The sequence below is a fragment of the Pezoporus flaviventris genome, unplaced genomic scaffold (genome assembly GCF_033815535.1).
Source record: "Pezoporus flaviventris isolate CSIRO_AGI_PZ_B2104156 unplaced genomic scaffold, CSIRO_AGI_Pfla_v1 ptg000070l, whole genome shotgun sequence".
Lineage (NCBI taxonomy): Eukaryota > Metazoa > Chordata > Aves > Psittaciformes > Psittacidae > Pezoporus > Pezoporus flaviventris.
The window spans coordinates 2,649,267-2,757,973 of NW_026892618.1; the positions used below are offsets into that span (position 1 = coordinate 2,649,267).

The 108,707-nt window shown below is 38.4% G+C and overlaps 2 protein-coding genes across 7 annotated transcripts; both read left to right on the forward strand.

The window, feature by feature from the left end:
* Positions 1-4,020: 4,020 nt before the first annotated feature.
* On the forward strand, positions 4,021-60,665 carry PACSIN2 (protein kinase C and casein kinase substrate in neurons 2). 5 transcript variants are annotated; one of them, XM_061472091.1, is made up of 11 exons: positions 4,021-4,210; positions 35,858-35,969; positions 45,827-45,983; positions 46,708-46,943; positions 47,647-47,802; positions 48,880-49,055; positions 50,945-51,065; positions 53,204-53,328; positions 54,049-54,162; positions 55,060-55,256; positions 58,817-60,665. In XM_061472091.1, exons 2-11 carry the CDS (start codon positions 35,910-35,912, stop codon positions 58,927-58,929), a joined length of 1,455 nt encoding a protein of 484 aa, XP_061328075.1. In that variant the 5' UTR covers positions 4,021-4,210; positions 35,858-35,909; the 3' UTR covers positions 58,930-60,665. The 5 variants fall into 5 exon arrangements, with proteins under 5 accessions (XP_061328075.1, XP_061328074.1, XP_061328077.1 ...); XM_061472090.1 differs by having other exon boundaries at positions 4,022-4,210; positions 54,046-54,162; XM_061472093.1 differs by lacking the exon at positions 54,049-54,162 and having other exon boundaries at positions 4,023-4,210.
* Positions 60,666-70,074: 9,409 nt separating this feature from the next.
* ARFGAP3 (ADP ribosylation factor GTPase activating protein 3) lies at positions 70,075-105,395 on the forward strand. Of its 2 annotated transcripts, none has more exons than XM_061472131.1 (16): positions 70,075-70,223; positions 76,509-76,627; positions 77,816-77,888; positions 81,509-81,640; positions 83,598-83,681; positions 85,917-85,998; positions 86,396-86,452; positions 87,644-87,690; positions 89,858-90,003; positions 93,482-93,607; positions 94,182-94,304; positions 97,305-97,442; positions 98,574-98,697; positions 99,704-99,794; positions 103,498-103,619; positions 104,296-105,395. In XM_061472131.1, exons 1-16 carry the CDS (start codon positions 70,155-70,157, stop codon positions 104,311-104,313), a joined length of 1,551 nt encoding a protein of 516 aa, XP_061328115.1. In that variant the 5' UTR covers positions 70,075-70,154; the 3' UTR covers positions 104,314-105,395. The 2 variants fall into 2 exon arrangements, with proteins under 2 accessions (XP_061328115.1, XP_061328116.1); XM_061472132.1 differs by lacking the exon at positions 70,075-70,223 and adding an exon at positions 70,474-70,615.
* The last annotated feature ends 3,312 nt before the right edge of the window (positions 105,396-108,707 follow it).

Consider the following 108,707-nt stretch of genomic DNA (forward strand, 5'->3'; position numbering starts at 1 on the left):
CAGTACGAAACATTAATTAAAAACATTAATGTGAAAAGGCAATAATAAAGGATATTTCAGACAAAAACATGTCTTATATGTAAAAAGTTCTTTCCCAGTGAAAGTTGGGCAGTGAAACAGTGAAACTGATTGATATGATTGGAACAAAATTTAATATTCTGAACTTCTGTGTCATTGGTTGGCATATATAATCACAAATGGCATTAGATTTGCAATCAAAATATGGCTTAGGATTTAAATTTAGATTTAACGTGTAAATAAATAAATACATATTTAATACTTGAGCTGTCTTAGCTAGAGAGAAACGTTCTTAAGAGAATGCTGAAATGTTATTGCAATAAATGTTGCAATAAACAACAGTAAAATTTACACTGAGAGAAGCCAAGAGACAGAATTTCTTTACAGAGAAAGAATTAGTGCTTAAAAGGACACATGGAATTTCTGAGAACAGCAGAAGACACAAGAAGCATATTTAAAAATAGACTGCATTAAAAGTAAAAATAACCGTGGGATACTTATCTAAAATGAGAAGGATTTCTTCCCCCCCCCGAAACTTCCTGTCCTGTTCCTAACAGCCTAAATCCAATGCTTACCAACCAGGCTGCAAGGATTGTAGCCTTTTTTCTAAGAAAAAAGATTGAGATAATCTTTCCAAGGATTCTGAATCTGGGAATTCTGAATCTTCATTCACACCCTGTACATAACTGAAAATGTTCAGAGACCGACTGAATTTTAGTATTTAGGGAAAAAAATACTAAAATCAAAATGATGAATATTTTAAAGTATGATTCACTATATCAGTAAATTATTTAGGGCATCATAATAGTGTCATCATGCTGGGAGGTTGCATGACTGATGATAGATATAATTAGACCATTAATCTCTTTTAATTCACTACAAGTAAAATTTAGTATTTGAATATGCATAAAAATAATTTACATTTAGAAATTGAAAAAAATAGCACTTTATTAACCACTGAGGTATATTTCCCCAAGCAGTTTCCAAGTGCATATATGTATTTATTCAGTGAATGTGGCCTCAAGCCTGTATACATTTATACATACATTAAATTGTGTTACTGTAAGTAATTAAGTCAAATTACTGCACCAGGGTGTGTATTAACCCCAATGCAGACAAATTCTGCTTCATGTATAGAGGTAATTCACAGAAAGATCAATAGTGTTCATACAGAAAGTAGACTGAGATAAGTTTAATAATGTTGCTTCTGAATTCTTTCAAATGGTACACTTGGAAAAGGGGCAAAACCTTTGCAATTAAAAATGTGTTTTTAAAAGTCTGATACCTGTTATTGTCTTATTGCCTTCCAAAGGCATCTAAGCATTCTTCATCTAAGTATGAAAAGCATAGGAAACATCTTGCAACCAGAAGAGAATATTCAGCAGCTTGAAAACACTATTCCCTAAAGTGGTGCCTCGAGAAATCTCCAAATACTGAATTTAAATGTTCATATAAATTGCATTTGGTGAACTTTGTTTTTCCCCCCAATTAATACTCCTTCCCTTTTTAATTTCTTTATAATATCTTTAATTTACAAAATTTTTATCATTTCATTGCATTTATAAAGATGATAGATTTATAAAGATGCTTAAGTGAAAAGCTGGAAAACACAATTGTTATTTCTCAAGTTGCACTAAAATCTGAATCCAACTCTTAGTACAAAATGTTGTGTAAATTACTCATTTCTGGTCACCATCCATTCCTCTGGAATGCAAAACCAGATGAAGTTCATATGAAGAGGACTCTCAAAACACCACCACTGTGGCATGAGACCTAAATCTGTGGTACCTGTATGTGTGTATATATATATAAAATACATATAATAGTAAATATATGTATCAAAATACAATCTGGTAGTTTTTGCAACCAGACTCAGGGCCTGAGAGCACATCTCTTGCTCTGTTTATAGTCACTGTCCCAATACTGGCCAAGAATATGAGCCCTGGTTTATACAGGAGGTAGCATACATTGGCACTGTTTATGTGCACACTGACGTGGTTTTTGGGGCACAAAGTGGTATCCAGTGAACTCTGTGTGGCATAATTACGTTTTTTTTTGTGTCAGTACACCACTGGTTGCAGGCTGAACTTCTGTCCTCTGCAGAAACGGAATTCCCTTTCATCACGGTGTGAACTTAGTTCTACCAGGGAGCACTGTGATTTACACTGAATTCCTGTTCTGTTTCTTCAATCTTTGAACAAGTTTGAGCATTATTTGACCATACAAAGAGATGAATGACTGTTTTGATGTTGAGGTTGAAGAAAGTCTAAGTGTTCTGGTAGGGAGAATTTCCAACTTTGACAATGCTGTAGGCAAAACGGAAATTTGATTCTTGTCCATACAGAAAGGACTGTATTTACAATTATATATATGTATCACTTAAAATCTCTTGTAAAGAAAGCTAGGTTATGCAGAGTTTGATTTTGTATTTAATGAGAGAGACTGTGTAGAAAACAAAAGCACATCTGTGGTCACAAGTGAGAGAAGAAACAATAAATTTCAAGATTCCCCCTCTCAGATATGAACTTTTAACTTTCAACACATGAGAGAAATTAGGGAAGGGAGACATCAAAGCTTAGAAAGCTTACCAACCTGACCAGATTTTGCAGTAATATTAATTGCAATTAATTCACAGAATGACAGATTCACAGAATGGTTGGAGTTGGAAAGGACCTTAAAGATCATTTAGTTCCAAACCCCTGCCCAAATCGTTTGGTTGTTTTTTTTCAGGACGTTTCTTTGGAAGGTAAAATTTACCCCAGTGCTATTGTTTCACTGTCCTACTGAGATAATCTAAATTCTCAGTGAACTTAAAACTCTTTAAATTAGTAAGTCACACACTTAGTGAAAGAGTACAGGAAAACCTGCCGTCTATCCTGCTTCTATGCAGACTTGCATAGGAAACACGGCCAAGAGGGAAGTACTCGCGGGACTGTTTAACAGTCCTGCCCAACGACCCAAAGCTCTCGCTGTCCTCAAACCCGGCTGTCCTCTGGGACAACGCTGAAGGCAGATCGGTGATGAGAAGGGCAGATGGGAGGGAAATGCTGAAATTGGTGGGGGAGAAGTCAAAGCTGAAGGGACAAAATCTCCTGCTGGCTGCTGCTTGGAACTTGGAATAGTCCTCTAAAACAAACAGAGTTTGAAAGATAGGCAAGGGCTGGAGTAACAGTTCTGCCCGTGATAGCATTCAGTTATCGCGTACCTCCGCACAGGGAGGTTTAACCAGATCATCAGTGTTATTCTAGAGGTGGCTCTGTCCTTGGGACACCCCTGTCCCCGGGGCAGCTGACGGACAAGCCCCATGTCCCGCGCTGCCTCTCCCGCAGCAAGACGCATCTTCAGCGGACGAACAGGAGCAGCCAGGGGAGAAGTGTAATAAATGCAGCACCCTCTCTGTCGCATTGGGGTGTGAGAGGGCACTGCGTTACTGCCGCGGGACAAGAAGCCAAAATAAAGCCCTCGCCACTTTCGGGGCCTTAAAAACTCTCCGTCACTTTTCCGGATCTATCGACTCGGTCAAATTCCGCTTCGGGAAACAAGATCTGCCCCTTCACTTGTCCCCCGCAGTGTAAACGGGACACAGACGCAATGTTTTTAGTCACGTCGTGCCCTGCCTTTTTCCGCAGCGTTACCGCCAGTGGTTTCCGACCACGTATACACCTATCTACCCGTACTCAGCGGCTGCCCTCTCGGCAGGCCGGTCGGTCGGGGCGGGCAAGCTGCCGGGCAGGAGGGGGTTGGCCGCTGCTGCTGCTGCTGCAGCCGCCGCCGGCGGGCGCAGTGGCCGGAGCCCCTTCGTAAGGTGCTCACGCAGGAACCCCCTCAGGCGCACCCGGCGCTAACGGCCGCCGCCAGCCGCTGAGGAGCTCGAGGCGGGGGCGCGCGCACTCCCGCGCTGCCTCCGCCGCCCCTTGCAGCCCTCGCCTAGGAAGCGGCGCTAATTGGCAGCCGCGGAGAGCCAACGGGCGGCGGCGGCGGCGACGGCGGGGCGGGAGCTTGCGCTTCGCTCTCGGCTGGGGTCCGCCAATCGGAGGGGTGGCGGAGGCGGGCGGCAGTCGGTGCGGCGGAGAGCGGAGCGCTGGGGCTCGGCTTGCGTTCCTCCGCGCTCTCTCGCCGCCTCATCGGCCACCTCCTTCCCTCTCCTCTGCTGCTGCCGGGCACAGGAGACGGGCAGATCCCGGCACTTCAGGTGAGGGCGGCGCCGTCGGCCTGGGCCCTACCCTTAAAGGAGAAGCTTGAGGCGGAGGCTGGGGTTTAGGTCCCAGTCAGAGGCTTTGGCGGGGGAGCGCGGAATGGCGGGCGGGGTCCCACCGGCGGGCGCGGGGAAGGGGGTTCGCCACGGGGCTCACCTCTGGCGCCTGGGCCCGCGCTGCCCACGGCGGGGTCAGGCCGCGTGGGGCGGGTGCCGTACTGGGAAGGCCCTGTTGGGTGCTGGCGGGGGCTCGGCGGTAATAGTGCTGAGGCGCAGCGGGAGCGGGCGGACGGACGGGTGAATGTGTGCGCCCCGCGGTGGTGTCGGGGCTTCTTGCCGCCCGGGCGCGGGGAAGGTGAAGGTCTCCTTGCACGGCGGCCGGCGGGGAAGGGCAGGGCTGGGGCTCGGCAGGATGACGACACGGGCTGTGGGGAGGCTTGGTTCCTGTTGGGGGGAAGAGCGCTGCTCGCTATTCAGTGACCCACTCGCTGGTGGCGGCGGCTTTGGTTGTGGGGCGGGACGGGACAGAGGCCTAAAATTGAGCGGTTGGGTTTTTCTTCCCGGTTTTGAAATCCCGGCGTCCGGGATGATGGCAGGTAACGATGCTAGTTTGATGGGAGGAGGTGTTTGTATGGGGGAGAGAGAGATTTTAAGCAGCTAACAGCCTCCCGAGAACCAGTAATGATCTAGCTAAGTCAGGCTTGTTGATTTTGCCATTGCTGCCTTCTCTCTTAACTTTCCCTTTTTTGGCTCACGGAAAGAATCTCCTCATCTCCCACAGTAACGTCTGTGTGACAGATAGACAGAAGTTTCTTTATGTGCATCGAGGCTACCTTGCTCGAGAAAGACTGGGTATCTACAGTGTCTGCCCAGCTTGCTGCATCCATCTTTCCCAGCTGCCCGACTGTCTCGGGTTGGAGTGACTCAGAAGCTGATAGGTTCGGTCTTCTGAGCTTTCATCCCTGTGCCCTAGCAGTGAAGGAAGCCAGAAAGGTGCGAGTGCCATATGCTGTCCTTTGTAAACTGAACGTTTGAAAATGAAACATAATCTTGCAGTTTTAAATGCTCGGTTTTCTTGGTAGTTGTTTTTGATCAAAACCACAGATTAGTTAGGATAACAAGTACACCACCGCTCACGTTTCCTTTACCTATTTCGGTAAGTTTGATCATTTGTATGTGACGCAGACCAGGGTAAAAACGGAGCCTTTGGATGTGCTAGACACTTCTGTTTTCTTCTGTTGCAGTGTGACCTTACAACAGACTGCTTGAAAGGTTGGCCATAAGACTGTTTTCTCTTGCTATGGGGGGGGGGGGGGGGGGGGGAGGGAGGGATTTTTTTTCCCTTCTGCTAATTTGGATTTAAATTCAGAGTTTGTTTAGCCTTCTCCAAAGACAAAACCTCCTATTTGAAAGGGTTAAAACCATTAACAGTGCATTATTATAATAGTCATAGCAAAGACTGTGTTATGTAAGTGACTGAGTTTTCATTCTGTTTTCAGTGCAATCAAAGGATCATTCTTACATGTCTGTGATAAGACCAGTAGAGAAATACTGCTTCATTGCTTTATTAGGCAGGGGAAGACTTATATTCTGGCTTTAAGATGAGAGGCAACCGAAACAGTTTGCATTACTGGGCAGGGGGAAGACTTATATTCCAAATTTAAGCTGAGAGGCAACTGAAACAGTTTGCCAACTGTATTTTGGATGAGCAAAACTTCTTAATTGTGTTTTTGACTATTAAGTTTGTTAGCACCAAAGGCTAATGTGCTTGCTCTTTCTCTGTACCTTCCTGAAATCACATTTTGTCAAACTTGCAATTCGCCTTCAAAGATAATAGGGTTACATTCTGCCAATTATGACTGAATCAGCTTAAGCAGTAGTGGGTATTAGCGCATGGGGCATGTCTAATTGGCACAATGCCAGCCTCATTTTAGAGATCTCTGATCATACTCTACCACAGGTTAGGCATGGTAAGCAGGAGAGGAGTGCGGGTGCTACCTTGACCTCTGTAGTGTTAACCTTGGCATGGCTGTTCACTGTTCAACGGCTCCAGACTCCCCTTGGTGCATAGTTTACAGTTCTAGAGTTGGTTTCTTTGGCTCAGGGTCTAATAAACATTTAAAACTGCCCTGGGGGTTAAACTGCATACCACACATCAAGCAACAATATCAATGTTAACAGGAAGATACATAGCACAATTGTAGTTAGAGATTAAATAGTTTATTAGTGTTTGATAGGCAAAACGGCTTTGGGATAATTTTTTACTTTTTTTTTTTTGTTTGTTTCTTTTCTCTCCTTTTGAAGAGGGTGCTCTGCAAGTGGTTGCAGTAGGTAATACCAAGCTGACAAATTAGATGGCAGTTACGATTGCTGGGCTTGATGTTAGCTGTATACATCTTAAGTGAATGGTCTTAAGTATTCTTTAACTTTTCTTTAACTGCCATAGGTTTATGAGAGATTTTCTGTATTCCACAAGTCATCTCTGTAACAAAAACTTGATTTTACTTTATAGTGTGTATTTACTTGTATTTTTCTAATTTTTCTGTTTTATTCCTTTAGTATTTGCAATATCATTACAGTAGCATGGCTTTCTGACTGTGTGGTGGTATTGTGTGCAGCATTTTGATCTGTGAATGTTTGTAGGTCATAATTTCAGAAAACGCCTAGATGTATTTCTAATGGGTAAACGTCTGGTTTCTTTTGCTCTACCAGGGTATACTTGAATGTTGGTCTCAAAATCAGGATTGTGGACTTGTTGCTTTTACCAGGTGACATGTTTGGATGATTTAGTGGTAGGCACGGGAAGTTTTGTTCTCATTCTCTGTGCATCCAGCATATGGCTACCTTTTCCTTCTCTGGAGCTGAGTGAACTACTGGGTTAAAGATGTCCTTATGTCAATTCTGTGCTTCCCTGATTATGGTTAAAATGAGCCTAAAAGTTACTGTGACTTGAACTGGTAGCCTGCAGGACAAAAAATGTTTATGTTTGTCACAGGAATGGCAAAGGATAAAATGCTTAGCAGTGCTGCTAGTCAGAAATTGTCTGTGCTTCTGTGAATCTGTGGGAGTAAAACAAATTAGCTGAAAGGTAGCTTTCTGCTTCTGAGTTGGTATATGGTTTTCTCAATATGGGAGTAGCAGGTCCTGGAAAGAGTTGCATCTTCTCATACAATAAGCCAGGAGGATTGTAGGTGCAGATTGAAGGTAATGTTTTGTTGGTTCTTAGGATCTCTGCTTTATAAAAGAAATTTTAAAGTCTAATGACTTGAGACTGAGACCTGGAAGGAAGTCTGTAATGCTTGAAGACTAGCCTGTGAGATTAACAACTTTTTTGTAACATAGGATTTAATTCAAATTCTGTCTTAATCCATAAAACTTCAAGAAGTGTTGTTCCTTTCAACTAAACCTAGTTACTGTTTTTTGGCTTGTCTTAATGTAATGATGAATTGTTCTCAGGGCATTAAAAGGAAGAAAGCGGGAAATAAGAATGATGTAACTGTACTGAGATAAGCTGAGCTAAGTATTCAAGAGTCTGTGGTTGAATAAAATGGTGTACCTAATATGAATGTTACTTGGCTATTTGGCTCACTTAGGATGGAATGAATAATCTGAAGTTGATAGTAAAAAAGCTGTTGTATCCTGGGTTGGTTCACAGTGTGTAATCATAGTTGAGTTTGTCACAAGACTTGAATGTCATTCCTTTGTATGCTATCCTGCAAGGTACCTTGCTTCGGGGAAGGGAACAGCCGAAATTTCTTTTAATGGTGTTGGTCTAGAATCTGGTTTAATGCGTGCTGTGAGTGATTCTGCTGAAGCCACTGTGAACAGTTATGCATTGGTAGAGCCCTGTGAATCTTGGTGGACAGGATGTGTCAATATTTGAGGAGGTTCCCAGCCCTAATTGGTAAATAGGGAGAGAGCAAGTGTGGGTATTGTAGTGCTGCACTGTAATGAGCTTTGAAGCAAAACCAAAAAAAAAGTACCTGAAGGCATTAAGTGATGAGATCTGGTTCAACATTTTAGAATATGCAAATGTTTGAAAACTCTTCTGGCTTATGCAACGCATTGTAAATATTTTGACAGTGTTGGAAACCTGTATCTCACATTGTTTGGTTTTGGGTCAGTGCATGTTATTAACACTTTTTGCTTGTGTAGGTCTCTGCTTTAAGGTAAGAGTTAATTCCAAGGCATCCACAAACCTAAAATTTTAAACAAGCTTCTTTGCCTTTTATCATGTACTCTAGACCAGTGAATAGCAAACCACAGTACAATGTAACAGCAAAAATGAAGAACAGCATGTCAAATCATGTTGTTAAACATCTGTTTCAAACAGTTTTACTGAAGCCAAAAAAGGCTGTATTTTATGTAATCTTTTCTCATAAGCGTATAGATGTGACATAGAGATGCCCTGAGAATGGGTGCCATGCAAATTTTAAGTGACACTGTGACTCGGGAGTTCACAAGTATGTATTTTAAATATCTTCTTATGCCTGTTGTGATTTATATGTCACAGAATCTTGATGCACTTGCAAGCTCTTAGCTTTTGATTATGAGGTAGGGGGTTGTTTACTAATATTAAAACTGGATGATGGTGGTATTCTGTAATCTTCACTGTGAAGTGTCATTTTTCAGAAGTGTGATCTTTCTTTCTGTCTTGTTATTATTGTGGCTTAGTATATGAGTACCACAAATAGGACTCATAAATCTGATTTTTGTGTACGATAATATGTTAATCTCCCTCATATATCAGCCTGATGCACTGCCAGCTGGTGATTGTAATAACAAAAGGTGTGTATTGACTGAGCTCTGAGAGGACCAGCAGAGTTCTTGTACGTGGCATCTCTGACTGCTTTCTGAGCATAGCCAGGGGTTCTCGGTTCCAACACCAGCTTGCATGGAACCTTACTTAGCACTGTAATGGTAGATGAACCTTAAAGTAAGAAGTCTGTTTGTTCTCAGTAGCAGATACATACTTCACTATGCAGGCATACTTCACTGTTCTTTTAAGCTTATGTATTATTTTTTTTAATTAATTTCTGACTTAATAGGTCAAGTAAAAGGTGCAGGGTGAGTATGCTTAATGTGCCCTTCTTAAAAGGGGTAATGTGAAGTACAGATTTCAATAAATGATCTGCCATGAGTCACAGGACTAACGGAGCATCTTTTTAGCTTAACTTACACCTCTGATCCTCTCTATTAAAGAAGCTTTCCTTGGCAGATTGGCAGCTATCTGGATCACTGCAGCGTGGAATAGTGCTGGTTGCTTGTCAGGAGAAATGATAAATCTATGACAAACAGATGTGTATATATATGTGTGTATGTGTGTGTGTATATATATTATATATATGACATATATATATGTATATGTCATTTACCTGAAATAATACAGCCAGTCTAATATCCAGTCAACATACAGTTGTGCTTATCTTGAACAGCATGGTTAATCTCTAGAGCAAACTTAACTGAAGGTAGTTTTCCCAAGTTCTTGCTGTGTTTAGGTGGTGGTTCCCTTCCAAAATGTGAGGTCTGTTTTAAGTGTGAGAACTGAAACTGGGTAACCATTTCCTTTCAACAACTTATCTTTAATTTTTGTGTTAGTGGAGAGCTTCATATAAAGAACGTTGTCAGTCTTGTCATTTGTAAAGTGAGATATAAATTGAGTGGCTAGTTGTTCCTCTTTTTGGCAATTAAATTTCTTGGAAACTCTTATGCCCACAGCTTAGAGTATTGCCATGTCATTGATTAGTTCTACTGTTATGGTAGGCCACTGCCAGCAAGCGTGCATGGCACAGCCACTCGCTCTCCTCTCTGTGGGATGGGGAGAGAATTGTAAGAGAAAAAGTGAAAAAACTTGTGGGTTGAGACAAAGACAGTTTAAGTAAAGCAGAGCTGGTTCATTTGAAAGCAGGAACAACCAGCACACATGGCTTAACCAATACATAGTGCCACTTCCCAAAGCAAACTTTCATGCTGTCTTGAGGAAGAGAGTCCTAGGTGGAAACAAGTGGATTAGGGAAACAAGCTGCAGAGTGTTACTGTATCATTGATGGCTTGTGGTGGTTGACCCTGGCTGGATGCTAGATGCCCACCAGAGCTGCCCTGTTGCTCTCCCGTCCTCAACTGGACAGGGGAGAGAAAACATAATGAAAGGCTTATGGGTTGAGATAAGGACAGGGAAAGATCATATATCAGTTACTGTCAAAGGCGAAACAGACTTGACTTGGGGAAATTAATTTATTGCCAATCAAATCACCATAGGGTGATGAAATGTTGAAAGATCTTCCACCCACTCCTCTCATCTTCCCAGGCTCAACCTCACTTTCAATTTATCTTCTCTCCCTGGGCAGTGCAAGGGACAGAGAATGGGGGCTGCAGTAGTCTCTGCTGCTCCTTCCTCCTCACAGTCTTGCCCTGCTCCAGCATGGGGTCCCTTCCCCAGGAGACAGTCCACCATCAACTTCTGCAGTGTGAGTCCTCCCCCACAGGCTATAGCTCTTCACATACTGCTCCAGTATGGGTCCCTCACAGGGTTGCAAGTCTTGCAAGCAAATGTGCTCCAGCGTGGGCTCCTCAGAAGCACGTTTTGGGGATGGCTTTAGCGAATAGGTACTTTTTAATCTGTAGATAACGTGTTAATGTTCTATAGACATCTAAAGAGGTGATATTTAATATAAACAGTTTTTAAACTGCTGCTGCTCTTAATGTTGAAGTAGTTTGGTTATTCAGTTGCTAATAGTACACAGTACAAAGGCAGAAGAATGATTAATATATTTTAATTCAGAAAGTAACTATTTGTAATGAACTCACCTTATCAGAAAAGGACAAGCCATGGGACTTCTGTGAATGAATCCCTGTTGGAATTTGATGTAGCCACAAAGAAAACTTCTCATTTGTAAGGAATGGGTGTAGGGTCCACCACAGCCCTGGTAGCTAGCTTTTATTATATTTATTACCATGAACTTCCCCTATTTTCCACTTCAGGTATAGCTAGTTCTGTAGCCACAGTGTTTTGATTTTGGTTGGGTTTTTTGTTTTGTTTTTTTTTTCCTTCTAATGTGGCTTTGGGGACAGCTGTTAAAAAATCTTGTGTGATTCCCTGTGATTTTTGCATGGCAAAGTAGTATTATTTTATCAGAGTCACAAATCTGAGTCTTCTCAGTTGAAACCAGAAATGGTCGGAGTCAACTTGGTTCTGGTATCTTTTATGTAGGTAGTCACTTCTTTTAGGTCTGAATCCGTTGGTTTGGTTTTTTTTTAGTTATGGTGTACGGAGTTCCTTTGTGTTGAATTCAACATGCTCTTTGAGTTAGGACATTGTCACCTGCAGCGTTTGTTAAGCGCCATGCCAATTTTAGTATTGCGAAAGTGAAACGTGGAACATACGTCGGTGAGACCAAAGGGCCCCACAGTAATGCGGCATTCTCCTTCACACATCAGCTTGCTGCAGAAGGAGCTGACTGTGTTGTGTTATTTAGTGTGCTCTGGTGATCTCCAGTAGATATCAGTTAGTTCCCATGGGGTTCATGAGCTATTGAAAGATATTCTAGAATATCTGGAATGTTAGTATTCATTAAAGTTGTTAATAATTCAAACAACTAATGAATATTATGCAGGAGTGTCACCACTTCTTTCTTGACAACTTAATCCTCTCTACCTACCTATTATAACCACTTACATGCTGTTCAGCCATGCGACTTGTACAGTGAAGTTTCAGTGATATTAAATGGGCTTGATTTATGTTCCCAGATACAAACATCTTGTCTCTTGTGTGCATACCACTTGCACATAAACAATAAAAAATATTTATATTTTTGCTTGACTTTCAGGGTCTCAGATTTTGTGTTGTATGTATACTTGCTTATTCCTTTTGTTGGCATAGCATCTTGTGATTTGTTAAAATAGCTCAGAAGCTTTTTGCCATTTCTACTCACAGTGATGAAGCAAGTAGCTTCAAAACCAGTACGGTCTGTGTTGCTCCTAAAACTGGAAGTCAGGTTGTTTGTTTCTCTGATGCCCTGCTATTTGTTCTTGCTATGTGCCGTGTTGGCTCTCTTTATGTGGCTGTGCTGCAACCAGAGTTGGTTCCCTGGTCCAGCTAGAAGCTTCTTATTTTTTGGCAGAGTAATTTTCAGCTGGATAAAGCTTAGCACCTGGCTTCCTGAATATAGTCAAAGGCATAGGTCTGGAGGAGTGACTGGGCATGTGGGAGAAGACCAGATCAACCTTTGTTGGCAGAAGAAGTCTGTACCGTAATAAAGTGGTCAGGCAAGGTATTGAGATGAGCAGTACAGTGAATAATTTCTGTAAACTTAGGCCGTAAAGTGAATGTTGGATATAAGTAAGTCTTTGTATAAGTGCTTTTATAATCCCATGTATGCAAAAAATGGTCAGACGTAATAAAATAAGGAAGATGCAGTATATATAAATGGAACAGTGTTGCTCATCCTACCAGCAGAAGCTGTGCTACATGAGCTGCTGAAATACAACTGAGAAAGATTTAATGCTTATTGCCTAGACTTACTATCTTTAAGCTGTTAAGGGTATTGAAGATGTGATTAAACTTATGTTTCTCAATTTTTACCAATTTTAAATGCATGGCTGAGTGAGTAATAAGTATCAAATTATCTTAAGTTAATATATTTAAAGGTAAATGTGCTGCTTTCTTGAATTGAAATAATTCTCAAAGCTGAACAGGTTCCAAGTAGAAAGGGGCTAAAAGTCTTTGCTTTTTGGCTTCTAGAATGCTCATGTGTAAGTAACTTTTATGTGTACTTCTAATGTGTAGTGCTGATATATATTCTTGTGTAATGAAATAATGTATTTATAAAAAAAAGTGAATGCTAAATATTTTTTAAAATTCCTAGCAGAAGGCTTAATCTGTTAACACTTTATTGTTCAACCAGGTTTTGAAGAACTAGCTTTGAATTCCAGCTCAATATTTAATTTCCAGAATGAACTCAATCTTGTGGAAATAATCAAGTGGAACTGCTTACCTACCTTATTGTAACCTTTTGTTTTTTTGTGATTTTTATTTAGTTGGCTTTCTTATTCTGCAAAAACAATTGAACAGAATTAGTTGGATCTTCCTGTTACTTTTGTTCTGTGATAGTGCCCAGTCTGCTGCCTTGGCTATTCTCAGCAAAGCACTGTTCCACCTGATGTTTGTTTGGTTTTTTTTTGAAGGAGGTGCATAGGTACACGAATTAACTAGCAGAGAGCATCTTCCCAAGGAAGCAGACTGAGCAGTATTGCAGAACACTTTGTGCTTTGCTTTGCTTTTTTTAAATTGTTTTCTGCGCTAGGAAAGGTGAAAGGTCATTCACTGGATATCATGAATATCTTGTCTGTGCATTGAGGTAGGACCAAATCTGTTATTTATGTTCCTAAACACAAATTTAGGGAGATGAAAGGTCAACCTGTACAGTTTTAAGGTGAAACCGTAAAGTAGGGTGAACCCTAAAATTGATTTGAAATTAGATTTGGTCTTAAAGTTGGTTTGAATTTGGTTAAGTAATCCGTTGTCCATATTAGCAGCTGCTTCTGCTTTGGCTTGTAGTATCCCTGTATCAGAGAACAATATGTGGGTCTTGTCTGTATCTACTTATTTTTAGCACTTGGTTTAGATCAGGCTGTTGCATCGTTTCTGGTAGAATATAAATTCTGTGAGTTCTGTGGGTATCGTGAGTGAAATCTGTGCTGTGCAATTTTAATCATTGTACATCAGTAACAAGCAGTTCAGCGACTGATACGTGCAAATAGATAAATATCATGCATTAATTCTGCATTTGTTTTAGGTTATGCAAGACAATGTATAGCTTATTTGCTTTAGATTTTTATCAGTCTAATAAAATAGTCTCACTTTCTCAAAACATACATTGGCTTAGGTTTTTCACTAGCCCCGTAGAGAAACTAGAGGTGCAATTGGAGATCTGATATTTCTGCCTGTTTTCCCTCCTCTCCTTTCTTGCATCAGAGGCTAGATGGGAAGCACATATGCTTCTACATGTTACTAGGTATAGCAGAAACACTTTGTTTAATTAAGGACAAACTGTGCTAAATTTAGCACATAATGCTTACCAGTGTATTGCTGAACAAAATTACTAGTTTTACAGTAATAATTTTAGCAAGCTTTATGCTGTTTCCAAGATATCTTACTGCATAGCAAGGAAATACAGAGAGAGTTTAACAGATTTGATGTCTTCAAGTACATCAAAATGTATTTTCATTGTGCACATTTAATGCATTTTTTTGCATATGCAGTGTCTATTTCTCATTTCATACATATGGATAAAATACTGCATTTTTTTGAATGAATACTGCTGTCCCAGTATCGTATCTTTTGAGGTTGTTGTGAATTATGTTAGTAGTTCAGCTGTGAAGTTTATAAAGTTTCAATGAGATTTCTCATTTTCAGGGATGTGTTGGTGTCTGATTTGGCTAGTGTATTACATTTTGAATTCAATTTATTAGATAGGAAAAATAATCTGAAAAGCTGTTGTACGAATTGGCTCTTTAAAGTTGAAGGTCTTATAAACATGCTTTTATAAGTATGTGTGTTGAATTTGTGAATGAAAAAGGTCACATGAATCAATTTTTATTGCAGCAAACACAGAACAAAGTTCTGTAATCTCATTTCAGAAAAATAAAAGGCTTTTATAAAAATCTTGTGAAACACTTTATAATGCAATGGTAATTGATTTGGGCAGTGTTTAGCCCCGCAAAAGGGAAGAAATAAGCAATGTAAAACTTGCGGCTATTGTTCAATTGCTTTGTCACTGTTGTGAGTACTATTAAGGCTATATTCATTATCTACCAATAGTCTAAAATTTCTGAACAGGGAGCACTAGCTCATACCCGTTGAGGGTTAGTTGCTGCCTGTCCTATTTATTTATGTAATAAGTAAGAGGATGCTTGTGCCTGAATTTGTTTCTCCAGGAACCTCTGCAGTGTTCTTTAAAGCATGGGTCTGTTTTTCCAGAATGAATTAAATTTGAGCTACTTTCTCTAGTTATGCAGCTGTGTTGGGTCATGAGAATTATTTGGATATGCAAAGAATAGCATATTGCACCTAGTCATTTACATCAGAGTCACCGTGCAAGTTTTAAATTTGGAGTACTGCAAAAAATCTCAATCTGGCTATAGTATCTGCCCTAAAAGAGGAAGGAATGCAAGTCATGTCTTCCATCTAACTTTTCCATTACCCAATTTCAAGTGCTTAACTGCTCTGCATAGCTGTGAATACTGAAAGGGATGTGGGAAATCTTAACTACGTAAGCTTAAAAAGACATTTTTAAATCTTGTTTTGGAGTTGGCCAACTTTCTTTAGCAAAGTTTTTCTCTTTTAAGGGGGGCGGAAAGAAAAATCACCATCTTGGGTGAAAGACGCGTACAAGTAGGGATTTGGCGTACCTAGTCAAATGCATAAAATGAAAATGAAACAACGTAAATTTTTGTCTGAAGCTAGCCTACTGAAACTTAAATATTGAGGCAAGTGAGAAGTTACCTACTTGAAAATCTGCTTTCTTTGTTATTGAATTTCTTCTGATTTTGTCTAGAATTTAAAACTTGATATGTCATTACGGTGTTAAGCTAAATGAATTCAGATGGTAACTTACATCCAGATCCTGAAATTGTTGAATAAATTATTGGAATATTACTATTGAAATAGAGGGCAGTAAAAGATGAGTAGAGTTTTTCAGAATTTGAATAGGGTTTCAGTGCCTTTATAGGCAAAAGTGCTGGATTTCTACCTTTCTACCTATTTTACTTATATTGGTGCTAGCTTCTGTTGATTTACACCTTTCCCAGAGACTAGAAATGGACAGTGGTGTTGCATTTTGTGTCTGTCTGTTGGTATCATGTAGAGTTAGTAAAACTAATTTCAGTGTTAGTTTTGCTAGGATTTAGTCAAAACTGTGAGTCAGCACTAAATCCATTTGAATGGCCTTCTTTGCACTAGTTTTAGGTTGAAAAGGCTATCTTTAGTAACTTCTTTATTTGATTAGTACAGTAGGGTTATATACAAGCAAGCAGGGAGAACTTAGAAAACCCCCTTTTCTGGTATCACATAACACTACTTCTGTTGCAATTGAAAATTGTTCCTGTTAGTGCCAGGCATTGTTATTCGGAGCCTGAGAATGAAGAGCAACTGAAGATTTTTGTGTTAACTACTGCAGCTTCTTTTACAGAAGGCCTTCCAAGCTGAACCACCAGTGGATACGGTACTGTAACAAAATACTAGCTAGGCTCAGACTGGTTTGATGCCATTAGAATTCTTTAATTTGTTTAAAAATGAGAATAAACATGTAAACATTTTGAAAGAATAGCTGCCTTCGTTTGAAAGGAGTTTTAGATGCCAGTGGTAGAAATCCAAAACTGAAATATTTGGGGTTTAGAGCTTTATCTTTTTTTGGAATGCAGTTGGGAATCGATCATTACGGACTCTCTTCTCATTCTTGTGATTTGCATTGAGAATTGTAATATTGGATTGCCTATGATTAAGCACAAGATCAGATAATTGAATATCCAATAATTGTGTGAGAATAATATGAAATAACAATGCAAATACTGAGAGGGGTAATAAAAAGAACAAACCTCATGCCAATGGATGTTACAATGAAAGTATATTCATATGGTAAGAAGCAGTTCTACCAAGACATAACAAGCTCAGAACAAAAACTGTTTTGCTGAATACGTGTTTACCAAATGAATGTTCTTTAAAAGTGTTAGTTTCTTGTTTATTTGCAATTTACATTATACAAAATGGCCTATAAAGGAAAACCTGTATCATTACATGAACTGGGTATAGTTTACATTTTCTGTGTTGTACCAGAGAAATGTTACGTTACTGTGACATTTTTCTTCAAGTAGTAAAATTCATAGTTAAGGGATTAGTTAATGGCTTTGGCTGCAAGGTTCAACTGTGTAGCCTTCTACTTTAGCATAAAAAGAAAAGAAAGATGGACTACAGTTGTGTGTGTACGCAGGAGGTAAACAAATGAAATGTAACTGGCTGTGAGAACGGTGCTGTTGTGACTGATTTAGTTCTTGTCTTTTGGAAGCTGAATGTTTGAAGATGTCTTGTGCATTGATAGATGATTGTAGAGTTCCCATGACAAGATTTTCAAGATGCAATTGGAAGGGTGCTAGACAATCTCATCTAGGCTCCATTTGCTAGGAAAGGCTGGATTTTTTTTTTTTGAGGTTCTTTCTAAGCTGGGCTGTTATGTCATTTCTGTGATCATTATAAATTGACAAATATTGAGCTGAAATATTTCTTATGGGAATTGATTACTGTAGCGAAGTGTGGCTGTTGAACCCTCTTTGAAGACCTATTTGACATATTGAGTAGTCCAGCCTCATCAATTTGGTTGTGTTTTCAGGATCCCTCTGACCCTTACTATAATCCTCATCTTGTGCCAATCTACTAAATTATTGTAGTGACTTCCCATTCAAATGTAGCATTAAAAATGTGTATATACCTTACCTTGATTTTCTGGGAAGCTGAAAGGAAGAGGATTTCTTTCCTGTTTAAAAACAGTGTCTGGTAGACTGTCTTCTGTCATGGTTAAGTGGCTCACTGATTGTCTGAGTCAAATGGAGCAAGGTGTTTCCAATGCTTAAGTGAGCAGGCACCAGTCCATGAAGGGATCAATAAACATTAGCCACCTTTCTCTCAAATTGTTGTTTTCTGTTGAAATTATAGGCTTTTTAAGGTAGTGTGACAAATGCAAACTTGGTAATAAAGCATTCTCTTCCTATGAAATGACTGAGTATTTCATAGAATCACAGAATGGTTTGGGTTGGAAGTAACCTTAAAAGGCCATCTAGTTCCAACCCCCTGCCACGGGCAGGGACACCTTCAACTAGACCGGGTTGCTCAAAGCCACATCCAGCCCGGCCTTTGAACACTGCCTGGAATGGGACATCTACCATTTCTCAGGGCAACCTGTTCCAGTGCCTCACCATGCTCATAATGAAGAATTTCTTCCTAGTACCTTTTTATTTAATTTATTTAAATTTAACTTCTTTTTAGCAGTTACAAGGGGAAAAGGTAGGCAAATTGTTTTAAGATGTTAGAATTGGACATAATTTAATTTTTAGTTTCATAAATTGCAAGGTACAGAATAATTGCATATTGTCTAAGGAATCAACTTAAGGTTATTAATCTCAAACATGCTATATAGCACATTATTAATGCTGGGTTTTTAGATGTGGTAAAATACAATTAAGTATAATACCTGGTTTTTTTGGGTGGCTCTGATGCATCAGATATGCAGATATTTTGCCTCACTGAAGCATATCTTTCAGATATGGGCTGTGTACAGGTTCTTTCAATATAAACTGAATTTCAAGTTAAACAAGTATTAGTATTCAGGCTTCTGCTGGGAGGGCAGCCTTCTTTTTGCAAAAGGAAAGAAAGAAACTTTGCTACGGGAGCACATGTGTGGACCTTTCAGGTTGTTGTACCAGAAGTTAATAATGCTCAATGACAAGAAAAACTTTACAGCTAGACTCACCATCCGCTTTTTAGTGTTCTTTTTCTTTAAAGTATACATACATCTGAAACACTTTCTATTTTGGAATAACCTTAGTAAATCAAAATATACATCCCCCAAAGTATTTTTTAAAAAGACATTTGAAATTACTTGGTTCTTTTGAGTGCTTTGTACCCTTAAGCTATAGGAGTCAGGACAGTTGATTGCTTTTTAAGACAACAGTGGTCTGAAACTTGGCTTGGCTGTGTCAAGGTGGCACTTAGGTATTGAGCTGCCTCTCTTAAAAAGAAATATTACTGGGTTCATAGCTGTAATTACTGGAGGGATTCTTTTAGCAAGTTAGAGAAACTTCTGGCCTTCCCAAGAAAGCTTACAATGAATGACTGAGGAGTTATCATGAGTACTGTTTATTACTAGAGCTGACATTAGCTTTCTGGGTCTAGTTGGGCTTTTGTCAACCTAAAGCCTCTTGGATTTGGTATGCTTTGCTATTTGGGCAGATCGCAGTTTGCTCTGATTTATGCAAGGGACTACAGGGAGAATGTCTGCCTCTCCAGTAAAGCTATTGTGTTTTGAAGTCATGAAAATAAAAAAATGGTGCTCAGAAATAAGAAATGAAGATGTTTTGAAAGATTTTCTAGATGCAAGCTTACTTTTTCTAATGGTGCTTCTGTCAGACGATTATATTAAGGCTTTAAGCCTTCAGACCCAGAAATGGAAAATGCCTGTGTTTGTTTCACAGGTGCTCTCAGCTGAAGAGTTCTTGACTTGACCTGTGACACTAAAGAGTATGATTATGAAAAAGGTCATTATATGTTACTTGTAAATATTATATTTTGTATATAAACTTGCCACACTTTCTTCATTGTCTTGTCTAACCTTTTTTTGCAGTATCTTTAAGTTCTATATACCTCTTCCATTCTTCCCACTACCACATGGTAACGATAGTTAAATGTGAAATTTATTATTCATTGCGTAAGCACATAGCTTGCTTTTCTTATTCTTGGGGAATATTTGGTCAAATAGAAATCTTATTTTTAGTGATACCTTTAAGGCATTTCTGCTTAATTGAAGCTTTCAACTTGCAGATGTTTCAGCTGTTGAACCATTCAATGTTTTTCTTTTTTGGTTCCTTTGCTGCTCAACCTCTTAATTGACGAGCCATATGGAGATACAGCTTTGTAAACGTAGCCATATGTAGACAGGTGACTCATTTCAGTAACCACAAACTATTCTAGAACTCTAGCTGAGATATTAGAGTGCCCAGTGACACGGAGCCCTGCCTTTGTTGTGTCATGGTGCAGTTCTGTCTGAATGCCATTGTCCCCCTGCCCAGTCCCAAAGCTTTGAAATAAACATGGTGATACCATCCCAGCTGTCGGCTCAACTACAGTGCATTCAAATCTTGGAAGACAAATGTGGTATGTAATCTGTTCAGACATTCAAGCTGAATTCATAAGCACAAGAACACTAGCTAGTTAGTAAAATCTTGAGTTGAAGGTGGACCCTGGTGGCACCTTTTATACGACTGCTGGAAATTCCCAGTGTGTTAAGCGTAGATTTAGGCTAATGGCACAAAAACTCTGTAATACTGAGGAGAATAATTTTCCTTTCCTGGTTGGTTTTCTCTATGTGTGTGCATATAAGTGATATGGTTTATGCATGAAGTACATTTTGGAGGTTTCACTTTAGCCATTCTTTCTGTGTATGTGCAAGTTTGATATTTTAATTCCAGAATGATTTTATTCCATGATACTAACCTTTTCTGTTTTGACTGCTTCATGTTACAATGCATCATGCAAAAATAGCAATTGAATTCTATTTTAATTGAAGATGGGATGTTGCAGTTGAGTGTAATGACTCCAGACTTTCTGGAGTCTAATGTTATGCAGTTTTTCAGTTTGATTACAATGTGTAGACTGATTTGCAGTAGATGAAATAGCTTAAGAAATTTGATCTCTTTATTCTGAAGCTACTGGTGCCTTCTTTTCTCAGCTGTTACGATTATTAGGATACCACTGGTTTGTGAGTGTAGAGCTTACTGAGATGAATTTTGATTAAGTTAATGCATGAAGCAAAAAAGGTGTATAATTCTACATTTAGTAGCAGTTGATTCTGGTTTTAAGAATCATTGTGGAACCATTAAAAATGCTGAAACTACTCAGGAGCGTGTTTGACAGAAAAAGTAATTTGTGTATTACGTGCTTTTAGTGACTGGGCTTCAATACTTTGATCTGCTTTGGATCTAGACTGTATATATTTTAAAAAGTAGTCTTGTATGTTTGAATTTTTGACACTAGGGTTTTTCAGACTCTAATCTTGAGAGAGCACTAAAATCTGTTCTGAAATTGTTGCTGAGATGCAGGTCAAAGGCTGTTGTTTAATGCTCCATAGTCAGTGATGGCACAGCCTTATTAAATGAAAAAACACATCGGTAATTGCAAGTGCAAGAGCTGGTAGCTACTGGGGCCTCTTGTCCCAGTTTCCTTGAACTTCAGTCCGATTAGGTTGTAGAGTAGATGGCTGACCTACTTGTACTTCAGTCAAGCATTACTTGAAAACAGCATAAAAAACTTTCCTTTTCTTGAAAAGCAGGAGAAGGGTAGAAAAGACCAGTCAGGATTTCTGAGGCTAGTTGACCAAATTAAGCATTCACTTCACATTATCGCATTTAGGGATTCTACATTTGACTGATTTTTTGTGTTTGAGAGCTGTATAAGGTCAAATAATGTATATCCTGATCTCTGACAATCATGAGGAAGACTGGCCACTCTGTTGTGTGTGGGGGGTTTTGGGGTGTGTTGTTGGTTTGGTTGGGTTTTTTTTTAAACCTTTAATAAGATTAGTGAAGTCTTTGGTTCTCAAGATAAACTTCCACATTCTTTTTTGCCTAACCTCAATCTCATATGAGCTTTTTAAAGCAGTGCCTTGTTTTGCACACTGAAGACTTTATAGATTTTCAGTTATGTTAGGGTTAAAATATGTTTAACTGTACTGCATGTGGTTTTTAAAACACAAACCCCCCCACACGCACAGAAAGAACTTCTAGCTTAGCTTGTCAAATTATGTATACAAGGAAGGCCATAAAATGAGATCAGTGACCTTAATACTTAAGTGATACTTCCAGCTAGCTTAGACCAATGAGTTTAGTACATGAGAAGGAGTCAGTTTGTTATTTATTAAAATAAATTTTAGGGAATATTTAATTCTGATGGGTCAGCAGCCCCTCGTGTGTAGATTACTGAGTGGTAAGTAAAGGTCTTGTTGCAGTAATTGACATTTCAGGACCAGAAAATTAAATTGCCTAGAGACATGAGGACTCCTGGCTAAAGTTTACCTCAGATTCACTGAGCTGAAAATCTGTTTAAACACAATTCAAGAGTTTCTTTTTTCAGTGGCCATGTTAATGAAACTAAGTATTAAGCAGCCTTCTCCTCCACCTTAAGACAAGCAAACCATTTAAATGCTCCTAACTGTTCTTTAGAAGCTGGATTCAGTTTGCTTTAAAATCTGAATTAATCTTACTTAATCTGAAATATAAAATACTGTCACATGGTCTTTTGTACTGTTACAGTATAGCATTGATTTTGAAACACTTGAACAGATCTTTTCTTGTTCCTAAAAGAATAATTGGTTGTCTAACTTACAGGAAAGAAGGATAGTTGAAGCTAAGTGTGCCTGCTGTTGTTTTCTGTCTACGTTTATGAATTGCATTCTGCAGAGGTGTATAAATTCTGTATCAGTTGCAGAAGTGACATTGCTGATGTGTAAGGCTTACATGACAGTGATAACAGACAAAAATTTTGCTTTAAATTGTACGGGTATCTTCATTAGCAGTTTTTACATTGGTAGTGTTTTCTCCAAATACTCAAACTACCCTTGGATGTATTTTGAGAATTGAGCAGTGTTGCATGATGATTTGCCCTGCTTTTTGTCAGCAGAGGAAGGAGAGTGAGGGGATAATGGCTGCAGAAAGAATTGGTAGTAATCGAAACTACTGTTTAGAGCTGTTTTCACAGCTCTGAACTAAGCCAACAATTATTTCATTTCCGCTTTAGTAAGGGTCCTAGGGTATAGTTCTGTACTAGCTTAGGTTGGTCCCTTGAACAAAAGCTATACTAGCAAAATGTTTCTGGTGTTAATGTTATTTCTTTTACTGTGCATGTGTTGAGTAGCTATCCTATAAAGCTGGCAGTTTTGACTAGTAGAGAATCTATTCAGCTATAGAGATATCTATGTGAAATGTGATGCTTTGGCACTGTTTTAAGTATAATGTGAGCACATTGTGGTCTGAGAAACTTGAGTTATTTTACTAGGTCTTGTAGTCTTTATCGTCTTCAGTAATGTCATCTGCAACTGTATAGGAAAATCTAGTTTTGTTTGTGCCTTTTACTTTTTCCGTTGTAACGAAACTATCACTCCCCATTTTGTTTTTTTTTTCTTTTCATTTCAAAAAAGTGACAGAAAAATTAACTTTACACTTGAAAATGCACAGGTTTGCCTGGGTCCACCTGTGCAGCTAGCTTCCCCTGCCCCAATCAGGCTTACTAGTTTCTGCCAAGCATAATCATCTGTATCTCTCTAATGATAATACAAGGTAACACATGCTGACATTGTTAGTACATATATTACAGTATGTGATAGTCCTTTAGTCTTTGGAAACAAATATCTGTTTGAGACAGTCCCAGGGGTAGGTTTAGCTCAGATGAGGTCTCTAACCTGCTTCTTTCTCGAAGTAAAGAACAGTAGCTCCCCAGTACAACCTTTAGATTCAGGAAGACTGTCTTGTTTCACCATAATTTAAGGGTTTAGATGTGCTTCTGTTCAGTGCACCTCAGTATTTCATTACTTAACATCACAGCCCCATATTTCCTGAGATGGAAAATTACAGCTTTTGACTATGAGACACCGGAGCACCACAGCTGTTTCCTAAGTGACGCATCTGCAAAATGTGCCTACATGTTTCACTGAGGTATTTAAAAACAGTGCTCTTCATCGAACCAGCTGTATGACTAAAAATACCTTCCCTTAATATGGGTACCTGTGGTCTTTCCTAAAGATTATAGTATATCTGAATATTTGACTTTACAGCTATATGGAACCATTAGAAATGTGTGTGACTGAAAACCTTGTGTTGGTTTGAGTGCTGCAGTGGGTGTGGGGGGTAATAAATGACCTTAGCTAGAGCTACAAGGTTTTCATCAGCCCACAGGAAATGAAGAAGTATGCTCTGATGAGAGAATTCTGTTTGTGGAAACTGAGGTTAGGCAAAGCTGTGCAGGTACTGCAGCTATCCACGCACTTAGGTTGCTGAACGCTGTATTTAGAAAAAAATGCAGGTGAATTAAGGCATGTCTTTTAGGGTAAGTATTTTGCAAGCATTATATTGAATGACTTGCCAGAGAACTCTTATAGTTGCTTTTTTTTTTTTTCCTACCAAAAATTTACTATACCATGTGATAGATGATAAGAGAGTTTTTTGTTTTGGCCAGGTGAATGTAGAATTTTGCGATGTTTGAATTTAAGACTGTTTGATCGCGTTTGAAATTATGGTTCTGGGCTCCTGCAGTCTGCTGTTTAAACACGCATCTTTCTTTCTAGAATGGTTATTGTATTACTTTTTATTTATGTACTTTTGTGGGATTTCCTATTTTCTGTTTTCAAGTACACCAGCGTTCATGTTGTGTGGTACTTATGTGTCCACAGAAGAAGGACCACATGGCACTTCTTATCTTGAGAAAGTTTTGATGTCTGAGGCAGTGCTTCTTCTAACATTCTATTTTGCTTCTTAATTATATGCCATTTTAGAACAGTTGTATACATGTCAGCTTTCTATGCAGCTGCTCTGTCAGTGCAGCTGTAAATGCTGTTCTGTGTTTTCTCTGCTGGAGAATACATCACTACTACTCCTCTGCACAACACTTGCTAACTAAATGCTTACTACTGAGTATAATTTGCGAATTGAAGGCATGTGGTCTTGTGTCCCCTTCCTGCTTCTTTGAAACAAACCTAAAGGCATATTTATTTAGGGAGAATGCCAGAATATTGTGATTAGTTTCCTTTTAGGAGGCTTTGACTTGTGAATTAGTGGGTGATGTCATGAACACTATGAAACTGAAATTAGTAAATTATATTGAAGTTTTTCCCGCACTTTAACATTTTAATTGCTGAAATAGAAATAATGGAAACCTCTTTTTTTTTTTTTTTTTAAACTTGAAAGATCAAAGATGCTATTTTAATTGTTTAATTTTTAGTCGTTCAGGTGGGATTTTTGTTTGCTTTGGCAAAATCTACTTGAAGCCAATTTTGGTATGCCTTTTTTTCTACAGTGAAGAAAATGTTAATGTGAATTTTTCCTTGATTAGGAAGACCTAAAGCTCTGAAAGAAATAAGTCTTAAAGATTAATTAGAGAACAACCACTTAATGTTATGCTAGACAGCACAATGTGTAGGCCTTACAGCTCTACCATACAGCCCTTTCCTGGATTTCAAATTCAAACAGCATGTCTTCAGAATGGGAAATTTCTTTATACAAAATGAAAAGCGCAAACCCAACACAAACCAGTGTTGCAGGTTTAAAACATAAAACACAAGTGTGTTGTGACCAGTCTACTCTGAAATTGTTCTCTTATGTCTCTGCTTTTCTGTGCATCTCAACAGGAACAGGAGAATTCTTATGGTTAGATTTTGTACCTCATGTCAATGAAGAATACTATTCAAATCTACTTTGTCTTGCATTTTTCCTTATTGCCCAAAGAATCTGCAGGTAGTACTCAGTACTCAACAGGACAGCACACCTCCGGAGGTTGTTTCAAAAACTAAATATTGATTGAAACCAGGATCAGTCTGTTTGCAAAACAATGTAATAGTCTTATTCATTATAACATGATCTTGTGACAGGCTTTTTTCAGATTGAGTTTATTTTGGGTTTTGGTGTTTTTTGGTAGTTTTTTTTTATCCTGATTACAGTCCTTTAATTTTAAAATCCATTATTTTACAATGTTTCCTTTATGTTTCTAAGAGCAGTTAATATAGAAACCAGTCTGAAAAATTTGGAGGGAGAATTTGGGGAACAGTTATCTTCCTTCAGTGGCTACAGATTAATATACAAGAGTTTGTGGTAAGATACATATTCTGCAACATACAGAAGCGAAGACATAAGGGTTATGGTTTGGACCTTTTCATGTGACTTAGTAACTACTTTCTTTTCTTGTATCAAGGTCACCCTGACTTCAGCTTCAGATGTGTTGCTAAATTTGCCTTTTTCTTGTGCAGGAGAATGCCGAAAATAGTGCTGCTAAGAACGATTTCAGTAGGGAGAATTAATTTGCCAGGAAGTGCTGTTGATTCAGGAAACACACTATACAGAGTTGTATCTTGTCAAAGCTACTCTAAATTGAAGATAGTAATTTTTAGAGCATAGTGTCCTGGGTTCAGCAGTAGCAGTCATGTTTCTCCTTCTTGGTAGCTGGTGCAGTGTTGTGTTTTGACTTTCGGCCTGGGAACAGAGCTGATAGCGATGTTTTGGTTTGGCCAAGGACTTTGTGAGCCTCATGCTCTGCCAGGGAGGAGGGGAAGCCAGGAGGAAGCAGAGACAGGACACCTGACCCAAACTGACCAAAGAGGTATTCCATACCACAGCACGTCATGCCCAGGATGTAACTGGGAGTTAGCCGGAAGGGCTGGGAGACTGCGGGGTTGGAGGAGGTATCGGTCGGTGCTTGGTTGGGGCTGGGGGGGGCGAGTTATCGGTCAACTGGTGGTGAGGTGTTGTATTCTCTTCCCTTGTTATTTCCTTTATCATTGTTATTATTGGTGGTAGCAGTAGTGATCTGTGTTATACCTTAGTTACTGAACTGTTCTTATCTCAACCTGTGGGAGTTGCATTCTTTTCGATTCTCCTCTCCGTCCCTCGGGGAGTAGGGGGAGGGAAAGAAGAGGGGGGAGTGAGTGAACAAGTTACCTGACTCGGTTTAAACCACGACACATAGTATACGAACAGATGAGGTGTTTTTATTCTCCAGTTGGGTAAAATGAAATAGCTGATCCTTAGGCTCCAGCTAATTTCTGTAGTGAGTTCAGATTTCTCTTAATTTTAAGATTTTTTTTTTTTTTTAAAAGTAATGTTAATGTAAGATTTTAAAAACCTATGTGGAATACCTTAACCTAAAAAACAAGTACTAAATAAGGGTTAATTTGAGTTCTTTATGAAACAAATTATGTTGTCTAATATATAATAATTTAACAATTCCTTTTATACTGTGTATGCATCACATACACTACTGAGGGAAATTATAAAAGAAAATTAAGCTTTTTGGCTGCTGAAGCGCTAGATAAATTTGCTCAGAACCCCTAATGGCTGTCTTGCAGGTTAATTTAAATGCACGTCATAGCTTGGCACTGGTGTTTGTCTTTTTAAGCAGAAAATTAAACCTGGCCTCTACACTTTTGAAATGGTATTGCTGCTATCCCTTGAGAACATAAGGGTGTGTTTTTAAAAAGGTACACTTCAATTGCTTTTTAGCAGACATGGTTGAATTCTTAACTATGGTGGTCTTCTGCTCTCTTTCTGTATGTAAATACTGATACTACTGAGGTTTTTTAAAAATGGTTGAAACTGGAGTTCCTTTGTGTGAGAAGAATCACCTAAGCGTTGTTTCAGAATTCAAATGTTAGGCAAGATCATCAAAGTTTCTCTTAAATGAATATCTGAAGCTTTTGTAAGTGCTGGGAATATGGTATATTTCATAAAACCTTTATTTTGGATTACATATTCTTCTCGTACTTCTGACAGAATTTGTGGCAGCTATGCACACACGATCATTTAACTTGTTTACGTTTCCTTTCTTAAAACAGGATGATATTCAAAAATATTACATTTTTGAAAAGTAGAAAATGGATGAAACCTACTTAACCTATCCGTAATTTAAAATTTGTAATGAAAGGTGAAAATGCTCCCATGTTAGAAAAAAGGTTAATACACCTCATTTCTGTCTTCATCTTGAGTTGAAGGTCCTGTTTTGGCCTTCTGCATAGGCCTAACAATGATACAGAAGGAAGTACCTTGCAGTGTATTAAGTAATTTGAGATCTTATTCACTACTTGAGGACACAGTAAGTATCACGTTTTATTCACAGTATCTTGTATTTTAAATGATGTCTGTCTCCCAAACTATGAAAGCAAGTGCACAGTTTTTAGTAAAGAATACATACAAAAGTATGTCCTTGTTAAAACACTCAAAGTAATAACATTTTTTCCTTTTAATGACACTTAAATTCATGGAGATATTCTTTAGCAACAAGCATGACTTCAGTACTAGGTTGGAAAGGCAAAAGATGACTCATTGTCTCTGTGTAGTACTCCATGTAATCTCTGCAGGCATTTTTCTGTCATTTGTATGATGCTTAATAATCCATAACTTGAAGTTCATTGGTTGCTACAGACAAGAGGGGATACAGGAGGGGAAAAAGCACTAAACAGTACTTCAGAAATTCTGGCATGCTAAAATTTTGACTTAATGAAATTTAAGTTTTATTATTCTTAAATGCTTGTACTGTTGAGTCAGTAGTTTGATATATCTCCTGCAGTACCTAGTCACCTGTGGAACTAAATTTGCAAAGCTGAGGATTTGCTCAGTGGTACTTCAGCTGGAGTTGAAAATAGTGTGCACTTCTGTCACTGAAATAATAATTTTAAGGGCTCTGAACTTAATCTTCAAAGTCTGCATTTTTGTTGATATGAATCATAATTCCTCAGACTTCTTTGCAATTGATTTTTTCCTTAGACATTTAAGGCACAGGAAAAATCGTATCAGAACATGTTCATGGGAATCAACTTCCAAGTTTAACCAGTTAACATTGTGCAGTGATGGTCATTAAAAAAAAAACCAATCCTCACAAACTATTTAATCAAGAAAGCTTGATTTCACCAGAAGCATGCTGTCCTTATGTCGAAGCCAGGTGACTCCCCCCCTACCCCACTCCCATCATTGTCCCTCTTGCCCTGGTGGCTCATATGCCCCTCCCCTCCCTCCCTCCCAGTTCCTATCAGCTTCTGGCTGCTGCTTGTTCTTTTTCCTGCAGCCTCCAGGTCACAGAAGTGCAAGGAATCTCTAGTTATCTTACAGTTATGAATCACTTGTACGACCTAGTAGCTTATTACTATTTAATGTCATTTTCTGTTGTTTGGTAACTGAAAAATGCCCAGGTGGCAACGTACTCGAGTATTCAAACTAGCAAACATAAGAATAAATATTGCTGCAGTTCTCAGAGGAGTGTGCCTAATAGGAAATAAGCTTAGACAGTTTGTAACAGCATGTATTTCCTAGATTCCTTCCTTTTAGTGCTCAGGATATAGGGTTCAACAAATGGGTTGCTGTCAGCTTCTTTCAGAAGGTCCTTTGGCACATGTTAACTTTAACATCCAGGCTGAATGCCTGGTGATTCAATTTCCTTTTATGGACTTTTTCTGGTACTTGTTGTTGTAATTGTTTTCTTGGTGGAGACTAAGGGATTTTCTTAAATCTCTAAAAAAAGGTGCTATTCTCCATATTTTATAGATTGAAGAATAAGAATTAGGCCAAAGTAATTGGTTTGAGACTCTGTCTTTGAAAGTCTAAGGTCTGACTTCTATTAATAACATGCACTAATGTCTACTGATTGCAATTAGAAGAGTTCACAGCACTGAGTAGTGGTGAATAATCATGGTTTGATGCATTTGTTCCATGCACATAAGGGCTGGAATTATTTGGTGGCATGTGAATGTGTAAACCAAAGTGATCTTTTTTCCTGTAGTTATTTGTTCTATTAATTTATGGACTTTTCAGTGTCAACAGCTGTGATTCTTAACAGGTTTTGGTACGTGATTTCATAATATTGCTAAAAAAGTTGTGTCACTTAATTTGCTCTATGCAAAGGGTAAACAAATTGCAACCATGAAGAAACTGGGAACTCTTATAGAGCACGTTCTTTGGATGGAATAGATAAGGAAACTGTGTCAAATTGCTTTGTATAAACGGGGAATACAAGGTACAGCATATTCATGGTAGCTACACTTTGTAACAAACCACAATAGTTTGCACTTAAAGCATAGGATATGTTTGTTTCTGTACAATGAAGTCCTGTTTCCTTCCTATTCTGTGGGGAACGAAACCTGAGACCTCATTGAGTAATAAGGGAAAATAGTGTAGCTGAAAGTTTTTATGAGCAGCTAATCCAAGTTGAGTGGTGTCCTTATGCATAAGTATTTCACTCCCTAGTTGTGAAACTTTGGAATCCTGCTGAGTCAGATCCATACTGACAAGTCCTGGTGTTACAAAAATAAGTTTAAAAGGTAATGTGACCAGCTGCTTTTCTCTTCTAGATGCTGGTAGACTGACTGTGAGCTTGCTTCTGTAGAGTCCTTAGAGACAGCACAAGGATAATATTAATAGCTGGACACATCATTTGTTTTTCTAAGTGTGGATTAATTTATTTTCTTCTGTCTCTCACCTTGAGGACAATTGAAGATGGAAATAGGTTGTATGGAGGGATTGTGCAGCCTCCATCCCTGGAGGTTTTCAAGGCCTGACTGAATAGAGCCATGAGCAACCTGGCCTGACCCTGCTTGAATGATTCTGTTATTCTGTGGTTAGACCAGTTTGTCACCTAGACCCATAGTACTAGTGACTGCTTTGCTTTAAAGAAGCCCACTGTACAGCAGAGACTCATTGGAAGAGGTAAGTATTATGTCACATTGACACTGAGGACCTCTGTCAGTTCTTTCTGTTCTAGAAAGTGTGATGTTCTGGAAGTAAGGAACAAGGAATCATGTCTCCTGTTTGTCATCTGGGTTGTACGTATTGGGAAATGTTGATCAGGCCCGCAGGTCAAAGTTGTGTGGTGTTGTCTTTTGGTTTCAAGTATTGAAGTAATGTTTTATCTGCAGGCATTCTTTGTGTTAGAATATTGGACTCTTAATCTGTTATTTCTTATCATAGGATTCAGTAAGCAGAGCTGAGACCTTAATTAGATGTGTATTTTTTTTTAAGTTTTAATACTATCTTTTTGAATTATAATGAGGTATCTAACCAAAACAAGCATCTTCCAAGGGAGGTTCAGAATCTTAAAATCTGTCTTTCAACAAACAACCCTACCTGTTTCACAGTAAGTGTTCATCAAACAAGTTAATCTGTTACTGGGGGCTGGGGAGCATAAACAGTTATCTTTAAGTGTTTTTTCTTCCTCTTCCTGTTAGACAATACTTTAAGAGAAGCTTTGGGATTCACTGGATTATTTTAGCGTTTTAAAAGTCTGCATTTGTTGTGTAGATTTGTGCAGGTTGTGTGTTGTGGTAACCTCTACCACCTGACACATGAAGAAAAAGGGAGTGAAAACAAAATCAAGTATTTCAACATGAAGGAAGGAAGGATTTTTGTATGCTGCTTTCAAGGTAACAGCAGCAAAACCAGCTTCTTGAGAGTAGAGGCAGCATATTCTGTTCAGATGTATTTGTGTTGGTATCTGAAGGGCTGCTTGCTCGTTATTAGTTAGTAATTTTTTTTAAATCCTTATGTGTTAAGCCATCAGGATATTTATAGCAATTCTTTTCACACTGTAGGACACTAGCAGTAGAGAAGAAATTCAAGGTCTCTAGCATATAGCATTGCTAGTATGTTCCTCAAGAGGAAGCTTTTTTTAAAAAAAAAAACAACCTCTAATTTATTTATTGATCAATTTTCCTGTGTCCAAGATCAATGTATCCTAATTTACAAAAATTGCTTAAAAATCACTAAGTAAAGAAACTTGAGCCTTGCTTGTTTGCACTGTTTCTGTAGCTATTACAGCATGTTCCACTTAGTATACAGTTACTTCTTCCAGTTGGACTTCATGGTTATTTTTAGCCTATATAAGTTCTCTTAGCTGGTGTGTGCTGGGACTTTCTATGACAATAGGCAACAAGGGCTCTGAACTGGTAAAGCTTTCTCTGCTGCTTCACCTATGGTGGCCTATGTGCCTGTGGTGCCACAGGTAAAAACTTGTTTTAACCCCTTTGGACTTGATGATTAATAAAATATTGAGATTTTGGGCTTCAGTGGAAATTCCAAAGCTCTTTGACACAGAGGAAGAAAATACCCTGAGAAGTACTAGTTACGAGATTCATTCGTGTTGGCCAAGAGCATGCTGAAGAAAAGGCACAGAGCATGATCCAGAGGCGACTTCTGTTCATTGAAGATCTTTAATAGATACACATTTCTTACCAGTTTTGTGAAAATTGGCAGCTGTGTGGAAGAAAACCTAAACTGATGCACCTGCTCAAGTAAATCTTAACACAAGCTTGGTAATAATTTGTCCTGCTTGATAAGCTGGTTTACCCTTCATTATGAAGGTGGGTGGAAACTGCTAGAGCACACTGCTCCTTGCTCAGCCAGGTGGTTGAGTGATAAGAAAAAGGCAGTATAGGTACTCTTGAAGAGTTGGGCCTGCAGTCGTGGAATGAGTAGATAAAGGCCAGAGTGGATGAAGCTAAACTGCTCTGGAACTATAGGAACTAGGTGTTGGCAGTGTACTTTCCAATGGAGTTCTTCATTCTGCTGAAATGTAGCTGACCAGAGAGCCCCCAGCTTTGTAAGATGCAGGTGATCATTTGCAGAGAGAATCTGTGCAGAACTCCTCTTTTGTAATCTTGGTCTGAATTTCCCAGATTTCATACTAACAGCCTAGTTGTTCATAGGTTTACTTTTTATAGTGAAATGGAAGACCCTGCAAATCAAAGTACAGTGAACGTTCATTGTGAAACCTCTACAAATTCACTTGAAGGATGGGAAAACCAAGCCCTAACAAAAAATGTGCTAAAGGACTGGCTGCTGTAATAGTTCTATTTCATGAGGGTAGTATGACTCATACTGCTTAATGTTCCTATCTCAGTATTCAGTTTATTTTTAAGTAGTGCTGTACAAATAGTGTTTTTTTTTTTTTTGTGCCAGTTGTTGCTATGACTTCATAATATTTCCCTAAATACGCTTGCTCATACTTTCTCACAGCATAGTATTTGGCATTTAAAAACCTTAAGCCCATCAGAATTTCCTGAGTGCTGATCATTTTCATGCTTTATGGAAAAAAAGGATAGCTCTGTGTATTATGCAGTTTTAGTTGAGGCGGAATAAAAGTTTAAGAAAAAGTCCCCACAACCTGTACTCTCGCTTAAGAAAATGTTCCTCTGTTTCAGCTTTTCCAGTTTTCCCATGTAGCTTTTCAGATTAAATTTCCAGCAGTGGTGTAGTGTGTGGACACTGTATTATTGCTCCAGTTTGTTTTTGTAATTGGAGGGACAAAAATACTTCGTGTGTGGTTTGGGGAGGAGGATGGGTGACTTGCTGAAATTTTCCTTTAAGTTTATAATTTTGCATACAGTTTCTTTTTCCAAGGCACTGAACGCCGCAGTTGTCTGCCTGATCTCTTTCAAAGGGTAGTAAACACTTCGGTGTGCTAAAGAAAAACAGCTATAATGGTTCCTGAGAACCTCTGCCATCTTGTTCCTCCCCTTGTTCTGCACGGCATGCCTTGGTCAAACACTTGCTTCCACAGCTTGCTTGGCTTGAGAGTGATATGTGTGTTAGTGCTGCCTTAATGGGAAAAAGGCAAGAAAACACAAACAGTTTACAGAATCTAGCAAACAATGTTTATTGATCTAACAATTTGTCTTTAAACTTGAGGTCTCCCTTTGATCAGATAAAACACCAGAAATTATGGTTAAAGATACCACTTCGTAACTTTATATTTTTGTGAAAACTTTAAAACAAACAAACCCTTAGAAAAGGCTGTTTAATGTTAAACTATTCTTTTGAGTTCATCCAACTAGTTGGAAGTTTATCACACTTTTGTTTCCTCCTTGTGCTGCTTAATTCTGTCAGTGAAAGGCTGTTGGAAAGTATAAATGCTTACAAATGTGATCTTTGCTTACATTGGTGTGGTGTTAGAATTGCAAGGGCCAAAATTTATCTGGAAAACACATTCCATGTCAAGATGTAATGCTGAGAAACTGACAATTGAGTAGTGTTTTAACACACTCTTGGTTCAATAAAAGCACAGGTGGAAATGGGGCTTTTTTTGGCAGTTACTAACAACCTAACAAGCAGATAACTGTTACACTGGCATTTTAAAACTCTTTGTCGCAATAGATGATCATCTTTTCTAGTTGTTGCCATTTTGCAGAACCATTCCTGTATTTTTGACTATCATTTCAAAATAAAAATATAACAACTGATATTCCTGGTGTAGTTTTCAGTTCTGTATTCAGTGTTCATGTTATTTAAGCTTTCTGTGAATTGCATTATGGAAATGAATTGGATGAAAAACTGTTCAGGAGAAACAGCTTGTCTTCTCAGCCCGAGCAGTCTTGTTTTGTTTGTGCTGTAACTGTCCAAACAACTGTTTTGTTTCAGTAGCTAGTTTTTGGTACAAACAAGCAGTGTATGCCTACAGTTATTTTCATAGTGTCCAAGAAATGAGAATTTAGTGTTAAATTCTCTTTGGCCGTGGAAGCTTTCACTGCTGTTTCTGTCAGCAGTGTGTTATAACCGCTAGGGTGGAAGGTAGGCCAGATTTGTAGATGTTTTCTGCTCTTCCTTTTGCACTAAGGGAAACCACGTGAGGCATTAAGGAAATTCATAGGGCAAAAAAGAGGGAGTTTCACCTTACATCCTACTGATGAAGATACCCCTCCTAGAAGGGGTGTTAAAATCTACTTAACCCTGGCAGTAGCTGTAGCAAAGTTGATAAGAGAAATCTAAACAGGAGAACTCTACAGATGAAGTATCTGTAGAGATGAGTCAGAGATTTGCATGTGTGTGTTGTGGGAAGCAGCTGCTTCCTTCCTCTCCTACCTTTTTGTCTCTGCTGCACAAACCACATTTGTGGATGTGCCTGAATTTTTGCCTTGGTACTGGGTTTGATACTCACCTTAAATGTTAGCTTAGGGGAGCCCTAATTTTTTTCTTTTTTCTTTTTTTTTCCCATAAACAGTATTTTACAGTCACCTCTTTTGATGAGGATAGATCATGTTTTTCTTCCATGCAGCTGTGTCTGTATAAGTGAGAATGTCTGAATTGTTAAAGTAATGACTTTTAATAAAGATCAAAATTTGGACTTGATCCTCCCCCCCCCCTTTGTTTGTTTTACTAAAAGATAAATGCTAAAATAAATAGTATGGTAACATGTCACATAATTCAGTAAAACTGCATGTGGAAGTTTGAACTTCTAGGCAAAGCAGTTGTCAGCTTCAAGGAGACCTTCTGTCATGCAGCCTTTAACTTTTCACATGTGGGAACAGTATATAAGTGTATCATACCATCATTTACAATCCATTATCTGCTTTAAAATGCACAACAGTTGTGGCAAGAAGATGACAAGTAGCTCGGTTACTAGCTCAGTAAGAGATCTAGTCACAGCTGGCTGGGTGAGATAACAGGCTGTCTGAGTATCATAAACTGTACTAAGACTTTGGGGAAGGAGGCTGGTCTTGTCTCCTGCTACTTACATAGCTGCAATGCTCTTCATGTTGGTTTTGCTTTACAGTGTGAAGGAAGCTCTGTTTTGTATTTGTAGATGCCCTTGGCTTTCAAGTGGATGATTTGAATCTAAAATTCTTACAGAAATAAAACATCTTCCTTCTGAAAGAGGACTTTTATTTAAAGCAGCAAGTTGTTTTGCCCTTAAATATTTGCATTTGGTTAAATGATATAACAGGATTGAAAAAGGAATAGGAATCAGTGCAGGCTATGGTAGCGGTAGCGAAGGTCAATTGATTGCCTCTTCTGGAATGCTTTGAAATGGAATACTTACCGACTAAGCATCATGCTGCAAATCTTTTTATTTTTCTTTTGTTATAATAAGAAATTTTATGACAAAATAAAATCAGCAGTTTGAAATGTTGTATAGACAGATGGACTGAACACGTTCTGGACAACAAATGCGATGATGGCAAGAGCCAAGAACTTGTGTGGTAGAACAGTGTTCTGTTATGAAATGCACTTATCTGCATGCCCTGTGTTGTTTTTATTTGGCATACCTAGATATCAAGAAATTGAAGGATGTTACCTAACTTCATTTCTCTTTTGATAACTGTTTTTCATTAATAATGCTCATAAATATTTTTTCTCTCTTTACAGATTCTGAAAGTGTTTTAAGATCTGAATATTTACAAGCTCTCCATACATAGAAATGTCTGGCTCATATGATGATTCTGTTGGAGTAGAAGTTTCTAGTGATAGCTTCTGGGAGGTAACCCTAATATTTTATCACAATATTTTTATTTTACGTCTTACTATTATCATAGAAAATGTATTTTGTACATTGTAAACTGTGGAAAGAGCTGCAATAGAAGTCTCTTTTGGTTATTGTGATCTGCAGAAACAGCCTTCAGGGTCGAAACGACCTTTTAGATTTTGGCCTAGTTCTGTCAAGGGTTTTTAACTGGCCCAAACTTGAGAATCATCCATTTGCATAGGGTATGCCATTCGGAATTGAACCTTTGTCAGTGTCACTTGTTGAAGAGAGCTGTGGGTGAGTAGTTTTTAAAATGACCAAGAGGGTTGACTAATCAATGTTAGAGCTAAATTAACTGTTAAAGGCTACTGTAAGCATGCATAAATTACAAATACAGTGTGTGACTGTACTGCATGTCTCCTGTTTGTCTAGATATAAGTATAAACTTTGAGAGACAATATCTTACGCTTATCCCAATGTAAGAGCATGCATGCAGAATGATAATACAAAGCACATTGTAGTATCAGTAGCTTGTGCTGCCCCAATTGGAAGAAGGCTTTCAGATGTTACGATAATTCGATTAAGCTTTAAAGAGAGCAAACTTCATAATGCAGGAAGCATTTTACAAAAAAAAAGAAGCTTGTTGCAAGAAAAAGAAAGGTGTGACAGTGTCAGTGCTGTCATAATTAGAGGTAAGTACCAGTTCTGTCCAGATGAACTGTATTCAGTAGGGCAAACTTCTGCCATGTGACTGGGAGCTCTTTTGAGCTCTTATAGCAAATATGAAAATGGCTAGGGGGAAAGTGTCTGAATATTTCTGTTATCAGAGACCGATGTAAGACATCTGGGTTTGGTGACCTAACATTGTGCTACCTTTGAAATGAAGGCTTTCCTAGATCACTAACCTGTGTTGGTGGCAGTGAGGGCATATTGTGTTTTGATGCAGATCTCCCATTATTTTTCGATACGTTATCTAAAAGATCTAATGCCAGTGAGGTTCTTGTTTAGTAGACAACTAACATTTTTTTGAGGAGACATATTTACTATCGTATTAAATGTGTCTATCCTATTTATAAAGTGATATATTACTGAATTACTGAGAAATAACTGAATTCTAAGTCGTAACCTATTTTGTTGTAAGGGTACTCTGTAGTGTGTCTGCAGAGAGGATGTGGGACCTTTGCTTTCGGGGGTGTCTAAGACTCAGCTGAAGATAGTCCTGAGCAATCTGACCTATCAGACCTGCTTTGAGCAGGGGGGTGGACTAGATGATATTCAGAAGTTCTTTCTAACTTCAGCTATTCTGTTTTGTTTTATGCTGAGGCAGCTTTCTGGGTGGGCTGAATTTTAGTGTAAAACATGTCCTTTTTCCATATGTTCTGAATAAGTTACGCTGTTTCTGAAGACTGTAACTTTGAATTCCAGTCTTAATCTTTCATAATGGATAACTAAACTGCTTTGACCAACATGTTCTGTCTGACTTGATTAGAAAAGATGCGGTGTCTCTGGAATGCTAGTCTCAATACTTCCGGCCTCAGGTAACAGGAAGTGAAGAACTCTTAATCGATTGGGAAGTTGTATTGTTACCGGAGATTTTGTCATTCTCACCATTTCGCCAGATGCTTTTTAAGATACCTGATGCAATAGGTATTTCATTTGTTTTTAAAGACAGCCTGTAGTTTTTTGAAAGCCACTTTGCTGTGTTTTACTGCCACAGCTGAAAGCAGTGAATGTATTTAAACCTGGCCATGGCACAGAAGAGACAATCTGGCAGGGTGAGCTTTTGAGTTTGTTCCCTAAGGCTCCAAAATAGCTCAAATTTATTTACTTTTGGAGTGTGCTGCAAACCCCATCTTTTTATTGAAAGACATTTAGGAAAGGGTGAGGTGGCTGGATGTGGAACCATCTGAAGAACTTACTGTGGAAACTGTTTCTTGCTCACTGCATATCTTTGAAACTAAACTGCTTGTATTTCTTGAATGTTGATGTTCTGTTGAGCTGATCAGAGCTGTTCTTAATAAAATGTTGAGGAACCAACTTCAAAGTTTTTGCCATTGCATTTGACAGAAAATTCATAAAACGTTGTCTCTAGGAAATAAACCGCTTGGTTTTTAATCAGCTTTCCAGTTCTAGAAGCATTTGGTTTCTTTTGGAGTTATCACTGCCTTTGCTAGGGTTCCTTGTAAGACAATTACTAGCAGTTTGCTCACGCTTACAAATGTGAATCTATATTATATGGTTGAATAGTATTAAACTTGCTGCTCTAACCTTGTCTGGTTGCATACGTTCACACTGTGCATGGAGCAGTCAGTACAGGTTACTTCATCTATGAAACGCCTTTTTTTTTTTTATGAGGTTACTATTTCAGTACTGTTCATGGAAACTTCCAGTTCTGGCACTGAGGTGAAGCTCAGTGCTTGAAATCCAATGCGAATAGTAATTTGTTCCCTTTAAATCCTAGTATTTTTTTATTACTGCACAGATATTGTTATCAGGTTCAGATTTGTGATTGGGAAATAGTTGTCTTGTTGAAAGGGAATGGGAGAAGTTACTGTTTGGACTTGTGTTCTTGGTGTTGACTTACTATAGATCTATGTCAAAAAATTTGGGTAGGACAAGACCTGAATAGTATCTTGATCAGAACAGCTGATCCAGCTGAAGAAAAGAGGCTTTCAGAATTATATGTAGTCCTTTAGCATGAAACAGAAATAGAAGCAGCTTTCACAATTAAATTGTGCATTTTTTTCTGCATTTAGTTAACCCAAGCAACTACTAAAAGCTTTTTGTCTTCTAGCAAGATGATAAATCTTTTTTAGAAGGACAGGTATTTTATTTTCCTCTAATTTGTCCAATTGTTTACCAAATAAAAGTACTTTTGCAGACAGAGAACATTTTCTCACGTAGGGTTGCTTAGAGAGCAAGGGATTACAAAATAAGAAGACATTCTGAAAGATAATTGCAACCATAACAGTGGAGGAGTTGTTTGGGTTGTAGTAATGACTTAACATAAAAAATGGAAGTTTCTTTCTCTTTGTTCATTTTCCTAACAGGCCTACAAGTACCTTGATGTATCTGATTAAGCTTATGGCTCTCTCTTAGTGTAGAAATTTAAAACCAAGTAGTCTTGTTGACATGCTTCAAGAAAGAATACCTTCATCTGTGTTGCTTAGCTGACAAGGGTGGCTTTGAGTAATCAAAAGATTATTGCTGATAGCCTGGAGCAGGATAGAAGCAACTTTTCCAAGGGAAAGTGGAAAATTTGGATCTTGACATGCAATTTGAACCCCCCTGTATTTCTTTCTTATCTGTCATATGGACCCTTAAAGCATTTGCATGACTGCCATAAATACATGTTAGTTTATCATAATCATTTGTGCCACTTGCATCCAAAACCAGACTGTGGTGGAACTGCTGGTTCCAGAATTGCATTGCTTCAGTAAAACACAAGAAATGGACAACCCTATTGTCTTTGTTCTACTGAAGTAGTTTTGAAATGCATATGAAAGAATTTGGTATATTAATGAATGGAAGGCCAATTTTCTGATGTGTTTGGTTGGTTTGGCTCTGGCCTTATGATTGCTGATCACTATTATGGTCATATTAAAAGAAAAATGCCTTGAGCAAGCAGAGACCAATGCTATCGTTCACTCAGATGCCAGTGAAGGTAAGAACAACGATGAGTAAGTGTTCCTAGAGATCAAAGTAGAAGTGTGTGCGTATCCTGCAAAGTAAGACATCAAAAGGAACAGCTACCTTGCCTGTGGAAGCACTTACTTCTAATGAACTGTAGGTCCCTCACAGGCTGTGTGCCACTCATACCCTAGATGCGCGTCCTTACTCTCCCTGATTTTCTGCTAGCTTCAGCAATATGAGCCCTCCATTTATTGCAGGGCTATTTAACTGTCCTGTAAAAACACCTGCTTACTCAAATGAAAATAGCCATTCTGAATAGCTGCTAAACTGACAGCTGGCATTAGCTCTATGAACTTAAGCCTTTAACTTGGCCCTTGGAGGACAGGACCTGGTGTGCATTTTGAGGTGCGGAGCACATGGCTTTCATTGCATTCTGGAGTATTTGCTGAGATATCCACTAGCAAGATAAGAGTTTCATCTTGTTCAGAAAGGTGAAATTGGTCCCATATGTAGTTTGGATGAGTTATATGGATGCTATCATATGCATTCCCATTCTTCTTCCCCCCACCCCTGCAAACCCCAAAGCAAAGCCCAAGCCCAAAAGTCAGGATAGCAGAAGCAGCTGATCTGGGACATGCCTCCTATCTAAGCTGTCTGCTTAGATGGTCTTGGTCCTGCCCATTTGGTACTCCCCGTACCAGTGCTTAATGCCTGCTGCTGTCAGCCAGCATCTACATGAGGTGTCTGTTTGGTTGGGGGGAGTGGGATTAGATGCAGGGAATTTGAGGGAGAATCTCCCAAAACTCACTCTTGAGTACTGGAGAAGTATTCCTGTGTTGGGGAATTTCAGTTACTTGTCAGTGAATGCTTTTTGCTAATGAAACACTGTTCTGTTTTGCTTTTTCATTTTAAAAATATTTGGAGTCTGCAATAGTAGATTCCTGTCATCTCCTATACGCTTTTTTTTTTCCTCCTAATACTGAGCAACAGTATTCTCCATTTACATTGCCAGGTGTTTGCTTACTAGTATGCTTGGCTTTAGATTTTGTGGGTTTAAGAGCTTCCTCAGGATTTTTCTGTCAACCAGTGGTGAATGTGTAGAGGAAAACGTACATAGAGATAGTGCTCATAGGTACTTGGACTGTGTATGTGCTAATTATGCACCAAGATAATTCTATTTAATTAAAAACCCCACAATATTACAAATGTTAATGCTGGTTGGAGTGCTTGGAAACCTTGTTTGATGTAGCTGGAAAGAAATTGGGCTCATTGTTAAATGGAATGCTGGAAGTACTGTGTCCCCATATTGGCCATCAGTATTCATGGGTTTGTCTATGAGCCTTCAAAGCTCATTATTGTGTTTACTGCCTATTTGCCTCCCTAAAAAAAACCCAACCCTGTTGTATGCTGTGGTGACTTTCTTTCACATGTTTCCAGTTCATAAAGACTGATTAGTTATGAATAAACTAGACAAACTTGGAGAAAGAGGTGCCATCACATATTTCTCCAGGCATTTGAAACTCCTGAAATATTTGTGGTTGCGAGGATTATCATGATATATTAGAATTAACTGACTGAAGCGTAGCAATAGCTGAATGTTTGGGCTGCTAATGAATTGAAATATTCTAATTTTTCATTCGGTGTACCAGAAAACCAGGTAAGTGTGTTTAACTCTTTATAGGCTCTTACTCTGCTCAATGCATATGCTAAAAAGAAAAAGTCATATTAGTTGAGATAAAGGAGCCTACATAATTTAAGACTACCCTCCCCTTGTGTTTAGGGCTGTGAAATTGTAAAATAATGAGGTTGTAAGCTCTTAAATATTCCCACTAAAGATGATATCAGCAGCAGTGCTTGGTTATGTTATTGCACTGGGGGTCACAAAGGATGCTAAATGCCTCATCACAGTGTGCTTGTGTGTTTTTATTCTGGCTATTAGATTCTCTAAATCTGAGATTTGACAAAGGATTTGAGGTGACATCACTGTCTTTGTACATGAAAGGAAATATCAAAATGAGAAGGGATGTTTTCTTGACTAAGCAAAATGGAGATCTGAAGGCATCTGTAATGTCTGTAAGAAATAAATGGAGCAAAATAGGATCAACCAAAGCTTATTAATAGCAAAGCTCAGTTGTTTTTTTTTTTTTCCAGTGGAAAAGAGGAAACTGGTGATTAACTCAAATTGGGGGGGGGGAGGGGGGAACGACGACACACGACACACAAAACTGAATCAAAATTTTCACAGAATTCCCTGATTGCATCAAAGTTACCATTAGAGTTGTATTTTGAAGAAATAAACTCTTGTGGCGATTTCCTTTTGACATGTTTCTGTCAAGTAAGGATAAACAGCAACTGAATGTCATACTGTGTAATAAAATGTCTTTCAGATGGGTCAGGTGTTGATGCTAAATGAAAGCTGGATATAGGTTTTTAAATATCTCTTATTCTTGAAACTGTAAGAAAGTTTATAATCTTGCAACTTATCTTCTTGAAACAAGTGTTTCACTTGTAGAACTTCATCTTTTAGTTGTCTGCTGCCTGTTTAACAGGAAATAGCCCAATGCTCAGAATGATCAGAAAGTTATTCTAACTGGCAAAATTCTGTGTTCATGTACAGTGCTAGTTGAGAAATGTGGAAATTGGAAGGCATTATGTGGCTGTGGCTTTGACTGAAACAGGGTATTCTTATTTTCATTTTTCCTGGTCATTTGCTACAAATAAAAGACTGTCATTTTTGCTTCAGCTCACGTACTTCCTGTGAGGGGGCAAGTCTTCCAGAATGATTGCAGTCTACCTCAAGAATTGGAGCAAATAGTCTTGAATAAAACAATATATTAAGTCATGTGCTTCTTCAGAATCCAGTGCGTCTTTAGTGTGCTTATAGGCGTTGAATTTAATTCTTTTAACTTAACTATAGTTAATCTAGTAGTTCCTTAGCTGCGTAAAGACTAGAGTTCTTTTCCCTTGGCTCTGTGGTCTAAATACCTTCTGCACTTGTACCTTCAAGTCTGCCTCCTGCAGTGGCAGGCTGCACATTCCACTTCTCAGAGAAGTGATTTTGTTGTTTGTTTTTTCTCCATGCATCATCCGTACCCTTAAAATGTATTTTTTAAATAAACCACTAGATTTATTTAACATTTATCATTCTAAAATGTTAAATGCAAAGTATATAACCTATATCCTGTGTCATGAAACACAGGAAAATGCTGCATTTCCAGAGTTCTAGCAAAGTTCCTCCTAGGGCATGAAAGTTGAATGTGATGCCCAACATGCTTTAAACTACTGTTTCATAAAGCAGTATGAAACTGTTTGAAAGTGTCAGTATAAAGGCGTTGTTTGGAATACAGGGTTGTCATTCTGTAGTATTGTAGGCCTGGTTCTTCTCTATACTGTTTCTATAATGCCAGTTCCTTCAGTCCTCCTGAGAAGGAGGTAGCATGGGTGAATTATCTGTGGTTTGCATGCAGTTCTTTTTGACCTGGCCTTATGCGTGGCCTTATGTGACAATAGTGAGTGTGCCATGATAGGTAGGCTAAATTCAGTTCTCAAAATACCTGCCCGAGATTTGGCAACTGCTAGGTATTACCATGAGGTTAGAATTTGCTCAGACAACACAAAATTAAAGCATTAAAAATACCATGAGGCAGCCAGTTCCCATTCAATATTAGCATTTAAAATGCTAATTTAATAGTGGAGATTTATGAAAGGAAATGTTCATGCTACAGACGTAAATCCCTGGGCACATAACTAGAGACACGCATTTATGCTTCAGTAGTTGTGCCAAGCTAGTATAACCTGTTTTAACAGTCTGCGTGGCTGTGAACCTACAGCTGGAGTGATTTTGAGCAGATGAATGATTGGGTTTAGAAAGTATTCTTTGAAGTACCTGATTTTCTTAATGCTTTGATTACATATGTATGTTTCTTAGCTTATGGTGCTAGTTTAAAACTGCCTCCTTAATTTCTATTTAACCTGAAAATCTGAGGTTATTTTTCATACTTTCTTGTTACCAGAGAAAATATGTTTTGACATGGATGCATTGATTGTCTTGATTTTTGGTGACACCTTCCTACCTTCAAAAAAGCAGGGGTTGTATGTGTACATTTATTTTTTCTTAACATGATTTAGACAAATCAGTGACTGTAAACTAACATTTTTCTTAGATGCTACCTAAATTTCTTTGATTTGTTGAAATGGATCTAGCCCCAAACCAAAAACATGTCCAAATGAATCCTTTGAGACCACTGTCTCAAAAGAAAAAATGAGGAATTGGTTTTGTCCTGTTATTACAGGCTTCAGTTTCTTCTTTCTCCCCAGCTTTGGTCAGGAGTCCTAACATATGCCTGTATTTATCAGCAGTCACTTATTTTCCCAGCACTTAATACAGGCTTTTCCCCCTCTTAGGGTTATTTCTCTGTGTAGTTTGAGGAGTTTTTCCTCAAGCAGATGGCTTGCCTTTACATCTGCTGACAAAATTCTGAATAAATGCAGACCTGAAGTTGGGTGATTTCCTGTGTTTAAGATGTGAATTGGATACGATTCAAATGTAAAAATTACAAACATGCTTGAAGTGTTTGAATATTTAAGCTACAGCCTTATTGCTAATCTTTATTTTTCAGTCAGGTGGTTAGGGTAGATAAGAATGTGATATTTAATAGGCTGTGCAAATTCTGTTAACCAGGTTCTTACGTCTTGTTTAATGTTTACAAAGTCAACCCAAGTGACCTTGAAATGAGCAGAAACATTATTCTGGGAGCAGTATCAGGTTTTTTCCCTTCAGTTGTCTAGGTTGGTGATTCCATGTTGGTGTATTTGCACAAATGGAAGGGGGGGAGTTAATTAAATAATGAAATTTCATTATGTAGTGTGCATTTTTCTCCATATCCTCATGCTTTGTAGCTTGTACTTTGAGCAACTTTTTCTTTCTCGCTCTCTCTTTCTCGCTCTCTCTTTCTCGCTCTCTCTTTCTCGCTCTCTCTTTCTCGCTCTCTCTTTCTCGCTCTCTCTTTCTCGCTCTCTCTTTCTCGCTCTCTCTTTCTCGCTCTCTCTTTCTCGCTCTCTCTTTCTCGCTCTCTCTTTCTCGCTCTCTCTTTCTCGCTCTCTCTTTCTCGCTCTCTCTTTCTCGCTCTCTCTTTCTCGCTCTCTCTTTCTCGCTCTCTCTTTCTCGCTCTCTCTTTCTCGCTCTCTCTTTCTCGCTCTCTCTTTCTCGCTCTCTCTTTCTCGCTCTCTCTTTCTCGCTCTCTCTTTCTCGCTCTCTCTTTCTCGCTCTCTCTTTCTCGCTCTCTCTTTCTCGCTCTCTCTTTCTCGCTCTCTCTTTCTCGCTCTCTCTTTCTCGCTCTCTCTTTCTCGCTCTCTCTTTCTCGCTCTCTCTTTCTCGCTCTCTCTTTCTCGCAAGTTAATTCTACGTATGGGAGCTCCATGTCATTGCTGTGACCATCTTCCCACATTAAATACTACAGTATACATTTGCAACTGAAAAAGGTAGACTTGGATTAGACATTAGGAAGAAATTCTTCACTATGAGGGTGCTGAGGTGCTGGTACAGGCTGCCCAGAGAAGCTGTGGCTGCCCCATCCCTGGCAGTGTTCAAGGCCAGGCTGGACGGGGCTTGGAACAATCTGATCTAATGGAAGGTGTCCCTGCCCGTGGTAGGGGGGTTGGAACTGGATGATCTCTAAGGTCTCTTCCAGTGAAAACCCTTTTGTGATTCTATGAAATAGTTGCTATCTAGTTTGTCAGCAGTGAAGCCCAGCTGTAACAAAGGGCATATCCGGTATATATAGTGGTTATGCTTCTTTCACGCTGCATTCTTAAACAGAAATTATTATTATGCTTGACAGATGTTGCAGTACTCCTTTGCATATCTTTGCGATTCTTTGACCCTGAAAGATTAAACCCATAAACGTAAGGCATTAGGTACTTAATAATAACATGGAAGAGGGAAATGTATTTGTGTTGAATATCTTGATTATCTAAAACATTACCATGCAATAATCAGAACAGTAGTGATGACTGCGATAATTACATTGCAGGACTGATAAAACAAGGTTTCACTTTTAAAATTAACACCTTTTTTACAGAACTTGTGGCCTCTCTGGTACTGTTTCAGTTAGGTTTTAAGTTTAATTAAAAAATACCTTATGCTAGTAGATTATCTTCTCCTAGGTAACAGTATTTGTGGTGGAGATTTATTTTCAGAGCTTTTAAGCAGGAATTGTTAAGTATTTATCTCTTTATAGGTTGGAAATTACAAGCGGACAGTAAAACGGATTGATGACGGTCACAGACTTTGCAATGATCTTATGAATTGTATTCATGAGCGGGCACGAATAGAGAAGGTCTATGCACAACAGCTTACGGAATGGGCAAAAAGGTGGAAACAACTTGTGGAAAAAGGTAGTGTGTTCTGATTTTGAACTCTGAAACCTTAAGTGGTTTCTGTATATCTTTATTTTGGTAAGTACAGTGTAGAAATTGTGTGCTTTTTTAGCCTGTAATTGAGCCTTTGCAAAAGGCTTAATAATGTGACAAATGACGAAGCTTTTACTGATTTAAAACAAACAAAGCCCTGCTCCTCTGCTGGTTTGCTTGTTTCTTACTGAAGCAGATGAATCTTGCCTTCAGTGTTGAGGTATCCAGGTAGATTCAGTTCTGGAATCCATCTGGAGAACCAGCTCTTTCTACTAGGTAACTGCTGGTATAGAACACAGTTTGAAAGTGTATCTGAATAATGAGGGGGCAGTGGCTGTGAGGAAACACTGGTAATAAAAGACATTTTCACTGCTCTAATGGAGGCAAATATGATAGCGTTTTAATATAATCTGAAATAGTTCTGCTTATCCATGTTGAGAAGCTGAAATCAGCTCATTAAGGAGGTAATAAGTAGAATATTGAGACTCATGGTGCAGGGAGAAGGAGGCCAGGCTAAATGAATATTGTTCTGGTGTAAAAATTTGTAAGATTCTGAATTTGTCTGAAAAGCAATTGTTCCATTTTCTAGGTTTGCATCGATATTGCTGTTTACAAGTGAATATAAATCAATAGCTTCAGATAGTTTCTTGGGAATATAAGTTCCATGTGGGTGATGGTTACTGAGAATGACACTTTCTGTTGTGTTTAGGCCCACAGTATGGAACAGTAGAAAGGGCTTGGTGTGCTTTTATGTCAGAAGCTGAAAAAGTGAGTGAACTACATCTAGAAGTAAAAGGTTCACTGATGAATGAAGACTTTGAAAAAATCAAGAACTGGCAGAAGGAAGCCTTTCATAAGCAAATGATGGGAGGATTTAAGGAAACCAAAGAAGCAGAAGATGGATTTAGGAAAGCTCAGAAACCTTGGGCAAAAAAGCTGAAAGAGGTACAGCAGTAGATTATGTATTAGATATCCTATGTTATAGTATATTCGTGTCTCAGATCTCTACAAGGGAGTAAACTCCCTATTCTCTCTGCTGGACCCTCCTTTCTTAAACAGATCTCTTGCTTTCTGTCCTCTTCTGAAAATAAGTATTTTTCTGTTGGTCTTTCCTAATCTTGGTGACTTCAGTGAAAATCTGGGAAAAGTGGAATATAAGTTATCATTTTAACAGTATCTGATTTCGTGCATTTCAAAGTTAAAAATTGCTCGAAGAGATGAACAGGAGGAAAGTGTTTGTGTTTGGTTTTTATTTTATTTTTTTTTTCAGTGTCATAATATTCTTAAATAACAGGTTTATAGAAGAAGGGAAGCAGGAGAACATGGGTATCAGGAAGAACGTTCTGGTGGGGGCTCTCTGTAAACCTTTTCTTGAGAATGTTCCACACTTCTCTAATATGCATGAATGACAATTTTTCTATGGTGAGAGAATGCTAATTCATAAGTATTGCAGTGCTTTCCTTATGTTGATTCTTGTGTACTGTTTGTTCCTTGGCCTAAATTAAAAACAAAAATATCCAAAGAAAGAGAACATCCTTAAACAAAACCTGACACTTGGGCATTGCAACATGATTATAAGGCTGAAAGATTCAGTTGATGGTTGTTGTATAAACTGTCCCAGATGCAAATAATCAAATTGACTTTGTAGGTGGAAGCAGCAAAGAAAGCGTACCATGCGGCCTGCAAAGAGGAGAAACTGGCTATATCCAGGGAAACAAACAGCAAAGCTGATCCAGCACTAAATCCTGAACAACTTAAGAAATTACAAGACAAAGTGGAGAGAAGCAAACAAGATGTACTAAAGGTATACTGTATGCTAACATACCATTTGTATGCAGTCATTTTAACCTATAGTTTTATTTAAGCCTTTTTTTTTTCCTTCCTGAATTTGCCATGGACTATGGTGTAGCTCACTTTCAGTTACAGTTCTTTACTAAAATATAGTATTCTCTCCAAAGCATATGTTACTGCCAAGTTCTTCTGTGAAGAATTAATAATGTATTGCCTCTATTTCATGTTAATACTTTCAGCAAGGAACAAAGCAGAGCAAGACAGGGAACTTCTGGGACAGTGTTCTACTCATTTAGTAGTGAGGGTTATTTCACTTGAGATGCTGTGAGATAGGTGCTTAAAATTTACTGACAGCATCTGAGCTTGAAGCCATTCTTGACTGCAGAATGCATTATTTTTTAGGAACACGGATAACCATTTAAATAACTAACTACACTTTATGACATGATGTTCTATTGCATTCATTCTCCTCAGCAGGCTGGTACAGAGAGGCTTTTCTTGTGTGACTTTCTTCAAAGACATCTTTTCCTTCTGAGAATGCTGTCCTGTGATCCAAAGGACTGATGTTATGTCATGTGGAATCTTTTAGTGCCTGTCTGACTTATTTCTGTAAATTAGGTAGCATCTGAGGTTCTGTCCGTTAACTGAGCTTGCAGAGTTGCGATTTATGTTCACAGGGATGTATACAATGTTTGGGTTTTTTGTCACAACTCCCAGTGGACTATGTAAATATACTGAAGGAGAATAGATAACACTTGGGAGTTATTTGGAGAACTTTAAGTAAGCAACCTGTAACTTGAAAGACTGTCTGTTGACTTGCTGTGTGGATTCTTGTTTTTTATCTTTAATATTACAATAACATTTGTCATGGTTTCTCTTAAAAATCCGAGAAGAGGTTTAGAGCTTTATTGTAACAATTCTGCAGTTTCGGTAAATAACTTATTGTGACCTAGCATAGGGACAGTGGTAATGAAAAGCGAATGCATTTTGGGAACTTCTGGTCTAAATCTTGCCCATTACTACATTGATAAGTCTGTTATGTAGGATAGTAATAAAATATATTGCTAACAGTTTGTTTTTCCACCCCTAGACAAAAGAGAAGTATGAAAAATCACTGAAAGAATTAGATAATGCTACTCCTCAGTATATGGAAAACATGGAGCAGGTATTTGAACAGTGTCAGCAGTTTGAGGAAAAACGTTTACGTTTCTTTCGGGAAGTGTTACTGGAAGTGCAAAAACATCTTGATTTGTCTAATGTTGCAAGGTAAAACTGCAAAACTTCAAAATTAATGCTGAATAGTTTTCAGTGAAAAGTAAGCCATGCTTCAAGTAGAGTTTGGAACCTGTTTGTTTCTAATGTGTTACATCAATTTGCTTGAAGTGTAAGTGAAAGAGCTTAATTCTTTGTTTTGTCTAAGATCAGATTAGCATCTATCCCTAACATTTGCTAATTTTATTTAATGCAGTGTTAAATGAACCAAGATCTCATTCTTGTTGCATTTTTACAATCAAATGTGTGCCAAAATCAAAAGGATTCAGAGCTTAGGATCAGAAAATGCTGGATCAAAGATTGGGAAAGGAGGGTTTTGGAGTATTATGTATCTGGCATGTTTAGTGGAAAACAATCTAGAATTTGTTTGTGCGAGACAGCATGACCTTTGTAGTATAAACGCATTTATTGTTAAAATATTAGACCTCCGTCTGAAGGAATTATCTTAACTAGGAGATAAATGTTAAAGATGTGTTGGTTGGCCATTGCTGAACTCTTGTCCATCTTAAGTTCAAAGTCTGCTCCTTATGCTGTCATATGTATAAAGCATGTCTTGTATTTTGTTCTTCCAAAGCACAAAAGTGTAGAACAAATCTCCAAAACAAAAAAAGTGTAGAACAAAACTCCAGGAAAATAGCCTTGCTCTGTTTTCTACGGATGTAGACCTCCAGTTTATTGTTGATTTAATCGATGGCGAGTGAGTCATTCCAAATGATTTATTCTCTTTCTAAAAATACGAGCCTTTCTGTTGTTTAAATACATTCAAAGAGCCATGAATGGGGTTGTGGGGGGTGTGGAACCAACCATACTGCATACGTATTAAAGCAGTCAAGCAATATATAGAATCTGAGAAATCTGGAAGTATATTTTAAGAGAGTTTGACTCCTTGACATGTAGCACTAACGAATTCAAATTCTAAATTCGGTGCAACTTGGTTCTGTCCATCTAAAAGGATTTTCTCTGATTTCTCTAGCTTGAATGCAGACTAGCAGTTCTCTGTCTCTTATTTTAAGCCTTGTGGCTGTTGTGTTAAAACCTCTTTATACTCTAAACTCTGTGTTGCACCATACTGTTTTTTTTTTTTTATATAATACAGTTGTACAGAAATGCAGTTGTATTTGTAGTCACTGTCTGTAGAACAAATGCGTCATGTGCATGGTTCAGGATCAGAGGATCAAAGTTTCATCTGCAACATGACTTCTGTAAAATACTTTTTACTTATGAGAACTCAACTTTAATGAAAAACAATTAGCCTAAGAGATAAGTAAAAGTAGTAAGGTGCTTTTTTATATTATTTGACATTTGTCTAAATAGTACAGTTAGTAAAATCAGAGAGGAGCTCAAATAGTAAAAGCAGTTAGCAGATATTATACCTGCAGAGGAAAATTGTTTAACCCATTTAATTTCAAGTTTGAGATTTTTATTTTTATGGATTCATTGGATTAAAAAGGAGTTTTCACAGAGTGCTGTGGGCTTAGCACAAAAACAGTTTCTCCTGTCTTGTAGACAATCTTTTAAATTCATAAAATTTCAAGATTGGCATTCAATAATTTAAATTCATTCTTATGTATATCCTACGTTTAATGACAGCCAATGAAGTTACTTTATACAGCAATCAATTCTAAAGAATTGTCCACAGAATTCTAAAATCTGGCAAATAAGGATTTTATGGTTTTGTGAACTTTCAGCAAGCTTACTGGTTGGACTACTCCTTTTTTGCAGGTCATTGATAGGTCTGTTAGTTTTAAAAAGTCTGTCTTGCTATAAGCTTTTTGAATACTATTGTGAACTTTGAAATACAAACTTAGTTTTTTAAACCTGACTAGGGGATTTGCCATGTTTCTAAACGTCATTCTAAATTTGAAGACAAATTTGTTTTGCAGTTACAAAAACATCTACCGTGAACTGGAACAGAATATCAAAACAGCAGATGCTGTTGAAGACTTGCGGTGGTTTAGAGCTAATCAAGGTCCAGGGATGTCAATGAACTGGCCTCAGTTTGAGGTAAGGTCCCAGTATTTACAACCCAAACTTGTTTTGTCTATTTTTTTTCTCTTTGCCTCTGTCATAGTCTTTCTGGTGTAACAATTACATTCAGGCTTCTGGCCGTGAATTTTGTTGCTTTTACAAGTCATAGTAGTTTTCATTTCTTGATTTCCATTGGGCTCTCCTTATCTCCCAGCTTTTTGAGGTTAATTATATCAGACACCTACTTAAAGGTAACGGGGTAAAACAGAAAATTCCTATAGTGAGGTTTGGTTTTTTGTTGGGTTGTTTTTTTTAACCTAAAAAATTACTGAAGTAATGAGTATGCCGTGGTTTATTTGATACACGCCTGACAGCTGTATGTGTTATTCTTCTCCCCTTCGGTGTCAGTCTTCAGTTTGAATCTGCTTGCTGTTAGCAGATAATTACAGTGTAGGCAGGAAAGACTTAAGTGAAAAAGTTTGAAATAAATACTTCAGTCCTGAAAATTGGTATTTATAAATCTTAACTATTTTTTTTGATGTTGTTATGTTAGAACAGCCTTAGTCAGTTGGTAATTTTATTGCTGAATGCCCTCTTCAAAAGAAAGGAGGTTTAAGTGGTATTCTGCTAACTACTACAGGAAAGAAGTACCAAAATGTATCAGTGCAGAACTTGCTACCAGAATATCACATAGCTGTAATAGAGATGAGTTTGTCTGACCAGAATCATGGGTTTAGTTGCAATAATTTCTAGGTTTAAATTAATGGAGTGGAAGCATCAATTCTGGAGTGTTCACTGTTCCCTTATTAACCATAATGGAAAATAGCAGTTGCTTTTTAAAATACTGACCAACTTCAGTTTAGAAGGCTTGAGAAATAAAACTTACAATATTACTGCAGAGTTGCTTTGCCCGAAATGCTGAACTACGGTTACTTCCGTGTGGGGAAACTACCATCCTTTTTCGTAAACATTATAATTAAGAGATTAAATACTGTTACTGTGTTTCTAATCAAGTTGTTTTTTCTCATTTACATGCTACAAGGATGACGTAAGTAAAAAAACAAAACAGCATGATCAAATGAATATGAAATTGCATTATAAACTGCAAATATGCTTAGGTCAGTGGTCTTTAAAGTATGCTAACTCAGAAATCCAATATGTATTTGTACAAAGTTAAAATAATGAGGTATGTCTGAAAAGTTAGCCAGAAATCACTGAAGACTGACTGTGCTTGATGTATAAACCAATAGTAACAGCAACTTGCAAAACCTTAGTGTCCCATTAAGTATTAAGAATACTTATCTGAAATGGTATCTTTTGTATAGCAAACTATCTCCTGACTGTGTGTTTTTTATTTTTAAGGCTTCTGAGATCAAACATGTTTAAGCATAGGATATTTGCTTGAATCCGGTTTGTTCTCTGTGGGTTCCTGCTTTATATAAGTAGGCAGCTTAATTTGATTTGATAGGTAGAAGTTGTGTTTAGGCTTCATCATGCCTGTCTGTCTGCCTTCTGAAACATCTGAATGGCTCAGAACGTCAAGGAGGAGATACTTTACAAATGCATCATGAGTCTTGTCAACAGTTGTGTTGATTTGAGCCTTAATTCTTACGGATGGCTTAAGGACAGTAAGTTTCACTAAATGTAAAGTACCTTAAGGGCTCAAATCTTAGGGACAGGAGAAGTGATACACAAGTTTAAAATTAGCTTCTTCATAGGTCACTCTTGGAGCCCTTCTTGAGAAGTAAGCCCCGTTTTAAATTAGGTTATAATACCTTCTTAAATTAAATGTAAGGTTTACCTTTTAAAGCCAGATGTCTTGGCTTTCTTTAAAACAGTGAGCGCTCTCAGTACAACTTTTAAGAGCTGCACTGGCCAACTCCTTTTATTTCCCCAATTGTCTGCCAGATGTCTGGTATTCTCAGTCTTTTCAAGGTGTTCAGAATACTAAGCAGGGTAGTACAGGTAACCTTGGGATTTTGTGAGTAGCACAGATACTGCTTTGCATTTCTAGGGTAGGAACTAGATGAGAACTATAACTGAAACACTTAAAGTAACTTATTTTTTTCATATTGTGCTGTTGTATGTATAAATCTGTGTTCTGTAACTCAGTCTGAAAACTAAATGTGATCGTTCAATTAAATTTCTCAATCATGCTTTACATTTATTGACAGGAGTGGTCAGCAGATCTGAATCGCACTCTCAGTAGAAGAGAAAAAAAGAAGGCTTCTGATGGGGTGACTCTAACTGGTATTAATCAGACAGGAGATCAAGTTTCGCAGCCTAACAAACATAGCAGGTATTTAATTTTTTCATGCCTAAAAAGACTAATTGGAAAGGATTGTTATCTTCAAGTACACTAAGCTCTATAGGATCAAAAAGTCACTGTCCAACCAGATGTTAGTTGTGATGTGATTCTGCAGCTTATAAAGTATTTTTTGAATTATTCTCCATTTCATATTTCTCTTTAATTAATTAAAGAGACCAAAGTGTAATTAAAAGAGATCAAACTTAATGAGAAACTGAACTTTCTGTAGCTGATCTGGTAGTTAAGTCTGTTGCTCTCTTCCCATCTCTAGAAATGACAATTAAACTTTGGAATCTTAGAATCATAGAATCCATGGCGTTAGAAAAGACCTTTAAGATATTGGATTGCAAAACAGTTGCTTCAGTATTTGGGATGTGATTAATATAAAATTGTTAATATCAATTGCTGTAGAAAGAAATGAAAATGGCTAGAAAAATCACACTGCCTTTTATTGCAGGCAGTAGGAAAAAGAAATTATGGTCCACGAAGGATATTGTAATTCTGGAGGAATGTATCATGCGTGAGATTTTGTGAACTTTCTTGAGTCTTAAGCTGTCCTTGATAGATATTTGGGTTTCTGTTTGGTTATGGTTTTGGTTTTTGCCTGGAGAAGGGGTCTGCTAAGAAACTGCATAGTGGGACGCCAGTGTCAGTGTTCTACTCTAAAACAGATAGGGTCACCATAATGCTCTTTCTTTTCCAAATTAGCAGTCTTAGTGTCCAGAGTAACACAGTGCAGTCAGTACAATCAAGTTACAATCCCTTTGAAGATGAAGAAGATACTGGGAGTACTGTCAGTGAAAAGGAGGACAGTAAGATCAAAAAGTTGGTGAAATGTTGTTTTTTTTAATTGTTTTCACACTTGCACTTTCTCTATCCAGGGTTTTCTGTTTTTGGTTTCTGTAACACTATGCCGGTCAGTGCATGAAGTCCTTTTAAGCGGTTATGTAAGCAACACTGTAACCTAACTTGTCTTTCCTAACAGATGCCATATCTGTTGCCTTGATCTATGGTTTGAAACTACTGGGGTTATTGGCAGTTGCTAACAGAACTGCTGCTGCTTTTTTTCCTTCCTTTACCAGTCCTGTAAACTGTTAAAACCAACAGGTTTTTTGTACTGCAACTGCTTCTGGAGCTTTACTGCTCTGTGTGTTCTTGCTGAATAAGTCTGCTTTTATGATTGCTTTCTTTTTGTTTAGGACCTTCTCAAACAGCTGCCTGTTACTTCAGTGCACATACTGGGGGTGTCATACCACTCTCTTAAATGGCATGTGCATGCTCAACACTGAACTTTTGTTTAAATGATCAAGTTGTTGCAGTGTAATGAAGTTTCTCTATTGGTGGATTGCAACATGCAAAAAGTGTTGAAGGCTACTGCAGAGGTGCATAGAGATGTGGGAGGAAGGTTCTGCAAAGCAATGTCTTATCCTAAACCAGATAATAGATTATACATGTCATCTAGTATCTGCATACCTTTAACCTTCTAGAGTAAATAATCCTGTTGATTATATAGGCTTATTGGTAGAGGAGTTTTTGGAGTTCATGGGGAGGTTGTCTTTGATACCTTTTTTAATTTTGCCTTTTTCTAACTTTGTAAATGTATTGCAAGAATGCTGCTGCTTTTCTGCCTTAGAGTGGAGGATAAGCTTAACTCATATCTTGGTGGTATTTCTAGTCTCCTATTTTAAGAGCAGAAAAGAGTAATTGAAAATCTGTTTTCAGTGTTAGCAGCTATGAGAAAAACCAAGGCTACCCTACAGATTGGTCTGATGAGGAGTCCAACAATCCCTTCTCTTCCACTGATGCAAATGGAGACACTAATCCATTTGATGAAGATACCTCTCCTGCAATGGAAGTGAGAGTACGTGCACTCTATGACTATGAGGGCCAAGAGCAAGATGAGCTCAGCTTCAAAGCTGGTGAGTTTACAGCATTTACTTAAATCACCCCCACCCCCCCTTTCTCCTTTTGATAAATATTCTTTTCTCTTCAGCTTTTATTTTCTGAAGTTGTACCTGTCCTCTGAATGTACAACTTGCAATATCCTACCTAAGCCCCCCCCCTCCCAATAGTGCTGCTTAGTATCCCCCATTCAGAAGCACTGATTTCTGATCTGTTTGGAATGTGTTTGGATGCATGTTTGAGATTTTCTTACAGTTTTACATTAAACAAAATGAGTTGCAGAACTAATAGAGTCCTGTCTTCTTTTCTTTCTTGGTGACAGGAACAGCTGCTGCTTTTAGCTGTCTAGAAATGTTAACCCAACTTTATAAAGTTGTTGTTTTTAAAGGAAAAGACACAGCAGTTAATTTTAAAACAATATCTGATCAACTGATTTTTTTTCTGTTTAAACTGGAAGCATCCCTTTTTTGGCCTCCAGCTTCCTACAGTGCTAACTTTTTAAGGTTCAATATTTAACTATAGACAGATAACTTTTTCCTTTCTTTCCATTCCCCCTCAGTAAATGTAAGCTCAGTAACACTCTTTACCTGTTTTCATCTTATATTAGGCTACACTTACTATACATCTTCCTTCTTAGGATGTTACATTTCCCTTGAGCCATATACCCTATTCCTTTTTTACCTCACTGCTATAGAACAGAATAGATCCAACTGACAGGAGACACACATGCCACAGTATTTGACACATACGAAGTTGGCACAAGGGCATGATGGCTGCATGCCTTGGATGCTTGGATGCCCTCCAGTTCGCTTGGGCTAGCGCTGCCAGCCGCTGTGTCCAGGCAGCTTACTCAGCCCCCAGAGTGGGAAACTTCGTTTTTTATGATCCGGCCAGCCCGTAGGCAGCACCCTCTAGTGATGAAAGGTGAAATCTATGCCCTGATCATGCCTTCAAGCTCTAATTTCAGTCAATTGTTCTTCTGTCGTGCTCAAAACTGCACATTAAAACTTTACCGACCAGGAATTCCAGAACAAAATTGCATGTGAGTAGTTTATCAAAAGCAAACAGAACTTCAGGTTTTGCAGATGAGACAGTTAATCTCGTTGATCTTGTCCCTTTTCCTGTTTGCTTGCCATTTACTTTCTTCTGTAATGACTGATTTAGTCGTGGAGGAAAAAAAGGATTCAAGTGTTGAAAGAGTTTAGGATAACTTCTAGTTCTACTTCCGTTTCAGATGGGGTTTGCAAGAAGTATGCTACTTCTGCACCATCTACTATGAGTCTTAGATGGATATTACAGCTGAAAGTTGATAGCCAGTGATGTACCTGAGCAGTGAACTGCCAGACTTCCAATCTGCTTATGGAGCAAGCTGGTGCTCAGAACAGTGTTTTTCCAGGGCATATTATAAATGTAGTTTGCGTGGTTTAAACTAAAAAGCCCCACAACTCAGATGTTGGTGCTCCTGCCTTCCACTCGCCTCCCTCCTTTCTCAGTAGTGAAACCTTTAGACATTTGACTTTTCTTCTTTGTAGATAATTGTAGGCTTCCTGAGAGGAGCAGTGGATTGGTTTGTCTATTAACTGTGCTGAATTGTGCCCTGACAGAAGGACAGTAGTAAGCAAACATCTGGAGCTTTCTTTGGAATGCACAGCGGCTAAGATTATTTTTCATTCTGTAGACTTTAATGCTGCTTTTTCTTAGCAGGGGATGGAAGTATGCTAATCCTTTTGAAATATGTGTATTGTGCCTGTAAAGCAAGAGGGTGGCATTCCAAGGGTTTACAGTAACAAGCCTTTCAGTAGCAAAACTATGCAATGTTTATACACAGAGATGTAAAGGTTAAATACAAAGTTAGATATCTGATGCTTTAGTACCAGCTGTGTGACTTTGCATCAAACTGTTTGAACCAAGTGGTTCTCTGAGTGAGGTCTGTAAAAATGAAGTACAGGGAGTATGAACTGTGGGATGTACATATGCTTAATTTAAAATAGCTTAATTCCTTTGAAGGAAGAGCGTTAAAGTACAGTTAAAGTACAGTGTAACACCAAATTACATGATTGTATCAATCATAGGGAAGGGATGACATGCTAGGCTAAGAATCTACTTACAGGAGCTGAATTACAGAATGGCTGCAGTCAAACTTAGTTTTGAGGCAGAGGTATTAGTGTGACTAGGTTTACACTGAACTTAAAAAGTCTAAGGAAAAAAACCTCACCAGGTCGTGCAGGAGACAATTTAAAATGTATTCACGCCTGTGTTCCTATGTAGACTTCTGTAGACTCCTAAGCAGCTGTCAACAGAGGATTAATGCATTTTAGGGATTGGTTTAAATGTACATGGATATCCTCAGATAGGATTTCCTTGGGTATTCAAAGAATCTGCCTGCAAAGCTTTTGTGATCACTTCTGGGTGCATGCTGTAGAAATATATTCTGCATAGTGTCCATTGAATGTACTTTAATACATGAAATTCCTTGTTATTAATGGAATACTTCATACATCTTTTGGCGGTTTGTTCTGCCTTTTTTTTTTTCTTTCTTTCCTTTTCTTGGCAAATGACTATGGGAGGCTTACAAAGAGGAAGAATAACTTTGTTTATTCCTATCTTATGAGAGCTTTTATAATCACGTAACAGGATGGGATGCAACCATCTACTAGATGTATATCTCACCCTACTGTCTCTCTGCCTTTGAGAATAAATAGCTGCAGTAAATGTAGTCCATGCAGTGTTGTCAAAATGTGTTATTGTATATTTATTTATACAATAAATAAATGTCTTTATTGCAGTTGTTAGACCGTTTTCTGTAACTGTTATACAGATGATGCTTAAAAGTGGCAATAATTTCATGGACCTCCAAGATCAGTGAGCTTCCAAGCCCTAGCTGCTACTACATGTGCAACTGCATTGCGGCTTACTGTTAATGCAGTGTGGCTTTTTGATAGTCACTGGTTTTGCTCTGGATTAACATGCACTTCATAGAAGTAGAGAGAATGCTTGGAACTGTACACTCTCTCATTCTGCCGCACTAGAAATAGTGGTAAAATGTCTCCATAAGCTAAGTACAGCCTGCAGTGCCAAACACTTTCCTAATGTTCTTCTGTTAGCTCTCTGGTGAGCTTAGAAACTGGAGGAGATGAGGCTTTAACTTTTTTATCTAACAGAGGAGCTATGGGAGATTGACACCTTGCAAGGATTTAATGTGAAGCTTGTCCATTTCTACCAAAGAATTTATAGTCCCTAGGCTAATTCATGTTCTCCTAAATGATACCAAGGCTGTATATTTATAGCCGTTTGGGATTGCATTGTGGTTAGTAATATCTTCAGCATGTATTTCCTATTGCTAACTAAGATGAAACACGAATCAGTTTATCTAGGGGAAAAAATTGACACAAATAAGTTGTACATAAAGAAATAATTATTACTAAGTGTGGCCTCTTTTGCCTGGCTGAAGTGGACATTCATTCGCTCATATACAGCATCTTCGTGTCTGCAGTGGACATGCAGATAACTGTCATATTACCTACCTGTTATTACTGAAAAGGTTACAGTTTATTAACAATGCTCCTTCTTTTTTCAGGGGATGAGTTAACTAAAATGGAGAATGAAGATGAGCAGGGTTGGTGCAAAGGACGCCTGGACAACGGACAAGTTGGCTTATACCCAGCAAACTATGTGGAACCAATCCAGTGACAAAGGACAACGCTAATACAGAAGTGTTACAGAAGCTCATAGGCTTGTATAGTATATATTTAAAGTAAGAGGAAGCTGAATGGTGTATAGAGTGTATATATTTTAATGGAAAGGCGAGAGCTTGATGTCGAAATCATGATGATTTAAAGACAAAAGCTTGAACTAATAATTTGATACTGGTTTCACAGCTTGTGCACAATGCAAAGGAGAGGGGTTAGGTTGAAAAAATACTATGATAGGAAAAATATTTTTAAGCTTTTTCTCCCCATGTGGTCTGTTATTGTGAATCCTAAACATTTTTGCATTTCTATGCTTGTGCCTCATCCTGCCCTAGGTATGTGGCTTACGCTCACTTTTGTTTAATCAGTTATTTTAAGTGACCTTCAGTAACTCGCAACTTGAATTTTAAAGATTATTATAATTAATTTTCTATTTGTTCTTAGCGATGTCTGAAAGATGCAGTATTTTTTTATTTAAATGCTGTGTAGTTAAGCACCTTTTTTGTATGCTTGGATTTATCAATCAATACTTAAATTATGACATAGATTTAGTCACCAATTGACTGAATGAAAACTCCTTCCATGTTATAGTAATCTTTCTATGTTGTCAGCATGGCTTGAAGTTGTAAAACAAATACTGTAATAAATATCTGTTACAGAAGGCTATTTGTAGCAGAGCTATCTGCAGGTGTCATGGGTTGGGATTCTATTATGAACGTTGTTTACGTGATTTGACATTTAAACTAAGAGTTTTCCATCTAGAACTTAAATGGCACTCAAAAGAAAGATAAATTATATGTAAGCCCCAGAATAGTAGCTATTTCCTGCACATGTTTGCAGGGAATAAGGATGAACTCCTTTAAACTGCTAATGATTTTTGGGTGATTTGAAATGTTAAATCTGTGAAGGCTAATTTTTTTGAACAGAGAAGACTGTAAAATATATGAAATGCTTTTTATTAAGAGCCTATCTATGTTGTGTATATGTACATATAATTTGATATTCCAAAATATAAAGAGCATGGCTATTAGTTATCAAGCCTTTTTTTGTCAATAAGATTTAGACTGTTTTAAGAGTTTAAATTATAGGTATATTTAAATCTGCTTTCCTGCCATATTCATTACTGTACCATAGACAAAGTATTCTGTGATTAGATTTTCAGAAGTACAGTAAATACACTAACATACTCAAAATCTGTATTTGTGGATAAATCTATGGGTCAAAATATAAACTAGCTTTAGTCCTTACATGGATTATTGTAGCAGAACACTGTAAAATCTACCTTTGTTTGCCATTACAGCTCGGCCATCTGTAATTGTGTCAAATAGTATGCATTTGTTACATTTAAAGTGGGTTGTAAAATTATAGCAGATTTGTGTTTAAAAAAAAACAAACCCAAACAAAAACCCAAGTATCAGGTAAGTAGATATGCTATGTTAGGAAGCTAACAAATCTGTTTTGAAGCTAACAAATCTGTTTTGAGGTAACTATAAAACACTGTTGGTAGTCTTGGATTTTATTGTTTGCTTTTGAGCTTATAGATATATTTAGTCGTCATTTTCAATGAACCAAAATGTGCAGGCTTAGAAAGTGGATGTATGTATATGTCTGTCAAGGAAAACTTACCAACATGATTGTTCATTCACAAGACGGTTACTAAAATTGTCAGGAATTACTGGTTTGGGTCTCTGTATTGTAAAATATTTTAGAAAACAATAAAATCTGTTATCTCTTAAATACACAGAATGCACCTTTTACTATTTCAGTGTACATGAAATGGTCTTATGAATCAAATGATCTCTGCGGTTTACTGCAGTTCAAGGTGACAAAATCTGCATTGTCTAAGCAGGCCATAAAGAGGAGTATTACATCAGTGGCATTGTGCTACTGTTAACAAAAAAGGGGAGGTGCAGTCAGTGCACTGGGCAAGGGGCTCTTGGCAAGACATTGCAGCATAACTCTTTATGGAAAAAGAGACTGCATCTTTTATGTGTATGCAGAATCTATCATGATGCTGCTTTCGGTGGTGTAATCAAATCTGGTAGAGCTTGGGTGAGCAGTTAAGCTATTTATAGCATCTGAATATTTTCCTTTTGTGAGTTGTCTTGTTGACTGGCAGTGATTGGTGTAGTAGTGTTTGTGATGGCTAGCTGAAAGTTGCATCTCGTCTTTCCCATCAATTCTGCATCTTTTAATCTAAACAAAATACCTAATGCTGGATGTCCAGTTTGGTCAACGCACCATAGAATCCAAGTGGGAGGGACCAAGGGAGGTCTCTAGTCTGGCTTCCTAATTAAAGCACAGTCAGCTCTGCATTCAGACAAGCTTGCTCAGGCCTTTGAGCTAGTCTGGAAAACTTCCAAAGTCTGATTTCATAACCTCTCTGTTCAAACTCTTACAATGCTTAATGATAATATTTTTCCCCTTTTAATTTGTGGTTAGGACCTGCCGTATTGCAGTTGATGACTATTGTATGTCATTCTGCTATGCTTGGATAGAGCTTGGCTCTGTGTTTTGGTAGCCTCCTTGTAGGTGCTGGAAGGCTGCTGTTGGGTCCCCCAAACTAATCTCTTCTCCAGGTTGAACAAGCCCTGTTCCCTCAGCCTCTCCTCACAGAGCAAGTGCTCCATCCCCCTGATGTCCCTCCACTGCCCTTGCTCAAGTTTATCAGGCTCTTGTACTGAGCGCAGGGGTAGACAGGAGGGTGTCTGAAACTGGACAAAGTCTTCCATGATGCTGAGTAGCAGAAGCTAATGGCAAATTTATAAAACATTTTTAAAATAGTATTTTTACATTACTGCTGACAAAGTATAAGCAATAGGCCATTTAAAGTGTTTTGATACTCTTACTAAACTTCACTTAAATGGGAACTTTGGGAAACAGACTTAAGTTTGGCCAAATGAAAACAACTAGTTTCATCCTCATTTTGAATGGACAGCTGAATTCAATTGAAAATTTTGCTTCAAGAACATGAATGTTATCTCATATGTAGTATATGGAGTTTGACTATACTCATCGTAGCCAAAATTAGAATGAGAATGCAGGGGACATCTGGAGGCTACCTAGTGCAGCGAGGTTGCACTCAAAGCACCTCAAAGCAGGTCCAATTACAGCAGGTTGTTCAGGGCTTGTCCAGCTGAGTCGTGAACATCTCCGAGGAAGAGGAGTCCACCATCTGTCTAAGAAACCTGTTTTAATGGTTCCTCACTTTCACTGTGAGGAATTTTTTTTCCTTACATGCATCGGAATTTCTGACATTTCCTCTTGCACTTTGTTTGTACACCTCAGAGTCTGGTACCATCTTCACACTTTTCCATTTAGGTAGCTTTAACCTGGTGGCTATACTCTTGCTTATACAAGCTGGTGTGCTGTGGGCCACCTCTGCTATAAGTACATGCTCCTGATTCATGTTGTTCACTCAGATACTCTGGTCTTTTTATGGAGAGCTGCTTTTTGTCCTATCAGCATCTGGCCTTTCCTGCTGAGTTGGAGTAGCTCTGCAGGTATAGGACACTGCATTTGCCTTTGAGGCTCATTTTTGCATTCTGCATTTGTTCGTGAGGCTCTTGTCATCCTGTTTCTCAAGAGTTGATCTCTCACTGAGCAGTGGCCCTCTATACACTATAATTTGGTATCATCTGCAGGCTGTCGAGAGTGTGTTTTGTCCACCATCCAGGTTAGAAAGGCAGTAAGTACATCCACGTTGCCACGGCCTCCTTGCAGGTAGTTGGTAGAGAGCGGTATGGTCTCCCCCGAGTCCCCTTTTCTCCCAGGACTCAGCATTAAGCCTTGTTGAACATCACACAAGCTTCAGCCCATCCATCCAGCCTGTCCAGATCCCTCTGCAGAGCCTTCCCTAGATCAACAGTCCTGCCCAACTTGGTGTCATCTGCACACTTGCTGAGGATGCACTCAATCCACTCATCCAGATCATTGATAAAGATACCAAACAGAACTGGTCTCAGTAATGAGCCCTGTGGAACACCACTTGTGACCAGCTGCCAACTGGAGTTAACTGCATTTGCCACAGTGATACCTGCAATGATCACTGAATGAATTAGGTGCTTTGTCTTTTTAGTGTAAAATTGGTACTTCTTGCCAGTAATTGATAGCATTGATGAATTTATCTAGTTAAGATGGAATATCAAGAGAATCTTTTCAGGAATATAACAGGCTGTTTTTATTAGAGAAGGTGCACATAATACAAATTAATATTAAAATTCCTTGTAAATCATTATTTCTGCGGCTGAAACCTTGACACAAAGATACTGAACACACTCCCCAGACTGCCCTCTTGCTTTGCTTGTAAACTACACGTACCTACATACGTCTGAAAGTCTTACTGCACAACTGGCCACGTTTCAAAAGGTGTAACCTCTTCTCTAAGAATGACTATAGTAGGTCAGACTAGTGGGTGCTTTGGGAAGAGTGTAAGAACACATAGTGATATTTTAAACATATTATTTTCAGCTTTCAAAAAATCTGTGTCGTTGCTCCTATGAAAAAAATATAGTTCTTTCCTCATAATTTTGAAAGTTCAGTTCACTGAACACCACACTATTGTTCATACAGGTCTAAATGAGTACTGCAGAAAAGAGAACCTGTGATCAGTTCCACAAAGGGAACCAGTAATGTTCATTCTTAATAGCAGCTACTTCTGACCCCATTAGAGAAGTTCAGACTGTATTGTTATTTGGCATTTGACTTTTGAAATTCCCTTGTTGCTTTATCTAGGCAATCAGTACTGTACCCGATCCTTTTGCAGCTATTTTCCACTTCTGTGATCATAAGTTATTTAATATCAACAAACTGCCAGCTTTCTACTCACTGGTTTTGTAGATAAATATTCAAATCTGCAAGTCCATGCATGAATCCCTCTGGGGGACACACTGGTAATCTCTCACTTTTTATTACTGTAGTCAGTAACTGATTTATGAAACGACCATTTCGGTTATTTCACAGCAGTTTACTTCAGCTTTTATGAGGGACATCAGCAAGAACCTTTTGAAAATCCAACTCTCCAGTCACCTCAGCTAGATCACCTTTCTTCATGACCTGTGAAATCTCCAACCCTGTGCGGTAAACAGCCGTATCAGTTGCGAAGTACTATGATGATAGATATTTCTAGAATCCCTGTGCAGAAAACACTGAAATCTGATTGCCCTGCTGTCAATTAAATGCTGCATGCAGCAAATACAGGTGGGTTTTGCAATGGGATGCTTCTTCTAGCTGTAGCTTGGCAAGTTCCTCGCGTTGCTAATAGATGTGGCTTACCTAAGCACAGTAAGGATTGAGTGTGCAGCAGGACTGTCTGTAAATTCCAGCATAGTAACTTTTTGGCTTTGTATTGAGCAATGTTGTTGAGATGTAGGCTGCTTTCAAGAATGGAAAGCTCCAAGAAACCTCACCTGTTAGAAGTGGTTATGCTTCTTGATGTTATCAGTACAAACAATGTGTTAGTACTAAGTAAAAATGTATTACTGCTGTGTTAAACTGCTTTCAACTAGGTTTTGATGTAACTACTAAATTTCATTTCCATATGGTGGGAGTAGACATTTGGGTGCTTGATCTTTCTGTTCTAGAGATTTTCAGCGTGGATTATTTGTCCTGGAATGATACATGTCTGGGACTGTGTTGGGTCTTTGAGGATATCATTTGCAGAGGGAGGTGTCGTGGTTTAAACCCAGTCAGGCAACTTGTTCACTCACTCCCCCACCTTCTTTCCCTTCCCCTACTCCTGGAGGGACGGAGAGGAGAACTGAAAAGAATGCAACTCCCACAGGTTGAGATAAGAACAGTTTAGTACCTACCTAAGGTATAACACAAATCACTACTGCTACCACCAGTAATAACAATGATAAAGGAAATAAGGGAAGAGAATACGACATCTCACCACCAGCTGACCGATAACTCGCCCCTCCAGCCCAACCAAGCTCTGACCAGTACCTCCTCCAACCCTGCAGTCTCCCAGCCCTTCCAGGTAACTCTCAGTTACATCCTGGGCATGATGTGCTGTGGTATGGAATACCTCTTTGGTCAGTTTGGGTCAGGTGTCCTGTCTCTGCTTCCTCCTGGCTTCCCCTCCTCCCTGGCAGAGCATGAGGCTCACAAAGCCCTTGGCCAAACCAAAACATCATTGTTATTGGCTCTGTTCCTGAGCCGAAAGTCAAAACACTGCCCTGCACCAGCTACCAAGGAGGAGAAAAATGACTGCTACTGCTGAACCCAGGACAGAGGCTGGCCTGAAACTTTGAGCTACAGCTGTCATGAGGTGACATATTTTCATTATGCACAATATCATTCTGAGCAGCGACAAATTGTTCAGTGTGACCAAGTTTTCCAAAGGGCATCAAGTACAATTTATACTTAAATACCTCTGGCCCTAAGGGAACCTTTGGCACTGGGAGGGTAATGAAGCTGTAGATTTCATGAATCACTGAGTGGTTTGGATCGGAAGGAACCTTAAGATCACCCAGTTTCAAGCCCCTACCATGGGCAAGGACACCTTCCACTAAACCAGGTTGCTCAAAGCTTCATCCAGCCTGGCCTTGAACACTGCCAGGGATGGGGCAGCCACAACTTCTCTGGGCAACCCATTCCAGTGCCTCACCCCCCTAACAGGGAAGAACTTCTTCCCAATGTGTAATCTAAATCTACCCTCTGTCAATTTAAAGCCTTTCTCCCTTGTCCTATTACTATATGCTGTTGTAAAAAGTCCTCTCCACATTTCTTGTAGCCTCTTTAGGTACTGGAAGCTGCTCTAAGGTCTCCCTGGATCCTTCTCTGCTCCAGGCTGAACAAGCCCAACTTCCTCTGCTTGTCTCCATAGTAGAGGTGCTCCAGGCTTTGGAGCATCTTCATGGCCTTCTCTGGACTTGAAGAGGTCCATGTCTTTATGTTGGGGGCCCCAGAGCTGAATGCAGAACTGCAGGGGTGTCTCATCAGCACAGAGGGGGAGAATCACGTCCCTTGATCTGCTGGTCACGCTTCTTTTGATGTGGCTCAGCACATGGTTGGCTTTCCAGGCTGCAAGCAGGTCATGTTGAGCTTCTCATCAACCAGCACCCCCAAGTCCTCAGGGCTGCTCTCAGTCCACTCTCTGCCTAGCCTGTACTTGTGCTTGCCAGAATCTTCCCTCCGTATCAAATTGGAGCTCCCTTCTGGGTTGTTAGTAAGATCCCTTGGTTTTTGATTTACAGATTGGCAACACCCAATGTCATATTCTGGCATGCTGGCAGTGAGTCACTCTGCATTTGCACCTCATTAGAGGACTTGTAAAACACACAGCAGTTCCAGGGAATGTTGTACTTGCCAGGCACTTGTTTCTGAGGGTACACCTATAGCAGTCTACTGTGTATATCTTTGTCAGACCAGCTGTCATGGAAGGAATTTTTAACTGATTCTGTGTGCACTGGGAATACAAATATGTGTATTTTGGACATTCTTAGAAACCACTAGTAAGGTGTGATACTACTACACTGAGGCATAACTGGCAAAGCAAAGTTGTGGTCCACTTTGTCTCCACTGCTGCTATTCTCTTTCTATGCCTTCCCTCTTTCTGCAATCCACTCAAACCACAAACATGCTAAAGAACAAGAAGCCCACTTCTATTTCCTGGAAACATTCCATCACCTTTCAGGGCTGATTATGATGGTTTCCATTATTTAGACTCAAGATTGCTTCTCCTCTGGGGATAGGCAAGATCACCATTAGTGGGGTAGAGTAGGATATGGAGGCTACTTTCAAAATTTCATGAAGAAATCAGCATTCTTTCTCAGTGACAAAGAAAATGTCAGCACACCATGGTGTGGATAATGGAGCCAGGGAAGGGAAGTATGTTCCTTGGACAGTTTTTTTGTCAAGATGAAAATCTGTTGAGGATTGAGGACATAAGCCGTGTTTGACCAGGTGACTCAGTCCTGCTCAAGGTGCTGGTCTTTGAGTAAGGACTTGCACAGCATGTAACAGCTGCTCACCAATGCAGAGTATACTCCAGCGCTCAGTCTACAAATACCCTTCCAAGTAAGTCTTATTGTTTGTTTGCAGGTTTTTTTTTTTGTTATTATTATTATTTTGCTCAATGTGCAGAACAGCCAATAAATTACAAGTACTGCCTTTTCCCTGATGGAGGTGGATCAGCTTATCCCTTGCTTCTACTGTTACCTCAATTTGCTATAATACCTTTCTCCCACAGCCTACATGCTCCTCTAAGATTGCCTCTAACAGCACCTGCTTACCTCCCTCAGGTTTATAAGCATGTGCTAAATGCTTTTCTCCCATCTTGTCTAGAACTCATGTCTGAGCAATCAGCTGAACTTGCAGTCTGCAACAGGAATCTGTCTAGTATGCACATTCACATAGCTGAATTGCAAAATATGGCCTTAGGATAGAGGCGCTGCTTGAGACTAGGTAGGACCAGTGCAGTGTGGTTTTAAACACTATCAAGGCTGATACACTTCTTACTGCCTGAATGGAGGCCGTGTGCACAAGATGGCTCTGGGCAGCTAGCAACTTTTTGATATCCCAGCTCAGGGACAGACAGATACCACCTCCTGAAATCGGAGGCCAGCATAAGACAGAAGAACCAGCCTCCTTGTGATGTTACTTGCCTGTGCTTCCCAAAGACGCGCTTTGGGTCTCAGGTTGCTACAGTGGCAGGCGCTAGCTGCCTTTGCATGTCATTGCCTGGGGAGGCAGCAGCGCAGCTGGGAGAAGTATGGGACAATAAATAGCATACTTTTTTAGGATCATGCCAGACACATGAATCTTCAGGATGACCTTGTTTTTCTGATGTTAATTGTTCCAATTAACTGGCAAGATTGCACGTCTCCTTCTTGGCAACTCTTCCTCCTTGTGAGGCCAGTGGCTGCAGGCTGGGATGGCAATCCTCATGCAGTCAGATGGGATCTGGCAAGTGTTTCTGGAGGAGATCACGCTGTACGGAGCAACCTACAATTACACGGGCAACGTTTTCCTGAAATGTAAACTTCACTTGTAAGGGAGGTCTCGTAATAGGCGTTCTTGATCCCAAGTGATTGTGAAGGAGGGTGATTGCTGGATGGAATAGGCAACAATTTATGCTTCTACAGGTTCAGATGTTTCAATTCTGGTCTCCATGTTACTTGGATATATGCATTATAGATAGATTTTTGGACACCTATCCTATACTTCGATCAGGTTCCCAACCTGTGATAGCATCAGTCTAGAGTAAGGAGGTTGCTGGCCTGCTGTTGGCAAATGTCCATGCTCTGAAAATGAAAGTAAATTGTTCGGGTATTCAGCTGCCTGTCAGGATAACTAGTGACTGACCCCTGGTGATCAACAAGGTGCTGCAGGCGCAGGGCATGACTTTGAATTGAAGTGCTGAGGGCCCAGCATGGGGATAGCACACGGAATGCGCTTCAGCAGAAGGCTGTTCTCACCAACTGGCCAGAATCAAGGCGGTAATGGGTCTCATCACCCTGAACAACTTCTCCGCCGGCCAGAAAGAACTGGGGATTGTTAGCTTCTGTGGGAGATGGTGAACCTCTTGTACCTTAGGCCCTGAGGATGAGGCAGGTTTGAGGCTGAAGGGCTGAAGCTAGATTTTCATGCAAAGCTTTGAACTTCATAGAATCATAGAATACCAGGTTGGAAGGAACCTCAAGGACTGTCTGGTCCAACCTTTTTAGGCAAAGCATCACCTAGACTAGATGTTGCAGCACCCTGTCCAGCCAAATCTTAAAAGTGTCCAACGTTGGGAATCCACCATTCACTGGAGAGATTATTCCAATATCTTACTGTCCTTCTGAAAAATTTTCCTCTTGTGTCCAGTTGGAATCTCCCTAGGAGTAACTTGTGCCCATCACCTTTCGTCTTCTATGCAACTCCTTGTAAATAGGGTGACTCTGTCTTCTTTGTAGCCACCTTGACTGTTTAGACAGATAGATAGATACCTCAAACAATGGCCCTGTTTTTAACAGAATGCTAGAGCAGACAATCTCCAGGGGTCCCTTCCAACCTCGACTTTCTAAACTGAATGACAGGATTACAGAAATAGGGTCTAAATTTTTTTTTCCATATATGGATAACTGAAGTCTTAAGTGTCTATGAAGAGTAAGGGAGAAGGGAATACAGCCTTGTGAGATTTGATGATCTCTCAGGAAGAGTGTTGTGATGCCAAGCTTCGAAGATCTTGTTATGGATCATCTTACTGCTGCTGAGCTGAGTTCTGTACAGCCACAAAGCTGTCTTTGTGCTGTTTTGTGAGGGGCACTGTCAGGGACTTTGCACCTTTAGTATGGGGCTGGCCATAGGGGGCCTGGAGTGGCTCCTGTAGGACCTCTGCAGCATCCTGGCCAGCGTTCCAGCAAATGTGTACTTCAGCAAGAGGGTTCATCTCTGCCGTTGCTGAGCTTCGTGCCTGTGAAATACGACAGTGCCTCAAGGTGGAGTCTGAGGAGGGAGCTCTGACACGAGGTCACTGGGTGCAACCATACTCAGCACAGCATCCTTCAGGCACTCTAGGCTTTTGAGGTATGGATTACCAGTGTGTTACACGTTTCCTGGTTGTATTTCTATTATTGTTTCCTATTCTGAGAAGATTCATGAGTTCAGGTCTATGATCTGAACATGCTGCTTTCAAAAGCAATTTAAACCTGTAAGCTTTTTGTTCTGTGGCTCTGTTCCTGGCTGTAGGGAAGAGGAAAAGATGGTTTTAACTAAATCTTTTTTTCAGAGCTCTTGGAACCCACTTGTTGAGCAAAACCAGGTCTACTTCCCAAGCATAACAACGCGCCGTTACCTCTCTTGAGGGGAAGGTGCTTGGTTCCCCTTCCCCACAGCCCTGGGAGCGGGAGGTGCTGTCCCTGTGGTGCTCTCCCGCGGGTTTTCTCCCCGGACCCGCAGCTCCCTCCCCACCGGACAGCGCGGGGGGCGCGGTGGTGCTCCCGCCCGCTCCCGGACCCGCCTCACACGGCTCTCCCGCCCGCCGCCAGCCGTTGGAGCTGACGCAGGAGGGCCGCTCGTCTCCAGGGCAACCGGGAGACGGCGAAGCGTCGCCCCCTCGCGCCACGCCGGCGACCGCAGGCCGCGCCCCGCCGGGCTGAAGGGGCGCGCGCGTGGCGTGGCGTGGCCGCCTCCCGGGCGGAGCGAGGCGGAGCGGAGAGGAGAGGAGCGTCCCGGCAGTGCGAGCGAGCGGCAGCGGCTCCGGTTCGCAGCCCTCCCGCCTCGCCACCACCTGCAGCCATGTGCGAACCCAGCAAGCAGGACATTGCCGCCATCTTCAAGCGGCTCCGCTCCGTCCCCACCAACAAGGTAGGGGCGCCCGGAGAGGGGGGAGGAGGTGGGGAGTCCGCAGCGGCCGCCCTCCGCCGTTGTGACACGTCGCACTGCCGACGGCCCGTCACGCCCCGCCCGGACCCCGGCGACCCGGCCCTGCTGCTCACCGGCGAGGGACCCGATGAGAGGAGAGAAGGGCCGGGCAAGGCAGCGGCACCGGGGTCGGCCGGCCTGGAGGTGGGGGAAGCCTTTTCGCCGTCGGCCTGGCAGCGGTGCTGTCAGGCGGGTGCCTGCTGGGCGTCCTGGGCTCAGCTCTTAACTAGGGAAGTGCAGCTCCTCCGGCTGCCAGGTGTCTAGGGATTGCTGGAGGGAGAGTCAGCTCAGCTGAAAATAAAGAGGAAGTTCCAAAATAGTGACAACTTAGAGTGGTGAGCATCGGTTTCTACCCACCCTCTCCCCCCCCCCCCCCCCCTTTTTTTAATCAAAAAAGTTCTTCCCTGTGAGGATGGTGAGGCCCTGGCACAGGTTGCCCAGAGAAGCTGTGGCTGTCTCATCCCTGGCAGTGCTCAAGGCCAAGTTGGACGGGGCTTGAAGCAACCTGGTCTAGTGGAAGGTGTCCCTGCCCATGGCCGGGGTTGGGGATGGTCTGGGAACTGGATGATCTCTATTATTGTTTCCTATTCTGAGAAGATTCATGGAACTGGATGATCTCTAAGGTCCCTTCTGACCCAAACCGTTTCATGATTCTGTGAAGTAAATAAAGCCTGCTGTGGCACTGCCATTTCTGTGGTGATAAAGGTTCCATGTTTTCTTGCTACATTGGCCTCATCCAGAGCCAGGTTTAATTTGTTAGAGTTGTAAAGCCCTGTTTGGTTTTTAGTATCCATTACCCATGAAGATGTGCAGTGGCTAGCTGTGAAGTGAGACAGGTGCCTTAGGCTGCAAGGTGACCCAGCAGAAGTGTTGGAAAGTGGGACTACCTGCAGGAGTTATGTGCTCCTGTGCTGCTTTTTTTGGTGACATCTGCTCCACTGTGTTGGCTTTAGGGCATACACTGTGAACATACCTGAAAAATACACTAAGAAACTTTGGATTAGCATTATGAAGGAACACTGTGGTTTTGTTTTCTGGGAATATATATCTGGAGGTCTGCCTTTGGTTCAAAACTGACATCCACTCTTTGAACACCAATTATTAAGACTGTACAGGCCATGGACACACATCTGGTTTCTCAGAAAGCAAAGCTCAGAGAAGAACGCTCACCAGTTGGTTTCTGACACAAGTATTTCTAAAACCTGCCTTTGCAATGGAGTAGAAAGTTCATCAAAGAAAGGTCCTAGTCCTAACAGAGATTCAAATAGAATATCTTTTACAAGCTTCTGAAATTAACTGGCACTGCATTTAAGAGGGTAAGTAGTTCTGTAATACTATTCTGATACTTCTTCTGAATTGAGATCACAAGAGCATCAGAAAGTATTGCCCACAGCTGGTGAGAGGGGAAAGCCTAAGGATGGAGTGCCTTGAACTGTTCCCCTGTATTGAACTCATTGTTACCATACTAGACTTAATAAGGTGGATGTGGTACCTGTGGTTGCTCAGGCGTATCTGTCTTGCCTTGCAGTCGAGCCTAGTGCTACGTGGAAATGTTAGTGCTGATGTTGACAAAGCAGTGTTAGCACAGTGTGTGCTGCCATTCACACTGGGTCAGTTTGAAAGAAGGAGCTCAGGCGCAGAAACCTCATTACACTGCAGTAAAGCCCAGTCTCACTGACCTGTAAAGACAGAGTGGGAGACAAACAGCTTGGATCTTACAACTCCCCCATGCCCATGTATCTAACCAGTCTTAAGTAAAAGTTGCTGACATCAGTTTATCCTCTTGTGTTTGAGCACATCTTGTTTTGTTTCCTTTCTCTTGTGTTCTTACACAGTCTGCCCCTTTATTTATAGGGCTTTTCTGCTGGAAAAGATAGACATGGGGAAATGCAAATACTGGAAAGGTTCTGTATTGAAAGCTTAATAATTTGCTTAGCTGTGGTATTTATGTATACAGTTTGGGAAGAGGTGGTGTCTGTTCTGTGCGGCATCTGGGCTTTCTGGCTGCCTGCTATGAGCAGGCATCCACATTTACACTGTGCTAGTGCTCTGCAGTGGTTCTTAGTGCACATGAGTTTAGGAAGGTAATTCTCATTTAAATAAATGTACAGTTTAATTTGTGGGTTATAGTGTGTTTAAACTGATATTTGAATAATTGTCTTGAAATTAATGTATCTGTAATTTCATGTTAGTTTCCTTTACTTTGTATAACATGAGAAATAGCTTCTTTTTCAGTTCTTGGTGTGTCTTTGGGTATTACTTAATACAGAGCTGCCTGATAGCAATTAACAAACATGTTAAAATTATTAAATAGGGTGTATTTTGTACATATGCAAGTGTTCATAGTCCTTAAGCTACCAGGTATTGTTAACTGGAGTGCTTGTAAAGCCCACCTGGTTTTGAAGACTTGCATACTGAGGCTCTATAGTCACTTTTAATCTAGTCTTTCATTCTCTCTAGCTCTTTCTTTTGTTGATGATAGTATTCATGTCCTTGCTTGGACACCTAGATCAAGGATCTGAACTGGCTGAAGACTAGGTATGGCTGTTGTGGTGGTGGTTTATCAGCTCTCAGTTTTGTTATTACCGTATGTATTGTGGTGTGGTTTGCGTGTCTGTTGTAGGGTGAAAGGTTTTTTGCATCAGCATGAAGTGTAGTATATCATGCGTCACATCAGTCATTTTAAGACCACAACACTTTCTAAATGGGCAGTCCTGTCTTCTAAGGGCAAACACTTCTGTTCCCTCTCGTACATTGGCATTATTGGTCATGTGGCTGTGCTGTGAGTTGGACCTACCTTTGCTCGAAGTCAAAGCAGTGCAGTACAGTATGATCAACAAGTGTGACTCTTTACTGCTGATGCAAGAGAAGGAAAGCATATCTGGGTACGGTGGCTGATTACTATGGGAGTAGCTGCTTGGATTTAGATCACCTTTGACCAAGTGTGAAACTGACTCGTGAGTTTAGTGTTGTGGCCTGGCATGCTTGGACTGACAAGCACAAGCAAATGCAGAGTTACCCTGTGGCAGCAGCCCCGCTACATGGGAGGTTAGAAGTGTCTGTGTAGACATTGAAAATGTCTAACCATGACCTCAGGGATAAGTGGGTTTGCTTGCTGAACCTGCTCACGTCTTTAGAGTGCCAAAACTAACATTTCTATAGGCTAAAGTTTATTACATTTCCATGTCCAATAGCAATACATATTATATATTTATTTATTAACATAGGCATCTTGTGCAAGGTGGATGTTGTAGGATTTAATGATTACTTGCTGAGGGCTATACCAAAACCTTTGTGTTTGCTCTTGTGCAAATATCTCAATTAGGGCTTTTGCTGGTTTGGTTTTTTGTTTTTGTTTTTCCAAAGTGACTGTTACACCTTTACTGCCCTGAATGCTTTAACACAAAATAAGCAAAAAGATTGCAAGTGTATTTTAAACGTACTAGATTACTTAAGTGTATCCTTCAAATAGATTTTCTATATAATTATTTTCATATTTTAGTTGCACCTAAATCAGTACAGAAAATACACTTTATCTGTTTTTAAAATGGAAACAATTTCATAGAGTGGCTCTGAAATGGGTTTTGATTTTTTTTTTTCTTAATTCTTGTTAAAATTGATGTGGTAGCAATCACTTTAAAAATTGAGAAAATTAAGCAAAATGAGTCTAAATGTTAATGAAACCTGCTTCTGTTTCTGTTGCATAATGTGTTGGAAATGGCAGTTCTTACATTACTTTCCACAAGACAATTAGATGTTCCTGCTTGCATCACAGTCCTAAAAGCTGCAGGTTTTATTAATATGAAAAATTTTCACAAGTATCTGGTAAATAGCTGATAGAGAATCCTGCATGAGTGAAGATCTTGAGCTGTCCTGCTTTGTGGCAGCTAGCTTCCAAGGTGATGCAATGGACTTTTAAGATGTTGAAACTAGGAAGTGCTTATAATTGTACCAGGGAGGGAAGCAGAATCCTTAGGGATGTTTGTAACTGAACTTTTTAAACCTGTGTGTTTTTTAACCACCCACTGATACTCAAGATTCTCATTTCCCATTTGTATGTCAGGGAATTTCAACAAGACTTAAGACTCTAAGTCTGCTTTGCTCTCCTGCACTAGAAGCGAGACCAGGGCTGTTTGGTTAGCTTCAGTTTCAAGCAGAATCTTCTGTTTCATTGTCCCCATCCTCCTTTTGGCCTTGTAAGAGAAGTCAATTTAAAAGGAAGATTGAAGCTTGTTTTTTGTTTTAAGGGAACTACTTCAAAGAATGGAGAGAATTGGGAAAAAGACAGTGAGTTCTGACTGCAAAGGCTGTGTGTTTTCTGAGAATTTGGCATGCATGAAGTGTTACTCATTCTTCTTTTCTCCATAACTCCCTTATATCATTCTTCCACCTGTGCTTGTTTCGGGGATCCCTCTAACTCCTCCTTTCATCAGTTGTTCTGTGTAGCTTTTATGTTATTTCTTCTTTCTGCTGTAAGTCAGTGAATGACTCCATTTCCACATACAGTAGTGGGATACATAAATGACTTAATGAATGTTACATCTCTGTTGAGAGAGGAAGAGGGGACTCACAGAGTCAGAAACTCTGACTCCTTGCTTTCTGTTTGTATAACTGGTTATTAGTTATAACTGAAGCCCAGACTCATGGTGTCTCTGTGTTAGAAGATCTAATGCTGAGATCTGCTGGTGAACTTTGCTTGTGCCTGATAAATTTGGACTGTACAAGCTAAATAGATCCACACTAAAACAAGCAGTTTAGCCTGAAACTGCTCCTGGGCATGGACTTGAAATTAATTTGGGTGGATGATGTGTGAGCTGACCTGAGTGCAGTCTCAGGGCTTTTTTGACTGGATATGTACAAAAAAAGAGAGACAAAAGTCTCTAGTTGTATGGATGGATTTTCTAACATGGAGACTTCTTAGTGTTTTAATATTTGCAAATTTTTCAACCTGACAGAGGTGCTAAAAGCACTGTGGCTGCATGTGTAGGGCACTCCATATGTCCCCAGCAGCTGGCTTGGAATAAACTTTATGTTTTCTTTCTGTGTGTAGCTAGAACTTCCCTTGCTATCTGGGGATATGTTACATTTATAGAGGACGTTAAAGGATAAAGTTGAAGAGGGGAACTTCATCAGTTTGTGTGTAAAAGCTTGTCTCTCTGTGGAGCTATTTCTTAGTAGAGCCCAGTGACTGTAACTATAGATGGATGCTTTTACTCTTAGAAGTATTTCTCTGCAGCATTTATAAATACCATCAAAAAAGCATTGACCAGATGATTCATACAGGAATAGAGGTGTGCACATAGCATTAACTAGGAATAGCTGTTTCTGTTTAAATTTGTGTTCTTCCTTGTATTTGAAAGAACAGTTTGCATGAGATAAATTTTTTGTTCTTGTTTTCCTTGGTCAAAGAAGCACAAAATGCAGAGCAGCTGGAACAGGACTTGAAAGTTGTGGTCTGCAGACCTGCAAGGCATATGAGATGTAGACACACACGTTTTGTATTTCTAAGTGTTAGGAGCCTTTTGTGGTGGCAGAGAATAAGAAAGTCATGGGTTTGTCTATACAGAAGTTGTGGACATGTTTGCTTTTTAACCAGTTAATGATGGACAGTCAAAAGGTTGATACAGCAATACATCATGCAAATCGTCATATCTGGCAGAGGGAGCTCAGCTACACAGTGCACAGAGTGGATGCTTTCTTCACAGAGCTGGGTTTCAGTCTCTTGCTCTAAGGATCAAGGATTCTATATATGAAAGTAGATTATCATGTCATTAGTTCTGCTGATAGCTGCAGTTGCATGTATGTTCTGAGGGAAGAGGAGGCCCAGTCCTATGTCATGAAGAGAGCCTGCCCTTGGGGAAGTATTTCTTAAACACTTTTGTATTTCAGTAGTGCTGGAAATACTGCATTAAACAGGTATGTGAACTAGTCTGACGTGGGTTCTCCGGCCCGGTTTCTCAACCTGTGGTCCCCGTCTAAGCTACTTGTAGTTGAAAAACGGGAGGGCATGTAGTCCTGTCTAGTTAGGGCCCTGACACACAGGTGTGGGCAGATTGTGTAACTCCTCTTTATATTGCGAAATTAGGATAATATAAAGTCATCATGTCAACAAATGCTGTAAAATGAGTTAATTAAGTTTGATCACTGAAATGATGTTAGCATGACCTGTAATACAACTGTAACACATGGTTATGCTCAAGTCCTGTTACTGATCTTTATTTCTTTAAGGTATGTTTTGACTGCGGAGCAAAGAACCCTAGCTGGGCAAGCATAACATATGGAGTTTTTCTCTGTATTGATTGTTCAGGGACCCATCGATCACTTGGTGTTCATTTGAGTTTCATTCGGTAAGTAGCTTATATATTTTTATAGTAAACATCTTTTAATGTTTCTGTTTGTTCAGATACCTGCTCAGAGGGGAAAACCCATTCTTTGAGCTACCGATTCAGACCTTTTTAGTGTTTGTATTGGCTTTGATATATCTGACATCTGCTTGGGAATTAGATAAATAGGTAGGGTTCACAGAAGTTTTACCATGCACCCATTCCCATTACCTGCTTGTGTTAGTAGTGCGCATTTGTTGGCAGGTCTGTTTCTACAGTGAAGATAACAAAAATGAAGAGCAATGAGAGCATGCTGAAGTATTTTATCATTCCTTCAAATCAAGACCGAGGCAGATACTAATTTATCGTCATCAGCTGTGTTACAGTGTATTGATCATAAAAATAATCTGACCCCCAGCAAGCCAGGTCAGAGAGCTGAGTAGCACTTTGCCAACTTTACTTCCTGAAACAGTTCATGGTGGTGTCACCTGAGTGCTAGTACTGGGGTAGTGTAAAGGGCTAACCCTTTTAGCAGCTGTTTACCTCACTTAATCAGTTGGTACAGTAAATCTGCACCCTGAGCTTGTCACATTTCAGCGAGTATCCTAACTGATGGCCTGTGGGCCTTTTTGGCCTCATAAATAATTACATATTTGAAATGTAATGAATGTTCTGCTTGAAGTGCATGAGAGCAATGCATCCAGGAGTGGATTGCAGGTAAAAGTAGCTGTTTTCCATCAACTAAAATTTTCCTTCTGCTGCCTTTTCGCTGTATACAAGTGTTACAAAAGGCCTCTCAGGAGTCCATTCCTAACGATCACAGTGTTAATTCTCCTCATAGTCACTCATTTTTGTTGTGATATGACATTCAAATTGTTACTTTGTCCATTACATGTAATTGTGATTTGCTTTTGACAGAGTTCAAATGTTACCCTGAAAATGTATCTTACTGGTGCTTTCTAAAGGGGAAGGCCTGACAGAGGGTACTTTTTTTTCCTCAGACTTTTAGAGTTGGTAAAACTGTGTCAGTTCTACATGGCTTTATTAACTTCTCTTGCACATTGTGTATTGTCACAGATTTATTTTTTTAATAGATGCATGTTTTCACTTTTTTTTAAAAAAAGGGGGGAGAGAAACACTTTACAAATGAAAAAGGTAGAGAGATTTTAAATGGCTTGGGAGATAACATTAAAAACGTTTCCTTCCTTTTAGATCTACAGAACTGGATTCCAATTGGTCTTGGTTTCAGCTGAGATGCATGCAAGTTGGAGGAAATGCAAATGCTGTATGTATTCCTGAGAATTTGCTTTGCACATTGGAGCTTGTTAGGCTTGGAAGCTATGTCTCTTCTGGCTCGTATCTTGGGGGTATTTTTATTTTCCCAGTCCATTTCTCCTCTTCTTTTTTTTTATTATTTTTTTTATTTTAAAAATTCTTTTGATTGCTGATTTCATCCTCCATACTTGCAACTTTTCCTTCTTGGTATAATCTGCAAATGTTTTATTTTTTCTTACAAATCATTAATAAAAATCACTGTACTTTAGCAGGGAAACATTGGCAGCTGCTGAAAGATGGATTACCAACAGCTTGTAAACCTACCTTATGGTCATCTTTCTGTGGCTTTGTTTCCTTACATGGTTTATGAAAATATCATGCCAAAAATCATGTAATTCTGAAAAGTCACACTGAAGTTAAGATCTGACTTACTCTGGAGGTACAACTGAAGCCAAGATAAGATATGCTATACTGACATATACATGTATGTTATAGAGGAAATAGCAGTGTTTTGGTGTGGCCCATTTCATATTGGCTGTTATTTCAGTTTGATTTTTTATGTACTTACAGTTAAGTTTGTTATATGTTTGTAAATTGAAGTTATGTTGACAGGTACATTGTTCTCAATCTCATTTTCATAGGAGGATGTCTTCCTTTGTCAACTCTTCTGGAATATTGCCTGTTTTCCCGTATTTTTTCAAAGATTAACCACCAATAACTGAGATTACTTCCCTAAATTGACCCACCCATTGCGGAAACATGCAACTTTCCTAAGAAATTTCTACTTTTCTTCTAATTCCCTGAAAGTTTCCCCTTATCTTTCTTTATTTATGCTTTGTCCATGATGTTTCTTGAAGAAACTTCATCTAAACTTGCTTTCCATAGGCTTTTTTCTTAACAATTTTCTTAACAATCTGTTTTCCTTTCTAACAGTTTAATACTCTGCTATTTTTTTTCCTATTTCCATAAAAAAAAAGAAAAAGATGAATTTAGGATCATAATTACCTCCCACATTTGCGTTTTCCAGTGAAACCTTTTTCTTTGTATTAGGCATTCAGGTTTCTGTCTCTGGTTTACAGATCTGAACGGTTGCATCGTGTCTTCTCCCTCTTCTGCCTACTCTTAAGTTACATCTTTCTATATTAATACTGCTGTTATATGAATTTACTCATTGAGTTTCTGTTATGCCACTTAGTACATAAATCCCACACTTTCAACAAATCAGAAGAGGGAGATTTTGCATGAAAAATATTTTCTATTTTAGGCTAAGGCTTAAAAGCTTTGGTTAAACTATATAAACTTAGCAATACAAAGAGTTTAAGGTAGTTGGAAAGAAGATGGCAAAGTTTGAAAAGTACTTCTGTTAATCTTAGAAAGCTTATTACCAGAACAACAATAGTAAACCTTTAATTTTATGAGGTTTTGTCTTTCTGCTTGGATGTCAGTGTTTCTTATGATATATTTTAACAAGGGGTGTAATATACCTACAGCCACCCCTCACATACCTCAAATTCACAATGGCCCGTTTTGGATACCTAGGAAGATTAATACCTGAGACTTTAAAGACCAGTTTAGTAAAATGTTTGGACATTTTAAAAAAGTAAAATTAACATTTTTCTTCTAATTGCACAAAAAAAATCCCTTTTTGTCCCAAACTAAATGGAAAATTCTATTTTTACTAACTGATATTTAGAAGCACTGTCAGATTAACACTAATAATTTGTATTCTGTAATTGCCTCAAGATGCCTTATACTGGAGAGCAGCAGTGCTGTGCTTCATAGCTATGTATCAATTTGCTGGTAAATCTGAAGTGTTCGTAGTTGCTTTTGTTTTCAGAATAAATCTCTACAATGATTGGAATTGGGGCTTACCAAAAAAAAAAAGCTCTAAATACAAAGTTCATAGGTGCATGTTTAACCAAGCCAAGTGCAAGGTCCTGCACCTGGGTTGGAGCAATCCCAGGCACAGGTACAGGTTGGGCGGAGAAGAGATTCAGAGCAGCCCTGTGGAGAAGGACGTGGGGGTGTTGGTAGATGAGAAACTAAGCATGAGCCGGCTTAAGTGTGCACTTGCAGCCCAGAAAGCCAACCGTATCCTGGGCTGTATCAAAAGGAGCGTGACCAGCAGGTCAAAGGAGGTGATCCTGCCCCTCTACTCTGCTCTCGTGAGACCTCACTTGGAGTACTGTGTGCAGTTCTGGTGTCCTCAACATAAAAAGGACATGGAAGTGTTGGAACAAGTCCAGAGGAGGGCCACAAAGATGATAAAGGGGCTGGAACACCTCCCATATGAAGACGGGCTGAGAAAGTTGGGGCTGTTCAGCCTGGAGAAGAGAAGGCTGCGTGGAGACCTCATAGCAGCCTTCCAGTATCTGAAGGGGGCCTGTAAGGATGCTGGGGAGGGACTTTTCATTAGGGACTGTAGTGATAGGACAAGGGGTAATGGGTTAAAACTTAAACATGTGAAGTTCAGGTCAGATATAAGGAAGAAGTTCTTTCCTGTTAGGTTGGTGAGGCACTGGAATGGGTTGCCCAAGGAAGTTGTGAATGCTCCATCCCTGGTGGTGTTCAAGGCCGGGTTGGACAGAGCCTTGCGTGACATGGTTTAGTGTGAGGTGTCCCTGCCCGTGGCAGGGGGGTTTGAACTAGATGATATTTTCCTTTCCAACCCTCCCTATTCTATGATTCTCTGTATTTAAATCAAAAATGCACCATCTTTTTGGCATATGTGATGTTTACAGCTGTTTCTGTTGGAATCACAGAAGTTGACTGGCATTTTTCTCTCTCCTTCACGGCTGTTGCTTAATTTTTATACAAAGTCAGGTACTTGTATACTACTAGGTTTATGCTTTGCAGTTCCAGCATATGAGGCCATAACCCTAGGTTATCTAGACTTGCCGATCCTATCAGAAACTTGTTTATTAGGTTTTATGGTAACATAAAACAGTCTGTTCTGTTCTTCTCTGCAGGAATATATGATTCTAGATATTGAGAAAATTGTTATTTGTTTGTGGTTTTTTTTAATCTTTCAAAGAGTTTGTGAAACTCTGATGTAAATGTATCGATTTGCTTTTAGTTTAAGAGCATAAATTGAAATAGATTTTTTCATTTATATAGGTATATTTTCATATAAATACACAAACATATAAATACATATGGGTACATAAAATGTGCATTTGCACGCTTTTCTTTTGAAGGAAGACAGTTTTTATACAGTCATTTTGATGCTATTGAACATACATTGTAGAGATGAAGCCAGGCAATGCCTTTTAGAATATCAGGAATGTCCTTTGAAGCACAGGTATTGGTAATCAGTTCCCTCTTCCTTTCTACACTTAATTTCACAAATAGGATTTTTTTTTTTTTTATATGATGGCAAACTTGCATTGTAGATGCTTTTGAAGCATCCCACTAATGTATTTGATTTTTCTATATGTTGTTTATATGTAAAGAGGTTGCCAGAATGGAGTTCTCTTTGCATTCTGGAGATCTACATAGACTTCATAATTGAAAAGGTTGGATTTAGGTAGAGAAACAGTATATTTTGCTGCACTGCAGTATATTTTTATACGAAATGGCATTAATTTTTAAGCCTGTTTCTCATGGCATTTTCTGTGTTCTGCTTCACAGTCTGCTTTTTTCCATCAACACGGATGCACAACAAATGATACCAATGCAAAGTACAACAGTCGTGTTGCTCAGCTTTACAAGGAGAAGATTAAATCTCTTGCAACACAGGCAACAAGAAAGCACGGTACTGATGTGAGTAGTGTGTGTCCTGTGCCTGTAAGATTTCTGAAAATCTTTATCTTCTCTCCCCTGAAGTAATTTTAAGTTTTCAATTAGCAATGCAAAATACTATCTGTCTTTGGGAGGTACTGATACACATTACAGTGAATAGGCAAGCTGGGGAGTAAACTGTTTGTAGCATACCTTTTTTTGTCTGGAAAAAGAATATTGAGATAGAGCTCAATTTGAGAATTCAGGATCATTTACATCTAATTCAGAACATTAACATTTGCAGTAACTTATGTGGGTTCCAGGCAGAAACTTCAGGTATCCTTCAGTATGGAAACTTCTTTGTTTGCAGGTGTGCTCCAAAATTATTTTAGTGGAATTGCATAACAAAAAAGTTTTTATTTTTGCTTATCAGGAACTGATTTCTTATTGAGAAGTACAGCATGTAAAAATGTCAAAGTGTTGATAGAATTAAGTACAGAATATTTGCAATTTAAGTGGGATGTGATTTGAACAGGTAAGTGTGTGGGTTTGGGTTTTGCCCTACGAAAACAGTATTTGAAAATGTAGCAGGTTATGTATGTCCTGAACTTGCTGTTTTCCATGAAAAATGCTGAAAGAGTTCATGCATGCTATCAAAACTTTGTTAGGTTGCTGACAGGAATACGTTGTTAGCTAAGTATGCAGAATTGGTTTGCTGAAGTGACAAGTTTGACAACAGTTCTCTTCTGCGTACCTAGACAACATGTTTTGATTGTTTATTTCAGCTTGTTAAAGTCCGTGACTGATTCATATGAAGTTGATCAGATGAGTGGGAATTAAAAGAAAAGCATGAAGGCTTGGGGGTTTTTCTGATCTCTGCATCAAATAGCATGAAATTTTATGGATTATAATAATTTTAAGTTACAAATTTACAGACAATAGTTCACATCACTAACTTTAGAGAATATGTCTTCTTACTTACTAAACAGCTTTAGATACAAAACCTGTTCAAGTAAATATGATGCACTGTGTGCATTTAAGTTGATCATAAGTTACCCAAATGACACTTTGAAGAACTGTGTTTATCTTCCTTCAATTATGGATTCCATCGAATTGTTTAATATTAATTATGCTTGGGTTTTTTTAATATACTTTGTAATTATGTAAGGCAAGCTGAAATGATTATGTGCTAAGTTGCTGAAGTAAATTATTCAGATGGTTAGGTGTAGTATCAAGCATCACCTCTTTCACATGGTAGAAAATTTCTTCTCTAATTTAAGGATAGAATTGATTTTTGAATGGTGAGGTAAGCTTGTTACACATTCAGTAAACTTTTTGACAGCGGTCATTATTTTTGGTCATGTATCATGAGAAGTGATTTGCCTATGAGTAAGGTGGGAGTGCAGATCGCAGGTTATAGACCTGTCTTGCACGATGCTAAGAATACCTGTGGCACTGTGGGCCTGTCAACCTATCCTGAGGTCAGGCATTGCTCAAAGCTGTTAGCATCTTGCAAAACTCTGCTTTAACTGTAGCAGAGGTGATGGGACTCTCAGAGTAGGTGGGAAAATTCATCAGAGTACAAGACCACATTGCTACAGTTCTGAAAACTGTTTTCAGTGACTGCTAGTGTTACGTTTTCAGGTTTGGTTTGGTTTGGGCTTTTGTGCTTTGGACAAAACAAGAGTATTAGAAAGAAAATACCTTATATAAGAATATGAAAAAACTTATTATGAAGGTCTAGTGATACTAAATATTGACAGTATTACTGCAACAAAGCTTATATTGAGCATTTTGTTAGGAAGGAAATGAGTAATGTGAAGGAACATATCAAAGATGTGTGAAATTAAAAAAAGGAATGTCATATATTGAAGCTTGAATAAATTTGTAAGGAAAAATTATGTACTAGAAAAAAAAAGGAGTTTTAAGATTAGTGTGTTTGGAAAAAAAGGTACATACATGTAATTTATATGTAAAGTTCTCTCTCTTCCAATTCTAGCTGTGGACAGATGGATGTGGAATGCCACCTGTATCACCTCAAAACAAAGAGGAAGACTTTTTTGCATCCCATGTTTCTCCCAAGGTATAGATTACCTGTATTTCATTCGTATTAGCTTTCTGAATACTGGGTTAACTGTGTGTTTATGATGAAGATTAAATCCTGAAGGAAAATGTTACAGAGAAAGGATAGGTCAGTGAGTTAACATTTATCTGCTTTTCCTTCTGTGGGTCTCAAAATTCTCCCTGAATGTGAACCACTTTCTAAGGTGATAATTTAGAATGACCCAAATAGTAACTAAATGTGGAATGAAACTATACTTTCTGTAGGCATACAATTCCATGTGGACTCATGATTCCCTGATTGGGGGTGCTCTGATTTAAATATACTATGTGATAATTTTGTTTTTTAATCAGTAAAGTTTAACAGTTCTTAAAGCATTTGCTAAACAATTCTTTTTTATTCCTCAAAATTCTTTCATCCTGTTTGAAAATGTTAATTTTCTGAAGGCTGTTGCTCCTGTTGGTTTTCATTTCTTTGATCCTACATCCTTAAGGTGATAGATGCTGGTTTTGTTTCACAGGTTAATGTTCCAGAGACTCTCTTGCGTCTGGTATTTGAAAAATAGATAAAAATTGTCATCTTCAACTTAAAGCAATTAAGTTATTACTACACCTAGTACTCTTAAATGTTGCAACACTATAAAGTGTTCTAGTACAATTGCTTTCTAGTACAATTACAGTCTGTAACACATGAAACACAAGTGTAATCACAAGGAATATTCTGGGATAGAGAAGAATTCAAAGGGCTTGGGTATATCAAATTAGCCCATTGTGGAGACTCTTTTTCCAGTTCATATGCAAGTTAATTTCCTTGTCATGACGTTGTCATTGTGCATGTGCATTATCAGCAAGTAATAAAAATCTATCCAATTTGCTCGTATCTGCACTTGGGTGAAGAACATAGTAAAAATGACATGACATTTTAGTGACTTTCTGGTGTACATGGGATGCTTAAGGAAGAAAAAAAAAATGTAACTTGAAGGAATTATTTTTCCTTTTGTTTATTCAGTTGTGACATTTCAAAATGTAACCTTGTTGTATTTGTGAGGTTTTGAAAATGGTGCTTTTTGAAGGGAAATTCAGCCTTTTTGCTATTTATTTGTTTTATTTTAGGAATTCGTACTGCAGCCAATATTTGAATGTCTTCTAAAAATAAATTTCAGTATCTTTGAAACCGTGAAAAAATGTTTATATTTTACACACTGGGAGTATCGCCGTTTTACTCAGAAATGCTTATTGCAAAGATCCCCCCCCAAAAAAAATCAGTTATCGTGAATTATAGTCTAGTGTCTTCACCAGAAGATCACCTGTCTTCATAGTAGAAAAGAAACTGAGTATTTCTGTTTGCAAAAAGCAGCTTGGAAGAATGCTTGCAGTTGAGTGGGAAAATCATGAATTGAGGCAAGCTAAAGGAAAAGGAGTTTAAGCAGAAAAGTGTTGTATTTTTGTGGTCGAGGACAAGAAGTAGGAACTCCATACAGATGTATGGGTAGAATAAAGTAAATCTTTACAGCAGACTTTTCAGGTAGCTGCAAAGGCAAGAGGTAGAGAAAAGCAGTTTGTTTACCTCAGGGCATGAGATTATTTGGGTATGGACATTTTGACAGAGATGTCGGGAAGTTTTGAGAGTAAGGTTTTTAGGGAAGAATAAGCATGTTCTCAGCATTGAGAACAGTGGCTCAACATTGATGGAAAAGATAATATTAAGTTGATATTATTGTGACGAGGTCACAAACCTGCCTGTTGAGGAGAATGTCTCTGAAGGAAGTGGGAGGACTCACCGGGAAGACTTGGGAGGACTGCTCGTAATCAAAAATTAAGTGTTAGAAAATTGGAAGTGCTAGAGCTTACTGTGGGGAGAAGGGTTGGTGATTATATGTAAATAAGTGATCTAGATTTCCTGTACTGTATTACTGTTATGAATTAAGACAGTTAATAGCCAACATACAATAATTAAACATAAAGCACAATTAAAACGCGTATTATTTTTTTGGATGGTAAACATACTGAAATTGCTAAGAGGAAAATACAGGTGCTCAGGAGTGTTTTGAAACCAGCTCACTTCTAATAAACGTAGGCATTTCTTGTAACTTTAATAACTGCCCTTCTGAGAATACGTTTAAACCTAGAAGCTGTGATCATAAGAATCCAGTATTAACTAGTCAGTGGTGCTTTGGCAGTCTTTGAGCTCAGTGCTCATATTTATTTGATGTATTCTATTTTGTGTACACTTTTGATTATTGTAATTTTTTTCAAGGGAAAGCATGCAGAGCGGGTGTTATCAGAGCCAGTTTGTCTACAGCAGAAAACTCCAGAAAATAGTCCAGACTGCTATGAAGGTACAACTGTTTCTTCATTAACAATAAGATGCATTTTTCTGGTACTCTCTTTATTTAGGCTGGTTTTTACCCTACTTTAATAATAGAATAACCTAGTCATACTAATAATGCAAGAATTTTGGAGAGGAAGGACTTCTTAGAAGGGTTATGCTCAAATGTGTGGGACTGTGCGTTCCTTTAAGAATGTTTAATAGAAATCCAGACTAATATTAGATTCAAAAGACTGTGAGTCATTGGGTGCCTGCTGCTTTTAGTAACTGGTAAAGCTGTGATAGAAATAACACATTATGCTGTATGAATTAAACAGTACCCTGTGTACTGTAAGTTGTATTTTGGTACTGTAAGTATTCTAAAGAGCCTTCTGATGTTCTTACCCCTGTTATTTATTATGTTTTAGGACCAGAACACGGACCAAGTGTTGATTGCCTCAGTACATCACCAAAAGCTGCATTAGGTAATGAGTGTAAGCAGAATAAGGTAGCAACCAGCATATATTCATTTGTACAGAGAATGTATGACTGGGAAGAGACATAGTTTTTTTAATATCCATGTGCACAAGTTGAAACATCAGATTTTGTATCACAACTTTTTTTGTTAAACTGTGCACTACTTCTACGATACAAATTTTAGTCAGTGTTGTTCTGGTTTTATCTATCTTATCTTAGCCAACCTGTTGAGTTTAAATGCTACAGGTATCACACCTAATAAAGGTGACCATTAATGTTTTACACCTCCTGTTAGACTGCTTTAAGTTCTGCGTTTAAAGCACACAGATGCAGTAGAGCATTGTGCTGTGATTAATGGCCTGCTACTTATGCTAAGCCAACACATCTTGTACTGATAGCTCAGTCTTTCTATCTAGATACAGCTTTTTCCCTTTTCAGAAAGCTGAACATGAAAAATACAGACTGGAAAAATCTTATATTTGTAATACAATATCTTCAATGTTCAGAATCTTAATTTACTTAACATACTGTAAGCAAGTAGAAACAAACTGAGGAAAACAGAATAAAATACATCAGTGATTTGTCATATTGGAGATCATCCTGCAGGGGCAGGTTTTCAAGAATAAAGAGTATTGATTCTCAGCAGCACAGGGGTAGTAAAGAAGTGACGCCTGGGACTAACTTAGTACTTCAGGAAGGTATGGTCTTCGTCGCTGTTTGTATATTCACTTGATTTTAGTTTTTGTTGGTTTGGGTTTGGTTTTCTTTTTCACTTCATGTTTTATCTGTATCATTGGTGGACTTAAATGTAGCCAATACCTTTCTAAGCAGGAAGCAATTCATTTTGGAAGTGATAAGGGATCAGGTGGACCTCTAGTCAGATTCAGAATAGCAAGTCCTGCATTCTTGTTTGTTTACTAGCAGGTATTTACAACTGAAGACTGTAATTTTATTCCTGTTGTATATTTGCAAGAGATTCCATGCCCTCAATCAGAGGCAGTTTCTTGGAGATATTCACAGCTCTGTTCCCTGTAACTATCTCAGTCTTGTAGTTTAGAAATTGTAATACTTCAAGGCATTAAAATAAATTCCCGGAGTTTTGGTGATTTAGTTTTGAGGCTGGTATTTTGGAAATCATTTTCTGCAGTTCTGGAATGAATAAAATTGCATGTCAAGTAATGTACATTTAATCCTTGCAGAGAACACCACCTTCATAAAAAAGAAGCCAAATCAAGCTAAGAAGGGGGTAAGTATATAAATAATACATATTTATAACTCTATTCTAATTTCCTGGAAATATTTAGATTGCAATTTGGAAATGAATTGTGTAAGTTAGTACTAAACAATACTTGTGTCAGTAACAACTGATGAAACTAAATGGAATTGAAAACTATTTCTATGGCAAAACAGCCAATGGTCTGTTTGAAAACAGATTATTGTTTACTTGAATTTGTCTAACAGGTTATTGTTCCATGTAGTAGAGTGCTTCAGATCTGTGGGTTGTTTTCTGACCTCAGATATTCGAAGTCTGTTTACATGCATATAGCTCACTGAACTGTACAGGCTTCCATGTACATAACTGGGTGTCATTTTCCTTGTGCTGTCTGGTCCTGAGCAGCAGGTCATATTTTTTCAAAATTGTGTAAAATTAAAATGACAAAGCATATATTAATGTCAAGGTCTGTATCACATTTCTCCTGAGTTCTTTTCACAGCCACTGTCCCTGCAACTCCGCTAATGCCATGTAAATTTCTTCTCATTTGCTGATACTGGGTTGCACAGCTTTTTCAGGCTTTCAGCTAAGTTAATGGGCATTGAGATCTTTTTGTAGCAAATCTTGAAAACAGAGAGAGTTCCAGTAACACCTTTGAGTGGCTAAATATGCATGTGTGACATAATCTGTCAATACAGATTGAGACTTCAGATCTGTATTTCTGGAGGAGTCCTCATCTTGTATCGCACAGCAGTATGGTATTTGGTTGTATGTATAGGCAACTTGCAGCTGCATCAATTCAAGATACTTTCAAGATGATAGTTTACAGACTTATTTCTGGATGGGGTCTTAGCACTTTCTTAGGCATCCGTCTCCCTAAAGAAGGCATGAGGAGAGTTGAGTATCTCAGAATGATGTGTTCAAGGAACCTGAAAAATGAGTAAGCTCAAGATAACTCAGGTAGGAAAAACTACGTTTTTAATGTATGGCTGTTGAGGCCCAAGAAAATAGCCTAATGTTAGGCTATTAGGATGACAACGTGTTACAGAGAGTCACTTCTTTTAAGTATGGGCTGTTCTATGGAAAAAGATTTGAAAGGTTTATTGGAACATACTAATTTAGATTGAAACCCATTCTTTCTTGCTCGCACTAGAGGGCCCTAATAGACAGAAGAAATTTCTTATTCTAAGTGGTATGTGCAGGTGTGTTCCCTTTACAGTAAGAAGAACATGTCTGTGTTCATGGGTGCATGTACAGTTTGTGAACTGTAGTGTCAGAGCCTGTAAAAAAAACCTGTATTTATGTAGGCCAGAACTTTCTATGCGAACACATTAAAGGTTCAAAAGGTTAAGATAAATGTATTGTGAAAATTAATATTGCTGCAGTGTTGGAGATGAGGAATTAAACACATGGGGGCCTAAGAACAGCAGTTTGAGTGCTGTGCCACTGTCTGAATCAGCATCATCATATCTATTTATATTTGTAGTCTTAAGTGGGTTTTAAATCTTCGATAATCAGAATGAAAGAATGTGATGTGTATCCCTGTATTGAAGTGATACAAACTAGGAATAGAATTATTTTAAAGAATGAGTACAAACCTGGAACCTCTCTACTGACATGTTTAAAAAAAGTTTACAATGCTTTGCCACATGTAAAAGCTAATAATGCATACACTTATATACAAAACCTGTGTACTGTTCTACCATAAATCAGTCAATCAGTAATTAATCTTGAGATAACACACTAGCGCTGGACAGGGAGAACTAATTGAAGAATATTTGCCACTTCTGAATGTAAATTCTGAGTTAAGTGTATAAGCACCAAATGGTTCCATTGCAGCAAGTTTTATTATGTTAATCCTATGCAACAAAATTCTTTATTAAGAAACTGAAGTTGTGCTATATATTATTTATTTGAACATGCTATCTTCTGAACAGTTAAAACTATAATAGTTTCATTACCCTGTGATGCTTGACTGCAGAGCTAACGAAATTTGTAAGTTAGTAGGAGCAGCATGTAGGAGAGGATCAAAACATGAAAAAATACTTTCTCTGCTCCAGATTTTAATTGTTGTTTGCATATGCTCCTGAACAGAGTGTAGTGTTTGCTGTTGCTTTCAAAGCTTACTCTTAAGTCAATTGAAGTCATTGTCTCCCTTATAATGCTGGGGCTTTTGTTTTTTGTTTTTCAATAAATCAAGCTCGGTGCCAAAAAAGGTGGTTTGGGGGCACAAAAAGTGAGCAGCCAAAGCTTTAATGAGATTGAAAAACAAGCACAAGCTGTAGATAAAATAAAGGAACAAGAGGATCTTCATGGCAGTAAGAAAACTGATAAGGAAGAGCCACTGTAAGTATGAATTAAATATGCAATTGTAAACCATGAAGCCTAATTTCATGTTAATGAAGTAATTGCCAACATTTTAAATACTATCAGAGGTTACTTCATGCAAATAAAACTTCAGTTCTTGCTTTAAAAAAAACCCAGATGTTGATGAGGTGGGCCAAATGACAGTCTTCCCATTGCCCTTTTTTCTTGCCATTTTGCCATATGTTCCTATAGTTAATTATTTACTGTAGAAATAGCTCAGTGCTATCTTTAACTTTAGTGTTATTTAACAGGGAAAATAAGGAGACATTCTGCTGATACACATGAATAAAATGTGAAATAAACCCCAAACGTGTTGAAGTATTATAGAGAACACTCTTGGCTCTTGAACTTTCTTTACCTCGCGTCAGTTTGTTTTGGTGTAGTGCACTGAACACTATTTAAAGCAGTCTTTCTAAGAGCAGGGGGAACATACAAATACACAGCTTTATTTGTACTTATTGGGTAGAGTTTCTGTGCTGAAGACGGGATAGTTTAAATATGACTAGAATTGTCTGCTTGAGTTTCAGCTGTTTTATACTGGAACTGCTTTCATTTCACCGCAACCCTTTGAATATTTTTGTCTGAGGCCTCGAATCTGTTAATCCATCTCACTTAATAAATACTTAGCCCTAAAGGTCAGAGGGTGGTGATTCTGGTTCCTTCCACTACATTTCTCTGCTACACAGTTTTTGTTTTTAACACTTTGTTAGTTGTCATCAAAATTAGACTATTAAATACTTTGTTAGTGTACACTTTTACTGTTGTAAAGTTTAACATCCTCTCTTGAGTGCTAAGATGCATCATTTTTATGACCTGCAGACAAATCACTTGGAGCTCATGATACCAAGCTCTTTGGTCTATAATGTCCTCCCTGCTCGTTTTGCTTACTTTTATTTAGCCTCCACAGAAGTGGATATTTTGTGTGCTGCAAAAACATTAATCGCAAGGGGATCATTCATTTTTCCTGAAGTATTTTTACCATAAAAGTCATGCTTCTCAGTGGCTGACAAAATCTACCTGTAGAGTGACTCAGAGGAGTGGACTACTAAATAACAAGAAAAATGACTGTTCATTATTATTTATTATTATTCTTTAATGATAGTATCTTTGATTATATTACTCAGTTTGGAAGAAAATCTCAATTAGCTATTTGTTTTTTGTGTCAGAAATGCATAGATCTATATAGATTCAAGGCAACCTTTAGTATAAGGTTGCTGCAACCTTTCTGCAGTGGCCAGAACCCTCTAAAAATGTCTTCAAACATGAGGGGTGCACATACACTTCAGTTTATGGATCCGATCCCAGCAGGGCAAAGATAAGTTTTTTGCCATGGAGATTAACTTTTTGGATTTTTAACTGTAGATGGCAGTATATACCTAAATTAAACAACGGTGAATACCTCTAAAATTGCACCTGCTTCCAACTAATTTGTATGGCAGTTTTAATTTTAAAAGCTTGAGTAATGAGTTTTAGTAAATTAATTTGATGTGGTTTTGTTGTGTGGCAGGAACAGAAGTAATTCTTTCATGGGCTAGTATTTAGAAAGTTAAAGAGTTCTGAGACTTAAAATGTTATTTTATAATTGATACACCTTTTTCTGCTGTACACTGACAATAGATAACTGGAATTACTTTTAAATTGAACCTACTTGTTTTAATCAATAGCAAATAAGATTTTTGGTGTTCATAAATAATATTTCATAAAGATGGGCTGCTGATCTTTCTACTTAAAGTGCTGAATAGATTTTTATCAGTTGTGGTTTCAAGTTGAACTTTAAAGAACATTTTTAATTTTCTGTGTAACAGTTGGTCCTAAACTGTAAGATTTGATTTAAAATGTTTCTGAACATACTCTGTGCTTTAAGGATATATTTTTCTGATTTTATTGGTTTCAAAAGTCATTCCACAGATGGTATCTGACTTTTATTGTTATAAGCAACTCAACATAAGATACAGTGGTTGTTTTAGTTCTGGCTCTAAGTCCTTCTTAAAGCCCCAGTCAAAGGATATCTAATCATTACAAGATTGAGATTGCTCTCCTCCTTTTCGAAATGTCTCATCAGTGGAGGAGTGATGTCCCTCCCTTACCTTTTAGCAGGCTGATACCTGCATTCCTTGTCTTTGAAAGAAGACGACCAGACTCTGTCCTTTTAATTGTAACACATTCAGCCACACAGCTCCTGTCTTGCAGGAGATGCACTAACCAGCAGGGCATGAACTTTGGTAGAGGCATCTTGTACTCTTGGTTAAGTCAGTATGCATGGGACCAGAAGAAATCAAGCTGGCAAGAGCCGGCAAGTTTCAGTAATCAAATAGTTAGGAGACGCACTGGAAGAAAATACTCCATAGTCAAAAACTTGGTTTCATTCCTGTTTCTACACAGAATTGATAAAAAAGTACAATGGCTTTCAGGCTTAAGTGCTTACTCCCTAGTTGCAGCATGATGTCTACCGGCAGCATCCTAAATCTCATTTACCTTTCTTCTGATAGTGTTCATTTGTAGTTTATGACAGTCACAACTTACGAATTATAGTACTGCTGCATTGCTCATGAAAATTACTATTTTTGTCACTTCTAACAAATTAAATGTAAGCAGTGTTTCTTTGTAATTAAATGTCACTTCTAACAAATTAAATGTAAGCAGTCAAGATTAAAAGCCTATCTCTGCTGCACTAGTATTACTGGAAAATAGTTGCGATTGCTTTGAGGTACAGGAAATTTGTGGTATCTCAGAATGACAGCTTACAGTGTCTGAGCCCTGGGGATGTTTTGAGTGACAAAATGTGTTGCCAGCTGTGCAGCAAATTACAACATTTGGATGCTTCAGAGTTGCCATAATACAGAATATATTCCATTTTGGGAGTACAAAGACTCCTTCCCTCTCCTGAGATACTCTTTTGGGCATGTAAGGAAGGGCTGTATCAATAAAGGAATGTGGTCTACCTTGAGCACTTGTCTAAAGAGTGTATATATGGCAAGTGTTAAAACCACTGACAGCATGAGGCAGGGGTGGAGTGAGACATAGCAACGCCAAGCTGGACATTACGGGAAAATATTACTAGTATTCTGTCATAAATACCACTGTACTGTAGTACATGAGAGTTGGCTTTTTTGACAGTTATTTGGTTTCACCTAGAATCAGGACTGTGGAAAAAAGACTCTTTCAGTTTGACTTAAAGGTGATGCAAAACTGTCCTGAACTTTAGTATACCAAGTTTCACATTTGTTTTGAAAAATATTACTTGCTCATACACAGACTAGGGTACTGTTTCCACAGTCTTCTCTACTGGCTTTCTCCCATCCTTGTAGTTTGAATTTTATCCAATTAACAATTAATATTTTCAGTAAACTGCAAATTACAGTGCTGCAATATATGTTGCCAATTTTCTACCGTTATTATTGGGTTGGTCATTGTGTAGCATTTTCCAGTTATATTTTAACTGTATGTTTTGTTGTAGCGTATCATCTTTACGGTTGGCCTACAGAGATCTTGATATTAAAACAAAAGAAGAAAATTTAAATCTATCTGGTAAGAAGAAAACTGAATTGGAGAGGCTTGGCATAGGATTTGGCAGCAACAGAAGGTATGTGAGGTTCTATAAACTGTATTTAAAATACTCTGTGGCTTTATGCAGTTATCCTTTGTTTTGCTTAGGAAATAAAAAAAATATACTAAAGTGTGTTATGAAAACTTAAATAACATAATCAGAGAATCTAGTATTTGTCAAGGGAAGGATCAGAATTGCTTCTGATTGATTTAAGTTCTAACCTGCCAGACAGGTGTTAAGCTAAACTGTAGGATGTCTGTAAGGTTTTTGCCTCCATTAGCTGACTGTGAGGAGGGTAGAAAGTTTTCAGTGAACACTACCAACCCAAGTGTATTCTGTCTTTTGCAAGCCAAAACTCTGAAATTGCTCTGTTTTCCAGCTGTTGGTTTGGTCTGTGTGTTCAGAAGTCCTGTCCCTACTTCAGATAATTGCAGTTGAGTTTTCCAGTGCTTTTTCTTTGTTCCTTTAAATTCCTCCTTTCTTCTTAAATGTTTGTATAGCTTGGGCTTTATCAGCAAGCTTCAGAAACTAGATTTGGGCTTAATTTTTTTTTATTTTTAGGTGGGAGCTTTGTTATCTCCTTATATACTTACTTTCTTCTTGTCCCCAGTGGCATTTCTCACTCAGTCACTTCAGATATGCAAACAATAGAGCAGGAAACACCTGTCATTGCAAAGTCGAAGAAAAAATACACTGAGGATGCAGAAGACTCATATTTCTCTGCTAGTTCAAGGTAATTTATAAGCTTTTTACTTGGGGTGGGGGGCAGAAATATATGCAAGTTATGTATTCAAATATGCACAGTATATTTGGAGCTTAAGATAAAAACAGAAGACGACTGGACATGTTTACACAACGTATTTTCAGGGGACGTCTGAATCAGAAAAGTTTCAGAATAATTGACCTTACCTTGATGACACATGTATTTATAAAGAAGAGGAGTTACTTTTTCTGAGGATAGTCTGAATTAATGTGTTTACAGGTTTTGTCTTGTTCAGGGTCTAGTCTCTGTTTGCACAGACAGTTGCCATGTAAGCTTTTAATTGCTGTGCACCAAATCCAGTGATTTTTTATTTTTGGCAGAATGATTTGTGTTCATTCCTTTTTTTTTTTTCCCCTTTCTTTCAGTGTTACTTGATAGACTTTTATATATTTAAATTAAAAAAATGCAAAAAAGAATTGATGAATTTTGGATCAAAGTATGAATGCAGTGCAAATTACAAAATACCGCTGTTGGGAGGGAGAGAAAAACACGTTAGTTCTACAGGCACTAATTGAAATGAAACAGTTGTTTCTGAACTGACAGATAGAAACAGGTGTTGCTTTTATAAACCACCTTTATTGGATTGGTGCCACAGAAACATGAAAAATTGTACCTAATTACTTGTAGACAGACAAATAAAACCACAAAGGCTTTTGTGTCATTACTTTGTAGTGTAATCGCTGGTGGCAGAAATGCAAACACGGTACCAAGTCTTATAAAATAAAACGTATCATTTCAAACAGCTTCCCTGTTTGTTCCTTGAACTGTTACTGCTCTCGAATTATTCATAAGCCTACTAGCAGGCAAAGGATAAATTATGGAAGAGGTTTTTTAATGTGTTTTGGTTCAATAATTAGAAGATAAATTGTAACCTAGCTGCTCCCAGATCATCTTCTAGTTATAGCAACAGTAGAATCTAGTTCAAGTTGGTGTACAAATTAATTCTCTTTAAAGAAACTGTAAAGTCAGATTGTTAGTCTTGGTAAGGTTTGTAAGGTGGTTATTAGCCTGAATTCCAAAGGGTGGCATTGAAATAGAGGTAAATTTAACATCATCTTCATATATGCCCGAAAGCAGAATAATCGCACTCAAGAGTTCTGACGAATATCTGTAAATTAATCAAGCTAAATATCTGAAGATTTAGAAATATAATTGAAGCTTCACAAAATCCTTGGATTTTGTTTTTTTCTTTTTGCTATAATTAATAAAATCTATTAATATAACAATGTTAAATTTTATTTTCTATTCAATGCTGGTTTTCTGTCTCCTTCCACTCACACCCCTCCCACACTCCCTGAATACTGGGAATACTATTTTGCAAAGTTGTGAAAATCTGAGAGGGAAGGATAAAGAAAGTAAGTAATGTTATTCAAATCAGCTCTTGTAGCCCCTGCCCCATCCTGTGATTTTGATGGTCATTGTGACATTGGATAGCTTCATATATATATATGTATATGTATACATGTACACATACACATATGTATACATATATATATATATATATATATATATGAACACCTTGTTATTACATGTCCATATAAAACTTCGAAAGATTGCTGTGGCTTCTTTTTGTCTGTCAGAAGGGAAGGCTAGAGACTCTTACTTCTTTAGTTCATTCCAGATCTGTCCCTGCTATTTTCCATGTGCAGAGGTGGAGGCCTTGCTGCTGAAGGTGTCACATTTCTCATAAACTGCAAAAACAAAGTGTCCTGACTATTCATAACACAAACACGAAGGACCTTGTTGTGGGTGGGTTTTTTTTTCAAGAGTGCTTTTCAAAAAACACAGCTGCAGACTTTAATATCCCATGCTTGTTCTACTGAATCATTCCGTTCTGCTAGCCTCCTGTTGATCATTTTACTCCCTACCTGGTTGAATCCAAACTTTAAGAAAGTCTATTTAACTACAAAGGGAAATTCTTAATCTTTGGCATTTTAATAGGTTGTTTTTTTCAAGTATTCTCCATATATATTCAGATAAACGTAGCTAATCAAAGGGGAACAGGTCAAGATAACATACACCCAGAACTGAAAAACATGCTGATTCTTTTCCCCTCTTTTCTTTCTGTTTGTGTTTTCCCTGCAGTTTTGATATGCAAGAGAAGATTATTGTATTGTATTGTTTTTAAGTGTTGTTTTAACAAAACATGTTACAAAACTCAGAGGTACTTAATATTTATATTAAAAAATACAAAAAATATGTAAATAAAAATTTATTTAAATAACACACAGAATCAGAGACAAGGGCAGTCTTTACTCTTCTGAACTCTTTGTTGATGCCTTAGAAAATGAGGCCAGATTCTCTGCTTGCACAGTTTAAAGATTGACTTGCTTGGAACTGTGAGATTAGCCGCTATCAGCCCCTTAGTGAAAAAACTTTGCCTCATGTGGAACCAGAGCACACCTGGGTGCCATGGGTTAGCTGTTTGTTCCTGGATCTCTGGAGTGTTCAAAGTGCCTTGAAAGTTACAGTGACTTTTTTTGTAGCTGGTATCTTAGCATGAGGCCTCTATGAGCAGACTGCTTTGTAGTGTCGCCATGGTGCCTTGCTTGCAGAGTCTGTCCTTAAGTTTTCTGAGGGTTGCTCTTAAACCAGCCACGTATCTTGACAATGTCCTTCCCAGTGCTTTGCCTGACCCTAACAAAGACGTAATACTTTGAAGTAATGAGAACTTTGCTGGTTTTGGTGGGACCATATCTCTCAGGCAAAGATATATTGCATATTCATGGCCATATTCAGCCAAAAGAAAGGTTGAACTTTCCAGTCAGTCAAATATATGCATAAAAACAAAAAAATCAATAGAATTCTATTCTGCAAAGCTTCTAACCAATATTATGAAGTCCTGATTATTCATTGACAACTATCATTGTGCTGAAAACTTGCCAGTGTACACTTATTATAGCAATATTTATTCAACAATATAAAGTTGCCACTTTTTCAATAGTTTTTTTTTTACTTCCTTTATTTTAGGTACTATGATTCTTCAGATTTGAGGAGCAGCACTTTCTCTACATGGGACGACAATTCAGATTCTTTTTGGAAGAAAGAAAACAGTAGCAGAGATGTTGATGTAATGTTAACTTCAAAAAGTCCAGGATTTTCAGACAGGTATACCAAGAAAACCTAACTGATTTTTGTACAGAAAGCCAAAGCTTTGAGTCCTGGTCAGAGTAGTGGGATTTTTTTCAATCTAGAAGTAGAATTTGGTCGCAACTTTCATCAGCAGTCAAGAGATTTTTATTTATTTTTTTTGGTAAGCTGAATTTCCTATTTATATTTTAAGCACTTGGCTGTTTTCCTCAGTGCTGTAGAGTGTATGTACTGGAAGTAATTTCCGAAGCGTTTCAGCAAAAAAAGTAGTAGACAAAAGACGTTGAGAGAAACTCAAATATTTGCACTGTTCTGAGAGCATAGGTGCTTCACTTCTTTGTTTATTGCCTAATGAACCAAAGAGAACCCAGTTACGTGGTGATTGAAACTGTAGGGTATTCAGCTTTTAGGATGAAATTATTGAAGATATGTGCAAACAACACGTCTAATTGTTACGATGATAAAAAATGAATGTATTTCTTTGACAACGGCATTTTTATCTTTGTAATCAAGTAGAAAATGTAAGAATGTGGGGCTTTGTGTGCTTGGTTGGTGTTTTCTCCTTCTGTTCTTACTTAAAACTGTTGTTTTTCATTTACCTGTAAAGTACAGTTTGTGCATTTAAGTACAACTTTTTTAACACAAGCATGTTCTGCTTCTTCCTTTCTAGTGGACCAGTGATGCATATTACACAAAATAGGGGTTCATGTGCATAATACTGTTACTTCCTCATTTGCTTACATTTCCTCTGGAAAAGTTGGAGGGGAGAAAAAGGGAAGTGACTATGTTGAATATGTATGTTTGAGGTGGAAGGCAGTGACAGTTTAAAGGACGTTAAACATTTTTGTGCTGTTGCATTTAAATCTGAATTTCACTGACATTGTGGGTTCTGACATTTTGTAGAGCTGTTCTGTCCTTGTTCACGTAATTTAGCTTGCTTTTTAAATGAACTTTGAAAATAAAGATACAAGATTAATGAATTTGAAATGCTGTTTGTTCACCATCTTGTAAAACTGTCACTGAAATTTTATTTGCTGCTCTGTCAACTTAGTTATCTGAATTTCTTTGTCCTGGGTTGATACTGATTTTATTTTTTGTTGTGATGTAAATAAAAGTTAGGCTCACAAGTGCAGTTTATTTTTCTTTTAGGCCTGCGTCTCGTCGTAAGCCTGAATATGAACCACCTTTAAACACAGATGAGGCACAAAAGAAATTTGGCAATGTAAAAGCAATTTCATCAGACATGTATTTTGGAAGGCAAGATCATGCTGATGTAAGTAGAAAGCAGTGGTAAATATTTTTTAATATTAAAATAGCCTTTGCCTATAAACACAGTCTTCTTATATAGAGAAGGCCATAAATAGTTAAAATTGGTAGAATTAGTAAGCTTATAGAATTATGTCCACTTGAATATTTGTCTGATAGAGATGTAGGCGTTTCTGATAACTCTGATAGTTTACCATTTGGTTTTAAGGAGTTTCTGCCGCAAGTAGGACCTTACCTCCAACATCATTCTTCCCTGATAGAAGTGGTCAGCAATCTTTATTTTTGAAAGAAACAGCCTGATGCTGGATGTAGGCTTACTTCATTTGTTCTAAATACCCAAACTGATGCCAACAAACTGTTGTTAAAACAGCTGTCCTGTCTGTGTTTGTTGCATGGAAACGTTATTACTATTGTAAGGCCAACTAAGTGATGAATTGTTCAACAAGTGACATGTAATAGATCCAGCCTAGAAATAAAACACAGATTAATATTATGTTTCATTTTAGAGGTGGGGGATCATTTTGAAAACATACTTTTAATGAAAAATTAGCAATGTAATGAGGAATGTAAAAATATAATTATTATAATAATAATCATCATCAATTATTACTATGTTTCCAGGGAACTCAGAAAAAGTTGGATTAAAAGCATGATATGATTAGAAAGGTTACCATGATGCTAGCTGCAGTGCTTTTTCCTTATTTTATCCTATCTAACCACTCAATTTCACATTTTTTAGTTGTTGTTTTTAATGGTTGCATAGTTTTTCAGCCTCTTGGTGTTGCAGTAGTAAATGTCACTCTGATCAACTCAGAAATGAGTTGAGATTATGACAAACTCACACTGTATAAGTCATGTGAAAAGTACAGAATGGGAGCAACTTTCAGAATGGTCAACTTCAGCTGGATTTGTATGTTCTAAAGCTGTACCTGTAATCTCATGAATTATCTGACATGACCTCAAAAGATGACAGCGTACTGTTACAACACTTTTTCTTCTCAATTCTTTTCTAGTATGAAGCAAGGGCTCGATTAGAAAGACTTTCTGGAAGCTCATCTATAAGTTCATCTGACTTGTTTGACGATCAGAAAAAGCAACCAACAGGTACCTATTGAACAGAGTGAGAAACTGTATTATGGAGTGAATACGCTCCTGTACTCTGCTTCTAGTTCCGCTATCAGCTAGCTGTCACTGTATTCTGCAAGAAGTGTACAAAGTGCAGTACATGTTAGTATTGCTAATAGGTCAAACAGGCATAGCCAGTGTATTTATTATTTAAAAAAAAAGAAATTCTTAAATTTCAAGTTCTGTGTTTTCAGTTCACTGAGTTCAGTGTATTATACTGGTTTTTACATGACTTGTTGAAAATAATAGACTCTATGTTGTAAATAATTTTTATCAAAGGGAGACTGTAATATTTTGTTATAAAACCAAATGAGGTAACACCTACGTCGACTGTTAGGTAGGTTTTTAATAAATGACCAACAACTTATGTTTTACATATGTGAAAATAGCTGTCATAATAATATTTGAGCCTAAGGAAAGTCTTTAATACAATATTAATGGCCTTGAAATTCCCATGTTAATCTGTTGCATGGCATATCATATCCATTCATCCTGGTATCTGCGTCTAAAACTGGTCTTGCCAAATTATTCAGGACATTTTTCTGTTGTTTTGTCTGTGTAAAGGATTTGTTGGAATGCCTTACATTGGAGAGTATAGTTCAAATGAGAAAGGAAGGAAGTAGTAGATTAGATTGACTGAAAAGTAGCTCCTTAGGCTTTTGAAAATGACTCACATTTTCTTTCTAACACCCTTTCTGGATAGTGCAATAATGCAATATAGAAAAGGTAGGACATACTGGAGAATTTTATTGAGTTGATCAGTTGGGTTTCATTCCTTAACTTGTGAGGAAATGGGAAAAAAAGAATTCTTGAAGAACTTGAAATCTGTGAGTAATTATATAAATAGGGTGGAAAGCCAAACAGTATGCAGCATCTGATTTTACTTCGGAAAAGTTGGGAGTTAAAAAACCAAAAGTGATTGTTCAGTTTTGATACCCTGAAAGCAAGTTTTGAATACAGTGGCTAGTAGAGAAATTACTCCTGTTACTTAAGCTGGATTTTAGTAATTTGAAATGTATAAAAGATATTAAGTAGGGGAGGAGACATAAAGCAGAAATTGCAGTAAATTACCCGCTTGAAAGGGTATTTGCAAGATTATATCATACTTGTGCTTAAAAAAGATGTGGGAAATACAAGCAAAGAAATGGTATTTCTGAAATTATAAACTGTGTTTTCAATGGTACATGGGATTGTGGTAATATTTTTTATCTATTGTTGACTAGAACTCCATCTTTAATTTTAATTTTCTTGCATATGAAATGTTTTATATGGAATTAATTTTTCCTTTAATTTGTGTAATAGGTGTGGGGCTTTTACACAGTACTAATAAGAGAATAAGCTAGAAAAAGGTAGATACGAGTTAAAGATGGGGCAAATTGATGTGAAATACATATCTCTGTGTTTATATATGTATGAATGTGTCTTTTTATGTGCACATGCATATATAGGTGGTAAAATTCTCACCCTGTTCTGAAGAAGGGTAATACAGGCAATTATATAATGTTTAGTAGCTGTACATGAATTATGCACACACTATTATTCATCACTAGCCACTTGGAAAGGTTCCTGGGGCTTGTGGAGGAATGCAGAGGTTCCTAATAATGGGATGAAAATACCTGCCTGTGATTTGAGGTTAGTTACTGTTTGTGACTGGTGTGCAACCCAACAGTAAATTTAAAGTTTTATGTTACAGAGACTAAACTTCTGCTACATTTTGTGGGTTGTTAACTGCTCTAAGATAATAGTGAGTTAAAGATAGACCAGAAATTATTTTGTATATTGTAAATTCAACTATATTCAATCTACAAAATCTTCCTTTCCTGTTACACCTCCTGCCCCAAAGACTATCTTTTGACAGTGGTCCATCTGGAGAAATTTTACTGATAGCTTGTCTGGTGTGGAATTAATGCCAAGGCCATCAATTAGTTCCGTAAAATAAAGGTAATAAGGAGACCAGAGCCTGGCAACAAAAACACTGCTGTAATTCTGGGGTCCTTGCCAGAATAAAATGTCCTTTGAATCTAAAGTTGTTTTTATGAGCTCTGCTGAGATTTAGGGTAGAACAGTTTTGGGATGCTTTCGTTTGTACAGAATGCTGTAGGAGCCATTTACCAAAAAGGGGTACAAGTAAACGCTTTTACTTTGCATTATTTCAGACCAGTTGCTTACGAAAGATGGCATGTTGGATAGCTGACTTGTAGATGCTGATTTTGAAGGAAATCACAAGAAAAGGAGTTGCTTTCCTGTCTTATTTACAAGTTTTTCAGACAACCCTACATAACCAGGAAAACATGAGAAAATTAATGTGGCTGAGAAGTGGTTAGAGCTTTTCCCAGGTTATTTATATCTGCAAATTTTATTTCCATGACTCTGACTCTAATATCAAATGCCTCAGCATTTTTGTTAAGTGGAACAGTTTGTCAAAATTACAGTTCAGAAATAGGGCTCTGTCAGTAACAGGGAATTTTTGAAAATAATCTATAAACAAGTGTGCCCATGCATTGTAGAAACAATAGCAGGCTGTAAAGAATGGAGTGGGAAGCATCTACCATGATGAGCCAGCCAATTCTCTTAGCTAAATCACATTATCTACTGTAATGTTTTTATCAGCCTGCTAATGAGGCAGGTGCCTTTAGTTTCCCATGAAAAGAGGTGCGTCAGGTTCACTCCCATTCCCTCCTCCACCCCTGCTCAAAACAAAAAAAGTGAGAAGAATGGGCAGCCCATGCGTATCAATGTGCACTATGGAGCTCCTGTCAAAAGCAGTTAACAGTTGTACAGGTTGGGGAGTCTGAGGCTGGACGAGTTTGTCCAAGGTTCAGTAACTGCTTGCAAGTTACTAGTTGTGTCCTGACTGGTCATGACTATCTGTTGATATGAAGGCTACAGATTGCAGTCTCCATTTTGATACAGGTATGTTTTGGGATTCTTCTTCTCAGGAGCCCCACTTATTCCCAAGATCATGGCCTGTGATGCTGGTTTACTGACATTTGTGCTTTTTACAGTATCAGTTATTTAATATTAAGGCCTGCCAGTAATTCTTTTTGCAAATGAGTGGGTGATTGTAGTTGTTAGCATGTTAATATTTATCATGCAGTTAATAGAAATCAGAGATGTTTCAAAACTATCTTCAGGCCTATACTTTTCATAATAGTAGAGCTAACAGTGGCTACACTATATTGGCTTTAACGAAGGCTGCATTGCCAGCTTTGCCTTGGAGTTTTAAAACTTAATTACATCTGCTATAATTTCTATAGAGCTCTCCAAGCCTCAGATGTAGTAATGCAAAATGTGTGTTTATACAGCATGCAAAGCATACCTGTGCATGCACATAACGACAGAAGTACATTCATATTTTAATTGCGATGTAATAAAACTGTTTAGGATACCAGACAAATAAACATCCAGTGGATTGAAAGTGTGGAATAAATTATATATTATCCAAACTTTTATTGCTTAGCTGGGAATATAGAGTGTAGAAGATGCAACTCTGGGTGAAATTTTGAACAACTGAAAAAAATTGAGACATATTTAAGAAATTTGAGATGCGTGCTCAGTGGTTTTTACAGTGTCAACCAGACATTGGTATTTAGTGCTCCTAGTAGTATCTTGTACTTCCAGGGGAGGAAAGGCTGCTTTTAATATAAAAATCTCTTTTCTTCTTGTGTGCATGTTCTTTTAGGAAGCTACAATATTACAAATGTCTTGCCTTCAGCTCCTGATATAGCTCAGTTTAAACAAGGAGTAAAGTCAGTGGCTGGAAAACTTTCTGTACTTGCTAATGGGGTCATGACATCTATACAGGTTAGTAAAAATATTTACAATATATTAACCGTCTGTTAAAGTCTTTTTATAGGCTTTAGTATCATGGATGCTGCCATTGCATCATCTTAGGGGAGGAAAGAATGAATTTGACTTTGAGCTTTGTAGACCTCTCGTGGTAGAAAATAGATCTTTCTAAAAATAAATCTGTAGCTGTAGAATAACTTTTTTTGCCTTTTCCTTATATACTTTATTTCTTTTCTTACAACTGAAACACAATTTCCATAACAGAGTTGTTTGCTGTCACTTAATTTTTAAAGTAATAATAGTTCATAACTCAGAACAGAATAGTTTAGTTGGAAGGAATCTATAGCAATCATCTGGCCCAACTCTTATATTGGCTCTTCAATTAACTTGACATAAATACCTTTGATCCATGTTTGTGCAGAAAATTAAGACATCCTTGTTTCAATAGCGTAAAGCATGCTTCATGCTTCAGTTTGCATTTCCTAGATGAGGTCAGTGGGAGCTCTTGGGTGTTTGAAAATCAAGCTAATTATCCTGGAGTTTAACCATAAACTGCAGTTCTTGGAAGCATTGGTCAAATTTCTTTAAGTCTTTAAGAATTAAACAAGGCTTTATGTACAAATATTAATTAAAACTGATTTAGTCCAATGGAAAACATACTCATGTCTGTCTGATTTTTTTACTTTTCTAGGATCGATATGGTTCGTGACATCTTTTGTATCAACATGATTAAGTACCCTAAAGAAGGATTTCTCTTCAGATACACAAGTGAACACACTGCTGATGGGAATAAACGTTGCCTTAAGACTGTTGATATTTTTACTTGTTCCAGCATATTTTTTCCTTATGCAGCTTTCTGGCTCAGCCTCTTCTTACTCCTGTTTAATCTTTACAGAGCAGAAACCTTGCAGCAACTTGTTACATTGCATGTATTTTTTTGATTTCCCGTCCTTTACAGTCTTGCATTTGTTAGCAACCTCAATGTTAGATGTTGGAAGCTTTATTTTATTACTGGTTTCGGCTGTGAGGCAGGAATGAGAAAGAAGGATGAATGCATACACTGGAAATGAGGGTTCCTAATAGAAACCTCAGTGCACTTTCATCCTTACCAGACGTAGCTTGTCTTCCGTCTCTCATGAGCTGTGGGGAAGAAAATGTAAATGAAGTACACGCTGAGGTGTTATTTAGGAGACTGTTGCTAAATATAGAGTTAAGTTAAACCTGCGCTTATCAGAAAGTAGAGGCTCTTGCAGTCATAAATGGCTGTGCATTAAAATGATGGGGAATTAAGTGTTTTAAAACAATATTCCTGCTAGAAAATTGTATGCTTAGATGAGACATATGGAGAAGACAGGATGTGGTATATTGAATAGTGGATTTCATCTTGTTATGGGAACAAGCTATTTATTCCTAGTTTTGAAAGTTACAGAAAATTGCAATATAGAATCCTTAAGTGCTTTTTAAAAATCTGTATTGTGTACAAATTGAACTAAAAAATTTAAATATATTAAGGGCCCAGTAGCGTAGTTAATTAAATACTTGTTTAAAATGTTTAGAACAAGCATAGATTTTTGATAAATTATGAAATATTGAATGAGGAAATAGTGGGGCTGTGTTTTAGACAGTCTAGATTTTTTTGTTGATGACATTCTGTATAAAAATGATTATGACCTTAAAGAAAAAACCCATCACAACCAAGAATGAGCACAAGATAATTCCGTTCTGTAACTGTATTTCTTAATTCAAATTTGTAAACGTTGCTATCTAATAAAAATAATAGCTATAAACTCATTTTAAAATTAAATTTCTATGTGCAGACATGAGCCTCCAGCTTCCTAAATACTGCCATCTGTATTCTGTCTATACAATGGTCTGGTAGAATTAACCTTTAATTTCAATTAGTGAAATTAGCTTTCTTATTAAATTACTACAATGATTCAGAAATCAAAACACTAAGGCTGGGGTAGAAAATAAGCTACTGTATTAAAATACTATGAACACTGTGTTTAAATGCAGTATACATTTTCCAGTATAACGATATAGCTGTATTTCTGCTTTAATTTCTAGCTGCCTTTTACATCTACCTCTCAGTTCTGGTAACTTTCTCTTAAGGATGTTACACTTAGATTTATTAATCCAAAAATGATCTTGCTTGTTTTGTATTACACTTAAAAACAAGAATTTATTTTGCTTAACTGTAGAGCTTTACAGTAAAAGTCTTGCTTTGATTTCTCCTTTCTGACCCTAAAAAGGTGATTTTGCTAATATAAAATGCAGATGTACTGGTCAGGGCTTGTTTCGGTTTTCTCTAATTACAGGTAATGATTCTCAGACTGCTCTTTCAGTTAAGTGTACACAAAGAAGTCAATTTATTGCAAGCAACAAGTGGTCTGATTTTCAGATTTGTGATATACCAACAACATCCAGTGACTTGCAGAAGAGCTGCTCCTCCATTCACTGGGCTGCATATTGAGACATTTGTGTATGGGTGCAGTTGCTTAAATTAAGGCAGTTAAATATAACAAAATGTAGTTCTGTCCCATCCCATGTTTTCTCATATGTTAAGTGAATGGGAGATCACCTCCACTGAAATAGTTGTGTGCATTTTTTATGTGTCATTGCAATAGAGTGAACCACTCACAGATGGAAAAATACCAAAAAAAAAAAAGGAGATTTTCAGTACAAAATAAGAAGAAATTGTAAGAGAAAACAAGTCTGGGGTTATCTTAAATGCCATAAAATGTGTTCAACTGTCTAACAGCTGTATAGCTGGATGAATAGGTCTTGAATGCCCTCTCCCCATACACCTATTTGTGTCTTTAATAAATCCATGAGGTTTCACTGATTTTCATCAAATTACAGTAGGGAGGGTTTTCCATGTACACTGGAAGAGACAGCTTTAACTCCTCTAGTTTCCTGGGAATTCAGCATACCATGGCACCTCTGATTCTGCAGGATGATACTGCATCAAAGGGAGAACATGTCTCAAAATTAGGTTTGTCTTCCTGCTGTCTTGTGTATCGTTTGCCTTCTAACACATCTGTCAGTCTCTGGTAAGAGGGGCAAATGGCTGATGTTGCTGCAAGCATCACAGATTTTAGAATGTGCGATAAAACCATGTGTTGGATCTGGTTTTGGAACAAGTTTCCAAGTGAAACTTGGCATTGGTCACCAGCTGTGTTTTGTTGCAGTTCTTCCCTTAATCCTCTCTTACTACCCTTATACATCTTCCTTTTTCAAAACTGGAACTGAATGACAGCAGCAACTGTGAACCATTCAAGTTAAACTTGCCTCCTGTTGAAGTCCAGTAAGGACACTGCATATCAGGGGAGGAGAAAGAGGATTATTTAATACTTTATATTTCTGAGAGTTTATTTTGTAGGTTAAATTGAAAGGGTTAGAAAAATTCTTGTAGCTAGTTGTTAAAATACCAGAAACAGCATTAATTCGATGCAGAGACCTGTATACTCCTTTCCTGAGTAAAGTCTGAACGGAATCTTGTAACTATCTGCTTCTCTTGCTTTCTGAAAAGTGGGAAGTGTTCAGTGCTGTCATTCTGCCCTGCTTCACATCAGGTTGTTCCACTGCTGGGAGAAGCAATTCCAGAGCCATTTTGGTGCTCATTTAAGGTTTTTGTTTTAGAGGGATTTTGTAGTGCAAGAGTGGGCTGAGCGACTCCTTAGTATAGGAGTCTGTAAATGTTGCTGTAGCTACGTGTATTTTAACACTGCTCTTGCCCTGCTCCTGAGTCTCAAGGAAGTGTTGCTGTCATTGTAAAGCAAGGGTGAAGCTGAAGACCACATAAAATGGTGTGTGCTTGACTTGATTTTGAGAGACTTCTACACTTCATTGCATATCCATGCCTGTAAGACTGGGTTCTCTTTGATCAGTAACAGTCAAAGTGGTGTCACACAGACCTGGAAAGCACTGAGGTGGTACAAAGCAGAAAAATTGCGCTTGTCCTTTGTTCTGCTGCTCACAAGTTGAAAAACAAACACTAGCACTGCTGCTGTCTTCTTGCAGGATCTGCTGTAACTGTCAGAGTATGTTACTTCTCATTTCAGTGCTTTCAGTTTAAATTTGCTCTTGGTGTCTACTACGTAAAACCTTCAAAGGGAGTCTGTCAATGTGGTCTCCCACACAAAGCAATACAATCTCATGATTGATTAATTCAATTGCAAATGTGAGCAATGCTGGGATATCCAGCAGGATTAATAGGATGCTTTGGAGACATGCAGTTTACAAGAAGCTTGACCAATTGGAAGTGAAGGGGCTGTGTTGTATTTGTGAGGAGCTGGCTGGTAGCTCTTAGGGCCATGGGGACAAAATGCTGCCATCGTGTCTGAGGGAAGTTTTCAGATACCCTAGCCTGAAGGGTCTATTCTTTATTAGGCCTGATTAGATTGGGGGTACTGAAGAAGCAGCAGCATCCTGTTGTCCAGTGGATCTAAGGAAATGTGCACAATGCTGTCCTACTTCTATAAATCCAACTGAAAACAGGATTTCTCTGCACTGAGAGAAATCTCACTTGAAACATGTTGAGAGCTCCAGTTCATCCCTGAAGACCAGTGCTGAAGGTAACCACCACCACCATTACCTGCTTTGTGAAGGCCAGATGGAGAACTTACACAGGACACCATAATATTCCCAAACCCGTAAATGTTTTCCACCAACCGTGAAATGTGAAGAAAACCTGTGATTATGGATGTGAAAGGGGCAGAATTAAGGCAAATAACAGTGATAAAATGAACCCAAACATCCTGTTTTGGGGGAAAAAATAAAAGTTGTTTGCCCTTGAGTTTATACTGAAAATGCTGCTTTTCTGTGAAGTTAGGCATATCTGAAAAGAAAATGCGGGGGAAGAAAAGAGGGTTTGGGTACTTCTGGATAGAAGAAAGTTGAAACGATTAAGTTTTTCTTTTCGTTGAGTGGAAGGCCTTAAATCCTTCAGACCCATCTTGGCAGGTCCTGACTGGAACCAGAGTTGTGTGTCACGTACGGTTGGGGGTGGCAGGAGTGCTTGTTTAGGGGAGGGAAGGGTCACCATGCACCAGGTGGTTCTGCTCTGCATGGCCTTCAGAGATTGGAGGTGGTGGTGTGGTG

Coding starts and splice junctions, on each gene's coding strand:
- PACSIN2 (XM_061472090.1), top strand. CDS start 35,910: ATGTCTGGCTCATATGATGATTCTGTTGGAGTAGAAGTTTCTAGTGAT. Junction 47,803..48,879: donor GCAAACAAGATGTACTAAAG/GTATACTGTATG, acceptor TTCCACCCCTAG/ACAAAAGAGAAGTATGAAAA. Junction 55,257..58,816: donor TGAGCTCAGCTTCAAAGCTG/GTGAGTTTACAG, acceptor TTCTTTTTTCAG/GGGATGAGTTAACTAAAATG.
- ARFGAP3 (XM_061472131.1), top strand. CDS start 70,155: ATGTGCGAACCCAGCAAGCAGGACATTGCCGCCATCTTCAAGCGGCTC. Junction 93,608..94,181: donor GGATTTGGCAGCAACAGAAG/GTATGTGAGGTT, acceptor TCTTGTCCCCAG/TGGCATTTCTCACTCAGTCA. Junction 97,443..98,573: donor AGTCCAGGATTTTCAGACAG/GTATACCAAGAA, acceptor TTTTTCTTTTAG/GCCTGCGTCTCGTCGTAAGC.